This window comes from Pleurodeles waltl, chromosome 9 (genome assembly GCF_031143425.1).
Source record: "Pleurodeles waltl isolate 20211129_DDA chromosome 9, aPleWal1.hap1.20221129, whole genome shotgun sequence".
NCBI classification, from domain to species: Eukaryota; Metazoa; Chordata; class Amphibia; order Caudata; family Salamandridae; genus Pleurodeles; species Pleurodeles waltl.
In genome coordinates this window covers 118,716,324-118,860,502 of record NC_090448.1, presented here as the reverse complement: position 1 = coordinate 118,860,502, position 144,179 = coordinate 118,716,324, and positions in this window count along the sequence as shown.

Sequence of the window (144,179 nt, the reverse complement as noted above, 5' to 3'; positions counted from 1 at the left end):
TGCACCGCTCCGCTGGGCACCGCCGTCTCAAGCACCGCTCCGCTGGGCCCTTCATCTCAAGCACCGCTCCGCTGGGCCCTTCATCTCAAGCACCGCTCCGCTGGGCCCCGCCGTCTCAAGCACCGCTCCGCTGGGCCCTTCATCTCAAGCACCGCTCCGCTGGGCCCTTCATCTCAAGCACCGCTCCGCTGGGACCTTCATCTCTGCACCGCTCCACTGGGCACCGCCGTCTCAAGCACCGCTCCACTGGGCCCTTCATCTCAAGCACCGCTCCGCTGGGCCCTATATCTCAAGCACCGCTCCGCTGGGCCCTTCATCTCAAGCACCGCTCCGCTGGTCCCTTCATCTCTGCACCGCTCCGCTGGGCCCTTCATCTCAAGCACCGCTCCGCTGGGCCCTTCATCTCAAGTACCGCTCCGCTGGGCCCTTCAAGTCAAGCACCGCTGGCCCATTGGCAGAAGGGGCAGGCCCGGATCTGTGTCGGGCAGGGCTGCACGATGCACTCTGGGCACCATGCCTCCTCCAGTACCAGTGGAGTCTGTAATCCACTTGAGTGACTGTGGCTTTGCACTCCCCAGGATGTAACAGTGGGCAAGCCACTCACTGTAGAGACTTGTGAGACTGTGGCTTTGCACTCCCCAGGATGTAACAGTGGGCAAGCCACCCACTGTAGAGACTTGTGAGACTGTGGCTTTGCACTCCCCAGGATTGCACAGTGGGCAAGCCACCCACTGTAGAGACTTGTGAGACTGTGGCTTTGCACTCCCCAGGATGTAACAGTGGGCAAGCCACCCACTGTAGAGACTTGTGAGACTGTGGCTTTGCACTCCCCAGGATGGGACAGTGGCCATGGAGGCCCCTCGTGGATCTGGCGTTGTGGACTCATGTGGCTGAGGTGCCTCCCCTTCCCTTCCCTCTGAGGTGCCTGTAGTTTTTCTATCTGATGCCCCTGCAGTGTTCTCTCCAATGGATTTGGGTCTCCTGTGTGGGCTTTGCCCATGTGTTGAGGCCCATTGGCCCACGTACAATGACTGAAACCCAATTTGGACAGGACAATTTACATATGTGTATATAGTTATAGATGTTGGAAATAATTTTTTACTTAGCCTTACAATATATTTGAATTTCATGATCATTTTATTTTGTCTTGGCATTCTTCCGGGGGGTTTGGGGGTGTCACTCTGAGTTGTTGCCCTGCATTGATGTGTAGGTAGTTGTGGGTGAGGGTGGGTGTGTCGCGTATGTGTGTGCCCGTAATCTTTTCTCCTCCCCCCTTCCCTGTGTCGTAGGTGCAGTACTCACTGTTGTCTTCTGCGGCGGCGTTCGTGCTCCTGGTAGAGGAGCAGGTAGACAATAGCTGGTAGGATGTGTAGTTCTTGTTCCATGCTGTCCAGATTCCTCGTGGAGTGTGTAGAGGTGAGCGTTTTCCCGTTCGTAGTCTGTTTCTGCAGTGTTTTTATCGGCGGGGCTCCCGCCCCGGAAAAGGTGGCGGATTGGTGAGTTGTGATAGGGTGGGCGGTACATTGTCTCCCGCCTGTCTGTTGGCGGTCACCGCCGCGCTGTTTGTTTGTCCCGCCGTGGCAGTCAGAGTGTTAAAGTGGCGGTCTGTGTTGGCGGTTTCCGCCAGGGTCAGAATTCCATTTTTTGGACCGCCTGCCTGTTGGCGGGTTGGCCGCCGCTTTAACACTGACCGCCAGGGTTGGAATGACCCCCACAGTCCTTTTAAGTACCAACTTTGCGAGCACTTTAGTGAGCTCGTGGTGTGAATATTTAATGCATCCAGTACTACTGGAATCGCACATGCCTTTAAAGTTGATGGTTATGGTTTCGTTCACACCTTCTCCATATTCGGTTAATACCATCAGCCATCCACTCAATATCCACCAGTATTTTGGGGGGATTTCCAATAACTTTGGCTATAATAGGTGGCATTTTGCTATTGCTACTTTTTCTGTTCAATGGCTGTCCTGCCGTGACAAGGAGGAATGAAAGCACTCCCACGAGCGCAGCTGTGTCATGAATGCATGATACAGTACTTTGGAGCAACACTCCTGGAGCAATTGGAGTGTGACTGGTCTCTGTCATTCAGACCGGTTTTGCATTGTGTGCAGCCCGTGTTTCGGTGCCTTTGGTGCTCCTTCAAACACGCACTGAAAGTTTATCTTTCTACGCAGCACTTGCTGTCATTGGACGCTGATCTGTTGATGTACTCGCTGAGGGTTCATTACCGGACATGTGCGTTGAAAGTGCGTTTGCTAGGGGAAGCTGCTTATGAGTTGCCCTTTCTGAAGGATGCGGCTCTGAACTCATTACTGGGGACACCACGGAATGCTGCTGCCTTGCCTGAGGCTCAGGCTATGGAACATGAATGCTCCTTGGTCCTTCTTGGCGATGCATTTCCAACTTTAACACCTGCCAAAGTGGAAAATTTCTTGTCCTCAATTGTCCCGGATTCTATTGACAACTTCCAAAATGACTCTGATTCTTGGAAGTCGGCCTTTTTAAGCCACAAGTTAACATTTTGAATTGTCCTTTTAAAAATGATCAGTTGTCCTTTTAGCTTGTCATTATTGACATTTTTATTATATATATATCTTAGGTTGAGTTTTAGTAGCTTTATATATGCTTAGGCTTTGAATCACCTTCAAACGGAAAGTAGAGGGTGTTGTGTAGACATTTTTGTTATATCTCCATGCATGTTATTTCAGCACACTAGGCCTGCCACTGTGCACTATAACCTAGATAAATTTTTTCAGCTCTGTTTAGTATTTTTACAATACCACTTTTGCAGTCTTGTTTTATTTCTCTCTGTCTAGCTGTTCTTTGCGTAGGCCACCATTACGTTCTCAAACAAGACATTCTTGTTCACTCTGTGCTTCTTTCAAGGCTGCAGTAAGATAGGTTGCCGGAGAATGTGGTAAAAGTTTTGACTCTGGTATTTATTATAAAAACACTTCCTTGTCCCATACACGTTAGAGGGAGATTCCAGCCAGAGGACCACAACAGTATGCTGAATTGCTGAACGCTTCACTACAGCTGCTTACACAGACTTCAGACCTTTGCTCAGGTATGGGGGATGATGTCTTCACAGTGGAACCTGAAGGGCAGACCTAAAGCTCGACATGCTGTGCTCTAATATAGCCTAGGTAGGAATTAGTCTATTGACTCTAGTAACAATATGGTAGCATTATTTCTATGTTTTAGTCTCCTCTTCACAATTTTAATCCTGTCATTCTTTGTCGTCCTGATTATTGCAGTACATGCTTTCTTATCTAAGATGCAGTTGCTTCATTAAAACCTTATTGGCAAGGGCAGCACGGGCAGCACGGCAAACACGTATTGTTTGTCATTGTGTATGTGAGACCAATGTAATTGAGAGAAACGGATGAGATCTGAGTGACCATGATTTCCCTGAGGAATCAATTGTGTCATACGCTCGGCTGCCCAATCATCCCTGCTCTTGGGTAGAGATAAGGCGCTGCTAGTTAGCCGGAGCAAAACCCAGATTGGGGTGACAGGTATCACCTGTAGTGGGGTACGACTCAGTCTCCCACACCGATCATACCTTGAGGGTTTTGGTAAACCTCTCAACCAGTCCATTTGTCTGTAGATGATAGGGTGTGGTGAATTTATAGGTTACACCACATTCCTTCCACATTGCTTTTAAGTATGCAGACATGAAGTTGCTAGCCCTGTGTGATACTACCTCTTTAGGTAAGCCCACCATGGAAAATATTCCCAGGAGGGCCTTTGCCACTGCAGGAGCTGTAGTGGTCCTTAAGGGGGTGCCGTCTGGATATCTTGTGGCATGGTCCACTACCACTAAGATGATTCTGTTCCCAGAAGCAGTAGGAGGGTCAAGTGGGCCAACAATATCAACCCCAAGCCTCTCAAAGGGCACTCCCACCACAGGCAGTGGGATTAAGGTGGCCTTTGAAGTGCCACCAGTCTTGCCACTGGCCTTGCAAGTGAAACAAGAACAACAAAACTCTTTTATGTCTTCTCACATGTGCGGCCACTGAAACCGAGGGACCAGTTTGTCCCAAGTCTTACTTTGCCCCAGATGTCCAGCAAGGGGAATGTCATGTGCCAGAGTTAGGAGGAATTCCCTAAACTGCAAGTGAATGACCAGTCTCCTGATAGCACTAGGTTTTCGGTCCCTTGCCTCAGTATAAAGGATAATATTCTCCTTGCTTCTTATTTGACAGCTTGCTGTCTTAAACCCTCTAGTGTGAGAAAGATCTGCTGTGCCACACTCAGATCCTCCATGGCAGGCCCCCCTGTACCCAAGAGTTCAACTGTGTCCACCTGAAGCTCCTCTGGTGTATGTTCTGCACTAGGGGTTGACTCCTCCTCATCTAAATGGGAATCTTCTGGAGAAGGAGGGATAGTGGAAAAGGGTTTGCTCTTTCTACCCCTAGTTTTTGGGAGTACTTGGTCCATTGTTCCAGGATCCAAGTTTCCCAGTCCTCTTTGCTTCTTGGCCTGAGCCCTGGTAAGAGCAAAGATGTGCCCTGTAACACCCAACATTTCTGCATGAGCTTCCAACTCCAGTTCAGCCCAAGTTGAAGTCTCCAAATCATTGCCCAGCAGACATTCTACAGGTAGGTCAGTGGATACCACAACTTTGTTAGGACCAGTAACCCCCCCCCCCCCCCCAGTTGAGATTCACAAAAGCCATGGGGTGGCTAGTAGTGTTTTTATGGGTGTCAGTGACTTGGTACTGATGACCAGGTAGGCATTTCTGAGGGGCTACCAGTTTTTCCATCACCATAGTGACACTGGCTCCTGTGTCCCTGTAGGCCTCAACCTGAACACCATTGAATAGAGGTAGTTGCTTGTACTTATCCATATTAAGGGGACAAGCAACCAAGGTAGCAAGGTCAATGCCACCTTCTGAGACGAAAACAGCCTTATTGGTCTCCCTAACTAGACCAACCCCCACCATATTACCAACATTGAGCCCAGCTACACCCTTTGATTGGCTATTAGTAGTGTCCTTCCCACCACCATTGCTATTACTGGGGGCACTAGTGGAAGCAGCTGGGCTTGTCGTGGTGGGAGCTTTGGTGTTATTTCTTGGGACAAGTGGGATCACTTGTCCAGTGGCCTTTGCTTTTACACATATAACACCAAGGCTTGTTCTGTTGATTGGAAGGGGATTTGGGCTCACCACCCCAGAGGATTTTTGTGGGCCTTATGAAGACTCTGACTTTTTATCTTTCTCCCCACCCTTATCATGTGACTTACCATCCTTTTTCTTGTCCTTGTCACCCCCTGTGTGAGCTTTTCTGCTCATTCTTGTTTTGACCCATTTGTCTGCCTTCTTTTCCAATTCTTGGGGAGAGGTAAGATCTGAGTCTACCAAGTACTGGGGCAACAAGTCAGACACACATTTGTTAAGAATATTCTCTCTCAGGATTAGATTTTATTAGACCCTCATAATCAGACACTTTGCTGCCATTTAACCACCCTTCTAAAGCCTTCCCTGAACAGTCCACAAAGTCTATCCAATCTTCTGAAGACTCTTTTCTGGTTTCTCTGAACTTAATCCTATATTGTTCAGTGGATAAGCCAAATCCATCCAAGAGTGCTGTCTTCAAAACATTGTAATTATCTGAATCCTCCTCTCTGACAGTAAGGAGTCTATCTCTCCCCTTGCCAGAGAACCCACTTCAGACATTTCCATGGCCCAGCAGGCGGCTGAATCTGAGGGGGATGCCCTGGAGCAAACAGGGGAACAGGTGGCTGAACTGGGGGAGGTCCCTGAACTGACTCAGTGGCAGCGTGGAGGGGGACCTACCAGGGAAGCATTCTGTGTAGCACAAAAGACATGCCCTACTCTAGAGGATTTGCGGCAGCAGGCTGTGGACAAGGCGTCTGGCAAGGAGTCCGGTTCACATCTGATTTATTGGGAGGATGGCCTCCTATATAGAGGACCTAAGTTTGCTGAGCCTGGGGCAGCCCATTTGCTGGTGGCACCCAGTGCTTGACATTTGGGGCAGGACAAAACCTTTGAATGTCTTGTCACCCACTTTTACCAGCCCAAATGAGCAGGCACGCAGATCAACACTGTAGGTCTTGCCAAACTTGTCAGGCAAGTGGCAAGAGTGAGGGGAAATTTAAGGCTCCCCTCGGGTTGGTATTGACATTGTGGGGCTTCTGGATCCCAAGACAGCCAATGGCAACAGGTTCATCCTGGTCTTGGTGGACCATGGCACTTGGTACCCCGAAGCCATTCCTTTAAGATCAATCACCTCCCCTGTGGTGGGACTTCCATTGATGGTTTTCTTTCACCGGCATGGGTGTTCCCCAAGGAGGTGGTATCTGATAGGGGTACCAACTTCATATCTACCTATATTAAGTATCTGTGGAAGTAGTGTGGGGTAACCTATGGGGTTACCACTCCTTACCACCCCCAAAGAATTGGTCTGGTTGAAAGATTAAAATTCACCTTGAAGGGCATGATCATGGACTTGTCAGAGCCCTTGAAGCATAAGTGGGACATCCTCTTGCCATGCATTCTGTTCACCTACAGGGAGGTGCCACAAAAGAGTCTTGGATTTAGCCCTTTTGAGTTACTGTATGGCCACCTTGTCAGGGGACCTTTGAGTCTGGTTAGGGAAGGCTTTTTGAGGTGGTGGAGTGTGTAGGGAAATACCCTCTTTTTGGCATGTTACCCCCAATGTCTGCCTGATGTCAGTGTCTTTTGACTGTGTCACTGGGATCCTGCTTGCCAGGTCCCAGTGCTTATGGTTTTTGGCCTGCTTGTCAGTATGTTTAACTGTTTTTGAAAGTATGTTTGACTCTGTCACTGGAGTCCTGCTAAACCAGGACCCCAGTGCTCATGAGCTCTCTGTTTACAAATTGATCACTGTACTGGTAACCCAGTATTTCACTCCAAACTGGAATACTGGTCACCCCTTATAAGTCCCTACTACATGGTACTTAGGTACCCAGGGCATTGGGGTTCCAGGGGATACCTGTGGGCTGCAGCATTAGTTTTACCACCAATAGGGAGCCCATGCAAAGGCTTCTGCAGGACTGCATCATTTGGCATATGCACCATTTCACAGCCATTTTCACTACACCGGGTCACTTATAAGTCACCTATATGTCAGGTCTTCCAACCCTGAAGGCGGGGTGCAAAGTACCTGTGTGCGAGGGCACCTCTGTACTAGCAGAGGTGCCCCCACATCATCCAGGACCATTTTTCCAGATTTTGTGCATGCAGGGATGACATTTTTCGTGTGCACCCGACATATGTTGATACCTATGTCAAACTTCACAATGGTAACCCCAAATACAGCCATGTGTGGTGTCTAACAACTGGGAATTGTACCCCAATTCTGTTTCCAGTATTGGTTGCACAAACCCATGCACTCTGGGGATCCACAGTGGACCCCCAGTACTGCCATACCAGCCTTCTGAGGTTTTCCAGGCAGCCCCAGCTGCTGCCACCTCATGGACATGTTTCTGCCCTCCTGTTGCTTGAGAAGCTCAATCCCAGGAAGGCAGAACAAAGCATTTCCTTTGGGAGAGGGGAGTTATTGGAGACTGGCCCTCTATGCAGTGTACAAAAACCAAGTACACTATGCAGAGGGTCCGGACAACCACTTGTTAGTTTTCAGGGATAAAAATGAGACCACCTAATGCTCTAATTTTTAAGGTAGCTGGTCGAGCAGTTAGGCTATTCAAGGATATGTACTAAGTATTTGCTGCACAAATCCAATCATGCACTACACACACTCAATGAATAACTCAAGACTAGAGTTTATAAAAATAATTCAGACTTTTATAAAAATTTTAGGACCAAAATCTTTAGAATAGGTTAAGGGCTTTTCTTGTTATGGCTTTTTGAAGTTTTAGCAAAGTTAGGTGGTCATTCTAACCCTGGCGGTAAAAACCGCCAGGGCGAATGACCGCGGTAGCACCGCCAACAGGCTGGCGGTGCACCGCTGGGCATTCTGACCACGGCGGTTCAGCCGCGGCCAGAAACGGAAAGTCGGCGGTGTACCGCCGACTTTCCGCTGCCCTTGAGAATCCTCCATGGCGGCGGAGCGCGCTCCGCCACCATGGGGATTCTGACACCCCCTACCGCCATCCTGTTCCGCCAGGAACAGGATGGCGGTAGGGGGTGCCGCGGGGCCCCGTAAGAGGGCCCCACTATGTATTTCAGTGTCTGCTATGCAGACACTGAAATACGCGACGGGTGCCACTGCACCCGTCGCACCTTCCCACTCCTTCCGGAGCCGGCGTCCTCGTGGGAAGGCTGTTTCCCACTGGGCTGGCGGGCGGCCTTTTGTCGGTCGCCCGCCAGCCCAGTGGGAAACCCAGAATGACCGCCGCGGTCTTTCGACCGCGGTACGGTCTTTCGACCGCGGTACGGTCTTCTGGCGGTTCCCGCTTGGCGGGCGGCTCCCGCCGCCCGCCAACATCAGAATTAGGCCCTTAGTCTTTCTGTGTGTAATTACACACAATTGGAATCAATAGGCAGTCACTTTTAAAAATGAATTAAAAATCGCACAGTTGAGGTACCAGTCTCTTCTTTTGCAGGGTGGTTGCAGTGGTCGGTGGACACATTGTGCCAGCTGGAGAGCTTCAGGCAGCTCCCGGTTCCGGCGGAAGCAGTGTTGGAAAAGTTCTTGGCACAGGCACAGGGCCACCTGGATGGGCCACTAGGAAAAGGAGCTGGTTTGCAATTTCAAAGTGGTGCCTGGGGGTCTTCTTGGGCTGTCGAGGTCACAAGGGGTGGGGGACCCAGGGCACACAGCAGATCCTGTGATGCAAGGCCCAGGGCGGCCAGGTGCAGGGCGTTTTAGAGGTCTTGGATGCTGCGCGCAACAAAGTCCACTGCAGCTGGAGGTAAGTCAATTTGAGGGTTGTTTACAGGACAACAGGGGCACTTTGGTCAGAGATCCGGGGTATTCCCGAAGTCTCTCGACTGGGACTTCCTCCTGATCCGTTGTAAGCTTGGGGGGAGCTGGTTTTCTCCTGGTACGATGTCAGCTGACCAGGACCCAGGGTATTGCTCCATCTCGGCCGCTGAGGGTCGCAGCGCCACCAAACTTGGTACAGTTGGGGGTACTTCCGGATTGTCATCTGTGTGTCGTTGGGTCCAGCTGTAACTCCCGGTCGTGAAGATATCAGCGATTCAGTGAAGTGTCCCTCACTGGTTTCTTGCTCCTTTGCAGTTTTCTTGCTTTTCTGGAGTGGTGCCTCCACTCAGGAGGGAGATCTGGAGTGATCCTTGAATCCAGGAGGTCCCCTTGGTTTCTTGGGGTCTGTCCAGTGTTCATCTCCTCTGCTGTCACGATTGTCGGGACTCTGATGCAGCAAGCAGGGGTCTTGGCATCTCTTCTGGTGCAGCAGGTCCTCAGTTCTCGCGGTTTATTTGGTGCTGGTCTTCTTCTCTTTTTGGGGTCCTTTTCATATCTAAAATCTTGGTCTAGGGGAGCTCACTAAATACTGAATTAATGGGCGTTTTAGGGGGAATCTGGTAGTGTCCAATGGGGCACCTACCGTTGGGCGGCTACACCCACTATAGTGACCACTTCCTGTGGGAAGGGTCACTTCCCTAAACCTCATTGGCTTCTCCTCCTACCCTTTGTCTGGTTTCCCGCCTTTGCTCCTGCCAAAAGTGAGGGTCTGCAAAGGAGGAAGCCCTCTACTGCTAGCAGCAGGCCTGGAGGCTCGGGTTTCAGGGGCAGTAGCCATTTGAAGCTCACCGCCAGGGTGTTGCACATTCCTGAGGGAAGAGTAGTTAGTTCCGCCACCCAGGAAGGGCATTGTCTTACAAACCAGAGAGCCAGGGCTCTGTCCCAGGTTTGTATATTGGCTGTCTGGAGTGACAGCTGGTTGGAACCAGCCAGCAACTCTGCCAGTTAGGCTTAGCTTTTGCAGGGGGGCACCTCTAAGGTGGCCCCGGGGTACATTTAGGATTAAATCCAATACTGGTTTCAGTTTGGATTTAACATTCTGAGTTGTTTGATACCAAATAACTCAGGGTGCAGAGTGGCCATTATGGAGCTGGGGAACTCGTGTTTGACCAGTGCCCAGTACATACATTAAAATGGATGCTCTGTTCAATCGCTATGTTCTAGGTTTAGCAAAGACACAGTGGGGGCATATTGCTCATGCAGCTATGCCCCCACATATAGTATGGTGCACCCTGCCTTAGGTCTGGAAGGCTGCTAGAGGGGTGACTTATCCATAACATATGCAGTGTAAGGGGGACGGGGCACACAGAGGGTGTGCCATGTCGAGTTTGTCCTTTTAGGGTTGCCCCAGTACACTCAGCCTGCAATGGCAGTGCTGGGTGCATCTGGGTGCAGGGCCCTTGGGAGTGGCACAATCAGTGCTGCTGCCCCCAGGGGCTTAATTTTAATATCTCCTGTCCTGGGTACTGTGGTACCCATTTACTAGGGACTTACAGGGGTATTTAAGAGTGTGACCAATTGTGCCAAGCATCACAACAGGTTTAGGGAAAGAGCTCTGGCCCAGGAAACCTGTTTAGCAGGGGCTCAGGGCACTACCAAATTCTAGAACACATCAACATCAGGCAAAAAGTGGGGGCTAACCATGCACAAAGATGCCTCCTCTCACAGGTGTTAAACCCTCTCCCTTTGGAAATAGGTGTTACTGGCATGGGAGGGGTAACCTCCCAGAGCCTCTGGAAATGGTTTTAAGGGCATTGATGATGCCCTCCTTGCACATTCCAGTCTACACTGGTTCAGATACCCCCAGTCCCTGTTCTGTCGCGAAACGGGATAAAAGAAAGGGGAGTGACCACTCCCCTGTTCATCACCACCACAGGGGTGATGCGCAGCGCTCCTCCAGAGTGTCTCTGGGTTTTTGCCATCTTTTCCAAGGTGGTGGGGCACTCTGGGAGCATTTGAGTGGCCAGTGCCAACAGGTGATGTCAGAGCACTCCCTTGATAGGTGCTCACCTGGTTAGGTGACCAATACCCTTTGAGGGCTACTTAGAATCTCTCCTCTGGGTGTTTCTTCAGATTCGGAAAGCAAGACTCCAGCAGGAATCCTCTGCATCCTTTACTTTGTCTTCTACGGACGGAACCTCAGCTGAACCCTCCAGGAACTTCAACTCCTGACAGCAACTGCAACAGTTTCCAGGTTGTGCATCCTCTGAGGACTGCATGTCTTCAGCCTGCACCAGAAGAACCGAAGGAATCTCCCGTGAAGTGACAGATTCACTTCCCTGCTTCAGCAAGTACCTCTCTGCAATGACGACCGGTGATGTGGGTCCTATCCCCAGATGACGAGCGTGGATCCAGCAACACGGGTGGTAGAATAAAGTGACCCCAACAGTCTCAAGGTCTAGCTGCCCTACTTTGGTGGAGGTAAGAGCTTGCCTCCCCACGCAAGACAGTACCCCCATACACCGTGTGACTTGCAGTTGCCAAGGCTTGTGTGTGACTTTAAAAAAAGTTCTTGGTGCACAGCCCAGAATAGGCACTGAGCACTCCATCCTGTGATGCACCGCTTCCTGAGTTGTTCTACAGTGGAGTGGGGTCCCTTTGTGTCATGCTGCACAGGCCTCCATTTGCACCTTCTTTGTCCCCGTGCTGTGGGACTCCTTTGCCGCACTGCCTGGTCTTCTGAGGGCTCTCTGAGTTGCTGAGAGCCCCCTCTGCCTCACCCCTCCTGGGCAGAGGCCACTAGGTCCCTTCTGGTCCTGGACAGCATCATTTTCCACAAAACCGTGAGCTTTGCCTGTGCCAAGGCTTGTTTGCAGAATCCAGTGACGCAAACCAGACTGCAATCATTCATCTGGTGTGGGACAGCTTCTGCTCCAACCAGGAACCCACATCTGTCTTCTTGGGTGCATAACTGTCTTCTCACCAGTGGTTTTTATTTTGCACCTTCATCCGGGTTAGCAAGGGCTCCTGTTCTCCCTGGACTCTTCAGTGCTTCTTGACTTAGTCCCCTTCCTCAACAGGTCTTGAAGTCCAGGAATCCATCAGTGGTGTCTTGCAGTCTCCTCTGGTTCTTGCATAATCTTCTATCACAACTTCTTGTGTGTTCAGGAAACTTACTGTGATTTACTCCTGTTTTCCTGGGCTCTGGGGTGGATTCTATTACTTACCTTTGGTGTTTTCTTACACTCCCAGCACCCCTCTACACACTACACTTTCCTAGGCGGGAAACCGACTTTCGCATTCCACTACTTCAGTATATGGTTTGTGTTCTCCCTAGGCCCATTGCAACCTATTGTGATTTTCACTATTTGTACTGTTTTCTGTGTGTACTTACCTGTTTTTGGATACTAGTGCGTCTATTGTGTATGTTACTTACCTGGGGTCTCCTAAGGAGTATAGGGGGTCATTCCAACCCTGGCGGTCGGTGATAAAGCGGCGGCCAACCCGCCAACAGGCAGGCGGTCAAAAAAAAGGTATTCTGACCCTGGCGGGAACCGCCAACACAGGCCGCCACTTTAACACTCCGACCGCCACGGCGGGACAGACAAACAGCGCGGCGGTCACCGCCAACAGGCAGGCAGCAGACAATGTACCGCCCACCCTATCACAACTCACCAATCCGCCACCTTTTCCGGGGCGGGAGCCCCGCCGATAAAAACACGGCAAAAACAGACTACGAATGGGAAAACGCTCACCTCTACACACTCCACGAGGAAGGTGGACAGCATGGAACCCGAATTAAACATCCTACCAGCTATTGTCTACCTGCTCATCTACCAGGAGTACGAACGCCGGCGCAGACGACAACGGTGAGTACTGCACCTACGACACAGGGGAGGGGGGAGGAGGAAAGCTTACGGGCACACACATGCGCCATACACCCACCCCCCCACCCCAAATACCTACACCCCAATGCAGAGCAACAAGTCAGAGTGACACCCCCCAAACCCACCGGAATAATGCAAAGACACAATTAAAATGATCTATAAAATATTTGTATAAATAGCTCCATTGAAGGTATGGGAAATATGCTATATGAAAGATACAAAATAAGGAATGAACATAGTCAAAAATATATACATAGGCAATAAGTCCTGCACATTCTGTCAAAGTTGTATAGTCCGTGGGCCAATGTGCACAAACACATGGGCAAAGCCCACACAGGAGACCAGATACCATTGCAGAGAACACTGCTGGGGCATCAGATGATAAAACTACAGGCACCTCAGGGGGAAGGGAAGGGGGGGCACCTCAGCCACATGAGTCCACGACGCCAGATCCACGAGGGGCCTCCATGCCCACTGTCCCATCCTAGGGAGTGCAAAGCCACAGTCTCACAAGTCTCTACAGTGGGTGGCTTGCCCACTGTGCCATCCTGGGGAGTGCAAAGCCACAGTCTCTCAAGTCTCTACAGTGGGTGGCTTGCCCACTGTTCCATCCTGGGAAGTGCCAAGCCACAGTCCATCAGATGGATTACCGACTCCACTGTTAATGGAGGAGGCATGGTGCCCAGAGTGCTTCGTGAAGCCCTGCTCGACACAGAACCGGCACTGTCAATGGGCCAGCGGTGCTTGAGACGGCGTTGCCCAGCGGAGCGGTGCTTGAAAGGAAGGGCCCAGCGGAGCGGTGCAGAGACAGAGGGGCCCAGCGGAGCAGTGCTTGAGATGAAGGGCCCAGCGGAGCGGTGCTTGAGATGAAGGGCCCAGCAGAGCGGTACTTGACAGGAAGGGCCCAGCGGAGCGGTGCTTGAAAGGAAGGGCCCAGCGGAGCGGTGCTTGAGATGAAGGGCCCAGCGGAGCGGTGCTTGACAGGAAGGGCCCAGCGGAGCGGTGCTTGACAGGAAGGGCCCAGCGGAGCAGTGCAGAGACGGCGGGGCCCAGTGGAGCGGTGCTTGTGATTAAGGGCCCAGCGGAGCGGTGCGTGACAGGAAGGGCCCAGCGGAGCGGTGCTTGAGATGAAGGGCCCAGCGGAGCGGTTCTTGTCACGGCGGGCCCCTGTTCAGCTGTGCTTCTCCCGGCGGGCCCCTGTTCAGCGGTGCTTCTCCCGGCGGGGCCCTGTTCACCGGTGCTTCTCCCGGCGGGGCCCTGTTCAGCGGTGCTTGTCCTGTGTTTCTAGGGAGCCAGACCTGGCCAAGACTTCCCGCTCAGTCGCCATCCGACCTTGCGGTCGCGGGGACCTCCTGTGATGGAGTCCTGGGCCCGTGGGTGTCGTCCGTCACAACCGGAATGGGGCTGGTGGGGCCCTCCTAGGCAGCTCGCCTGCTGCCTGACTTCTCCGCCCTGCTGCCCTTGCCCTCCTTCGCTGAAGCTCTGTGGCCCTTGCCTCCCTTTGATGATGTGGCAGGTGACGGGGCAAGGCTACTGTCCTTGGTGGCAGCCGTCTCAGGCTTGTCGCGCCGGCCCTTATTTTTTGTTGTCCTCTTCCCAGGGGGTGGGCTGGCTTTCCCCTTGCTGCTGGCCGATGTTCCTGCCCTAGGAGCTGGTGGACTCCAATAGCCCTGCACTATGGTCACAGTAGATGCAGGGCTGGTGGTGGCTGAGGTGCTTTTTTTACTCTTACCAGATGGAGGGGGTGGGTCAGTGATTGGAACGAGCTCAAGGTTGGAAAGGAAAAGGACTTGGGAAGGACAGGGACGGGTAGGTGTAGTGGGTATGGGAGTGGAGGAAGAGGATGTGGTTGTAGGAGAGTCAAGTGTGCTGTCTTTGGGTGCAGGTGCTTGTAACGGAGGCTGTCGTGAGGTGGATGGCTGTTGGGTGGGTGGCTGCCTGCATTTGTGTGGTTTGGAAGAGGGGGTGACAGACACACTGGGAGAGGACACAGGGGATGTGTAAATGGCAGTGGGGGTGGTGACTGCACGTGTGCGGACTGTAATGGAGGGTGTGCTGGTGATGGAAGTACTGGCTGATGGTGGTGTGCATGCAGGTGTGAGTGGAGACGTCACAGGGAGGGAGGAGGGAGATGAGGAGGTGGGGGACACAGAGGTGGTAGTGACTGTTGGCATGTCTGCATCTGGATGTTGCTTGGGTGAATGCTTGTGGGATCTGTGGTGCTTATGTCTGGATGAGCTGCCCTTGGGTATAGAGGTGTGTGCAGGCTGGTCTGATGGTGTGGATGGGATAGGCAGAGGAACAGGAGACTGGGACTGGGTGGAGGGAGTCAGAAGAGGGAGGCTGGAGACAGGGACAATGGCTGCTGTCAGTGCTGAGGGCAGAGCGTTGAACGATCACTGATGGGCAGCCTGACCCGAATGAATGCCCTCCAGGTATGCATTGCTCCGATGCACCTCCCTTTCTACACCCTGGATGGCATTCAAAAGGGTAGACTGCCCAACAATGAGTGTCGTGAGGAGGTCAATGACCTCCTCACTGAGGGCAGCAGGGGTAACTGTGGCAGGGCCTGAGGTGCCTGGGGCGAAGGAGATGCCCGCCTTCCTGGGCGAGCGGGCACGGAGCGAAGGCTGAGGGGCTGCTGGGAGGGCGGGGCTGGTGCGCTGGGTGGCGGCTGTACCTGTTGTGGTGGTGGGCATGGATGTTGCCGCCACCGCTAGGGAGCTCCCTTCCGAGGACGTGTCGGTGTCGCTGACGTCTCCACGGGTCCCTGTTGTGGAGCTCCACCCTCCCTCCATCTCACTGGTGTACTCGGAGTCTGTTGCATGGCCCTCCGGGGCCATGTGAGATGCAGCTCCCTCGTGCGCCAATGCCACTTCTCCTCCGCCTGATGATGCTAATGCACACATGAACAGGAAGACAAAGAAAATGGGGGGGGGGAGAAATGAAGACAGGTTGAGTGCATGCATTGGCAACACCGTTGTCGGAGAGGACAGACACAGAAGCCCCCTGCACTAGGCCGCGCAATCGGGGTACACTACTCAGTTATTGTGACTAGGCCTACAGGTCTATGGACGACAAATGCACACATGGGTGAGGCCGGACCATGGATAGCTGTACTTGGCACCCTACAGAGGTGGGGGGCGGGGGCACAGGGCCGTGTCTAACGGAGGGGCCTAGCCTACAGAATGCGCCCTGGCCTAGAGATAGCCACAGCCCTCCTCCCCCAACCAGACACCTTCACTGCGCGCAAAGATAGCAGAATGTGCTGATACTCACCCCCTTGTGTCTGCTGTGATGTCCTCACGCGCCCATCAAAATCGGGGTAGGCCACCGCCAGGATCCGGGACATCAGGGGGGTCAATTGGCGGCTGGCACCCCTCCTACGTTGGGAGGCAATCCCCAGCAGAGACTCGGCAGTCTTTCTGGTCCCGCGGCGGATGTCCTCCCACCTCTTTCGGCAGTGGGTGCCCCGTCTGTTGTGGACCCCCAGGGCCCGGACGTCCTTGGCGATGGCACGCCAAATGTCGATCTTCTGATGGGCGCTGACCTATGTGACATGTACAGGGTGGTAAAGGAAATTGCATCAGTTTTCTGCCTGGTCAATGTGAGTGGCCCCCCCCTGCCCAACCTTGCCATGTGGCACATGCTCTCATCTTTCGTGCGTTGCACTCCTCATTCGCTCCCCTCCCCACCATCTTACATACACCCCACTCAACACAGGCATAGCCCATTCAACGTGCACCCTGTGTACTAACCTGTTGGTCTGGAGGACCGTAGAGTAGCGCATACTGGGGTAGGACCCCATCAACAAGTTTCTCCAATTCTTCGGAGGTGAAGGCAGGGGCCCTTTCCCCAGTCGCAGCAGCCATTGTATCTCCCAGACCGAGGTCACAGCAGCACTTGCAGTATAGGTCCTCTCCTGTGGATGATCAGGTTTCGATTAAGCAGTTAGAAAATGGCGGTCACGCCCGCGGCGGTGCGTACCGCGACCGCCGACGCACATCGTCATTGGCTCCTGAGACCCATAGGGTTCAATGTTAACCAATGCTGCTTTGCACCGCGGTCTTCGACCGCCTACCGCCACGGTGTGCCACGCCAGCGCAGTGACCTCACATCCCACTGTCACACTTCACAGGTCAGGCAGCCGCCATTTCAAGGGCCCACATGGCATAATTTCTACTGCGTCACACAGGCCTAGGCCTTGCATTGCCACTCATACAAGCCTTTCAATGCATAGTGTGAGAAAACAGGGCTGATTGCAGAGGCCCCCTAACTTTTTGCCCCCATTTTCCACTTTTTGCTGGTGTTTTCCTGACTCTGATGGTGCCCTGGGTACTGCTAACCAGTCCCAGGGCCTGTGCTCTGTGTAAAATGGATATGCAAATTAGGCTAATTATAATTGGCTAAGTTAACCTACCTATAAGTCCCTAGTATATGGTAGGGCATGTAGGTTTAGGGACCACAGCATAGGTGGTGCACACCTAGGTGCACTGCTGAGGTGCCCAGTGTCATTTTAAAGGCAGGCCTGCCTTGCTGGCTGCTTTTAAATTAAAGTTATATGCAAATTAGACTTTGGAATTAAAAGTAGTTCCAAAGTCTTAAACTACCTTATTTTTACATATAAGTCACCCCTAAGGTGTGCCCTATGTGCCCCTAGGGCTGGGTGCCATGTAACTATAAGCAGGGACTTTATAAAAATAGTTTTATAAGCCCTGGTGAGGTAAAAACAGCCAAATTCGTTTTTCCCTCATTGTAGTAAATGGCCTTCATAGGCTAGAATGGGGAGACTTTGTTTTAAATTTTAAAGTCTCCTTAAAAGATGCATACCAAGAATTTGGTATCAAATTAATTGTTGTAATAAATCCCACAACTTCCAGTTGTTGGATTTAATATAACTTGTTCAGGTAAAAAGTTTTAGACTTTACCTAAAAAGTTGCCAATTTCAGCCCTGCACTGTTTTTGGTGCTGTGCTCTGATTGGCCAGCCTGCAGCAGCTTAGCCAAGCTGCCTTGATGAGGTGTGAAGTGGCCTGGCTTCACACAAAGGAATGTGCTTGTGGGAGAGAATCTTCCCTCAGCAGATGGTGAGGCAGGAAGGGGGAGGGCTGCCAAACTGGTCTTCAAAGGCAGAGAAAGACATTTGGAGCAACCAGCAACACCCCCACATCCTGCAACCTCAGACAACTAGGTGCCCCCTTGATTAGATTAGGAGAGGGCACCAGTGGGTGGGCTCAGCCAGATGTAACCTCCAAAAATCAGATTCAGCCATGTTGGATTTTTAGAGAATGTTGCCTTCTGGGATGGATTTTTGCCACACTTCCCAGGAAGTGGTCATCACAGGGGGACGACCCTGTACCTGATTGGAGAACCAGGACCCCCCTGCTTTTCACCCAGGAGCAAGGATAAAACTGGCAGACCTGCACCCACACCTCATATCCCCACCAGATTTCAACAAGAAAAGAACTAAAGGAGAAGAAAGACTGCCCTGCTGGACCCCTGGCCTGCACCTGGAACCTGCACTCAGAAGGACTGCACCAGCTGCACACTTGGGCTTCACCACAAGAAGGACTTTGCCTGGCTTCAACTGGTTCAAGGAGGGACTCCCTGTTTGCTACAGGTGAAAAATTGCTAACCAGAGTCCCCTGCACCAACTCCTGAAGAAAGCGACCAGCTGACCACTGCTCAGTGGCCAAAAAGGAGTTTGCGCCAGGTGCATTCTGGGAGTTGTAGTCCGCACCCCCCAAGGACCATCTCAGAACTTCTGGATCCTTGGGGTGAGCTGTGGACCCCAAAAGAACCTTAAAAGAACATCTGGGTGAAGCCCCAGAAGTTTGGAGAAGATTTGAGAATTTTTTTTAAAAAGCTCCATAGAGGGACCGACCCGCTGCAGAAATTCTAGCCGGCTTGCCTCAACCGCGACCCGGCCTGATTTGGTGGTTCGTCCCGGTAAAGAAAAATCTCAGAAAAAGAGACTAAGTCCGAAGGTAAAAAGTTGACCGGGACCTCCCAGCCATCGTATCCGAGAAGGGCTCCATGGACTTCGGATCAAGATCCAGGTTTACCCCGGTCGAAGGATTTTCACCTCGAAAAAACGACTAAGTCCGAAGGTAAAAATCTCCACCGAGGAATCCAGCATTGCGTATCCGGAGAAGGGCTCCAGGAGGTCGGATAGGACTGGCAGGTTCGTCCCGCTGAAGAAAAATCTTCAAAATAAAGACTAAGTCAGAAGGTAACTTTTTAACCGAGGCCTCCCGCGACCTGTAGCCGAGCAGAGCTCCATCGCGGTCGGCCTGAAAGTTTGACTTTGCCCCGGTCAAGGTGCAACCAGATGACCCGATTGGCGCTTTTTGTTTCTAAGCGCTAGAAAAATAATAATTCTTAAAAAATTAATCTCTCCGGTTCCCTTTATCCGATTTTATTCGTTTTGGTGTCATTTTAAAGATAAAAATATAAACTATTTTTATAAATTGGTTTTGGATTTTTAAACTGTTTCCTATGTTTTATTTAATTACTGTTTTGTGATATTTGAATGCTTTACACACTGTCTCCTAAGTTAAGCCTTGACGCTCATTGCCAAGCTACCAAAGTTGAGCTGGGGTTAATTTACTGAGACCTAACTGGACCTAAGTGGAGGTTAGTGGCTTGTTGCTAGGTGTAGGTACCTACCTGCCCTTACCAATAACCGATTTTCCAAAATTTTTGGAAGCAGCGACGGGATCCTGTACTTGTGTTCAGTATCACGTTACAGTTTTAAGTAAAACAAATTAAAAATCCTTTAAATTGTCTTAGTGCAAATTTTTATTTTTATTTTATTTTATTTTTTTTATTTTTTTTATTTGGATTAATTTCTATTATTGAATTTTTGTAATTTTTCTAAATTATTGTTTCCAATTTTTGCAAAAAGTTTTTGTTGACACAAAACTAGGGAACCATGGAGCTTGATCTGGCTAGCCTACCCACACTGACAGTAGTCCAGCTTAGGGGGTTGTGTACTGAAAGAGGGTTGCCTGCAACCACTGACCTCAGGAAGCAAGTCCTGATCAAATCCCTGACAGCATGGGCTGAGGCCCAAGAGGTAGACCTAGGGGAAGCTCCAGAGGAGGAAGAAACAGGGGAGGGTGCTAGCTCTAACCACTCAGGGGAGGGAGGGCATCTGAGCCTAAGTGAGGATGAGGAAGAACGGTCCTCAGTACATACAGTCACTGGGGCAGACCCAAAGCTAGTGGTGGGAAGGGGGTCCCTGCAGGAGGAGAGAACCCATCCATCAGAGAAAGAGAGCTGGAGGCCCAGCTAGCATACATAGCTTTGGAAGCAGACAAGCTGGCCCTAGAAAAGAAAAAGTGGGCAAAGAAAGAGAAAAGAGATGGTGGCAGCGACAGAGAAGTTGAGGTGTCCATGGGTGGGGGAGTTTGCCCCAGATTACCCAAGGGGGTGGTTCCTGCTTATGTAGAGGGGGATGATATAGACAAGTGGTTGGAGGCCTTTGAGAGGGCACTCCAAATGAGAAGAGTTAGGCCTCAATACTGGGGTTCCCTTTTGTGGGAGTTGGTCCCCAACTCAGGGAGGGATAGGCTTCTGACCTTAAGGGGGGAGGAGGCAGATTCATACCCTAGTATGAAGAGGTGCTTAGCCAAGAAGTTTGGTCTGACCCCAGAGCAGTATAGAATGAAGTTCAGGGACACCCAGAAGGTCAGTACCCAGTCTTGGGTTGACTTTGTAGACACCTCACTAAAGGCACTAGAGGGCTGGATTATTGGTAACAAAGTAAATACTTATGAGGGGTTATACAATCTGATCATGAGAGAGCACATCTTGACCAATTGTACCCAAGAAAGGTTACGCCAGCATCTAGTGGACTCTAAGCAGACCAACCCTAGAGAGGTAGGGGAGGCAGCTGATGAGTGGTTGAGAACCAGGGTGGTTGTCAAGTCCCAGGGGGGAGACTCCAAGAAGGGGGGGGCAGGTCCCCAAAAACCTAAGGAGGGAGGTGGTAAGCCCACCACAGAGACTCCCTCTGTACCCCAGAACCCTAAGAAGGAGGAGAGTAAATCCCACTCCCACTCTGACAAGCAGAGACAGGGAGACCCAGGGTTAAAAAAGCTCTTGGACAGTAGGGCTTGCTTTGACTGTCAGCATACAGGTCACTTCAGAGGAGATGCAGCCTGTCCAAAGAAGGTGGTTAGCACTGGGCTGTCCAGTGTAGCCATGGAGGAGGACTCCTCAGATGATGAAGTCCTCCTAGCATTGAGCTGGGAGACAGGACCAGATGGTAAGCTGGTGATCCCTGAGGGTGGAAGTAGGCACTTCCACCCCATTCAGGTGAATGGGATCCCTACCACGGGCCTGAGAGACACCTGTGCCAGTCACACTATAGTGAGTGACCGGTTAGTGACCCCAGACATGTATGTCCCAGGAGAGACAAGGAAAGTCAGGATAGCTACAGGGGAGGTCACCACCAAACCTGTAGCCATAGTGCCCCTAGAGAGGGAGGGTATCCTTGACTGGTTTAGGGTGGTAGTCAGTGCTGACCTCCCCCTAGATTGTATCCTGGGCAATGACCTCCCAGAGGTGGGTCTGGTCCCAGATGGGGCGGTCGCCCAGGGCGCCCCCCCAAACCAAAGTCCTGGGGAGTCAGTCCCTACAGTTAGGAGACAGGGGTCCCCAAGAAAAGGAAAGAAGAAAAGGAAGGGTAGGCCACTCTTAAAGAGAGTTCCAGGGAGCCAAAGGCCTTCTGCCCCTGTAGGGGGGGAGCCCAGAGTTGGCACTGGTGAGGCCTCCCCTGACCCCAAGGAAGTCCTGAGTAGTCAGGCAGCTGTCCAGATGCAGGGTGTTGCCCCTGCACTGACAGAAGGGAGAGTGGAAGGAGGGTGTCTGCCACAGGAGGTGGTAGCCCCCCACTCTAGACAGCAAGAGGGGTGCCAGGACCCCAAAGTTGCCCCTAATGCAGCTCAGCCACCTGTCAGTGGAGAGCTTAGGCTGTGGTTCTGGGTACTGACAGCTGTCAGTAGCCTCTGCTGGGTGCTAGCCTTCCTGGCAGCACTGTACTTGGCCTGGGAGGCAGACCCCAGGGCCAATAGCAAAGTAGGCCCCCTGACCCTGTTGGTCATGGTGGGGTTGCTCAAGTGTTGGGTGACCTCTTTGGGTAAACTAGGTGTTGCCCTAGCAAAGTTAGGAGTAGGGGAGGTGGGCACCTCACTACCCAAGTTGGCAGAGAGAGAGGAGGAAGACCCCCCTAGAGGGACGTTTCAGTTTGAGAGGGGTCCTTTCACTGTTGGGATGGCTTCACTACCCAGAGGGAGTGACCCTGACAGGAGGATGTAAGGCAGAGTAGGCCCTGCAAAGGGACAGCCAGTTTTCTTCACTGTCTTACTCGCCTAACAAGCCAGGAAGACTCTCCCAGGGTTGGGCTGAGTCTCCTGGGCGTGTGGGCTGGGGGGGGGCTTGTGTGAGAAAACAGGGCTGATTGCAGAGGCCCCCTAACTTTTTGCCCCCATTTTCCACTTTTTGCTGGTGTTTTCCTGACTCTGATGGTGCCCTGGGTACTGCTAACCAGTCCCAGGGCCTGTGCTCTGTGTAAAATGGATATGCAAATTAGGCTAATTATAATTGGCTAAGTTAACCTACCTATAAGTCCCTAGTATATGGTAGGGCATGTAGGTTTAGGGACCACAGCATAGGTGGTGCACACCTAGGTGCACTGCTGAGGTGCCCAGTGTCATTTTAAAGGCAGGCCTGCCTTGCTGGCTGCTTTTAAATGAAAGTTTTATACAAATTCGACTTTGGAATTAAAAGTAGTTCCAAAGTCTTACACTACCTTATTTTTACATATAAGTCACCCCTAAGGTGTGCCCTGTGTGCCCCTAGGGCTGGGTGCCATGTAACTATAAGCAGGGACTTTATAAAAATAGTTTTATAAGCCCTGGTGAGGTAAAAACAGCCAAATTCGTTTTTCCCTCATTGTAGTAAATGGCCTTCATAGGCTAGAATGGGGAGACTTTGTTTTAAATTTTAAAGTCTCCTTAAAAGATGCATACCAAGAATTTGGTATCAAATTAATTGTTGTAATAAATCCCACAACTTCCAGTTGTTGGATTTAATATAACTTGTTCAGGTAAAAAGTTTTAGACTTTACCTAAAAAGTTGCCAATTTCAGCCCTGCACTGTTTTTGCTGCTGTGCTCTGATTGGCCAGCCTGCAGCAGCTTAGCCAAGCTGCCTTGATGAGGTGTGAAGTGGCCTGGCTTCACACAAAGGAATGTGCTTGTGGGAGAGAATCTCCCCTCAGCAGATGGTGAGGCAGGAAGGGGGAGGGCTGCCAAACTGGTCTTCAAAGGCAGAGAAAGACATTTGGAGCAACCAGCAACACCCCCCATCCTGCAACCTCAGACAACTAGGTGCCCCCTTGATTAGATTAGGAGAGGGCAGGAGAGGGGTGTGTTTATGATTTTTAGCCACACCAGTGGGTGGGCTCAGCCAGATGTAACCTCCAAAAATCAGATTCAGCCATGTTGGATTTTTAGAGAATGTTGCCTTCTGGGATGGATTTTTGCCACACTTCCCAGGAAGTGGTCATCACAGGGGGACGACCCTGTACCTGATTGGAGAACCAGGACCCCCCTGCTTTTCACCCAGGAGCAAGGATAAAACTGGCAGACCTGCACCCACACCTAAGATCCCCACCAGATTTCAACAAGAAAAGAACTAAAGGAGAAGAAGGACTGCCCTGCTGGACCCCTGGCCTGCACCTGGAACCTGCACTCAGAAGGACTGCACCAGCTGCACACTTGGGCTTCACCACAAGAAGGACTTTGCCTGGCTTCAACTGGTTCAAGGAGGGACTCCCTGTTTGCTACAGGTGAAAAATTGCTAACCAGAGTCCCCTGCACCAACTCCTGAAGAAAGCGACCAGCTGACCACTGCTCAGTGGCCAAAAAGGAGTTTGCGCCAGGTGCATTCTGGGAGTTGTAGTCCGCACCCCCCAAGGACCATCTCAGAACTTCTGGACCCTTGGGGTGAGCTGTGGACCCCAAAAGAACCTTAAAAGAACATCTGGGTGAAGCCCCAGAAGTTTTGAGAAGATTTGAGAATTTTTGTAAAAAAGCTCCATAGAGGGACCGACCCGCCGCGGAAATTCTAGCCGGCTTGCCTCAACCGCGACCTGGCCTGATTTGGTGGTTCGTCCCGGTAAAGAAAAATCTCAGAAAAAGAGACTAAGTCCAAAGGTAAAAAGTGGACCGGGACCTCCCAGCCATCGTATCCGAGAAGGGCTCCATGGACGTCGGATCAAGATCCAGGTTTACCCCGGTCGAAGGATTTTCACCTCGAAAAAACGACTAAGTCCGAAGGTAAAAATCTCCACCGAAGAATCCAGCATCGCGTATCCGGAGAAGGGCTCCAGGAGGTCGGATAGGACTGGCAGGTTCGTCCCGCTGAAGAAAAATCTTCAAAATAAAGACTAAGTCAGAAGGTAACTTTTTAACCGAGGCCTCCCGAGACCTGTAGCCGAGCAGGGCTCCATCGCGGTCCGCCTGAAAGTTTGACTTTGCCCCGGTCGAGGTTCAACCAGATGACCCGATTGGCGCTTTTTGTTTCTAAGCGCTAGAAAAATAATAATTCTTTAAAAAATCATATCTCCGGTTCCCTTTATCCGATTTTATTCGTTTTGGTGTCATTTTAAAGATAAAAATATAAGCTATTTTTATAAATTGGTTTTGGATTTTTAAACTGTTTCCTGTGTTTTATTTAATTACTGTTTTGTGATATTTGAATGCTTTACACACTGTCTCCTAAGTTAAGCCTTGACGCTCATTGTCAAGCTACCAAGGGTTGAGCTGGGGTTAATTTACTGAGACCTAACTGGACCTAAGTGGAGGTTAGTGGCTTGTTGCTAGGTGTAGGTACCTACCTGCCCTTACCAATAACCCATTTTCCAACATCGATTTGTGTACTGTGCAAGCTGTGTGAACGAACCTGTGGGTTGCTTGACTCTGTGCTCCATGTTGTCCTTTCTAGGCACCGTCAGCTGGGACTTGCGAGGAGAAGGATGAATCCTCCCGTGTACCGACCGCTGGAGGACCTGTCGACAATGGAAGAATGACATCATACTTACATACAGGCTTGACAGAGCAACTATACATGAACTCTGTGCCCAGCTGGATCCAGACCTGATGTCCCCCATCCGCCAACCCACAGGGATTCCCCCTCTGGTGCAGGTTGTCAGTACTCCATTTTTTGGCAAGTGGGTCTTTTCAGACAACAGTGGCCATATCATCTGGGATGTCTCAGCCTATGTTTTCTAAGGTTTTGTCCAGAGTGTTGTCTGCCCTGATGAAATACATGCAGAGCTACATTATTTTCCCAGAGGTGGGCGAATTGGCTAAAGTGAAGGGTGATTTCTATGCCCTTGGACATATCCCCAACATCATTGGTGCCATTGATGGGACCCATGTGGTTTTGGTTCCCCCCAAAGAAAGTGAGCAGGTGTACAGAAACAGAAAAAGTTATCATTCGATGAATGTCCAGGTGGTCTGTTTGGCTGACCAGTACATCTCCCATGTAAATGCCAAGTTCCCTGGGTCAGTGCATGACGCGTATGTCATGCGAAATAGCAGCATCCCTTATGTGATGGAACAGCTACAGAGACACCGTGTGTGGCTAATTGGTGACTCTGGTTACCCCAACCTGTCGTGGCTACTGACCCCAGTGAGGAATCCCCGGACCAGGGCAGAGGAACGGTACAATGAGGCCCATGGGCGAACTAGGAGGATCATAGAAAGGACCTTCGGGGTCCTGAAGGCCAGGTTTAGGTGCCTGCATATGACAGGGGGATCCCTAATGTACTCACCAAAGAAGGTGTGCCATATCATCGTGGCCTGCTGTATGCTTCACAATCTTGCTTTGCGACGCCAGGTGCCTTTTCTGCAGGAGGATGGTCCAGATGGTGGTGTTGTAGCAGCTGTGGAGCCTGTGGAGAGTGAAGAGGAGGAAGACAACGGGGATGACACGGACAACAGGGATACAGTCATACAACAATATTTTCAGTAGCACACAGGTAAGAATCACCCACGCCATTTTACATTTACTTAAGGCCTCATGCGTCTCCACTGTCTGTGTTTCCCCCCAGTTCCTGTTAACTGATTTGTGACTTTCCCTTCCCTTTTCAGAGCTGTATGACCCACTGCCTGACTTCAGCTTTGTTTGCCCATGGACTAACGCTTATTGAAATTGGTATGTTGTCATCACAAAGTAAGTGGACATTATTGCACCGTTATGTGTAATACATTTGTTAAGAATACAAGCAGACTCCTGTTATTTTAAGTGCAATAAGTGATTTATTTTAAGTGCTACATATAGGTACATGATTGTAAAACGGTGATGGGTGGGGGTGGAGTAATGTCCATGGCAGAGTCCAGTTCTCAGTCGCACAGGTGCATTGTCCATATGCCTGTGGAAGGATGGAGCAGGGGCAGTTAAAGGTTGGACAGGGTGACAATGTGGGACAGTGGGATGACATCAGGGGGTATCTTAGGCTGGCGGGGGTCTTGCAATTCTACTCTGTCTTCTTGTGAGATCTCAGGTTCCGCTTGCGGGGTGGTTCTTCTTCTGCAGGAGGTGGGGTTCTGGTGGCCTGTTGTTGTGTGGGGGCCTCCTGTCCACTAGCGCCGGCGGAGGTGGTAGGCTGTTCCTGGCCTGGGCTAGTGACAGGGGCCCTTTGGGGTGCCACATGGTCCCGCAATGTGGTGACTATCTGGGTAAGGGCCACGACGATGGTCCCCATTGCGGAACCGATGTTCCTCAGTTCCTCTCCGAACCCCATGTACCGTTCCTCCTGCAGTGCCTGGATCTCCTGGAACCGGGCCAGTACCGTCGCCATTGTCTCCTAGGAGTGGTGGTAAGCTCCCATGATGGAGGAGAGGGCCTCTTGGAGAGTCGGTTCCCTGGGCCTGTCCCCCCCCTGTCGAACAGCAGCCCTCCCAGTTCCCCTGTGTTCCTGGGCCTCTGTCCCCTGGACGGTGTGCCCACTACCACTGCCCCCAGGTCCCTGTTGCTGTTGGGGTGGTGGGTCAACCTGGGTGCCCTGTAGTGGTGGACACACCGCTGATTGACGTGTCCTGGAGACAGAGGCATGGACCCGCTGGGTGGGAGCTGTGCTGGTGTTCCCAGAGGGGGTTGGGTCTGGTGTAGCCTGTGGCTGTCTGTGGGGAACCGACTGTCCAGAGGTCCCCGATGGGCCGGGCTGGTCATCTGAGTCCAGGGAGACAGAGCTGCTGTCATCGCTGGGGGCCTCTTCTGGGGGTGGGAACAGACAGCTGTTGAAGCCATGAAGGCAGCCATGTGCATGGCACCAGTGCTGAAGGCACTTTTCCAATGAGTTTGCAGTGCAGACTGCGGCTTCAGAACATGGTGTAGGAGCAGTGTTGTCACAACTAAACAAAAAGGGCCTTGATCAGCCTATAACCTTCATCAGTAGGTGGTTACTTCCCTGGGAACGTAGGTGGAGTGCAATTAAGCATGAAGCTTTTACTGTGATCTATGCACTGAAGAAGCTTAGACCCTACTTGTTTGGGATTCACTTCAGGGTTTAGACTGACCACGGGCCCCTCATATGGTTGAAGCAGATGAGGGGTGAGAATCCAAAACTTTTGAGGTGGTACATCTCCTTACAGGGAATGGACTTTACGGTGGAACATACCCTGGAACAGAACAAGGTAATGCTGAGGATTTGTCCAGATGCTTCTTCTTTAGTGATGAGAACTCCCATGCGGTGGGTTAGTTCTCCCCACTTTCAGCTTGGGGGACACATGTTAGACCTGGCATCCTTGGCCCGCTCTCCACTAACCTTTTGCCTCTACTTCCCAGGTTGATGTTGTGTGCTGGACTCTGTTTGACTGTTTTTGTTACTATGTGCACTTTACCACTGCTGACCAATGCTAAAGTGCAATTGCTCCCTATGTGAAATTGTATGTGTAATTGGATTTCCCATGATTGGCATATTTGATTGACTAGTAAGCCCCCAGTAAAGTGCACTAGAGGTGCCCAGGGCCTGTAAATCAAATGCTACTAGTGGGCCTGTAGCAAGGGTATGCCACCCACATGAGTAGCTATGTAAACATGGCTCAGACCTGCCACTGCAGTGTCTGTGTGTGCAGTTTTAACCTGTCAATTCAACTTGGCAAGTGTGCTGACTTGCCAGGCACAAACCTTCCTTTTTTATACATGTAAGGACCCCTAAGGTAGGCCCTAGGTAGCCCCCTGGGCAGAATGCAATGTATGTTAAAGGTAAGAGATAAACTGATGTGTTTTACATGTCCTGAAAGTGAAATACTGCCAGATTCAGGTTTCACTGTTGCAAGGCCTATCTCTCTCTCACAGGTTAACATGGGGGCTACCTTTTAATACCCTTAATGTGCAGTTTCCATTAGAGAGAAGATTGAGATTTGGAGTTTGGGGTCTCCGAACTCACAATTTAAAAACACCTCTTTTAGTGAAGTTGGTTTTCAGATTGTTAGTTTGAAAATGTCATTTTTAGAAAGTAGGCATATTCTTGCTTAAACGATTCTGCCTGTTTTTGGATTCCCTATCTGGGTCAGACTGACAGTTGAACTGTTTTTTTAATCTCCTCTAGACAATGACACGAAGGGCGCTGAGTTGTAACCTGCATATCCTGATGAGCCATCTGGAGAAGGAGTGGAGGGTGGAGGGAGGAGTGGTCACTTAAACTTGATTGGGCTGCGCCTGCCCTCACACAATGAAGTCTCCAGCCCCCTGGTATGTGTCTGGGGCCTGGCCTGGGCAAGGCAGGATCCTGTAAACAACAGAGGCTTTTCTTTGAAGTTGGGCAACGTCAAAGGCAGAAAGGGGTATAGGTAGTGGACCCAAAACCCCTTCTGGATTCAGGAGGAACCCCGGCCAAGAAGAGCTGAAGAGCTGAGGAAAACTGCTGCCCCTGTCTCTGACTGTGCTTTGGGCTATCCTGCAGTTGCTGCTTCTGCCTGTGAAAGGGGACAAAGACTGTACTTTGTGGTATATTTCTGCTTGAGAAGAATGTCCAAGGGCTTGAACTGAGCTTGCCCCCTGTTCTGAAGTCTTAGGGCCATCAAAGACTTCCTCTGCCAGCACCTAGACTCTCTGCTGAGACTTCTGCCCTGCCAAGTGGTGCCTAATCTAGTCCATGGGCCCTTGAAAGGAGCTGGTGGTACAACCATGAAAAAACAAGTAAACCGACTTTGGATGACTCCGGAACAACAACGCTGCTGAATCCTGTGATGCCACCTACAAACGAAGCCTTAGTCCTCTCTGGAGTGCAATGACCCTGCAGCCTCGACACTGCTGCAGCTTCACTGAAGTCCACGACTACGTTGAAGTTGCTGCACCATGTCGTGACTGCCAGACATCGACTCCGACTGAAGTGCACAGATCCCACACTTCGCACCAACCCCGTCTCACATCCACCATCCCGCAGCAAGGACCCAGCGCCTCTTTGTGACGCCTCTGCTCCTTCGTTCCGCAGCACCGTAACCGACATCACCTCGGATCCTACGACTCTGCGATCCCCTACTCCATGCCCCAGCTTGTTTCAGCATATACACAAGGTAGTGTATCTGGGGGTCCGGGTGACTCCACGACTGGCACCATTGGCGTCTGATTATTGGTAATGACTCCTTCAGGATGCTGTGATATTGCCTAATCGAAGCATTTGTGCTTCTAATTTCTATTTTTGCGTTTAATCTTTTAAAAATCATAACTTCACCTGTGTATGTTGCATTTTTACTGTTTTGGTCTTGTTTTGTTTGGATAAATATTGGCTATTTTCCTAACCTGGTGTTGAGTTATTTTGTGGTGTCTTCACTGCATTACTGTGTGTTTTGGTACGAATACTTTACACATTGTCTCTGAGTTATGCCTTTCTGCTCGTGCCAAGCTACCAAGGAGATGAGCGGAAGTTAACCACCTTTGCCCTGACTAGAGTGAGTGTCCTTGTTAGGACAGGGAATGACATTGGTGGTAAATCCGGCTAACTGCCCTGGTGACGGCTACCAACAGACTGTGGTGGAGGCGAACATCCATCCGCCATATTATGATACACACACCAAACCGACAAAATACTGCCACAAACAAAAATCTGCCAGACCAAAAGTTAGTGCTAAACTGTGGGTACAAACACCCATACCGTTACGCCAACAAAACAACACCCTCCACATTATTACCCACGATTCACCACAGCGGACATTAAACGGCAGTAAAACATTGGCAATACACACTGGCACGGTCATAATGGCCACCCAAGTACAAAACAACACAACTTTGGTCAATCCCAAAACCACACACCTGACACTGATACACATACCACACACACCAACAGCACTATAAAACACTTACCCACATTATCCACAACTCTTTGCCGACACGAAAAGACTGCAATAGCTAGCTACGCAAATCACAAAGACAACTACACACACACACCACAACCACCCATTCATCCGTCATGCACCCCACACCCCACAACCCACACCTTAGTCAACACCCTCTGCAAAGCACACCACACAACACCCATGTCCCCACAAAGGTACCCCGCTTCACTGATGAGAAGTTGCGGTGCAAGGTGGTGGAGGAAATAGTCAGGGTAGAGCCACAGCTGTTTGGAGCACAGATCCCGCAGATCTCCATGGCTAGGAAGACGGAGCTATGGCAAAGAATCGTGGACCGGGTGAACGCTGTGGGACAGCATCCACAAACAAGGAACAACATTAGGAAGAGGTTGAACTACCTACATGGGAAGGTACGTTCCATAGCAGCAAGGCACCATCTCACTATCCAGAGGACTGGCAGTGGACCCCCACCTCCTCCCCCACAGCTGACAGAATGGGAGGAGCAAGTCTTGGCAATCCTGCATCCTGAGTGACTCACTGGAGTTGCCAGAGGACTGGACACTGGTGAATCAATATTTACTACCTATTCCTCCCATACCTGCATGCCACCACCACCCCTCACCCTGACATCCATCACTCCACTCCATCCCACACAGTGCACCACCACAATTAACTAACCTAAATGGCAAGCCATGCATGCCATACCTATTGCATGCACATCCCTCCCAGCCCTGCATGTACACCCACCACCAATGCATGCACAGAATGGAGAACTAACAATCCCACAATCCATCACCATAAACAAACAAAGGTGGCGGGGCAACAGCAATATTATAGGGGAAGCTAGGGATGCAGAATATGTCATAGACATGTAGCATAATACACCACTTACATTCCCACAGGTGCCACAGCCAATCTCAGTGGCAAGGAGGTGCCACAGCAACCAAGTCCCACACCAAAAGATGCCCCCAGTGATGACAGCAACTCTGGACTTCTGGATCTGGATGAACTCCCTGGCCCATCAGGGACCACTGGTCAGTCTGATACCCCAGCCCACACCCAGTCCACCACACAGCCTCCCCCCCCAGTGTCCAACACCACAGTAGCCACCCAACGTCCCCAGACCCCTGTCCTCAGGACACGTCAATCAGCAGTGTGCCCACTTGTACAGGGACCCCAGTCCACACCTCACAGGCAAGACAATCAGGGGCCTGGGGTCAGAGGCTGTGGGCGCACCATTCAGGGGACACAGGCACAGGGGGCCAGGGACACTCAGAGGACATCTGTGCACCAGGGCGAGGACAGGCCCAGGGAACGAACTGGCCAGGAAGCACTCACTAATGTCCTGGGGGCTTACCAACAATCCCAGAAAAAGATGGGTCAGGTGATAGATATCATGCAGGAGAACCAGCAGCTGCAGGAGGAACACCACCAGGAGATCAAGAAAGAATTGCAGGCCCTTAACACCACTATAGTCTCCATAGCAGGGGTGCTGGGTGACATGCCCAACATCATGAAGGACTACAAATCACACCAGCGGGCCCCTTCCTCTAGCCAGTCAACTGACCAGCCCTCCACATCTGTTGCAGCTAGTAGACAGGAGGCCCTGCCACAGGACCCAAAGGCCACCAGCACCCCTCCACTACGGAAGGTGGACCACTCCGCAAATGTTCCCTGCGACCCAGACAGACACCAGAGACACTTGTCAAGACCTAGACCACCACCAGGAAAGGAGGCCCTCCTGAATGTCCCCCTTGTGTTCCACTGTGTCACCTTGTCCACTTTGAACTGACATTGCTTCCCTTCATATGGAACCTTGGACTCTGGACCTGTGCTACAAGCAGACAGGACCACTACACTGGACTTTTGACTTCAATAAACACCCTTGACCACAACTGGAGTATTAGTGCTTTGTCTGACAGAAATGTACAATTTATTGAACTGAATCATCCTGTGCAATTGCCCAGAACTTTGTGATTCCATCCACCAAATGGCCTGTAGCAGTTTGTAGTCATCATATCAGTACACAGTTGCAACCACACCAAAATCTGAAAAATGGGAAGCCATAGGTGACAGTCAGTTGGGATGCTAAGGAAGTGACTGCCATCATGCTACAGAGGAAAATAATTTATTAGTGCAATGGTCAGTTATACTGTCTTACCTGTGTGTCATTGCAAGTACTGCCGTATAACTTATGTCCTGTTGTCCACATCCTCATCCTCCTCATCCTCACTGTCCTCAGGGTCCACTGCTGCCACTGGAGCATTTCCCCCCTCCTCCTCAAGCAGATAGGGCACATTTTGTCTGATGGCCAGGGTGCGCAACATGCAGCATACAACTATCTGGCAGACCGTCTTAGGGGAGTAGCAGAGGAATCCACATGTCAGATCGAAGCACCTGAACCTTGTCTTCAGGAGACCAAAGGTTCTTTCAATAATCCTCCTGGTACGCCCATGAGCATCATTATACCTATTCTTAGCCCCTGTCCTCAGATTCCTTACAGGGGTCAACAGCCAGGACAGGTTTGGGTAGCCAGAGTCACCTGCAAGAAGTGAGGGACAAAGATTAGCCTTGCACAATGGCATGAGGGATGACTCCTGAAGGCATAAACTGAAATACATTGGATGGGGACTCAGGCTCACCTATAAGCCACACTCTGTGCCTCTGTAGTTGTGCCATCACTTGTGGGACTGTACTATACCTCAGGACGAAGGTGTTATGCACTGACCTAGGATACTTGGCAGTGACGTGGGAGATGTATTGGTCAGCAAGGCACACCATCTGGACATTGAGTGAGTGGAAACTCTTCCTATTCCTGAACACTTGTTCATTGGCCTTGGGGGGGAAAGAGGGAATATGGGCCTCAATATGACCCTGGCGGCCAGCGGTAAGCTGGCGGTAACACTGCCAACAGGCTGGTGGTGTTCTTCCAGCTATTATGACCGTGGCGCTATTAGTCGCGGCCATTCCGCTGGACCCTCAACAAACTGGCGGTCATAATCCTCAACCGCCAGCCTGGCCACGGCGGTAAACACTGCCATGGAAAGGCTGTTGGTAAGGGGGACTTGGGGTGCCCCTGGGGGCTCCTGTACTGCCCATGCGCTGATGGGCACGGTGATGCCCTGCCCATAGCCTCTTCGCGCATTTCATTGCCCAAATTTCGGGCAGTGAAATGCGCGATGGGTGCTACTGCATTACGAGCTGGCATCAATGTTGATGTGACTTTTCCGCTGAGCAAGCAGACGGTAACACTGTAACCATCAGCTGGCCCAATGGAAAAGTCGTAATAGGGAGCCACTGGTGGTATTCTGTCTCCGGCAGCCTCGGCGGTCTTTTCAGGTTGTAATGAGGGCCTATGTGTTCCGTTAATGGCCCTAATAACATTTGTAATATGTCCCATTGCATAGAATCTAGCCTTTACAGTGGCCAAATCTTCTACTTGGGGTAAAGTGCTGTAGCTGCACATTTGTTTGAGCAAGGCAGCCAAAACCTTTGCCAGCACTATTGAGTACGTTGGCTGTGATCGTCCTGCAGCCAAGCCCACTGCCACGTGGAAAGACCCTGTTGCCAGGAAATGGAGCACTGATACGACCTGCACTAGAGGGGGGATCCCAGTGGGATGGCGGACATCAGATCAGGTTCCAGTTGAGCACCCAGCTCTGTGATTGTAGCCCTGTCCAGTTTGTAGGTGAGTATTATGTGCCTGTCCTCCAGTGTAGCCAAGTCCACAAGGGGTCTGTACACGGGGCTTGCCTCCTCTTCCTATTCCTCCGCAGTGGTAGGTACCTATGGGACAGAAGAGTAAGAAGGGAGTGACAACATGAAAAATGGATCTTCCATTTCAGTGTACATAGAGCATGTATGTAACTGGACACTGTAAATGGCTATGTTTGTTCAATCAACACCAATGGCGCAGTTTTTATTCTAAATTGTGTACCAGCACTTTAACATGGCAACCGCCTGTCCTGTATGTAGGGACAGGTGAAAGTGACCTTACTCTGACGGCATTGGGCATCATGGCAGAAGGCGGTCTGCACCACTGTGCAGTTCCTCATTGGCCAACATGGGGTTCTATGGAGTACAATATCCAATGAAGATCACTGCGGGCAGTGACGGTGTACACAGCTGCGGACGTGACCAACATTTTCTGACTATAACCTCACTTGATTCCTGACTTTCCACAGGACAACGCCTCCATTGCGTGTGCTGCTGTGACCTCTTTCTGGAACCTGCCATGGCCCGTACGACAGTGGAAAGGGCCCTTGCCTTTACTTCAGAGGAGTTAGAGCACCTAGTGGATGGGGTCATACCCCTGTATGGACAGTTGTACGGGCCTCTAGACCAACAGGTGAGTACACCATGGGGACGTTGCACGTGGCAAGGCTGCATGGAGATGTGTGTGTGTGCTGGCAGTGTGTTATTTGGGTACGAGGTAGGGCTGGTGGTAGTGTACATGCAGGGATCCAGGTGATGTGTGTGCCATTTGAGGGGCAATTGATGCCTGAATGTCATATGTGTGACAGGCTGGATTTTCGGATTCATGGTGTCCCTCTGTTTGTGTTTCCCTGCAGGTCAGCGCCCATCAGAAGAAGAGCCTGTGGTGTGCCATTGCCAAGGAGGTGCGGACCCTGGGGGTTTATAGCCGGCGGAGCACCCACTGCATGAAATGGTGGGAGGATCTGAGACGCTGGGAGCAGAAGACTGCGGAGGCCCAGCTGGGGACAGCCTCCCAATGAGGAAGGGGTGCTTGTCGGAACCTGGCCCCCCTGGATGGGCACTTGAGGGCATCACAGCAGCCACTAGGGGGTAAGTCTAATGTGTGACAACCATCTTTGTTGCCTGGTATGGGATTCTGGTGGTGGGTTTTAGTCAGTGGATGCCCCTTTCTGCCAGCTCATACGTTGCTCCGTGGTCCAGCTCATGGTAACTGGGTGAAAAGCCATATCTGGATAGCTAGCTAGGTAGCTTTCCATGTCAGACAGGGCTTAGTAGGTCCCAGGAGGGGTGCAGATGGCAGTGTTTGGATCTTATCCTACTCTGGTACCTAGCCAATAGTATGCTAGAGCGATGCATACTTCTCAATCTTGGTCCCTGTGTCTGATTGTGATGTGTATGCCATCTGTGGTGTTGGTGCTGTAATTGACCCAGTGCTCCCTTTCTTTCTCCCCCCCACTATTTTCTTCTGTCATCCTCTCCATGTGTGCATTAGTATCATCTGGCAAAGGAGCTGGGGCACCTGCAACAGAGGGAGCTGCAGCTTATGGGATCCAGGAGGCAGAGTCCACCGATCCCGAGGGGACAGTGGGACAGAGAGTGAGGTGAGCACCACAGCGGGGACAGTAGGTGGCAACACTGACTCTTAAACCTCCTCCGATGGGAGCTCCCTTGTGGTGGCAGACACCTCTGGAACCACCCCAGGTACTGGTATAGCCACCACCCCGTACCAGCACCGCCCTCCCAGCAACCCCCCACCGACATGCCCGTGCCTGCTCACCAAGGGCGGTGGGCATCTCCTTTGCCCCAGGCCCTGCCACAGTGAGCCCTGCTGCCCTCAATGAGGAGGCTGCTGACCTGCTGAGATCCATCTCTGTAGGGCAGTCAACCATAGTGAATGCCATCCAAGGGCTGTCATCCCAGATCTAGCAATGCAATGCCTACCTGGAGGGCATTCATGGTGACTTGGCTGCCCTACAGAGATTGTTTCAGGCTCTGGCTTCCTCTGATGGCAGCCAGTGTCCCTGGTCTTGCCGTTCCCCCTCCAACTACCACTTCCCATTCCCAGTCTCCTTAAACCCAAACCATCCCATGTACACATAACAAAACATCACACAAGAGTGGCACAGACAAGCACAGGCACCAAACTACAAGCCAGAAACACTCACACAAACAGACAGATGCACATACAACACATCCACTGCATCCACTGTCTCCCCCTCCTCCTCCTCCATCTCCTCCTCCCTCACAGTCACATCCGCACTCACACCTGCATGCACTGCATCAACAGTCCCAGACCCTGCCACCTGTACAACCTTGCCCACAAACACCACAAAAGCAGACCCGCAGACATGCACCCCACACACCACATGCACAGTCACCACCACCACCACCTTCACCTCATGCAGCACACCCACCTCACTTGCAGACACCACCACATCCATCCATGTGTCCTGTTTGTCCTCTCCCACCCTGACTCCCCCTCCAAAGAAGCACAAGCGCTTGCAATCAGAATCCCAACAGCCACCCACCTCACACATGCACACTATCCATGCACCTGCACACAAGTCCAGCACACGTACTCATCCTACTACCACTACCACTCCCTCTACCTCCACTCACTCTACCTCCACTCCCATCCCTCCTCCCACATCCCTCCACAATGTCCCTGAGAAGGTTTTTCTTGCCCATCTGGACCTCTTCCCTACTCCCGAACTGCCCATAAGTGCAAGGTCCCAACCACCCAGCCAGGCACCTCAGCCAACCAGTCTGCCACTGCTACCACCCCAAAATCAGCTGCTGCCACTAAGGGGTCCCTGAGTGGGAAGGCAGCCACCCCCAGAAAGGACACACCTCCACCTCAGAAACAGAGGTCTAGGGCGGCTGAACCAAAGAGACAGGGGACAGGGTCGATGGAAGCACCTCCTAAACCTGAAGGCAAGGACACAAGTCACATGTCAAAGGCAAAGGAGGGCCCTCATGGGAATGAACCCAAGGATCCCCATCCACCACCTGAGGGCAAGGATCCCCATCCACCACCTGAGGACCAAGATCCCCATCTACCACCTGAGGGCAAAGATCCCCATCCACCAGCTGAGGGCAAGGATCCCCCTCCACCACCAGAGACCATGTAGCCCCCCTCCAGGGACTGTGGCCTAAGACTCCCCTCCAGGGACAGTGGGCAAGGTGCCCCCTCTGGAACCTGTGAACATGATACCCACTCCATGGACTGTGGCCTAGAACTCCCCTTCAGGGATAGTGGGCAAGGAGCCACCTCCAGAACCAGTGGGCATGATACCCACTCCAGCTGAGGTCCCACCTTCCCCCTGACACCTGAGGTGTCTGCCCATTTCCAACATGATGCCCCTGAACAGTGGAGTCCGGATGATGTCAGGAGTCAAGTTGGGGCTAGGATGATTCCCTGTGTCCATGTTGCCCTTTGGTACTTTGGACTGGCCATTGGCCCAATCTGTACACTGATGTGTATATAGTTATTAATGTATTCATTATGGTGGCTGTTGGCAGCTAATTACAGTTGTTGTACTACAGGTATGTGACCTAGCATTCTTTGCTCCTGGGTCCTGTAACTGTCGATGCACTGTGCAGCTGGTTATGTCTGTGTGTGATGTGCATGTGTGTGTCACTCTCCTTTTTCTCCCTCCCTGTACTCACTGTCATTGTCTTCGTCAGCATTGGTGCTCCCGGATAGCCATGGCATGGTAGTGCATCAGGAAGACTTGGAGTTCCGGTTCCATGGCGGCCACGGAGTCCTCTGTGTCCCTGAGGGTGTGTCTTTCCTTTTCTGTAATATTGGAAGGACAATATTGAAGTGAAATCTGTTTGGAGTACATACCACTGACAGGTCCAGGGCACTAATGCTTTGATTAGAGCTTGTCTGATTCCTTGCCAAATGATCTTTTAAATGCAACAGTAAAACAGACTACGGCCCTCATTATAACCCTGGCGGTCGGTGTTAAAGCGGCGGTAATACTGCAAACAGGCCGGCGGAAAAAAAAGTATAGGATTACCACTGTGGCGGAAACCGCCAACATAGACAGCCACTTTAACTCTCCGACCGCCATGGCGGTACAAACAAACAGCATGGCGTTAACCGCCAACAGACAGGCGGAAGACAATGTAACCCCCACCCTATCACAAGATGCCTATCCGCCACCTTTTCCGGGGCGGAAATAACACGAGCAAAAACACGGCGGAAACAGTACACAGAAGGGAAAACACTCACCTCTCCACACCCCACGAGGAACCAGGAAGCCATGGAGCCCAAATTGCAGATACTGCCGATGCTGGACTTCCCTCTCTTCTATCAGGAGCTCCAACGAAGGCGGCAACGACCACGGTGAGTACTGCACCTACAACACAGGGGACGGGGGAGGGAAAAGAGAGTGACAAGCAACACTCAACACCCCCAGCCACAACACCATACACACAAATACATGCAGCAACAGTACACATACACCCCCCCACCTCCTGGAAGAATGCAGGGACAAAAGGAATTGATTTGAACAAATGTAATCATGTGAAATCTCATTACCAAAGATCAAAATCCAGTAAATGCAATTATGTACACCAACTATACAAGTTCGGATAGTGCACCAATCATTGTCCGTGGACCACTGGGCCCAAAATGCATGGGCGAAACCCACACTAGATACCTGACTGGAAATGGAGAAAACACTGGAGGGGCATCAGATCAAAATGAAAGAGGCACCTCAGAGGGAGGGGGAGGGGAGGCACCTCAGCCAGATGAACGCAAAACGCCGACGACGCCACTGCTACACGAGGGGGCTCCATGCCTATTGATGTATCCTGGGGAGTGGAAAGCCACAGTCTCTCAAGTCTCTCCAGTGGGTGGTTTGCCCACTGCTTTATCCTGGGGAATGCAAAGCCACAGTCTCTCAAGTCTCTCCAGTGGGTGGTTTGCCCACTGCTTTATCCTGGGGAGTGCAAAGCCACAGTCTCTCAAGTGGATGTCTTTCTCCACTGGTTCTGGAGGGGGCTTTGTGCCCAGAGTGCTTCATCCTGCCAAGGACTGAGGTAGTGGATGCCTTTCTCCACAGGTTCTGGAGGGGGCTTTGTGCCCAGAGTGCTTCATCCTGCCAATGACTGAGAAGATGCCTTTCTCCACTGGTTCTGGAGGGGGCTTTGTGCCCAGAGTGCTTCATCCTGACAAGGACTGAGGTAGTGCATGTGATTCTCCACTGGTTCTGCAGGGGGCCTGGTGCCCAGAGTGCTCCACGTGCAGTGTGGCTGGTACAATTCCCTCACCTGGGTGTGTGTGCCACGAGATTGCCGAGGTACAGGTAGCATTATACGCCATGGAGGCAGTGACATATCCCGCACTGCTGCGGCTTCGCATTCCACCTGCAGGTGACAACAGCGATGACAGTAATGCTTCATGGAAGCTGCCCAGGGTCCTGGAACTCACCACCAGCCTCGGACGACTGACCACTGGGGATGGTAGGCATGTCTGCGGTGGTGCCACTTTCCGAAGACGTCGCAGAGCTGCCGGCGGTGCTTGCGGTGGTGTCTATTGTGGCGGTGCTGGCTGTGGGGTCTGTGGCGGCGGTGCTGGCTGCGGGGTCTGTAGCGGCGGTGCTGGCTGCGGGGTCCGTGGTGGCGGTGCTGGCTGCGAGGTCTGTGTTGGTGGTGCTGGCGGCGGGGTCTGTGGCGGAAGTGCTGGTGGCAGGGTCTGTGGCGGCGGGGCATGTGCCAGCACCTGCTGAGGGAGAAAGCAGGATGTCTCTTGCAGCCTCGGATGGCTGCCCACCAGGGAAGAGGCTGGGGACTGTTGCAGCGGCTGTAGACGTGCCGGAGGCGGTGCAGGTGGCGGTGCAGGTGGCGGTGTTCGCCGCCGTACAGGTTGCCGTGGACGTGGACAGAAGGTGTGACACTGGTCCCTCAGTCTGTGCCACCATGCCCTCTCCTGACCTGCCCTTCAGTTTTTGGCCCTTCCCCACCTTTGATGGTGGCGCAGTTGTCTTTCCACTATCCCCTTTCTTTTTCGCTGACCCCTTGGTGGCTGGTGTTTTCGGCTTCTCCCTCCGGGATGTGGGCACCTTTTTCACCTTGGCAGGTGGCAGAATGTCCTTGCCCTCGCTACGTGGCACACTGGCAGCCCTGATGGTTGGCACACTCCATGACCCCGCAGTTGCTGGCACCACTGTGCCTGGGGAAGTGGTGGCTGAAGTGCTGGGCTGGGCCCTGGAAAGCCTGGCCCTAGGGGAAGGACGGGGGGAGTGAAGGGAAGAGGTCAAGGTTTGACAGGAAAAGTTTTTTAGACACACTGTGACAGGTAGATGGAGGGGGTTTGGGAGTGGAGGAAGAGGTAGTGGTTGTAGCAGGTGTACGTCTGCTGAATTTGGGAGAAGGTGCATGAGCTGGAGGCTGTTGTGAGGAGGATGGCTATTGGGTGGGTGTGTGCCTGCGTTTGTGTACTTTGGGAGGAGGGCTCACAGACACACTGGTAGAGGGCACTGGGGATGTGTGAATGGTAGTGGGGGTGGTGAGTGCACGTGAGCGGTGTGTGGTGATGGGCGTGCTGGTGATGGAGGTAGTGGCTGAGGATGTAGTGCATACAGGTGTGAGTGGAGCTGAGACTGGGAGGGAGGAGGGAGACGTGGAAGAGGGGGGCACAGTGGAGGAAGTGGATGTTGGTATGTGTGCATGGGTATGGTGCTTGTGTGAGTGCCTGTGGGATGTGTGGTGCTTATGTTTGCCTGAGCCACTCTTCTGTGTTGATGTGTGTGCATGCTGGTCTGATGGTGTGCTTGGGATAGGCTGAGGTACAGGGGATTGGGTCTGGGTGGAGGAGGCTGGAGGGGGAGGCTGGACAAAGGGACAATGGCTCCCATCAGTGCTGAGGCCAGCGCCTGAAATGCTCTCTGTTGGGCTGCCTGGCCAGAATGAATGCCCTCCAGGTATCCATTTGTTTGTTGCAAATGCCTCTCAATACCCTTCATGCCATTCAGAATGGTAGACTGCCCAACAGTGAGGGATCTCAGGAGGTCAATAGCCCCCTCACTGAGGGCAGCAGGCCTGACTGGGGCAGGGCCTGAGGTGCCTGGGGTGAAGGAGATGCCCACCCTCCTGGGTGTGTGGGCACGGGACACACGCTGAGGGGCTGCTGGGAGGGCAGTGCTGGTAGGGGGGATGGCAGCTGTACCTGTTGATGCGGTGGGCACAGAGGGGCCCGCCAACGCAACGGAGCTCCCATCAGAGGAGGTGTCGCTGTCACTAGTGTATGCTCCTGTCCCTGCCGTGGAGCTCCACTCGCCCTCCATCCCACTGGTGGCCTCAGACTCTGTTGCTTCACCCTCCAGGGCCAAGTGGGATGTAGCTCCCTCCTGCCTGATCATGCTATTGGACACAAGAACAGGGAGACCACAAAAAGGGGGGGGAGACAGAAGAAAGACATGTTCAGTGCATGCAACACCACTACCGTTTGCGGACACAACAGACAGTGAGCAGCCCTCTGCACTATGCCATGCACTTATAGTTCCTAGATTAATCACATACCCATTGGCTATGAGGCATAAGCCCAATTGCTGCACACCTGGAAGTCAAAGGAGCCTGAATAGGTGTAGATGGCACTAATCACTAGTGGGGTTGGGGTGCCACATAGCCTGCCTCACAAGGGACCTTGCTTACCAGGATCGCCCTGGCCTAGGGGAACCCACTGGCCACCTCTCCCACCCAGACACCTCGTAATGTGCGCAAAGTCAGCTGAATGAGAGTGTACTCACCCCCTTGTGGCTGCTGTGATGCCCTCAAGCGCCCATCCAACTCCGGAAAGGCCACTGCCAGAATCCGGAACATCAGGGAGGTCATGGTGCGACAGGCACCCCTCCCACATTGGGAGGCCATCCCCAGCTGGGCCTCCGCCATCTTCTTGCTCTAGCGGCGCAGGTCCTCCCATCTTTTCCGGCAGTGGGTGCTCTGTCTGTGGTGGACACCCAGGGTCTGGACGTCCTTGGCATTGGCACACCAAATACCCTTCTTCTGGTGGGCGCTGACCAAGAGGAATGGTACAGGGGGAAAGGAAATTACTTACCCGTCCGGACTGTCATACTCATTGCCCCCCATTTCCACCCTTGCCCTGACGCACATACACTCCCCATCCGCACAGGCAGGCCTCAGCCCCCCCCCATGTATCTTCCATCCACACCACTCAAAACAGGCATTGACCATGCATTCTCCTAGTGTACTTACCTGTTTGTCTGGAGGACCGTACAGTTGCGTGTACTGGGGGAGGACCCCATCCACTAGTTTCTCCAACTCCTCCGAAGTGAAGGCAGGGGCCCTTTCATCAGACACATGAGCCATCGTCGCTTCCAGACTGAGGTCACAGCAGCACTTACAGTGTAGGTCCTCTCTTGCTGAAGGTCAGGTATCAAGTTAATGAACAGACAGAAAATGGCAGTCACATCTACGGCGGTGCGTACCGTCACCCAATGCTAACCAATGCAGAATTGCGCCGCGGTCTTCGACCGTCCACCGCAACTGTGTAGAACTCCAGCGCAGTTACCTCATATCCCCTTGGCCCACCTTACAGGTCAGGCAGCCGCCATTTCAGGGGGCCACATGGCATTAATAATAACTTCGTCACACCTATGTAGGCCTGGAGTACACACAGTTACAGGTACATTGCGGATTAATAAATTTGTGCAAATGACATTTTGGGATACCTCAGTGTTGGCTGACTCTCTGCTTGCTGTTCTCCTACATAGGGCACGTCTGCTGGGGCAGGTGATGAGATGGCGGCATCCTCCGGTGTACAGACCACGAGTGGACCTGTCGACAATGGAAGAGAGACACATAGGCCCTGATTCTAAGCTTGGCGGGCGGCGGGAGCCGCCCGCCAAGCGGGAACCGCCAGAAGACTGTACCGCGGTCAAAAGACCGCGGCGGTCATTCTGGGTTTCCCACTGGGCTGGCGGGCGACCGCCAAAAGGCCGCTCGCCAGCCCAGCGGGAAACACCCTTCCCACGAGGAAGCCGGCTCAGAATGGAGCCGGCGGAGTGGGAAGGTGCGACGGGTGCAGTTGCACCCGTCGCGAATTTCAGTGTCTGCAAAGCAGACACTGAAATTCTTTATGGGGCCCTCTTACGGGGGCCCCTGCAGTGCCCATGCCATTGGCATGGGCACTGCAGGGGCCCCCAGGGGCCCCACGACACCCCATACCGCCATCCTGTTCCTGGCGGGTGAACCGCCAGGAACTGGATGGCGGTATGGGGTGCCAGAATCCCCATGGCGGCGCAGCAAGCTGCGCCGCCATGGCGGATTCCCATGGGCAGCGGAAAGTCGTCGGTACACCGCCGGCTTTCCGCTTCTGGCCGCGGCTGTACCGCCGCGGTCAGAATGCCCGGCGGTGCACCGCCAGCCTGTTGGCGGTGCTACCGCCGACCCCGGCCCTGGCGGTATTTACCGCCAGGGTCAGAATGACCCCCATAGTAGTCACATACAGACTTGATCGTGCAACAATCCAAGAACTGTGTGCCCAGTTGGAGCCAGACCTGATGTCAGCTATCCGCCATCCCACAGGGATACCCCCTCTAGTGCAGGTCCTGTCAGCACTCCATTTCCTGTCAAGTGGTTCCTTTCAAACAACAGTGGCCATTGCATCAGGGATGTCCCAGTCAATGTTCTCTAACGTGTTGTCCAGAGTGTTGTCTGCCCTGCTGAAACACATGCGCAGCTACATCGTGTTCTCTCAGGTGGAGGATTTGCCCACAGTGAAAGGTGACGTATGTGCCCTGGGACATATGTCAAACATCATTGGTGCCATTGATGGGACACATGTGGCATTAGTACCCTCCGCAGGAGTGAACAGGTGTACAGAAACCAGAAGAGCTACCATTTGATGAATGTGTTGATGGTGTGTTTTGCAGACCAGTACATCTCCCATGTGAATGCCAAGTTTCCTGGCTCACTGCATGACGCTTACATTTTGAGGAATAGCAGCATCCCTTATGTGATGGGGCAACTCCAGAGGCACCGTGTATGGCTAATAGGTGAGGCCAAGGACCCAATACAGTGTAAATAGGTGTCTGGGTATGGGGTTGTCCCTCGATATTTGCAGGTGACTCTGGTTACCCCAACCTGTCATGCCTACTGACCTCAGTGAGGAATCCCAGGACAAGGGCAGAGGAACGCTACAATGAGGCACATGGGCGAACTAGGAGGGTGATCGAACGAACCTTCGGCCTCCTGAAGGCCAGATTCCGGTGCCTCCATATGACATGTGGTTCCCTCTACTACTCACCAAAGAAGGTGTGCCAAATAATCATGGCCTGCTGTATGCTGCACAACCTGGCTTTGCGACGGCAGGTGCCTTTACTGCAGGAGGATAGGCCAGCTGGTGGTCTTGTGGCAGCTGTGGAGCCTGTGGACAGTGAAGAAGATGAGACAGAAGAAGAGGATATTGACAACCGAAACAACATAATCATGCAATACTTCCAGTGAGACACAGGTAAGAAAATGTCACTGTCTCCCACATGTCATACAATTTCTGGAGCTAGCATAAGTCTGTCTTTTTCACTCAGTGTATGGACCCTGACTTGTCACTTTGCCTTTCCATTTCACAGATGTGGGTTCCACTTTGTGCCCTCTGCTATATTTCCTCCAGGCCTACAGCTGTGTTACATCGGTATGTGCACAAGTAAATTGACATTGCTATATTCAATGGTTATTGCAATTACACGTTTGTGAAAGCACAAGCTGACTCCAGATTCTTTTGGGATTGAAGTGTGTTTATTTTTGTGCAAATAAGTGGAGGGGGTTGTAAAATGGGCTGGGGGATGGTGGAGGAATGTCCATGGCAGAGTTCAGTCTATTTGTTTCACAGGTGCATTGTCCAAAGGGGCATAGGAAGTGGAGCAATGGCAGTTGAAGGATGCACAGGGTGACAAAGTGGGACAGAAGGGTGACATTCAGGGGGCTCTCATCTCCTGGCAGGGGTCTTGGCAATGTTCTCTGTCTTGTTCCTGGATCTCAGGGACTGTTTGCGTGGTGGTTCTCCATATGCAGGGGGTGGGGTGCTGGTGTTGTGTTCCTGTGGCGGTGCCTCCTGTCCACTAGTGCCGGCAGAGGTGGAGGGCTGTTCATCATCCAGGCTAGTGTCAGGGGCCCCTTGTTGTGCCACTGTGACCCTCCTGGTGTTGACAAGGTCTTGCAGCACCCCTGCAATGGTGACCAGGGTGTTATTAATGGACTTCAGGTCCTCCCTGATCCCAAGGTAGTGTTCCTCCTGCAGCCGCTGCGTCTCCTGAAAACTTGGCCAGTACCGTTGCCATTGTCTCCTGGGAATGATGGTAACCTCCCATGATGTTGGAGAGTGCTTCGTGGAGAGTGGGTTCCCTGGGCCTGTTCTCCCCCTGTCGCACAGCAGTCCTCCCAGCTTCCCTGTTTTCCTGTGCCTCTGTCCCCTGAACCATGTGCCCACTGCCACTGCCCCCAGGTCCCTGATCATCCTGTGTTAGTGGGGTTGCCTGGGTTCCCTGTAGTGGTGGACACACTGCTGATTGACGTGTCCTGGGGACAGAGGGATGGGCCTGCTGGGTGGGTGCTGTGCTTGTGTTTCCTGAGGGGGAGGCTTTGTGGTGGCTTGTGCCAGTGTCAGGGGAACTGAATGTCCCGAGGTATCTGATGGGCCGGGCTGGTCATCTTGATCTAGTCGTGCAGAGCTGCTGTTATCACTGTGGGTCTCTTCTGTGGGGGAACTGGATATGTCTGGCACCTCCTGTCCGGTGACATTGGGTAGGGGTCCTGTAGGGGTGTAAAGGCATGATTATTGCATCTGTGTGTGCCATCATTTGTAATGGGTGAGTGGCCCTGTACTCCAGTGCTTGCATTCTTGGCTTAGTCCTTGTGTGATAGTTGGTTTGGGGTCTGTGTGGGTATCTGTAGTGGACATTCTTTGGTGATGGGTGTCCTTGATTTGGTGTTGCATGCAGGGCTTGGTATTGGGATGGCTGGGTTGTGATAGTGGGGCATATGTGAGGTGTTGGAGTGATGGGGTGAGGGGAAGGGTGTGGGTATGTGATGGCAAGCAGGTGTGGTGGGAGGATATGGTAATAAAGATTTGACTTACCAGAGTCCAGTCCTCCTGCTACTCCTACAAGGCCCTCAGGGTGCAGTATTGCCAAGACTTGCTCCTCCCATGTTGTTAGTTGTGGTGGAGGAGGTGGGGGTCCACCTCCAGTCCTCTGTACAGCAATCTGGAGTCTGGAGACCATGGAACGCACCTTCCCCCGTAGTTCGGTCCACCTCTTCCAGATGTCATCCATAGTTCTTGGATGCTGTCCCACTGCATTGACCCTGTCAACAATTCTGCACCATAGCTCCATCTTCCTTGCAATGGAAGTCTGCTGCACCTGTGATCTGAATAGCTGTGGCTCTACCTGGATGATTTCCTCCACCATGACCCTCAGCTCCTCCTCAGAGAACCTGGGGTGTCGTTGAGGTGCCATGATGTGGTGTGGGTGACGTGTGAGGTGGTGTGTGTTGTGATGTGTGAGGGGATGTGTTGGTGTGTGTTGTTTGAGGTGCGTGGATGTTGTGTAAGTGATGGTGTTGTGTGTCTGTGGATGCTGTTATTGTTTTAGGTAGTGTCTCTCTGTGGCCTGCTTTCAAATTTATGGTAGTAAGGGTTTGTGGGTGATGTGGGTGTGTGCTTTATATTGGATTGGGTGTGTGGATTTCGATTTGTCCAATGTGGTTGTGTTTTGTAAATGTGTGTGTATTTTGAGCGTGTTTGAAAGACCGCCGCGTTGATTTGTGGGTCGTGATAGTGTGGACGTATTCCTGTTGGCGTGACGGTGGAAGTTTTGTTATCGCCAGTTTACCATTGACCTTTGGTGTGGCGGACTTGTGTGGGTGTCTGTATTATGGCGGATTCCGAGCTGTGGGTCGCAATACCTGTAGCGGACTTCCACGGCTGCAGAAGTATGTTGGCGGTCTTCTGCACGGCGGTAAGCGGCATTTACCGCCAGGGTTGTAATGATGGCCTAAGGGTCTTGGTAAGTTAAAAAAACATTGTATATGCTCAGCATTCCCTGTGCTGAATGGTTTACTCATTGGCAAGAGTATATTAATTGAAATGAAGAGCAGATTAATTAAATGGTGCAGAACTGAACATCAAGTTTTTCAATTTCTGGTTCAGATGGATGGTTACTGTTGCCTGTGATACCAATGGCTGCAGTTACCATTTTTTAAACTCTTCCAAGGGGCTTAAAAATAACTGTGTGCATGCATCTTTCACTTTGTTGAGACATTTTATCAGGGTACGATACTTAATGCAGGGCCTGTTAGAGCCTATGGGGCATATTTATACTCTGCTTGTGCCGAATGTGCGTTAAAAATGTTGATGCACATTCGGCGCAAACCCTGCCCCATATTTATACTTTGACGCCCGACCCCCCGCCCGTCAAAATCCCACCATGTGTGTCATTTTTTGGAAGGGGGAACCTGCCTTGTGTTAATTATATGCAGGGTAGGCGTTCCCTTCCAAAAATGACTTTAAGGCCTGTGCGCCTAATTTATACTCCTGCGTCATTTTGACGCACAGGAGGGGGTGGGCCTTAAAAAACGACACCCAGCCTGATGGGCACAGTTTTTTAACGCCTGGGTCAGGGCAGGCGTTAAGGGACCTGTGGGCTCGGAAGGAGCCCAGAGGTGCCCTCCCATGCCCCCTGTCAACACCAGAGCAATATGCGCTCTATTGGCGTCGAAAATGCAAAAACCCAGCACTCTCAAAACAAAGTAATTTATGCAATGTGCTGATATGTTGTGGTTTAACCTTTTGCATTGCAGAGTTCAATCCTGAAAACTTATTTTTAATATGCTTACAAATACTGTTCCTTTGCAATGTATTGCTGCAGGTTTTCAGAGTGTGCTAGGGTGTGGCCCCTTTCAAGGGCCTTCCAGAGACTTTCCCTGCAACATGCCTGGGTGTGGTTCTGGGCTGGGCCAAAACTCTATAAAAGAGAGCCAGCCCAACTCCCAGTGCTCACTATTCAGAGGTCCTGGTGCAGAGCAGCAGCTTCTTCCTGAGCTCCTGTCCCGGCAGCCTGTTTGGATCTTCCAGTCTTCTGCCCTAATCCTTCATTGGTGATCATTGTTCCAGGCGGTAAGACGGTGGTTGGACTGTCCCGACACCGTTAATTAGAATTTTCATATTCTTGGTTTAAATTCTTAAATGAGAAACAGATTACTTGCGCGCTACCATTTCTTGACATTTATATGGTGGCTTAAGAATCGGCAAGACGCGCGATTCGTTTTATGGTGTTTAAACATTGTTGTCCATTGCGCGCTACTTTTTCTTGACATTTACATGATGTTTTACGAATTGGCAAGACGCACAACTCGTTTCATGAGCATTTAACTTTGTTGTTCATTGCGTGCTACCATTTCTTGACATTTTACATGGTGGCTTATGAATCGGAAAAAGAAGCGCGATTCATTTCATTGTCATTTGATCTTGTTATTTATTGTGAGCTGTTATTCCTTGACATTTACATTTTGTTTTCCTAATCGGCAAGACGTGCGATTCGATTAATGATGATTTGATTTTGATATTCATTGCATGCTACCATTTCTTGGTATTTTACATGGTAACACTCGAATTGGCAAGACGCACGATTCTCTCCTCGAGTTTAATTCATGTTGTTTATTGTATGCTACTATTCTAAGATATTTATTATGTAATATTCGAGTTGACAAGTTATGTGATTTGTTTCCTGAATCCATATTGTGGTATTCATGGTGCACAATCCTTTTATGGTGTTTACTATATATATATATACATATATATATATATCTGCAATATGCACAATATGTGTTGAAACATTTTAAGAGTACACAGAAGGCCAGAGTTTCTAGATGCAATATTGTACGGTCCTAGTATACATTCTCAAAACAGGATTTATATGACTGGTTTAAAATTTAGTCAGAATGTTTTTTTCTGATTCTCATGTAAAGGAATGTTCATGAATAAGAAAGTTTTCAGTTAATTCATCTTGATTCCCCTACAGGTATCCGGGCATCTTGAAACTTAGGGGGTCATTCCGACGGCCGGGGACCACGGAAGCACCGCCAACAGGCTGGCGGTGCTTCCAGGGCCATTCTGACCGCAGCGGTAAAGCCGCGGTCAGAAAAGGGGATCCAGCGGTTTCCCGCCGGTTTTCCCCTTGCCCAGGGAATTCTCCATGGCGGTGCTGCTTGCAGCGCCGCCATGGGGATTCCGACCCCCTTCCTGCCTGGCATGGGCAGTGCAGGGGCCCCCTAACAGGGCCCCATGAAGATTTTCACTGTCTGCTTTGCAGACAGTGAAAATCGCGACGGGTGCAACTGCACCCGTCGCACCCCTGCAACTTCGCCGGCTCCATTCGGAGCCGGCTTCCTTGTTGCAGGGTCTTTCCCGCTGGGCCGGCGGGCACCCTTTTGGCGGTCGCCCGCCGGCTCAGCGGGAAAGCCAGAATGGCATCCGCGGTCTTCCGACCGCGGAGCTGCCATTTGGCAGTTCCCGTTGGAATGAGGCCCTTAGTCATTTTAAACTTAACTCTTAGCTTGTTCATGTTTTCAGAGTGACTAGGCTTAGAATCAAAGGGGGTCATTCTGACCCTGGCGGTAAATACCGCCAGGGCCGGGGTCGGCAGTAGCACCGCCAACAGGCTGGCGGTGCACCGCCGGGCATTCTGACCGCGGCGGTACAGCCGCGGCCAGAAGCGGAAAGCCGGCGGTGTACCGCCGACTTTCCGCTGCCCATGGGAATCCGCCATGGGGATTCTGGCACCCCATACCGCCATCCAATTCCTGGCGGTTCACCCGCCAGGAGCAGGATGGCGGTATGGGGTATCGTGGGGCCCCTGGGGCCCCTGCAGTGCCCATGCCAATGGCATGGGCACTGCAGGGGCCCCCGTAAGAGGGCCCCATAAAGAATTTCAGTGTCTTCTTTGCAGACACTGAAATTCGCGACGGGTGCAACTGCACCCGTCGCACCTTCCCACTCCGCCGTTTCCATTCTGAGCCGGCTTCCTCGTGGGAAGGGTGTTTCCCGCTGGGCTGGCGGGCGGCCTTTTGGCGGTCGCCCGCCAGCCCAGTGGGAAACCCAGAATGACCGCCGCGGTCTTTTGACCGCGGTACGGTCTTCTGGCGGTTCCCGCTTGGCGGGCGGCTCCCGCCGCCCGCCAAGCTTAGAATCAGGGCCATAATTTTCACATTGTGTGTTCTAACCTTTTTCTTACTACAGGTCTCCTTCCCAGCTGTTCCCTTCCTAATCCCCTCTTCCCCTCTTGGACTCTCTCAGTCTCTGTGATTTATCTATCACAGTCTTGGAGCTGTTCAGTGGCGGACGTGTTGGGAACGTGCAGAGATCCCGAGGATCTGGTGACTCTGACACCCCCAGGGACACCCCCTGCCACCCTTGCCCACCCCATGAGGACACCCAAGGATGGAGGGAGCCATCCCAGGGAAGGAAAGGTAAGTTCTGGTAAGTATATTTTTAAATTTTTTTAAGTGGCATAGGGGGGCCTGATTTGGGCCCCCCTACATGCCACTATGCCCAATGACCATGCCCAGGGGACATAAGTCCCCTGGGCATGGCCATTGGGAAAGGGGGCATGACTCCTGTCTTTGCTATGACAGGAGTCGTGTCAATGGGGATTGTGCGTCCAAAAAAATGGCGCAAGTCCTATGTGAGGCCTGATTTGTGCCTCAGACCTGGTGTGAGTCATTTTTTTTACGCGTACCAGTCCACAGCGCCGGCTAACGTCATTCCATAAATAAGGCGCCCGCATGGTGTGTTGGAATGGCGTTAGCCGGCGGTAACATTTTTGACGCACAACTGCGTTGGCGAAGTTGTGCGTCAAAAAGTATAAATATGGCCCAGGTGTTTTTTTTTTTTTGGCAGCCGTTTTGTGGTGCCATCATGCCTATGTGGACGGTAGCGCTCTAATGTTCGGTGTTCCCTCATTACTGGATATGCTGCACATTGGGATTTAAACGTGCTGATGCCCCAACATGGGGCTGGTAATATGGCTGTATTTGCGGTGCCCTCTGCAGGCTAATGCCTCACTTTTCATTTTTATCATATTTGGGGACAGAGTGCATGTGTCTTTTATTTTATTGAGAGGTTTATGGGGGCACTTCATAAGGGTATGATACTCATTGCAGGGCCTGTAAGAGCCCGAGTTTTTGTCTTTGTCGACCATTTTGTGGTATCATCACACCATTTTCAGGGAGTCCTCTCTTGTTCGCCTCTCCCTTGTTGCTGGGTGTGCTGCACACCAGCATTTAAACAAACCGTTGTGCGGACCCCGGAATGGTAAGACAGCTCTATTGGGGCTGGCCTCTGCAGGCTAAAATGACACTTTACATTTTTTTACAATTTGGTGACAGTGTGCATGCGTCTTTTGCTTGCTGCACACCGGGATTTAAATGCGCCAAAGCGCATATATATATAGCAAGCGTGCTCCTGGAGCACGGAAGACGCACCTAAGGCAAATCTGTCTGTGCCCGTTCACGTCCAGAAGGGGGCCAGGGTCAAGGGATGCTGCCTGTATAAATACAGTCATACATTGAGTGAGTTATACGAGACAGGCCCTTATGAATCTTGAACCAAAGGTGAGGTGTGACAGAGGGGAAGACGAAAGAAAGGAAGTGATCGACCCTTGGGGAGATGGTTGCTGGTGTTGCACCTTATGCAAGTGGACCACCGGGAGTACAGAGTATGGGGGGGAGTTGTTTCCAGAGACTGTGGAATTCCAGGAAAGAGCACATGGTGAGGGCATCAAGGACAGAAGTTGCACTATCTCAGAAAACACATCTTTGAAATGTACAAGATGATTGATTCTGCTCAGCTCCAGTGTCTATTTATCACGGAGAACTGGTCTAAAGAGGACAGGCCTTGATTTTGTAGCTGCAATGCAACCAGGGTTTGCAGTGGTGAGACTTGCTAGGGGCACAGGTAGGGGAGGAGGATTTGCCATTATTTTAAGGGAGCAGCTGAACTGCACATTCGAACCAGTTAGTACCGCAGTGGAAGGTTGCGAGACAAGGGTTTTTCACATTAAAACAAACATTCAGTAATTTTAGCAAGGTTGCTGATCTATCACCACCAGGCCCCAAAAAGCAGTTGATTTTGAATTGGCACCATGTGCTTGGACTGCTCATTGTGTGTGACAATTTTTCCATTCTGAGGGGGTTTATTGTCTGTCTGAAGAAGACAGGCAGCGATACCAGTGCATTCTTGAGTCTCATGGTCAATTTTAGCCTTTAGCCAGCTGGTTAAGGCCCCTACCTACAGAGCCCGAAATACGCTGGATGGGATTCTTTCCAATTCAGCAACCATGTCAGTTGGCGAGCGTCTGCCACGTGGTTGGTCAGACCACAGAGTGGTGAGGTTTAAGGTGCATAAAATACACATGACAGACAAAGCATGCCATGCTCTCTTAAGAGCAGAAAATGGGGGAAAATTCTACTGATAAATTTGCAAAGGCCCTTTGGAAATGTAAAGATAAAGATCTCAGAGGCCCAGGTTCTCTGTTAGATAATTTTAACAACTGGATGAAATATGCAATTGAGGTGGTGGCTTCTTTCTGTAGAGGTAGTATTATGGATGTATTATGGATGTGAGAAAACTGCTGATTGCAGAGGCCCCCTAACTTTTGGCCCCCATTTTTCACTTTTTGCTGGTGTTTTCCTGACTCTGATGGTGCCCTGGGTACTGCTAACCAGTCCCAGGGCCTGTGCTCTGTGTAAAATCAATATGCAAATTAGGCTAATTATAATTGGCTAAGTTAACCTACCTATAAGTCCCTAGTATATGGTAGGGCATGTAGGTTTAGGGACCACAGCATAGGTAGTGCACCCATAGGTGCACTGCTGAGGTGCCCAGTGTCATTTTAAAGGCAGGCCTACATTGCTGGCTGCTTTTAAATTAAAGTTATATGCAAATTCGACTTTGGAATTAAAAGTAGTTCCAAAGTCTTAAACTACCTTATTTTTACATATAAGTCACCCCTAAGGTGTGCCCTATGTGCCCCTAGGGCTGGGTACCATGTAACTATAAGCAGGGCCCTTATAAAAATAGTTTTATAAGCCCTGGTGAGGTAAAAACAGCCACATTCGTTTTTCCCTCATTGTAGTAAATGGCCTTCATAGGCTAGAATGGGGAGTCCCCTTAAATGATGGATACCAAGAGTTTGGTATCAAATTAATAGTTATAGTAAACCCCACAACTTCCTGTTGTTGGATTTAATATAACTTGTTCAGGTAGAGAGTTTTAAACTTTACCTGAAAAGTTGCCAATTTCAGCCCTGCATTGTTTTTGCTGCTGTGCTCTGATTGGCCAGCCTCTAGCAGCCTGGCCAGGCTGACTTGATGAGGTGTGAAGTGGCCTGGCTTCACACAAAGGAATGTGCCTGTGGGAGGGAATCTCCCCTCAACAGATGGTGAGGCAGGAAGGGGGAGGGCTGCCAAACTGGTCTTCAAAGGCAGAGAAGGACATTTGGAGCAACACCCCCACACCCTGCAACCCCAGACAACTAGGTGCCCCCTTGATTAGATTAGGAGAGGGCAAGAGAGGGGTGTGTTTATGATTTTTAGCTACACCAGTGGGTGGGCTCAGCCAGATGTAACCTCCAAAAATCAGATTCAGCCATGATGGATTTTTGGAGAATGTTGCCTCCTGGGATTGATTGTTGCCACACTTCCCAGGAAGTGGTCATCACAGGGGGAAGGTCCCTGCCCCTGATTGGAGAACCAGGACCCCCCTGCTTTTCACCCAGGAACAAGGGTAAAACTGGCAGACCCGCACCCACACCTCAGTTCCCTACCACATCCAACAAGGAAGAACTACAGAAGAAGAAGGACTGCCCTGCTGGACCCCTGGCCAGCACCTGGAACCTGCACTCAGAAGGACTGCACCAGCTGCACACTTGGGCTTCACCACAAGAAGGACTTTGCTTGGCTTCAACTGGTTCAAGGAGGGACTCCCTGTTTGCTACAGGTGAAAAATTGCTAACCAGAGTCCCTTGCACCAACTCCTGAAGAAAGCGACCAGCTGACCACTGTCCAGTGGCCAAAAAGGAGTTTGCGCCAAGTGCATTCTGGGAGTTGTAGTCCGCATCCCCCAAGGACCATCTCAGAACTTCTGGACCCAGGGGGTGAGCTGTGGAGCTCAAAAGAACCTTAAAAGGACATCTGGGAGAAGCCCCAGAAGTTTGGAGAAGTTTGGAGAACTTTTGAAAAAAAGCTCCAATAAGGGACTGACCCGCCGCAGCAACTCTAGCCGGCTTGCCTCAACCGTGACCCGGCCTGATTTGCTGGTTCATCCCGGCAAAGAAAATCTCCGAAGAAGAGTCTAAGGGCCTCATTCGGACCCCGGCGGGTGGCGGAAGCCGCCCACCTGGCGGGAACCGCCAGAAGACCGTACTGCGGTCAAATGACCGCGGCGGTCATTCTGACTTTCCCGCTGGGCCGGCGGGCGACCGCCAGAAGGCCGCCCGCCGGCCCAGCGGGAAAGCCCCTTCAACAATGAAGCCGGCTCCGAATGGAGCCGGCGGAGTTGAAGGGGTGCGACGGGTGCAGTGGCACCCGTCGCGATTTTCAGTGTCTGCTAGGCAGACACTGAAAATCATTATGGGGCCCTGTTAGGGGGCCCCTGCACTGACCATGCCTGGGGCATGGGCAGTGAAGGGGCCCCCAGGGGCCCCACGACACCCATTCCCACCATCCTGTTCCTGGCGGTTTTTACCGCCAGGACCAGGATGGCGGGAAGGGGGTCGGAATCCCTATGGCAGTGCTGCGAGCAGCGCTGCCATGGAGGATTCTTTAGGGCAGGGGTAAACCGGCGGGAAACCGCCGGTTGCCCTTTTCTGACCGCGGCTTTACCGCCGCGGTCAGAATTGCCCATGAAGCACCGCCAGCCTGTTGGCGGTGCTTCCGCGGCACTCTGACCTGGCGGTTTTCAACTGCCAGGGTTAGAATGAGGCCCTAAGTCCAAAGGTAAAAAGTTGACCGGGACCTCCCAGCCAGCGTATCCGAGGAGGGCTCTATGGACGTCGGATCAAGATCCAGGTTTACCCCGGTCGAAGGATTTTCACCTCGAAAAAACGACTAAGTCCGAAGGTAAAAATCTCCACTAGGACTCCCGCGATGTGTATCCAGAGAAGGGCTCCAGGAGGTCGGATTGGACTGGCAGGTTCGTCCCACTGAAGAAAATCTTCGAAAAAGAGACTAAGGGGATCATTACAACCCTGGTGGACGGTGGTAAAGCTGCGGAAATACCGCAAACAGGCCGGCGGACAAAAAAAGGGAATTATGACCCTGGCAGAAACCGCCAACAAAGACAGCCACTTTAACACTTCGCCCGCCACGGCGGTACAGACAAACAGCGTGGCGGTCACCGCCAACAGACAGGCGGAAGACAGTGTACCACCCACAGTATCATAACCTACCAATCCGCCACCTTTTCCGGGGCGGATTCTCCGTGGATAAAAACACAGCGGAAACAGCTTTTGCTATGGGAAAACGCTCACCCGAACACATTCCACGAGGAACGACGACTCCATGGAGCCAGAACTCCAAATCCTACCTGCGCTTGTCTTTCTGCTCCTCTACGAACAACAGCGACGTAGGCGCAGAACATACCGGTGAGTACTGCATCTATGACACGGGGAGGCAAAAGTTAGGGGGACACCCACTAAACACCCCCACCCTCGCATATCACAACATACACACCAATGCAGTCAAAAATATCACATGAACAACCCACAATTCCCCCGGAAGAATGCAAAGACAAAGTAAATTGCGGGCAAACATTGTAATGTGCCAATATACATGTCATATAAAAATATACTGAATTATATATCGAAATCTGTCATAATTATATATAAAATACAAGAAGTAGTGCAGATATGTACACAACAATGTCCGTGCACCAACAGTCCAAAAATGCATGGGCGAGGCCCACAATAGATACCTGACCAAAATCCGAGAGAACACTGCCGGGGCATCAGATAGAAACACTACAGGCACCTCAGGGGGAAGGGAAGGGGGGGCACCTCAGCCGGATGAATGCAAAGCCAGATCCACGACGGAGCTCCATGCCCATTGATGTATCCTGGGGAGTGCAAAGCCAGAGTCTCACAAGTCTTTACAGTGGGTGGGTTGCCCACTGTACCATCCTGGGGAGTGCAAAGCCACAGTCTCTCAAGTCACTATAGTGGGTGGTTTGCCCACTGTACCATCCTGGGGAGTGCAAAGCCACATTATCGCAAGTAGATGCAGTTCTCAACTGGTACTGGGTGGGACTGGTGCCCAGACTGGATGAGTCTCCCCGTGAAAGTTCCTGTCCTGTCACTGTCCCAGCTGCACATGGGATAAGGATGCCTGATGTGGCGGACATTCATACCCACACGGTGTTTGCCCTGTTCAGCGGTCTTCACCATGGCGGTCTTGGCCTTGTTCAGCGGTGCTTAGCCATGGCAGTCTTTGCCCTGTTCAGCGGTGCTTTGACATGGCGGTCTTGGCCCTGTTCAGCGGTGCTTTGACATGGCGGTCTTGGCCTTGTTCAGCGGTGCTTAGCCATGGCAGTCTTTGCCCTGTTCAGCGGTCTTCACCATGGCAGTCTTTGCCCTGTTCAGCGGTGCTTAGCCATGGCAGTCTTTGCCCTGTTCAGCGGTCTTCACCATGGCGGTCTTGGCCTTGTTCAGTGGTGCTTAGCCATGGCAGTCTTTGCCCTGTTCAGCGGTGCTTTGACATGGCGTTCTTGGCCTTGTTCAGCGGTGCTTTGACATGGCGGTTCGGATACTGACATTGGTGTGTGGCATGACGAACTCCACACTGGACATTGGTGTGTGGCATGACGAACTCCACACTGGACATTGGTGTGTGGCATGACGAACTCCACACTGGACATTGGTGTGTGGCATGACGATCTCCACACTGGACATTGGTGTGTGGCTTGACGTTCCATCATCGCCCAGCAGGGCTGTGGGATCCTGGTCCCTCCTGGGTACTGATTCCGGCGGTGGTCTCCTGACCAGTAAAGATACTTGGGCCCTCCTGGGCACTGACTCTGGCGGTGGTCTCCTGACCGGTAACGATACTTGGGCCCTCCTGGGCACTGACTCTGGCGGTGGTCTCCTGACCGGTAACGATACTTGGGCCCTCCTGGGCACTGACTCTGGCGGTGGTCTCCTGACCAGTAACGATACTTGGGCCCTCCTGGGCACTGACTCTGGCGGTGGTCTCCTGACCAGTATCGATACTTGGGCCCTCCTGGGCACTGACTATGGCGGTGGTCTCCTGACCAGTAACAATACTTAGGCCCTCCTGGGCACTGACTCCGGCGGTGGTCTCCTGACCAGTAACGACGGTGCTGGCGGTTGTATCTGGACCGCCGGAAATGATGGCGCACTTCTCCGCCGTGACACTCACAACAGGCTGGGCAGACTTCCTCGGGACCTTCCCCACCTTCTTTGGAGTCACAGCTGACTCACCAATCGCCTTCAATCCCATTTCAGTTGTTGTCCCACCAGGAGTCTTGACACGGTCCCGTCGTCCACTCTCCAATTTTGGGGCCTTTACAGGGGGTGGGCTGCCAGTGCCTTGGCTCCGGGTCCCACTGCCTGCCCTGGTGGAAGGTGCACTCCAAAAACCTGGAACACGCATCACTGGCAATGGAGGCTTTTTGGCTGAGGCGCTACGACGGGACTGATAAACTGGAGGGGGGGTGGGGGCAAACAGGTCAATTTGACAGAGGGACAGTTTCTGACGACACTGGGATGGGTAGCTGGAGGGTGTCTGGGAGTGGAGGTAGAGGAGGTGGTTGTAGGAGGTGTCACGTTAGCTGTTTTGGGTGCAGGTACTGGAGGCTGTCATGAGGTGGATGGATGTTGGGTGAGTGATTGCCGGCGTTTGGGTACTTTGAGAGGTGGCGTCACAGACACACTGGGAGAGGACACAGGGGACGTGTAAATCGCAGTGGAGGTGGTGAGTGCAGGTGAGCGGCTTGTGGTGCTGGGTGTCCTGGTGCGAGTCCTAGTCCCTGTAGATGTGGTGTATGCAGGTGTGTGTGTAGACGACACTGGGAGGGAGGAGAGAGAAGAGGAGGAGGGGGACACAGTGGAGACAGTGGATGTTGCTGTGTCTGTATGGGTGTGATGCTTGTGTGAGTGCCTGTGGTGTGTGTGGTGCCTATGTTTGCTTGAGCTACTTTTGGGTGTTGACTTGTGTGCCTGCTGGTCTGTAGGTGTGCTTGGGATGGGCTGGGGTACAGGAGATTGGGTCTGGGTGGAGGAAGTCGGAGGGGGAGGCTGGACACAGGGACAATGGCTGCCATCAGTGCTGAGGCCAGAGATTGCAGGGTTCGCTGAAGGACAGCCTGACCAGAATGAATGCCTTCCAGGAATGTATTACCGTGTTTCAACTCTCGTTCTACACCCTGGATGGCATTCACAATGGTAGACTGCCCAACAGTGAGTGACCTGAGGAGGTCAATGGCCTCCTCACTGAGGCAGCAGGGGTGACAGGGGCAGGGCCTGAGGTGCCTGGGGCGAAGGTGATGCCCAACCTCCTGGGTGAGCGGGCACGGGACACACGCTGAGGGGCTGCTGAGAGGGCGGTGCTGGTAGGGGAGGTGGGGGCTGTACCTGTAGAAGTGGGGCGCACAGATGGTGCCGCCACCAAAGGGGAGCTCCCATCGGCGGACGAGTCAGTTTCACTGGTTGGTGATCCTGTGGCCGACGTGAAGCTCCCCTCGCCCTCCATCCCACTGGTGCATTCAGAGTCTGTGGTGTGGCCCTCCATGGCCATGTGGGATGCAGCTCCCTCGTGCTCCTGTGCCACTGTACCTCCGCCTGATGATGCTGATGTACAAAACGACAGGGAGAGCAGAAAAAGGGGGGGAGACAGAAGAGAGTTTTAGTGCATGGCATACCGCTACCGTTGGCGGACAAGACAGACGCAGCAGCCCCATGCATTACGCCGTGCTCCTGCCCTCTGCACATGCAATTTCTGGGATATGGCCTACATGGCAATGGTAGAAATCTGCGCACATGGATGGCAAAGGGGCAACTATACATCAATTTGCCTCTGTTCTGAGCTGGGGTAGAGTCCCACATGGACTACATTACGGAGGGGCCTTGCCTACCTAACTCGCCCTGGCCTAGGGACACCCACAGCCCACCTCCCCCACCCAGACACCTCCACTGCATGCAAAGTCCACAGAATGAGGTTGTACTCACCCCCTTGTGTCTGCTGTGATGTCCTTAAGCGCCCATCCAACTCCGGGTAGGCCACCGCCAGGATCCGGAACATCAGGGGGGTCATGGTGCGACGGGCACCCCTCCCACGTTGGGAGGCCATCCCCAGCTGAGCTTCTGCCGTCTTCTTGCTGCAGCAGCGAATGTCCTCCCATCTCTTCCGGCAGTGGGTGTCCCGTCTCTGGTGGGCCCCCAGGGTCCGGACTTCCTTGGCAATGGCACGCCAAATGTCCCTCTTCTGGTGGGCGCTGACCTACATGACATGCACAAGGAAAGAGGAACAGTCATTACCTACTGCACCGTCAATGTGAGTGGCCCCCTCCCAAATCTGTCCATGTGGCACATTCATACCCATGCATAACTGTTCTATGTACTCTGGCCCCTTCCCTCTTCCACCCAGCCCTCTCCACCCAGGCCTAGCCCATACAACGTGCTCCCTCAGTACTAACCTGTTGGTCTGGAGGACCGTAGAGTAGCGTGCACTGGGGGAGGACCCCATCCACAAGTTTCTCCAACTCCTGTGCAGTGAAGGCAGGGGCCCTTTTCCCAGACGCAGCAGCCATTGTCGCTTCCAGACCGAGGTCACAGCAGCACTAGCAGTGTAGGTCCTCTCCTGTCGAAGGTCAGGTATCTAGTGATTCAACAGATAGAAAATGGTGGTGACGTCCGCGGCGCTGACGTCCGCGGCGGGGCACATCATCGCCACCAGCGCACCTGTTCATTGGCTCCTGGGACCCATAGGGTCCAATGTTAACCAATGCAGTATTGCGCCGCGCTCTAAGACCGCCTACCGCGACGGTGTCCAACGCCAGCGCAGTTACCCCACAATTCCATTGTCCCAGTTTAGAGGTCAGGCAGCCGCCATTTCAGGGGCCCACATGGCTTCATTTACTACTGCATCACACATACCGAGGCCTACACTCAAAACATTTCCCGGATGGGTTAATTGTCTGTTGTAGTCTTGTGTGTGACTGTGGGTACATACCTGGAGGAATTCTGACAGTTTCTTTGCTGTTGTCCTTCTTAGGCACCGTCAGTTGCGACATATTGGAAGATGGCGGAATCCGCTGGTGTACCGACCGCTGGTGGACCTGATGACAATGGAAGAGAGACATTTGATCGTGACCTACCGGTTCGACCGTGCCACAATCCAGGAACTATGTACCCAGTTGGAGCCAGACCTGATGTCACAAATCCGCCATCCGACTGGAATCCCCCCTGACGTGCAGGTGCTGTCAGTGCTCCATTTCCTTGCAAGTGGGTCTTTTCAGACAACAGTGGCCATGGCATCAGGGACGTCCCAGCCTATGTTTTCCAACGTGTTGTCCAGAGTGTTGTCTGCCCTGCTGAAACACGTAAGGAGATACATCACTTTCCCTCAGGTGGAGGATTTGCCTACAGTTAAAGGTGACTTCTATGCCCTTGGACATATCCTCAACGTCATAGGTGCCATTGATGGGACCCATGTAGCTCTGGTCCCCCCCGCAGGAGTGAACAGGTGTACAGGAACAGGAAGAGTTATCATTCCATGAATGTCCAGATGGTCTGTTTGGCAGACCAGTACATCTCGCAGGTAAATGCTATGTTCCCTGGCTCAGTGCATGACACCTACATCCTGCGGAATAGCAGCATCCCTGATATGATGGGTGAACTCCAGAGGCACCGTGTATGGCTATTGGGGGACTCTGGTTACCGCAACCTTTCCTGGCTATTGACCCCAATGAGGAATCCCAGGACCAGGGCAGAGGAACGGTACATTGAGGCCCATGGGCGGACTAGGAGGGTGATTGAACGCACCTTCGGCCTCCTGAAGGCCAGGTTCAGGTGCCTCCATATGACAGGTGGGTCCCTATTCTACTCACAGAAGAAGGTGTGCGACATCATCATCGCCTGCTCGATGCTCCATAATTTGGCATTGCGACGCCAGGTGCCTTTTCTGCAGGAGGATGATCCAGATGATGGTGTTGTAGCAGCGGTGGAGCCTGTGGAGCCTGTGGACAGTGATGAGGATGAAGCTGATGAAGAAGAAAACGACAACAGGGAGTCAGTCATACAGCAATATTTTCAGTGAGACACAGGTGAGTACATTTTCATGTTTAACATAATATTAACTTTCACACGTCTACCTCTATCCTGTACCTACATTTCACTCACTATTTGTTAACTGAGTTGTCCCCTTCCATTCAAGTTTCACTAATGTGGTAACCTACGTGTCAACAGCTTGCACCCTTGAAAGGCTTGTGATGTGTGACATTGGTATGTTGGCCTTCCACTGGGTAACCATTTTTGACACTGTAATTGACAATACAAAGTTCAAAATCATTGACTGACTCCAGTTTTATTAGTGTTTCCAGGGTGTTTATTTAAGTGCATAACAATGAAGGGGGGTTGTGAAATGGGGATGGTTATGGTGGAAGAATGTCCATGGCAGAGTCCAGTCTATTAGTCTCACAGGTACATTGCACATCTGGCCATTGGAAGTGGAGCTGGGACAGTTCCAATTTGGACAGGGTAACAAAGTGGTACAGTGGGGGGACAATCAGGGTGGTCTTATTTCCTGGCGGGGGTCTTGCCATCTTGCTCTGTCCTGTTCCTGGATCTCAGGGACCGCTTTCGTGGTGGTTGTCCGTCTGCAGGGGGTGGGGTGCTGGTGTGTTGGTCCTGTGGCGGGGCATCCTGTCCACTAGCGCCGGCGGAGGTGGTGGGCATTTCATCGTCCTGGCTAGTGTCAGGGGCCCCTTGGAGTGCCACGGTGTCCCTCAAGGTCTTTTGAATGTCCGTCATCACCCCTACAATGGTGCCCAGGGCGGAGCCGATGGTTCTGAGCTCCTCCCTGATCATCAAATACTGCTCCTCCTGCAGACGCAGGGTCTCCTGCAACTTGCCCAGTACCGTTGCCATCGTCTCCTGGGAGTGGTGGTATGCTCCCATGATGGAGGAGAGGGCCTCGTGGAGGGTAGGTTCCCTTGGCCTGTCCTCCCTCTGTCGCACAGCAGCCCTCCCAGTTCCCCTGTGTACCTGTGCCTCCGTCCCCTGGACCGTGTGCCCACTACCACTGCCCCCAGGTCCCTGTTGTTGTTGGGGTGGTGGGTTAGCCTGGGTGCCCTGTAGTGGTGGACACACCGCTGATTGACCTGTCCTGGGTAGGGAGGTTTGGGCCCGCTGGGTGGGTGCTGTGCTGGTGTTCCCAGAGGGTGTGAGCTCGGTGTTGGGCTGTGGCTGGGCAAGGGGAACCGACTGTCCTGAGGCCCACGATGGTCCGGGCTGGTCATCAGGATACAGTAGGGCAGAGCTGCTCTCGTCACTGTGGGCCTCTTCTGGGGGTGGAGTGGTGTTGTCTGGACCCTCTGGTGTGGTGACGTTCCTTCGGGTTCCTGCGGGGGTATGAGTACATGATTATTGCATGTGTGTGTTTCATGGTGTGCAATGGTTGGGTGTGCGTGTACACCAGTGTAGGCATTCCTGTGTGGGGGCTTGTGTGCTGATGGTTGGGGGGTGTTGGGGGTCTGTGCAGTGGGCATGCTTTAGTGATGGGTATCCATGCTTAGTTATGTCATGCAGGTCTTGGGTTTGGGATGGGTGGTTGGTGTCATGGGTAGATTAGTGAGGATTTTGGGTGATAGGGGAGGGTGTGAGGGTGGGGGTGTGTGATAGCATGCAGGTAGGGTGGGGGATATGATAGTTAAGATTTGACTTACCAGTGTCCGTTCCTCCACTGACTCCTGCGAGGCCCTCAGGATGCAAGATGGAGAAGACTTGCTCCTCCCATGTTGTTAGTTGTGGGCGAGGAGGGGGGGGTCCGCCGCCAGTCCGCTGTACCGTGATGTGGTGCCTGGATACCGTTGAACACACCTTCCCCTGTAGGTCGTTCCACCTCTTCCTGATGTCCTCCCTATTTCTTGGGTGCTGTCCCACAACGTTGACCCTGTTGACTATTCTTTGCCATAGCTCCATCTTCCTGGCTATGGATGTGTGCTGTACCTGTGAGCCAAATAGCTGTGGCTCTACCCGGATGATTTCCTCCACCATGACCCTGAGCTCCTCCTCGGAGAAGCGGGGGTGTCTTTGGCGTGACATGGGGTGGTGTGTGTGAGGTGTTGGGTGGTGTATGTGTTGATGAGTGTGGTGAGTGTAGTGGTATGTGGTGTTTTGTGCGTGGGTGTTGTGTGGGTGATGGTGTAGTGTGCCTCTGTGTGATGGGGTTCTCTATTCTGTGCTGTCCCTCTCTGGCCTTCGCCCGTGAATTGTGGTCATAGGGGTTTGTGTGTGATGTGGGTGTGTGTTTTATATTGTGTTGGGTGTGTGGGAGTGGTGGTTGTATGTGTCTCAGGTGTGTGAATTTTGAATTGTCCATTGTGGCGGTGTTTTGGAGATGTGTGTGTATTTTGAGCGCCGCGGTGTGTACCGCCAATAGAATACCGCGGTTGAAAGACCGCCACGTGGATTCATGGGTCGTAATGGCATGGGCGTGTTTCTGTTGGCGTGGAGGTGGAGGTGGAGGATTTGTTTCCGCATGTTTCTCGCTGACCTTTGGTGTGGCGGTATTGTGTGGGTGTCTGAATTTCGGCGGATTCCGTGATGTGTGTCATAATAGCTGTGGCAGAATTCCGCGGCGGTGTGTTGGCGGTCGTCTGCACAGCGGTAAGCGCCTTATACCGCCAATGTTGTAATGACCCCCTAAGGGGGTTATTACAACTTTGGAGGAGGTGTTAATCCGTCCCAAAAGTGATGGTAAAGTGACGGATATACCACCAGCCGTATTACGAGTCCATTATATCCTATGGAACTCGTAATATGGCTGGTGGTATATCCGTCACTTTACCGTCACTTTTGGGACGGATTAACACCTCCTCCAAAGTTGTAATAACCCCCTAAGTGTGAAGGTAAATTTTTAACCGAGGCCTCCCGCGGCCTCTAGCCGAGCAGGGCTCCATCGCGGTTGGCCTGAAACTTTGACTTTGCCACTGTCGAGGTGCAACCAGATGACCCGATTGGCGCTTTTTGTTTCTAGGCGCTAAAAAAAAAAAAAAATCTTTAAAAATTCATATCTCCGGTTCCCCTTATCTGATTTTATTCGTTTTGGTGTCATTTTAAAGATAAAAATAAAATCTATGTTTTAAAATTGGTTTTGGATTTTTAAACTGTTTCCTGTGTTTTATTTAAATACTGTTTTGTGATATTTGAATGCTTTACACTCTGGCGGTTATTCCTACCTTGGCGGGCGGCGATCGCCGCCCGCCTGGCAGGAACCGGCAGAAGACCGTACCGCGGTCAAAAGACCGCGGCGGTCATTCTGTCTTTCCCGCTGGGCTGGCGGGCGACCGCCAAAAGGCCGCCCGCCCGCCCAGTGGGAAAGCACCAGCAACGAGGAAGCCGGCTCCGAATGGAGCCGGCGGAGTTGCTGGCGTGCGACGGGTGCAGTTGCACCCGTTGCGATTTTCAGTGTCTGCCAAGCAGACACTGAAAATCAATGTGGGGCCCTGTTAGGGGGCCCCTGCAGTGCCCATGCCAGTTGCATGGGCACTGCAGGGGCCCCCAGGGGCCCCACGACACCCGTTCCCGCCAGCCAGGTTCTGGTGGTGAAAACCGCCAGAACCAGGCTGGCGGGAAGGGGGTCGGAATCCCCATGGCGGCGCTGCTTGCAGCGCCGCCGTGGAGGATTCACAGGGGCTGCTTGAAGCCGGCGGGAAACCGCCGGCTTCCCTTTTCTGACCGCAGCTTTACCGCCGCGGTCAGAATAGCCCCAGAAGCACCGCCAGCCTGTTGGCGGTGCTTCCTCCGTCCCCTACCCTAGCGGTCTCGGACCGCCAGGGTAGGAATGACCCCCTCTGTCTCCTAAGTTAAGCCTTGATGCTCGTTGCCAAGCTACAAAGGGTTGAGCTGGGTTTAATTTACTGAGACCTAACTGGACCTTAGTGGAGGTTAGTGGCCTATTGCTAAGTGTAGGTACCTACCTGCTCTTACCAATAACCCATTTTCCAACAATGGACAAGAGGAAACCATCTGCCCCTTGGTTCTCTGAGGAACTTAAGGACCCGCAAAGCCAGTGCAGGAGACAGGAACATTGATGGAAACTGACAATGAAGACAGAGGAGAAAAACTCACATACAGGGGGTCATTGCGACCCCGGCGGGCGGCGGGCACCGCCCGCTGGGCGGAAACCACCCAAAAACCGCACCGCGGTCAAATGACCGCGGGGGTCATTTCAACTTTCCCGCTGGGCCGGCGGGCGATCTCCAAAAGATCGCCCGCCGGCCCAGCGGGAAAGCCCCTTCAAAGAGGAAGCCGGCTCCGAATGGAGCCGGCGGATTTGCAGGGGTGCGACGGGTGCAGTGGCACCCGTTGCGATTTTCACTGTCTGCTAAGCAGACAGTGAAAATCTTTGTGGGGCCCCTGCACTGCCCCCCCAGGGGCCCCACGACACCCGTTCCCGCCAGCCTCTTCCTGGCGGTGTAAACCGACAGGAACAGGCTGGCGGGAAGGGGGTCGGAATCCCCATGGCGGCGCTGCAAGCAGCGCCGGCATGGAGGATTCCCTGGGCCAGGGGAAAACCGGCGGGAAACCGCCGGTTCCCCTTTTCTGACCGCGGCTTTACCGCCGTGGTCAGAATGGCCCGGGAAGCACCGCCAGCCTGTTGGCGGTGCTTCCTCTGCCCTCCACCCTGGCGGTTTGAAACCGCCAGGGTCGGAATGAGGGCCACAGTGTTCATTCTTAAATTTAAAAGCAAGATCAAAGAACCTAAATCTGCGTACTTCTCCCAAAGGATAGGTTCTGGCATCAATATTCCTAAAGAACTGTTTAATACAATGTATACCTTGGCGGCACCACAGATACAACAGGCGCTAGAACACACAAGATTTTTGCAATAAGGAGGCAGAATTTTTTAGAGTGAAGATTATGAAAATCTATGCAGATTTTCCCAAACATACTCAGAATCCCAATGAGCCCAGGACAGTAGAAAAGAAAAAGAAGTCATGTACTACCAGAGGGGAAGGTTTTCTCCAGACAGTTTCAACCTTAGAGGCCTTACCGGGTTGTTCCCATTTCCTGCAGTCAAAATCAAGTCTCTGCTAGGAGGGTCCATCTTAGGTTCACCAAATGATTCTTGCCCACCCAGGATATTGCAGTTGGTCGCTGGCATTATGGCAGAGGCCTTGGAAAATATATATTTCCAGGCTGTGGTATTAGGTGTGGAAGATCCAGGAGAAACATAATAATTAAGAATTAGCCCAGTACCTATTGGATCATTTTCTCCTGGACACATCTCAAAATGGTTTCAGGAAGAACCCTAGCATCCAATCGGCGCATGTGGCAACCACCGATTCCATTTGCATACAAGCTGACCAGGCAGGGGTGGCTATTTTGGTACTATTAGAGCTATCCACAGCCTTTGACACCATATCTCCATCTTTGCTGGTGCAAAGGCTTGGGCCTTGAGGGATATGGCTCTGAATTTATTGGATTTCTCTTTGAAAGATAGAACGCTAATAGTCAGGTGTGGGGATCTCAGGGCCAAACATTTCCAGCTCCCTAGGGGTGTACCACAGGGTCTTCCTCATTCCTACTTTATTTAATTTATATGTGGCCCCTATTAGAAATGGGGTCTTTGTTTGGCAGTCGGTTATCCCCTATCCATGCAAGCATCCTTACTTTAGTCAGGGCAAAGGAGAAATACACCTGGTTAACCCCCACTCACTCCCTTGGTAGCTTGGCATGAGCAGAAAGGCTTAACCCAGAAGCAATGTTTAAAGTATTTGTACCACCACACACAGTAATACAGTGAAGACACTACAAAATGGATATCACACCAGTTTGGAAATATAGGTAATATTTATCTAAATCAAACAAGACCAAAACAACAAAAATCCAACATACTCAAGTAAAAATATGAATTTTCAAAAGAATAGGAGTCTTACCCCATAGAAAACAATGGAAAATGTGATTTTACACAAATTACCTGGTTTGCGTCGAAAATGAAGCTGCACGGGCGAACATGCATTGGAAAAGTCATCGCTGCATCAAGTCCATACTCGCAAGTGTGGCAGTGCGTGGTTTTCTTCTCTGGTCGGGTCGGTGATGCATCATTTTTCTCCCATGCAAGAGAGAGATGTGTTGATTTCTGGATGGGGCATCTCAGATCTGTGCAGGTTCACAATGACTTTGTCGCCCAGCATGACCGGATGCATGAGAAATGCGGTCACACAGTGTTAGAAAACCATGATACAGGGGTTTGTGTCATTAACAGCAGCAGCAATCGAGTGTTGCGTTGTTTTTCCACCCACGATGCATCGATCTCCCAGCTGCAATGCAAGTGGAACATTACTTTTAGCCGCAAAGCGTGTGGCGCATCATTTTTCAGTCCGTAGCAGGTGGTGAGTCGTACATTTTCCTGCACGGTGTTCTGTGCGTGGATATCAGTCCTTGTTCTGCCAACATCCCCTCTCAAGGGCCCAGAGACTGGACAGGGCACCACTTGACAGGGCAGGAGTCTTAGCAGAGAGTCCAGGGGCTGGCAGAGGAAGTCCTTTATGGCCCTGAGGGTTCAAAAAAGGAGGCAAGCTCAGTTCAAGCCTTGGGAGATTATTCTAAAGCAGGAAATGCACCACAAAGTCCAGTCTTTGTCCTCTTTCAGGCAGCAGCAGCAACTGCAGGCCAACCCAGCAAAACATAGTCACAGGCAATGGGGCAGTACTCCTCCTCCAACATTGCAACTCTTCTTCTTGGCAGAGGTTCCTCTTGATTCCAGAAGAAATCTAAAAATCTGGGGTTTTGGGGCCACTATTTATACCCCTTTCAGCCTTTGAAGTAGGCAAAGTTCAAAGGAAAGTCTTTGTTGTTCCCAGGACCCTGCCCTGCCAAGGCTTGGCCCTCAGACACACACCAGGAGGTTGGAGTCTGCATTGTGTGAGTGAAGACACAGCCCATTCAGGTGTAAGTAACCACTCCTCCCTCCACTCTAGCTCAGATGGCCCATCAGGATAAGCAGGGTACACCCCAGCTCCCTTTGGTTCACTGTCTAGATGGGATTCACAAACAGCCCAACTGTCAGTATGACCCAGACAGGGAATCCACAAACAGGCAGAGTCACACAATGGTTTAAGCAAGAAAATGTCTACTTTCTAAAAGTGTCATTTTCAAACTGACAATTTAAAAACCAACTCTACCAAAAGATGTATTATTAAATTGTGAGTACAGAGACACCAAACTCCAAATTTCTAGCTGCTCCCAATATTTGAAGACAAACACCATGTTAATTTATGAAAGAGATAGGCCTTGCAACAGTGAAAAGCAAATTTGGCAGTATTTCACTGCCAGGACATGTAAAACACGTAAGTACATCTCCCACCTTTAACATACACTGCACCCTGCCAATGGGGCTACCTATCTTAGGGGTGCCTTACATGTACAAAAAGGGAAGGTTTGGGCCCGGCAAGTGGGTATACTTGCCAGGTCGAATTGGCAGTTTAACACTGCCCACACAGACACTGCAGTGGCAGTTCTAAACCATGTTTATGGGGCTACTCATGTGGGTGGCAAAATTAGTGCTGCAGGCCCACTAGTAGCGTTTGATTTACAGACCCTGGGCGCCTCTTGTGCACTTTACTAGGGACTTACTAGTAAATTAAATATGCCAATCATGGATAAACCAATCACCAATACAATTTAGATAGCAAGTATGTGCACTTTATCCCTGGCTAGCAGTGATAAAGTTTCCAGAGTCCTAAAGCCAACAAAAACTGGTCACAGAAATAGGAGGAAGGAGGCAAAAAGTTTGGAGATACCCTGCAAAAAGGGCCAGGCCCAACAGGGGTAATAGACATTTTGGGGTGTATGTGATACACAGCATGCTGTAAGAGGAAAGTGCTAGTAGTCTGAACCCGGTGCACGGAAAAGCACCCTTAAACTTAAATGGCATTGGTAAATGACACAAAGGGGCAGATTTCAGGAGAGTGGTGCTGCACCAAGTGCATCCCTACTATCCTTGTGACCCTTAGTGCACCCCCTTCCCCATTATGTGTGCGCCTTATGAAACATATGGCGCAGGTAGGGGACAATTGCATAAATTTATATAGATGCAAATGATATACTCAGCAGGAGTAGAAACAAAAGATTAGCACGACTTCTACTGAGTACATAGGGGCCCATCATATACAATGATATGCCCCCTTCTAACACGTGCTCTAAGCAGCCGTTCAAAGTGCAGGAAATATGGCAATAGGAAATATATAATTTTTCCCAGACCCATGGTCTTTAGCCCCTCCTACAGGGGTAGGGCCAGCCTCACATACACGATGCCTGGCACAGGCCTCATATTGCGCTGGACTAAACTGAGTGGCGCTAGGCATGCATCGCACCACTTTGTCATTATGGTGCAGGGAAGATGGCACTTCTGCCCTGGCTCTGCTTCATTAATGAAAATCACAATGGCATCCCTAAGGTGGCACCTGGGCTCCTAATACAGGTCCAAAACAACCTGTCCAGATCCCTTGACAAAACATGCTGCACTCAACCTTATCTCTGCCTGTCATGCACATGCAAATAATGGTGTTGTTATGCAAATGGGACCAACTGCTCCACAAATTTGAATCCGCGGGTGATCCAGTAGGTCTTGCTCCCTTGAGATCAGGTCAGCCCTACAGTGTTTCAGCTGGTGGTCATTGTGTTGTCCTCCAAAAATTATGGTTCGTGGTGGATCACTTTTGCTCACCGCAACTTCTGCCCCTCGTTGGAGTAGCCCTGGATACCACGGCCACTCAAAACCAGCAGGTAGGTAATGCTGCACTAGCCATATAAAGCCTCCCAGTTAATCAGCTGTCATCTTTGACATCCTTCCTTTCCCATACATAATGAGGTTTTGGAGACTGCAAAAGTAATAGCCCAAAAATAAAGTAAATATAAAACTACCCCAAATACCCAACAAACTATACTATCATTAGACAAACACCGCCCAAGACAGTGACAGATACATTACAAAAACACTACAAAAGACTGATGAAAAGACAAATATGACACAACAGCAACAGGACACATCACAAAAACACTCCTAAAACTCCAATCCACTAACAAGACCAGCTCCACACACCCTCACGCAGTCACAGATATTAGAACTGTGAAGTGAAAGTGACCTGACTGTACTATGTATGCAGGCAGGATGTCCTGTTTCATCAATTCGTGGGCCTGTGCATCATGTTTTCGGATATGCTTCTGTTTCTTTGACACATGAAGTGATGTGTCTATTTTTTCCCAGTTTGCCTAACAAGGCCTGTGGACTTGCGTTTGACGCTCTGGGGCCAGGCGTCATTTTTCTGCATAGGAAAGTAGGAGGTTTTGACATTTCCATCGAATTTTTGACATAGAATGGTCATGTGTGGTATTTTTTCCCAACGAGCCTTACAAGGTCTGTGGCCGTGTGATTGACGCACAGGGGCGAGGCTTCATTTTTCTGCCATTGCAGAGTAAGGAATATGGCCATTTGCATCAAAATATTTTGATGCATAATAGCAATGTGTGGAAATTATTTGGAAAGGATTAGGGTGCACCCAGATTCACATACCATGTCACGGGGCTATGCATGTATGCAGTCAGTATGGTATGGCTACCTGTGTGTGCATGTCTGTTCATATCTTGATGGTAACATTGGTATGTTTTACCTATATGTTTGTATATGTGTGTGATGCATGCAATGACTGATACTGTGTGCATATGTGCATGTGTAGCTAGACTGAGCCCACATAATTGTTAGCACATGTGTACTATGAGTGTACATATGTTGTAACACATATTTGTGGGTCTACCACATTGTAATGTCTGATATACAAATTTACAGTACAATAGATATGATGGGCTATGTCCAATACAGGGTAAAGCATGCGATACCCATGAAAAATTGTACTCATAGTATACAGTGGACTACGGCTGGGTTGAAATTGTGTTACCCCTGGCAATGTCTGTGCATGTATGTCCACTCTGTGGTGTGTAGTTAGGTTCATCCTTCATGATGCTCTGCTACGCATGTGACATATAGTTCCCATGCATCTTAGATGCAGAAGTGTCAATGAAGGTTGGTATGTTTTGGTATGTGTGGAAAGACATGTGTAGTGTCATTTCAGTAAAATATGACCACAGAAGTGTGTTCATGGGATATGAAACCTCACATATCTATCATGGACACATGTTGGACTTTGACAAATGCCTGTGTAGTCACATCAGTGACCCTTATGTTTCCGTATGTCGGAACACATGTGAAGGTCATTTTATTCTGCCTATGATCTTGTGATACATATACACTTACGTTTGTGGAAAGTTGCCTTTTGTGCAGACTCCAATACACATTACTGGGCATGTCTCATTTAAGTGGTGCATGTGTGCTGAGGTATCTGGCATATGAGTGCATTCCACCAACTAGGTACTCACAATCGACCACATCATATTTGTTATGACTGTCACATACAATGGCATACCACTGTGCAGCAGTGTTGCAGTCTGGCAAAGATGGCAGCCTACTCATCATCACTACTGTGGGAGTTTTTATGCCCACACAGACCCATGGTTACATGTTTAGGTGCAGGTTTATGGTGCTCCACACCACTCAGTCCACTGTGCACATGCATCAGGCCCCTGACAATTTCAAGAGCCTATGTAGCCTGAGCAGTGGTATTAGGGGGTTTTGGGCGAAGGTCTAGCCTCGTCACGATTGCTCTTCAGCAGAGCAATGCACTGTCCCCTGCAGACAGACACATGCACAATTGTGATCAAAAGGACTGGGATATTATTTTTCCTCTAGGGTACTTAATGTAAGCCTTTACCTATCATGTACTGAGGAATGGCTACTTGCATGTGTAAGACATATCTCATCATTTGGCATGGTCTGACAGACATGCTTTTATTCCATGGGCACCTTGGTTAGGGCTTTTATCTCTGTTGTAACTTCTAATTTAGGAATGTGCCAGGGGTCAGAAGGTGTCATCTGTCACTGCCTCCTGTCATAATGGTATGCGATGGGCAATTAAAAGGTTATTGTAGTGGTAAATATGAGTGGGTTATGTACGGACTAGCCAACTTTTCTGTACATATTTTGGGTGATCACATGTTGACATTGATGTGTTGCACAGTCAGTATTGGTCTATGTGTGTACCTTCTCCATCTTTTACCCCAAACTTGAAAAGATTGTGTCCTACATTTCTGCCAATCTTTAGGCTGCTAACACTTTGCACACATCTTTTACAGCAACACTGTCCGGTCATAGATGGACAGAATGCAACGTGTGACTTGTATAAACTGAAAATGTACACATCTTCTACTTGTGGCTACATGATAGTTACCATCCCATTGCCTGTCTTTGTGAGATTACATGACTTCCACACACACATGACATTACACCTGCCACAATTTTAGACGCAACTGGAATTCTATGCAGTGATACACACAAGAATGTACTCTATGTACCTACCAACCTACCACACTGAATCCATAATACATCTAATATGTTGCTGCCCATGCTTGGCCTCATAGAGACATCAACAACTAAAACCTCTATTCCTGAAATATGGTCTGAGAACATGCAAAGAAGACGTAAAATATACATTCACTGCAGTGATCCCTATGGAGCTGGCTTGCCTTAGGAAATATTTCAATACTATGAGAAAGGCTCTACAGCTTGCTCGGGGCCAGCAACGTGCAGGAATCAAAAGGGGAGGTATGGCCCCCAAAGAAATATTTTTGTTGAAGTGGTTCATTCACCCATGTTAATCTTACTCAAACCTATACTGACTTTGACCAAGATCATGGCGATGCAGATATGACAGGGAACATTCACTTGAACCTCTGGATTTTATCAATCTCATCCATATTTTCATCTTGATATTCTGTGTATTCTGTTGTTACTCTGATGTCAGACTGTCTAAATAATTTTCATCAGCACTTTCTCTTTCATTGCTGTGTTCGTAGTATTCTTCAGCATATGCACTATTACGTCAAAGTTTCAGAATTTCATAACAACAGATGAGATACCAGACTTTTGGGAAAGCCTTAATTGTCTCTTGCAATCTTATTGCTATGATTATAGTAATTTATGGCATTCACACTCTACTTTTAAGACTTAGAATTTTATAATAATCAACTTGATATCAGATTGGCAGTATAGTCTCTATCGGCCTCTGCACTTTAATTGTTGTATAATAACATACAATAAGAGGTATTTCATTTTATGCATTTTCATTGTATTTTCTGCAAAGATTTCAGAATTTTAAAATATCAGAGGCAATGTCAGATTTTAAGGATAGCCTTTTCTGGGATATGCACTTTTATTGCTGTGATTACAGCACTTTATGGCATTTGCACTTTCACTCTAAGTTTTGAATTTTAGAACAATTGATTGATACCAGTCTTTTAGGATAGTCTACATTGGCATTTGAACTTTCACTGCTGTGTCATTATAGTATACGAAAAGATGTATTTTATTCTGTGTGTGTTTATTGTATTTTATGCAACGATTTTAAGTAATCATGCAATAAAGTTACCTACCTACTTACACCTGCCACAGCACAGTGTGGTGGTGTAATACAGACTATACAAGGTTACCTTACTGACATTTGTTAACCATTGTTGGTAATTGCAAACCCTTTGCTACCTAGGCCACCCACCCATACATCAGTCTTCATACTGTATGTATATCCAGATTAGTTGCAGGCATGTGTCAAGACAGCAGATTTGAGTGACAAGTGGGATAGAATGTACATAGGGATTAGAAAACACTCTGCCTACATTCCGCCCAGATATTCATTTGGTGGTACAATGTCCCATTTTATTCCTAAGTCCTGACAATGGGCCATATGTTTGGAGAGAGTGGTTCAGCACCCGTTGCTTCTTCATTTGTTTGGCAACCCAAACCGCACTACACAGCCAATGTGTGTGTGCCTTATTTGAGGTACAGCACACCATGTGGCAGGGTTGGGCCCAATGGCAGTGCCAGGAGATAAGCCCATTGATATACAGTGCAGGTTCTGGCTCTAACATTGGTTACTAACCCTGAACAGTAAATTAAAGTCCATAGTTATCAAAGGTGCCCCCCTTGTCACATATGCACAGTGCTGGCGTAGCAGCGATCTGCCTGAGACGTGACACTGTTCAGTTCCTACATTAATTAAACACCATTTGATAACAGACCCTACCTTATGTATGCCACCCTTGCATACATCCTGCCAGGCATGGGGATGATGTAGAAAAGGGCTAGGATTTTGCACATTGCCCTCTTAAAGCCACATTATATTTTGTGGTGCATTAATCTAGGAATTCAAGAACCACACGTCCGTGAGTTTTGTGACACTGATGTGTGACATGGAGGCAGTAGACCATTACATCAACAACCGTGTTGCAACCATACTTGTAACTGTTGTGTTTCTCTCCTGCTCTCTGAGGTCTGAGTTACATTCCAATGGCATATGTAGTGGAGAATGACTAGACCATGGAGATTCAGGTGCTAAGTAATTTATTGGTAATATTTACAAAGTGATGATATTTGAACAGTGACTAAGGCCCTCATTACAACCCTGGCGGTCAGTGATAAAGCGGAAGTAATACCGTCAACAGGCCGGCAGTAGAAAAAAAGGAAATATGACCACGGCGGAAACCGCTCAGACAGACAGACATTTTAACACTTCAACCACCACGGCGTTGGGAACAAGCAATACGGAGGTAACCGCCAACAGCCAGCCGGAAGACAATGTACCACCCACTGTATTAAGACAGGCCAATCTGCTACCTTTTCTGGGGCTGTACCAACGACATCAAAAGCACGGTAGAAACAGAAGTCAAAGGACTCACCTATGGACACTGACGGAACAACCACAACACCATGGAGCCCGAGTTGCACATTTTCCCCATGCTCGTCTACCTCTTCCTGCATTACAAACATCAATGCCGGCGAAGATGACCACGGTGAGTACTACCGCCTAGCACACAAGGGAGGGGGAGGAAAAAGAGTGACACACACATGCAGCACACAACACCCCATCCCCACCCCCAACACCATACACACAACCAGATGCAGTAACATTAAATATTCACCCCCTACCCCTCAGGAATAATGCAAGGACAAAAAGATTGGAAAAAAGTGAGTGTACTATGATAAAATAACATGAAGAAGTGCATCAAAATACAAACTTATATGCATATTTACAAATGGAGGGACACTGCCCAGTCTTCAATGTCCGTGGGCCACAGGGCCACAACACACAGGCCAAGGCCCCACCTCACTCCTGCAACAACACGGAGGGAACACTGCAGGGGCAACACATCAAAAATACGCAGGCACCTTGTTGGGACGAGGAGTGGGGGGGCACCTCAGCCGGAAGATGGTACAACGCCACTGGTCCTAGAGAGGGCTACATGCCCTATGCAATGTCCTGGGGAGTGCAAGGCCACAGTCGCTCAAGTGGGTGGTTTGCCCACTGCTTGGTCCTGGGGAGTGCAAGGCCACAGTCTCTCAAGTGAGCCGATTGCCCACTGCTTGGTCCTGGGGAGTGCAAGGCCACAGTCTCTCTAATGGATGGCTCCTCCACTGGTCCTGGAGGGGGCATTGTGCCCAGTGTGCTTCATCCTGGGAAGGATGGGTGAGTGGATGGCTTCTTCAACTGGTTCTGGAGGGGGCATTGTGCCCAGTGTCCTTCATCCTGGGAAGGATGGGGTGAGTGGATGGCTTCTTCCACTGGTTCTGTAGGAGGCCTTGTGCCCAGTGTGCTTAGTGGATGGCTTCTTCCACTGGTTCTGGGGGGGCATTGTGGCCAGTGTGCTTCATCCTGGGAAGGATGGGGTGAGTGGATGGCTTCCTGCACTGGTGCTGGAGGGGGCATTGAGCCCTGTGATGCAAATCTTGGGGAGTGCAAGGTCACAGTCTCTCACCTGGGTGTCACACCTACAGGATTAGCAGGGGCCAGGATGCACTACAGCCCATGGAGGCAGGACTACACACTGCCCACCGGTGGTGACGGCTGCTCAATGGTGGAAGTGGCGGGTCTGTTGTCGGGCCTTGTAGTGGTGCTGGTTGCTGTGCTGGCAGTGGTGGGGGGAGGCTCCAGTCCATCCCTTGCATCCTCGGACGGCTGTCCACTGGGGCTGCTGCTGGCAGTGGTGGTGGGAGGCTCCAGCCCATCCCCTGCAGCCTCTGACTGCTGAACCGCCATGGTTGGTGGTGGAGGCTCCGAATGAGTCCCAGCACCAGGCCTCCTGTCCTTCCTGCCTGCAGGTGCTGACCCCTTGCCCTTCACTTTTGCAGCTGGTGGTGCCTCCTTGCCCTTCCCTTTTGCAGCTGGTGGTGCCTCCTTGCCCTTCACTTTGGCAGCTGGTGGTGCCTTCTTGCCCTTCCCTTTCACAGCTGGTGGTGCCTCCTTGCCCTTCCTTGATGTACCTGGTGCATGCACACTTCCAGTACTGCTGGCTGGTTCCCGGGATCCTCTCCCACCTGCAGTAGCTGTTGACACTACTGTTGCCGTGGACTGGGTGGCTAAGGCGCTCGCTTGGGTTCTGACCACCTGGCCCGATGTGAAGGACGGGGGGAGGGGTAGGGAAGAGGTCAACGGTGGAGAGGAAAAGCTTCTTAGGGACATTGGGGCGGGAACAGGGTGAAGTTTTGTGAGTGGAGGAAGTGGAAGTGATTGTAGGAGGTCTCTGTCTGCTGTGTTTGGGTGCAGGTGCATGGGCTGGATGCTGTTGTGCGGTGGATGGTTGTTGGGTGTCTGAGTGCTTGCATTTGTGTACTTTGGGAGGAGGGGGCATACACACAGTGAGAGAGGACACAGGGGACGTGTGCATGGATGTGGGGTGGTGACTGCCGGGGAGGCGTGTGTAGTGATAGGCGTGCTGGTGATGGAGTCAGTGGATGAGGATGTAGTGCATGCAGGTGTGTGTGTAGACGTTACTGGGAGGGAGGTGGACGAGGAGGAGGAGGGAGCACAGTGGAGGCAGTGGATGTTGGTACGTCTGCATCTGGATGGTGTTTGTGTGAGTGCCAGTGGGATGATGTGTGGTGCTTGTGTTTGCCTGAACCACTCCTGTGTGTTGTCCTGGGTGCATGCTGGTCTGCCTGTGTGCTTGGGATAGGCTGGGGTTGAGGGGACTGGGTGGATGAAGTTGGAGGGGAGAGGCTAGAAACAGGGACAACGGCTGCCATCAGAGAGGATGCCAGAGCCTGGATTGATCTCTGTTGGGCTGCCATGCCAGAGTGAATGCCTTCCAGGACTGCATTTGTTTGTTGCAAATGGGCTGCCAGCCCCTGGATGGCATTCACAATGGTTGACTGCCCAACAGAGATAGATCGCAGGAGGTCAATAGCCTCCTCACTCAGGGCAGCAGGGCTAACTGGGGCAGAGCCTGAGGTGCCTGGGGTGAAGGAGATGCCCACCCTCCTGGGTGAGCTGGCACAGGAAACTCGATGAGGAACTGCTGGGAGGGTGATGTTCCTACTGGGGTGGCGTTTGAACCTTTAGTTGGGGTGGCCACAGAGGTGTCCGCCACCACCAGGGAGCTTCCATCGGAGGAGGTATCACTGTCTGAACTGTCCACTCCTGCCTCTGCTGTGGTGCTCCCGTCGCCCTCCGTCCCGGTGGATTCAGCATCCTGGGCCCTGTGGAATGCATTTTCCTCCATCACCAGTGCCTCAGCTACTCCGCCAGGTGATGCTAATGCACAGAAGGAAAGGGTGACAAAACAAATAGGGGGGAAGAGAAAAATGATACACTGGGTCAATGGCTGCTCCAACACCACTGTTGGCATACACGACACACACACACACACAGGGAACAGCCCTGCGCATTAGGAACTTCACTACCAGTCACAATTCTAGTCACCAGCCCATGGACAGTAATACCTAATGCCACTAGCAGCATACCAGAGACCCACAGCCCCCTGCCCAGTAGTGGATGCCTACTAGCCTGGTTGGAGGTGGTTCACATCATACCCTGCCCAACATGGGACCTATGCTGCATTGTCCGGCCTAGCCTAGGAGCATCCACAGGCCCACATCCCCCATCCGGAGACCAACCCACCATGCACAAGTAGTATATTTGGAAACTGTACTCAACCACTTGTGGCTGCTGTGATGCCCTCAAACACCCATCCGGCTCCGGATAGGCCACTGCCAGTGTGCGTGCCATTAGGGGGGCCAGGGTTCTACGGGCATCCCTTCCTCGTTGGGAGGCCAACCTCAGCTGGGCCTCCGCCGTCTTCCTTGCCCAGCATCTCAGGCCATTCCACCATTTCCGACAGTGGGTGCTCCGCCTGCCATAGACCCCCAGGATCCACAAGTCCTTTGCGATAGCACGCCATATACCCTATATCTCATGGGAGCTGACCTGCAGAAAAATACACATAGAAAAAAGGTATCAGTCTGACCATCCGGCCTGTTACACTCATGTCCCACCATAGCCCTCCAAATCCCTTACGCACAGACATTGCCCACCATACATGCAGCACGCTGCCCAGGACCCTTCCACCAACCCCTCCCTTACATGAGGCCCTTACACACAGCACTCCATGCTTTCATGCCCCATGCATCGTACTCACCATGTACTCACCTGTTGGTCTGGAGGCCGATACAGCTTTCGGTACTGGGGTAGGACCCCATCCACCAGTCTCTCCAACTGCGCAGCATTGAAGGCAGTGGCCCTTTTCCCAGTCCCACGAGCCATAGTCGGTTCCAGACACAGGTCACAGCAGCGCTTGCAGTGTAGGTCCTCTCCTGTTGAACGTCAGGTAGCAAATGGGTAAACAGATAGAAAATGGTGGTCACATCTGCAGAGGTGCGTACCGTCACCGCCGACGTACATCACCATTGCCCACTGTAACCTATAGGGCCCAATGGGATCCAATGAGGAGTTGCACAGCGGTTTTCGACTGCCTCCCGCAACGGCGCACAACATCAGCAGAATCACCTCATTTCCACATGTCACTCATACAGGGCAGGAGGACGCCATTTCAGGGGGGAGGACAGGCCATGACACCTAACTGTGACACAGTACACATATGCACCATTTGGGCCTAAACAACAATCTTGTGTTATAGTCACAACATGCAATGCAGTGCAGTGTTTTGGAATATGGGATACTGACCAGCTCCTCACCATTTGCCCTTAGATTGCAACCAATGCGGATGAAATAGAGATGGAGACATCCCCCCATGTATAGGCCTCTGGTGGACTTGGCAACAATGGAGGACAGGCACATTATCCTCACCTATAGACTTGACAGGGTCACAATCACAGAGCTGTGTTCCCAATTGGAACCTGACCTGATATCTACTATCCGTCAGCCCACTGGGGTCCCCCCTCTTGTGGAAGTCCTATCTGTGCTCCATTTCCTGGCAAGTAGCTCCTTCCAAGTGACAGTGGGCTTGGCAGCAGGAATGTCTCAGCAAATTTTCTCAATAGTTCTGACCAGAGTGTTGTCTGCCCTGAATAAACACATGTGCAGCTACATTGTTTTCTGCCAGGTGGAGGATTTGGCCACAGTGAAAGCTGATTTCTGTGCAATCGGACATATCCCCAACATTATTGAATTCGTCCCCCCCCCCCCGGAGAAACGAACAGGTGTTCAGAAATCGAAAGAGTTTTCACTCCATGAATGTGCAGATAGTGTGCCTGGCGGACCAGTACATCTCCCATGTCAATGCAAAGTATCCTGGGTCTGTACATGATCCCTTTATCCTGAGGAATAGCAGCATCCCATATGTGATGGCTCAACTCCAGAGGCATCGGGTGTGGCTAATAGGTGAACCCTGGTCCCCACACAGTGGATGTTGGTGTATGGGTATGGTGTGGGCCCTAAAGGGTTAGTGTGTGTCTAACAGTTGTCTCTTGATATTTGCAGGTGACTCTGGTTACCCCAACCTCTCATGGCTACTGACCCCTGTGAGGAATCCCAGGACAAAGGCAGAGGAACATTACAATGAGGCACATGGGCGAACAAGAAGAATAATAGAAAGGACATTCGGCCTTCTGAAGGCCAGGTGTCGTTGCATCCATCTAACAGGTGGATCCCTATACTACTCACTCAAGAAGGTGTGCCGGATCGTGCTGTATGTTGCACAACCTTGCCATACATCACCAGGTACCTTTTCTGCAGGAGGATGAGGCTGGAGATGGGCGTGTGGCAGCAGTGGAGCCTGTGGACAGTGAATATGAGGAGGCAGGGGATGAGGATGAGGACAACAGAAGTGCTATTATAAGGCAGTACTTCCAATGACACACAGGTAAGACATTGTAATTACACTTTACATTGACAGTTTTGTATTTGACATTGTCACTGGTAGACGGATTTTCCAAATTCTATGCCCACTTACTGTACCCTTTGGCATCTCTATTTTCAGGTATTTGTGCCCCACTATCGCTCCTGGTGCATTGATTTCAGCCAACTACAGGTCATTCCTATGTACACAATACTGTACAGTTATATTGCAGTGCTTAAAGCTTGTGAAATGAATACATGGTTAAATGATTTGACAGACTCCATACATGTATTTTTTCAAATGGTGTTTATTTAAGTGCTAATGGGATGTGCAATGGGCTGGGATGATGATGGAGGAAAGTCCAGGTTGTAGTCCAGTCTATTTGTATCACAGGTGTATTGTCCAAGGGGGCATAGGAAGGGGGGCAATGGCAGTTCAAGGTGGACAGGGTGACAGAGTGGGACACAAGGGTGACATTCAGGAGAGTCTTATTTCCTGGCGGGGGTCTTGGCAATGTTCTCTGGCTTCTGCCTGGATTGCAAGGACCTTTTGCGGGGTAGTTCTCCTTCTGCAGGGGGTGGGGTGCTGGTGGCCTGTTGGTCCTGTGGTGGGGCCTCCTGTCCAATAACAGCAACGGAAGTGGAGTGCTGTTCAGTTGTCTGGCTAGTAGCAGGGGCCCGCTGGTTAGACACTGCCTCCCTTATAATGCTGGTCCTGTAGCGGGGCCTCCTGTCCGCTAGGGCAGCAGAGGTGGAAAGCTGTTCATTGGTTTGGCTAGTGTCAGGGGCCCGGGGGTCAGTTACTGCCTCTCTCCTGGTGTTGGCCATGTCAGCCAGCAGCCCTGCAATGGTGACCGGGGTGGTGTTTATGGACTTCAAGTCCTCCCTGATCCCCAGGTACTGTCCCTCCTGCAGCCACTGGGTCTCCTGCAACGTGTCCAGTATCTGGCCCATTGTCTCATGGGAATGGTGGTATGCTCCCAGGATGTTGGTAAGTGCCTCCTGGAGAGTCAGTTACCTAGGCCTGTCCTCCCCTGTCGCGCAGCAGTCCTCCCAGCTTCCCTGTTGTCCTGTGCCTTTGTTCCCTGAACCGTGTGTCCACTGCCACTGACCCCAGGTCCCTGATCGTCCTGTGTTTCTGGTGTGGCCTGGGGTCCCTGTGGTGGTGAACACACTGCTGATTGACGTGCCCTGGGGACAGAGGTATGGGCCCGCAGGGTGGGTACTGTGCTGGTGTTTCCTGAGGCAGGAGGCTCTGTGGTGGTATGGGACTGTGGCTGGGTAACTAACTGTCCGGAGATCCTGATGGGCCAGGTTGGTCATCCAGATCCAGGCATCCAGAGCTGCTGTCATCACTGCGGGCCTCTTCTGGGGGTGGACTGAAAGCTGCTGGCACCTCCTCTCCGGTGATGTTGGGTGGGGGACCTGTGGGGATGTAAATGCAGTGCTATTGTTTCTGTGTGTGTCATCTTGTGCATGGGTGTGTTGCCCTGTATGGTTGTTATTGCCCTGTCAGCTTTGCCTTGTGTGACTAGTGATTTTGTGGGCTAGGTGATTGTCTCTAGTGTGCATGCTTTAGCGATGGGTGTCCATGCAGGTCTGTGAGGGGTGTCCATGCATTGGTGTTGCATGCAGTGCTTGGTATTGGAATTAGTGTGTTGTGATGGTGGGGTATGTGGGAGGTGGTGAGGTGATGAGAGTGAGGCTAGGGGTGGGGGTTTGTGATCGCATGCAGGTGGGTGGGAGATAGTAATAGAGATTTGACTTACCAGAGTTCAGTTCTCCTCCTACTCCTACCAGCCCTCAGACTTGCTCCTCCCATGTTGTTAGTTGTGGGGGAGGAGGTGGGGTTCCCCCGCCAGTCCTCTGTGCACCTATTTGGTGTGTTGTGCTGTGGAATGTACATTCCCCCGTAGGTCGATCCACCTCTTCCTGATGTCATCCCTTGTTCTGGGGTGCTGTCCCACGGCTTTGACCCTGTCCACCATTCTCCGCCATAGCTCCATCTTCCTTGCACTGTATGTCTGCTGCACCTGTGATCCGAATAGCTGTGGCTCTTCCTGGATGATTTCCTCCACCATGACCCTTAGCTCCTCCTCAGAGAACCTGGGATGTTGTTGCGGTGCCATGGGTGTAGTGTGAGTGGTGGGGTGCTGTGTTGGGGTGTGTGATGTGGGGTGCGTGGATGGTGTATAGGTGATGGTGGTGTGTGTCTGTAGTCTTGTCTCTAGTCTTGCTATCTCTCTTGTGGCACTTGTTTGTAATGCTAAAGGGTTGTGGGTAATGTGAGTGTGTTTTTTATAGTACTGTGGGTGTGGTGTGTGTATGTATGTATGTCAGGTGTGTGTCATTCAAATTGTCCAATGTGATGTTGTTTTGTTAGTGGGTGTATATTTTGAGGGCGGCGGTATTTACCACCAATGGTTTAGCGCCATTGAATGTCCGCTGCAGTGATTTGTGGGTCATAATGCTGTGGCGTAGCTGTGTTGGCAAACCGGTGTGGGTTTTGGTACCACCAGTTTATCACTGACATTTGGGCTGGCAGACCTGTGTGTGTGGCTTTATAGTGATGGATTGCTATGTGTGGGTTATAATGTGGGTGGTGGTATTCCACTGCAGCAGCGGTATGTTGGCGGCAGTCAGCATGGTGGTAAGTGGGATTTACCGCCAAGGTCAGAATGAGGGCCTATGTGTAGAAGTTCTGTACAATTTGTAGTCTCCTGCAAACTCCTGCAGCAGTGTTTTGTAGTTCCCCCTCAAAATGTGCTGCACCATTGTCATCCTCCTCCTCGTTGAGGACATTTACCTCTTCATCCCAGGGAGCATTGGTCCATATACATATATTATGCCAGATTGTACATACTAGTATAATTTTACATACCAGTAGTGGAGCATGCAACAGGCTCCCTCCTGTCAGGGCCAAGGACCTGAACCTTGCCTTCAGAAGCCCAAATGTCCTCTCCACCACATTTCATGCCCTTCATTATATTGTAGTTGTAATAGTATTTATATAGCGCTTACTACCCCTGACAAGGCATCAAAGCACTTTTCGGCAAGTAGCACGCTACTCCGGAGCCCAAAAGGAATTAGTGGTGGATTAGTATAGGGAAATATGAGTACAGTTTTTGTATTTTTATGAGTTAATTTGAGCCGTGGACATGTGAGTTTTTTAGTTGGAGGGGTGGAGGAGGGAAGAATCCAGAAGTGTTAATTGTGAGTTTATAGTAATAGGATTTAGGCTTGGGATGAGCAAAGGGGGGATGGAGGAGGTAAGAGTATGTGGAAAGGGTTAGGGAGATCATAGTAGCAGGAGGGGTTTTGGATGAGTTAAAGGTGAGATAAGTGAGGGAGAATTTAGTAGAAGTTGTTTGGGAGATCATGGTAATAATCTGAGGTTTTGGTGAGTTAGATGTGGAAGAGGAGGGAAGAGCTTAAGCAAGGTTATTTAGGAGATGAAAGTAGTAGAATGGATTTGAGATGAGTCAGAGTGGGAACGGAGGATAGATTGATAGAGATATGACATGGTGATGGGTAGACAAAGTAAACCTTACAAGAGAGTAAAAAAATAATATTTATAATTTATAATTTATATATATATAAATTTTTTATCATTATTCTTATTTAATTTATTTCTTCTTTATTATTATGAATATATGTATATATTTTAGATGTATTTATAATTTTATTTTAATTTTATTTTTTCTATAGTACAGTAGGACTAGAGTAATAAATAAATAGATATGTAAGTACACAGTAAGGGAATATATGTCCAAGGAATATAATAATGGGTATATTATGAGAAGAAAAGTAGTATTGTATAAACACAGACTTTCAATATTTGTAATATTTTAAGTTAATTAATAAGTGCACTTTTCTAACATTTATTTATCTTTACTCAACTTTTTGAATAGCCAAATACCTATGACAATAAACATCATTTGATCAGTGTGATATAAAATGAGGTCAGGGATTCATAAGTATCTAATATAACAACTTATCTAGAATCTATGCAATGACCTATGAACATGTTAATCATAGAATAACATACACACATATACATATATATATATATATATATATATATAAATATATATATATATATATATATATATAATCCAAGAATTAGCAGTGCACTCCATCAAGGTGCGAATAATTCTTGATTTAATTGAGACTTGAAACAAAAGAACAACGCGTTTCGACCGGAAGGTCTTTCTCGAGTTCAAACATCCTGTTCACACTGCAAATCTTATTTATAGTGAAAACTTTGACCCATAACATTGCATGCTGGGAGTTATAGTTCAAATGTAAATGTACAATTTCAAAACAATATTAATCAGAAGTTAACTTCTCGAAATAAAATAATATTAAATTCTGAGTTCGAACATTCTGTAGGAAAACAAAACATATATCGAATTTGCTTCATTTTTCATTTCCACTGTAATAACACTCACAATTAACTTACCTGCAATTAATATAATCGCTGAATTTAAACAAAAAGATGTGTAATAAAAGAAAATAACTATGGTAAGCAAACATAAAAATAAAAATAATTATCTTCTTCAAAATTCAAATATTGTGTAAATCAGGACTTACTTAAGAAGAAAAGGATTTTATCTAATGCTCACAAGGTGGTTAAGAAAATTTCTACAATTCTTATGATGACAAAGCATTATTTGACATTTCAAGATAAATGTGTACATTATTTAGAAGTTGTACATCTATAAGTGAACGTAAAGTTCCTCATCATTATTCATCCCAAAAGGGGCCTTAGTTTTCATCTGAATTATAAACCTCGATTCAAGTTGCCTCAACCTTTTGACTCGGTCCCCTCCTCTTTTATGTTCTGGGATATGATCAATACCATAGTATCTCAGATACCCCTTTTGGGATGAATAATGATGAGGAACTTGTGCATCGGCCTGTGCATCATTTTTGGGGTGCATTTCCTTTCTCTGCATCGTTTTTACATCCGGGGACAGTATGGTGCTGGAGGGCTAGTATCATGTTTTGGAAATAAACGTCTACCTTGCATATCATTGTCGCAATATGATGCAGGGTGGATTGGCGCTCCCAAAAAATGATGCTAACTCTCATATTTTGACCCGAGAAAGGTCTAGTATCCAAATATTAATATGGCAGTAGGTTTGCACCGCTTTGCATCAAAAAATTGCACAAAGGTGGCACAAACTTTTCATAAATATCGGCCTCAGTCTCTAATTTGTGAAGTTTTGTTGATCTAAAACACAGTCCTACTAAATTTTTAGGAACTGTATAACACTTATATTGACTAACATCGGCCTTCTAACTGTGTTGAGTGGGTAAATGGGGTAGCCAGATGGAGGAGATTCATCTAAGGACAACCTTATATGAAGATCTGGACAATGAGGATAAGATGTAATCAAAACGCCTCAATTTGAGAAAATTCTAGTGCGCAACAATTCATAGCTACATGTAATCCTTTCACTTAACCTTCATTTTATGCCTCATTTTTTGTGGCACTGGGAACGTTTGTCATAGGATTCTTGCTTTGGGGATAAGACTGTGCAAGGTCAGTGCAGAAGCACAATCAAGTGTGGGTGATTAAGTCGGTCCCACACAGTCTGGAAGCAGTCAGCCTGACTTCCTCAGCTAGCTCGCAGCACCTCACCCAAACCTAAAAGGTAAAGGTGATTTGTGGCAACCTAGAAACATGACACCCTAACTCCTCAAGGACGTTGTGGTGAACAGATCATACCCCTTTCTGTCAGTTACACAAAATCTCGCACATGCTAAGGCAGACAAAGAGAAGTAAGATAGGTTTCAATGTATTTATTAAAGCAATTGCATCAGATTATAAAAGGGATAAGCTGTGATTATCATGCAGATGAAAAATAATACAGTGATGATTGTGACCATTAAAGTAAAAAATATAAACAGTTCCACCATCCTGATCTAATCATGAATCTCATAGTTCCTACCTACACCCTAATGTCTAAAAGAGAGAGCATGAGGTGTTAGCCTTTTTTCCTGTACCGGTCTATGGGAACAGCCCCAACTCCATACCTCAAGGACGGGCAGGGGTCTGCTGTTGTCTGTTGGCAGTCCTCTTGGTTGGCTGGAAAGACAGCATCAGTAACAGCATAGAAGTCAGCAAAATGCAGCATGTCCTCAAACTCCCATGGATGGTATCCCCTCCATCCTCCTTAGGCCTATGTCTTGTTTATATGAAAATAAAACATGTTGTGTTCTAAGAACAGGCCTGATGTGATAATATGTCTATGGATGACGGGTTGGCTCCGTAACTCTTGGATCAAAACTACTAAGCAAACTATTGTGTACAAAACGTGACAGCCTTGAGCAAGGCACAGAGTGAGATTTGTGATAACAACTATGTCTGTTCAGAAAAGGCAGCAGATTAAAATCTAAAAACAACAGTTGAAAAGCGAGCTGTGCTAAAATATGATAAAATTATTAAAATGAATAAAAGGTGTATGTGTGTACAAGGCACAGACTACAGGTCTAAAGCTAAAATAAGGGTTTCCAACCTAGGCACTAAAAGGAACTCATGAAACATTTTTACAGAACTGAACATTATGCTGATATGAGCACTTTGAAATATGATGCAGAGAACTTAGGACTTGATTTAAATTTCAGTGGGATGCCCTTTTCTGCACCAGGGCAGTGGAGATACTGACTGAAGAATTTAGAAAGGACAGCCAAGCAAGCAGTCATTTCTAATCATTACCAGGAACTGCCGTCACAAGTGTTCCTGTCAGTGCTTTCTGCAGTTTGTTGCAAGAGTCTGTCAATATGATGGAACCTTGAACCTAACTGGTTTCTTTTTTTATTTTCAAAAAGATAATCCTGAAGTGGGATTTTCATTTTGAAAAAGAAAAAGATAATGCCTATCTCGCAATGGGAATCATCTTTCTTGGTGAGTAAGGTCATATTTAGTTTTTTTACTGTCCCTTACTGTTAGGGTTTGCCAGGAAGTGATGAACATTAAAAAATGGCTATATGTCCACCAGTCCTAATTGGATGTCAGGCCTTGGGATAAGTTAGTCTATGGCAGCGACAGAGAAGTCACAAAACCAAAGGTCTGTGTGCATATTAATTGGGCAGACGCACAACTGTATTGCCAGGGAGGGATCTCTGTCTCCATTACAACAGAGTTCCCTCTCTGCAAAGAATTAAATCAGCCCTTAATGCCCTGATTTATAATTTGGTGGAAGGTTAACTGTCACAAGTGTGACAGATATCCCTTATGTATCATTACAAGTGGCATAGGATATAATACAACCAGCCTTCCAAACTCTAAATCAGACTCTAAATTTGAGCACATACCTCCTCATTTACACTGACGGCAAAAGCAAAATCTTCCAGTATGGACACTGGAAATTCATAAGACTGAAAAGTATCTGGTAACCACTTTTGATTGTCTGTGCTTTTTATTAAAAGAAAATCTTAACACGCTTTTTAAGTGAGTGAAATAAAGCTAGAAATATTTTTGATTAAAGCACACATTCTGGAATATACTTAAAGAAGTAAGTACTCCAGTCTTTTGTATACACCTAATTGCATAAAGGTAAATAATATTTCTGACAAATTGAAGCTGAGGAGTACAACACATGGCAATCCAAATTGGGTGCCACCAGGGCAGGTCCCTGTAGGTCTTAAAAGCATATTTACAAGAAAGTGGTGCATCATAGATAATGCAACACTTTTCTTGTGCCTCCTACCCGCACCTAATGACACCATGGCTGCGGAGTATTTACAATACGGTGCACCATGGCAGTCATTAGCGCAATAGAGTCAAACGTTTTTATGCTATTATGGCACTTTGCTACACTACTGTCAAACATTTTGACGCTAGTGCAGCAAAGCACAGGGAGGCCCATTGAACATAATGGGTGCATCATTTTAGTGCATGCTTTGAGCAGGCATTGAAAATGACACAAAAAATGGCGCAGTGAAATCTTGTAAATTTCACTGTGCCATTTTTTCAGGCCTCCCATTGCCAGAATGCCCCTCTTGCATACATTATGGGGGTCATTCCGACCCTGGCGGTCATGGACCACCAGGGCCGGGGACGGAGGAAGCACCGCCAACAGGCTGGCGGTGCTTCAGGGGCAATTCTGACCGCGGCGGTAAAGCCACGGTCAGAAAAGGGGAACCAGCGGTTTCCCGCTGGTTTTCCCCTGCCCCAGAGAATCCTCCACGGCGGCGCTGCAAGCAGCGCCGCCATGGGGATTCCGACCCCCTTCCCGCCAGCCTGTTCCTGGCGATTTACACCGCCAGGAAGAGGCTGGCGGGAACGGGTGTCGTGGGGCCCCTAGGGGCCCCTGCAGTGCCCATGCCACTGGCATGGGCCCTGCAGGGGCCCCCTAACAGGGCCCCATTCAGATTTTCAGTGTCTGCAAAACAGACACTGAAAATCGCGACGGGTGCCACTGCACCCGTCGCACACCAGCAACTCCGCCGGCTCCATTCGGAGCCGGCTTCATCGTTGCTGGGGCTTTCCCGCTGGGCGGGCGGGCGGCCTTTTGGCGGTCGCCCGCCCAGCGGGAAAGTCAGAATGACCGCCGCGGTCATTTGACCGCGGTGCGGTCTTCTGGCGGTCTCCGCCCGGCGGGCGGTGCCCGCCGCACGCCGGGGTCGGAATGACCCCCTATGTCTGCTGTATGTATAATGTAGCGCAAGGGGTTACAAAGTGGCGCAATGCAAACATTATGCCACTTTGTAAATATGGTGCATTGGAAATGCCTTCCTAACCCTACATTAGCATAAAACAATTATGCAAATGTGGCGCAAAGAGGCACAAGGGGATTGTAAATATGCCCCTAGAGGGCATATTTACAAGAAAGTGACGCATCATAGATGATGCACCGCTTTTCTTGTGCCCCTCCACCAGCACATAACAACACCATGGTAGTGCCATATTTATTAATCGGTGCACTGTGGCAATCATTAGGCCAATAGCATCAGAATCTTTGATGCTATTATGTCGCTTTGCTGCTCTAGCATCAAGAATTTTGACACTAGTGCAGCAAAGTGCAAGGACGCCCATAGGTTACTATGGGTGTGTCTTTTTAACACCTGCTTTGAGCAGGCATAAAATGTCACCAATAATGGTGCAGTGACCTTGTTAATTTCACTGTGACATTTTTGTGGGCCTCCTAGTGCCAGAAGAGCCCCCTTGCATACATTATGCCTGACGCAGGAATAATGTGGGGCAAGGCATTACAAAGTGGAGTAATGCATGCATTGCACTACTTTGTAAATATTGTGCATCAAAAATGCTTCCTTAATCCCACATTAGCGTAAACAAATTACGCTAATGTGGCACAAGGTGGTGCTAGGGGCTTGTAAAATGCCCTATAGTTTCCAGCTTCCTACCATTAATCATTCCCATCTGCCTTAGCTCATTGCTGGAAGTCCAGCCGTATATGAAGCACTTCTGGCATGAGCACACCTGGATTTTTCTGCTGGCTAAGCACATGATACACTGTGTCATGTAGAGTTTTAAAGCAGTTGACATGTATACCTGGAAAGGCTTCCCAACTTATTGGCGAGGTCTCCCTATGAGTTTCATTTATACTCACGCTTAAAGCAGTCATCCCAGCCCATTTAGGTCGACCTGCCAATCACAATTAATTATTTTGTATTTTCTGAGAGGAATTTCACACCTCATTCACATCTTATTCAGGCCAAGTGCAGTTTGAGAGTTGCTGTCATTAATGCAGATTAGCCTCCAGAAACGTAAGGCAGGGAAAAAGTAATGTTTTAACACCTTTACTGCTGATTATTTTCCACTCCAGTTCTCAGCTCTTTTTTTACTATTTGAGGTACTTCGCAGTAAGGCTTTCATAAAATGTTTTTTCACATAAGGTGTCTACACTAAATTTGCATCCTTTTGTCCAACCTCCTAGGAATTCTAAAGGTACAGAGGATTTATATTTTACCCTAGAAGAAACCAATACAAAATAGACAAAATATAGCTAGATTTGTGGGGTTCCATTTGGGGATGGGGGGATGAATAAAATGCTATGCAAGAAAGTGTATGTTTTTTTCCCAAAAATAGCATCAACAAATGGTTTGCTATTATAAAATCATCATCACTTTCAGGAACAGGCAGAGGTGCATAACAAAAAAGATCTTGCTAGCCATCTTGAGACAACCATGGGTAAACAGTAGATCATGGCCACTAAAATTGTGAACATTCTTAGCCTCACTATGTCAGCACCACAACTACTGTGCCTCAAACACTGACATTTAGGGGGTCATTCTGACCCTGGCGGTCATTGACCGCCAGGGCCGGGGACCGAGGGAGCACCGCCAACAGGCTGGCGGTGCTCCTTTGGGCATTCTGACCGCGGCGGTACAGCCACGGCCAGAAACGGAAAGTCGGCGGTCTCCCGCCGGCTTTCCGCTGCCCAGGGGAATCCTCCATGGCGGCGCATCTTGCTGCGCCGCCATGGGGATTCCGACCCCCATACCGCCATCCTGTTCCTGGCGGCCGAAACCGCCCGTATGGGGTGTCGTGGGGCCCCTGGGGGCCCCTGCAGTGCCCATGCCAATGGCATGGGCACTGCAGGGGCCCCCGTAAGAGGGCCCCACTTAGAATTTCAGTGTCTGCTTAGCAGACACTGAAATTCGCGACGGGTGCTACTGCACCCGTCGCACCCCTTCCACTCCGCCGGCTCCATTCGGAGCCGGCTTCCTCGTGGAAGGTTGTTTCCCGCTGGGCTGGCGGGCGGCCTTTTGGTGGTCGCCCGCCAGCCCAGTGGGAAACCCAGAATGACCGCCGCGGTCTTTTGACCGCGGTACGGTCTTCTGGCGGTTCCCGCTTGGCGGACGGCTCCCGCCGCCCACCAAGCTCAGAATCACGCCCCTTAATTCCTATTGTAATTACCAGAATCAGTCATAGCCTCCCTATGTCAGCACCAAATACTGTCTCAAACACTGAAGTTAAATTTCTACTGTAATTAACAATATATAGGGGGTCATTCTGACCTCGGCGGTAAATGGCGCTTACCGCCGGCCAGAAGGCCGCCATAACACCGCCGCTGTAAACCGCCACGGTCATTCTGACCCGCAACTGCCAAACCGCCGAAAACCCGACATCCTCAAAAATCCTCCACACCAAAGGTCAGCGAAAAAATGGCGCTGACCAAACCTCCACCGTCACGCCAACAGAAATACGCCCATACCATTCCGACCCACAAATCCACTCGGCGGTCTTTCAAACGCGGTATTCCATTGGCGGTACACACCGCTGCGGTCAAAATACACACACCCATAGAAAACTCAGCCACATTGGTCAGTTCGAAATACACACACCTGATACACATACTAACACCACTCCCACACACCCAACACAATATAAAACACACACCCACATCACCCACAAGCCCCTACGACCCGAAATCATTGACGAAGGCTAGAGACAGAGCACAGAATAGAGAATCCCATACCACAGAGGCACACAACACCATCACCCACACAGAATCCACGCACCAAACACCACACACCACCACACGCACCACACTCATCACCACAAACGCCACCCCACACCTCAACCACACCACCCCATGGCACCCCAAAGACACCCCAGGTTCAGTGACGCCGAACTCAGGGTCATGGTGGAGGAAATAGTCCGTGTAGAGCCCCAGCTCTTCGGGGCACAGGTGCAGCACACCACAATTGCCAGGAAGATGGAGCTATGGCAAAGGAAAGTGGACAGGGTTAACGCGGTGGGACAGCATCCACGCAATCGGGAGGACATCAGGAAGAGATGGAACGACCCACGGGGGAAGGTGCGTTCCATGGGATCAAGGCACAACATAGCGGTGCAGAAGACTGGCGGCGGACCCCCACCTACTCCCCCAGAATTTACCGCGTGGGAGGAGGAAGTCATGCACATCCTGCATCCTGAGGGCCTCGCTGGAGTAGGCAGAGGAATGGACTCTGGTAAGGCAAATCTTCACTACTGCTTCCCACCCCCACCCCACCTGAATGCCAAATTATATCCCCACCCTCACCCCCTCCCCCATCACACCAACCCCTAGCAAAAGCCTCACCATCACAACCCACCCATCCCAACACCAAGCCCTGCATGCGACCACAAAGCATGGACACCCATCACCAAAGCATGCCCACTGCACACACACATCACCCCCACAAACCACCCTCACAAAAGCCCCCACAAGGAAATGCCTGCACATGGGTACACGGACACCCACCCATCACACGAAATCCCACACACAGAAGCTATAACCATACCTTTATACCCCTGCAGGACCCGAACGCCACCACACCGCCACGGAGGGTCCAGAGATGTCCATCCCACCCCCAGAAGAGGCCCCCAGCGATGACAGCAGCTCTGTCTCCCTGGAGCCAGACGACCAGCCCGGCCCATCGGGGACCTCTGGACAGTCGGTTCCCCACAGACAGCCACAGGCTACACCAGACCCAAACCCCTCTGGGAACACCAGCACAGCTCCCACCCAGCGGGCCCATGCCTCTGTCTCCAGGGCACGTAAATCAGCAGTGTGTCCACCACTACAGGGCACCCAGGTTGACCCACCACCCCAACAACAACAGGGACCTGGGGGCAGTGATAGTGGGCACACCGGCCAGGGGACAGAGGCCCAGGAACACAGGGGAACTGGGAGGGCTGCTGTGCGACAGGGGGGGGACAGGCCCGGGGAACCGACTCTCCAAGAGGCCCTCTCCTCCATCATGGGAGCATACCACCGCTCCCAGGAGACGATGGCGACGGTACTGGCCCGGTTCCAGGAGATCCAGGAACTGCAGGAGGAACGGTACATGGGGTTCAGGGAGGAACTGAGGAACATCGGTTCCGCAATGGGGACCATGGTCCTGGCCCTTACCCAGATCGTCACCACATTGCGGGACCATGTGGCACCCCAAAGGGCCCCTGTCACTAGCCCAGGCCAGGAACAGCCTACCACCTCCGCCGGCGCCAGTGGACAGGAGTCCCCCACACAACGACAGGCCCCCAGAACCCCACCTCCTGCAGAAGAAGAACCACACCGCAAGCGGAACCTGAGATCTCACAAGAAGACAGAGTAGGATTGCATGACCCCCGCCAGCCTAAGATACCCCCTGATGTCATCCCACTGTCCCACATTGTCACCCTGTCCAACCTTGAACTGCCCCTGCTCCATCCTTCCACAGGCATATGGACAATGCACCTGTGCGACTGAGAAATTGACTCTGCCATGAACATTACTCCACCCCCACCCATCCCCGCTTCCCAATCATTTACCTATATCTAGCACTTAAAATAAATTACTTATTCCACTTAAATAAACAGGAGTCTGCTTGTATTCTTAACAAATGTATTACACATAACGGTTCAATAATGTCCAGTTACTTTGTGATGACAACATACCATTTTCAATAAGCTTTAGTCCATGGGCAAACAAAGCTGAAGTCAGGCAGTGGGTCATACAGCTCTGAAAAAGGAAGGGAAAGTCACAAATCAGTTAACAGGAACTGGGGGGAAACACAGACAGTGGAGACGCATGAGGCCTTAAGTAAATGTAAATTGGGGTGGCTGTTTCTTACCTGTGTGCTACTGAAAGTATTGTTGTATGACTGTATCCCTGTTGTCCGTGTCGTCCCCGTCGTCTTCCTCCTCTTCACTCTCCACAGGCTCCACAGCTGCAACAACACCACCATCTGGACCATCCTCCTGCAGAAAAGGCACCTGGCGTCGCAATGCAAGATTGTGAAGCATACAGCAGGCCACGATGATCTGGCACACCTTCTTTGGTGAGTACATGAGGGATCCCCCTGTCATATGCAGGCACCTAAACCTGGCCTTCAGGACCCCGAAGGTCCTTTCTATGATCCTCCTAGATCGCCCATGGGCCTCATTGTACAGTTCCTCTGCCCTGGTCCGGGGATTCCTCACTGGGGTCAGTAGCCACGACAGGTTGGGGTAACCAGAGTCACCAATTAGCCACACACAGTGTCTCTGTAGCTGTTCCATCACATAAGGGATGCTGCTATTTCGCATGACATACGCGTCATGCACTGACCCAGGGAACTTGGCATTTACATGGGAGATGTACTGGTCAGCCAAACAGACCACCTGGACATTCATTGAATGATAACTTTTTCTGTTTCGGTACACCTGCTCACTGTCTTTGGGGGGAACCAAAGCCACATGGGTCCCATCAATGGCCCCAATGATGTTGGGGATATGTCCAAGGGCATAGAAATCACCCTTCACTGTAGCCAATTCGCCCACCTCAGGGAAAATAATGTAGCTCCGCATGTATTTCATCAGGGCAGACAACACTCTGGATAAAACGTTAGAAAACATAGGCTGAGACATCCCAGATGATATGGCCACTGTTGTCTGAAACGACCCACTTGCCAAAAAATGGAGTACTGACAGAACCTGCACCAGAGGGGGAATCCCTGTGGGTTGGCGGATGGGGGACATCAGGTCTGGCTCCAGCTTGGCACATAGTTCATGTATAGTTGCTCTGTCAAGCCGGTATGTAAGTATGATATGTCGTTGTTCCATTGTCGACAGGTCCACCAGCGGTCGGTACACAGGAGGATTCATCCTTCTCCTAGCAAGTCCCAGCGGACGGTGCCTAGGAAGGACAACATGGAGCACACAGTCAAGGAACCCACAGGTTCGTTCACACAGCTTGCACAGTACACGAATCGCTATGCATGGAACGGCTTGTATGAGTGGCAATGCAAGGCCTAGGCCTGTGTGACGCAGTAGAAATCATGCCATGTGGGCCCTTGAAATGGCGGCTGCCTGACCTGTGAAGTGTGACAGTGGGATGTGAGGTCACTGCGCTGGCGTGGCACACCGTGTCGGTAGGCGGTCGAAGACCGTGGCGCAAAGCAGCATTGGTTAACATTGAACCCTATGGGTCTCAGGAGCCAATGACGATGTGCGCCGGCGGTCGCGGTCGCCGCTATTTTCTATCTGATTAATCACTCGAGACCTGATCATCCACAGGAGAGGACCTATACTGCAAGTGCTGCTGTGACCTCGGTCTGGGAGATACAATGGCTGCTGCGACTGGGGAAAGGGCCCCTGCCTTCACTTCCGAAGAATTGGAGAAACTTGTTGATGGGGTCCTCCCCCAGTATGCGCTACTCTACGGTCCTCCAGACCAACAGGTTAGTACACAGGGTGCACGCTGAATGGGCTATGCCTGTGTTGAGTGGGGTGTATGTAAGATGGTGGGGAGGGGAGCGAATGAGGAGTGCAACGCGCGACAGATGGGAACATGTGCCACATGGCAAGGTTGGGGAGGGGGGGCCACTCACATCGACCATGCAGAAAAGTGATGATATTTCCTTTCCCACCCTGTACATGTCAAATAGGTCAGCGCCCATCAGAAGATCGACATTTGGCGTGCCATCGCCAAGGACGTCCGGGCCCTGGGGGTCCACAACAGACGGGGCACCCACTGCCAAAAGAGGTGGGAGGACATCCGCCGCGGGACCAGAAAGACCGCCGAGTCTCTGCTGGGGATGGCCTCCCAACGTAGGAGGGGTGCCAGCCGCCAATTGACCCCCCTGATGTCCCGGATCCTGGCGGTGGCCTACCCCGATTTGGATGGGCGCGTGAGGACATCACAGCAGACACAAGGGGGTGAGTATCAGCACATTCTGCTATCTTTGCGCTCAGTGGAGGTGTCTGGGTTGGGGAGGAGGGCTGTGGGTGACTCAAGGCCAGGGTGCTTTCTGTAGGCTAGTCCCCTCCGTTAGGCATGGCCCTGTGCCCCCGCACCCCACCTCTGTAGGGTGCCAAGTACAGCTATCCATGGTCCTGCATCACCCATGTGTGCATTTGTCGTCCATAGACCTGTAGGCCTAGTCACAAGAACTGAGTAGTGTACCCCGATTGCGCAGCATAGTGCAGGGGGCTTCTGTGTCTGTCCTCTCCGCCAACGGTGTTGCCAATGCATGCACTCAACCTGTCTTCATTTCTCCCCCCACCCATTTGCTTTTTCTTCCTGTGCATGTGTGCATTAGCATCATCAGGCGGAGGAGAAGTGGCATCGGCGCACGAGGGAGCTGCATCTCACATGGCCCCGGAGGGCCATGCAACCGACTCCGAGTTCACCAGTGGGACGGAGGGCGAGGGGAGCTCCACAACGGGGACCCGTGGAGACGTCAGCGACACCGACACGTCCTCGGAAGGGAGTTCCCTTGCGGTGGCGGCAACATCCGTGCCCACCGCCACAACAGGTACAGCCGCCACCCAGCGCACCAGCCCGCCCTCCCAGCAGCCCCTCAGCCTTCGCTCCGTGCCCGCTCACCCAGGAAGGTGGGCATCTCCTTCGCCCCAGGCACCTCAGGCCCTGCCCCAGTTACCCCTGCTGCCCTCAGTGAGGAGGTCATTGACCTCCTCCAGACCATCATTGTTGGGCAGTCTACCCTTTTGAATGCCATCCAGGGTGTAGAAAGGGAGGTGCATCGGAGCAATGCATACCTGGAGGGCATTCATTCGGGTCAGGCTGCCCATCAGCGATCGTTCAACGCTCTGGCCTCAGCACTGACGGCAGCCATTGTCCCTGTCTCCAGCCTCCCTCTTCTGACTCCCTCCACCCAGTCCCAGTCTCCTGTTCCTCAGCCTATCCCATCCACACCATCAGACCAGCCTGCACACACATCAACACCCAAGGGCAGCTCATCCAGACATAAGCACCACAGATCCCACAAGCATTCACACAAACAACATCCAGATGCAGACATGCCAACAGTCACTACCACCTCTGTGTCCCCCTCCTCCTCGTCTCCCTCTTCCCTCCCTGTGACGTCTCCACTCACACCTGCATGCACACCACCATCAGCCAGTACTTCCATCACCAGCACACCCTCCATTACAGTCAGCACACGTGCAGTCACCACCCCCACTGCCATTTAGACGTCCCCTGTGTCCTCTCCCACTGTGTCTGTCACCCCCTCTTCCAAACCACACAAACGCAGGCAGCCACCCACCCAACAGCCATCCACCTCACGACAGCCTCCAGCCCAAGCACCTGCACCCAAAGACAGCACACTTGACTCTCCTACAACCACATTCTCTTCCTCCACTCCCATACCCAGTGCACCTACCCTTCCCATTGCTCCTAAAAAACTTTTCCTCTCCAAAATTAACCTATTTGCATCACCTGACCCACCCCCTCCATCTGATAAGAGTCCGAAGAGCACCTCAGCAACCACCAGCCCTGCATCTAGTATCACCATAGTGCAGGGCTATTGGAGTCCACCAGCTCCTAGGGAAGGAACATCGGCCAGCAGCAAGGGGACAGCCAGCCCACCCCCTGGGAAGAGGACAAGAAAAATTAAGGGCCGGCGCGAAAAGCCTGAGACGGCTGCCACCAAGGAGAGTGGCCTTGCCACGTCACCTGCCACATCATCTAAGGGAGGCAAGGGCCAGAGAGCTGCAGCGAAGGAGGGCAAGGGCAGCAGGGCGGAGAAGACATGCAGCAGCCGAGCCCACCAGGAGGGCCCCACCAGCCCAATACCGGGTGTGACGGACGACACCCACGGGCCCAAGACTCCATCACAGGAGGGCCCCGCTACCGCAAGGTCGGAGGGCGACTAAGCGGGGAGTCTTGGCCAGGTCTGGCTCCCTTGAAAGACAGGACAAGCACCGCTGAACAGGGCCCCGCCAAGACAGGCACCGCTGAACAGGGCCCCGCCAAGATAGGCACCGCTGAACAGGGCCCCGCCGTGAAGAGCACCGCTGAAGAGGGCCCCGCAAAGACAGGCACCGCTGAACAGGGCCCCGCCAAGACAGGCACCGCTGAACAGGGCCCCGCCGTGAAGAGCACCGCTGAAGAGGGCCCCGCCAAGACAGGCACCGCTGAACAGGGTCCCGCCGTGAAGAGCACCACTGAAGAGGGCCCCGCCAAGACAGGCACCGCTGAACAGGGCCCCGCCAAGACAGGCACCGCTGAACAGGGCCCCGCTGTGCAGAGCACCGCTGAAGAGGGCCCCGCCAAGACAGGCACCGCTGAACAGGGCCCCGCCAAGACAGGCACCGCTGAACAGGGCCCCGCCGTGAAGAGCACCGCTGAACAGGGCCCCGCCGTGAAGAGCACCGCTCCGCTGGGCCCTTCCTGTCAAGCACCGCTCCGCTGGGCCCTTCTTGTCAATCACCGCTCCGCTGGGCCCTTCATCTCAAGCACCGCTCCGCTGGGCACCGCCGTCTCAAGCACCGCTCCGCTGGGCCCTTCATCTCAAGCACCGCTCTGCTGGGCCCTTCATCTCAGGCACCGCTCCGCTGGGGCCTTCATCTCAAGCACCGCTCCGCTGGGCCCGGCCGTCTCAAGCACCGCTCCGCTGGGCCCTTCATTTCAAGCACCGCTCCGCTGGGCCCTTCCTGTCAAGCACCGCTCCGCTGGGCCCTTCCTCTCAAGCACCGCTCCGCTGGGCCCTTCCTCTCAAGCACCGCTCCGCTGGGCCCTTCATCTCAAGCACCGCTCTGCTGGGGCCTTCCTCTCAAGCACCGCTCCGCTGGGCCCTTCCTCTCAAGCACCGCTCCGCTGGGCCCTTCCTCTCAAGCACCGCTCCGCTGGGCCCTTCATCTCAAGCACCGCTCCGCTGGGGCCTTCCTCTCAAGCACCGCTCCGCTGGGGCCTTCCTCTCAAGCACCGCTCCGCTGGGCACCGCCGTCTCAAGCACCGCTGGTCCATTGACAGTGCCGGTTCTGGGTCGAGCAGGTGTTCACGAAGCACTCTGGGCACCATGCCTCCTCCAATACCAGTGGAGTCGGTTATCCATCTGATGGACTGTGGCTTTGCACTCCCCAGGATGGTACAGTGGGCATGGAGGCCCCTCGTGGATCTGGCGTCGTGGACTCATGTGGCTGAGGTGCCCCCCTTTCCCTTCCCCCTGAGGTGCCTGTTGTTTTATCATCTGATGCCCCTGCAGTGTTCTCTCCAATGGTATCCGGTCTCATGTGTGGGCTTTGCCCATGTGTTTGTACACATTGGCCCACGGACTATGGATATTTAACGGACTGTGCAATACTTATTGACTATGTTTATACTTTGCACTATGTTCATTATTTCTTTTGTATATTTCAATTGGCATATTTACCATGACTTCAATGAACCTATTTTATACATAAATTTTAAACTTCATTTTAATGATGTCTTTGCATTCTTCCGGGGGGTTTGGGGGGTGTCACTCTGACTTGTTGCTCTGCATTGGTGTGTAGGTATTGGGGGGGGTGGGTTGGGGGGGTGGGTGTATCGCGTATGTGTGTGCCCGTAACCTTTCCTCCTCCCCCCTCCTCTGTGTCGTAGGTGCAGTACTCACCGTTGTCATCTGCGCCGGCGTTCGTACTCCTGGTAGATGAGCAGGTAGACAATAGCCGGTAGGATGTGTAATTCGGGCTCCATGCTGTCCTCCTTCCTCGTGGAGTGTGTATAGGTGAGCGTTTTCCCGTTCGTAGTCTGTTTCTGCCGTGTTTTTATCGGCCGGGCTCCCGCCCCGGAAAAGGTGGCGGATTGGTGAGTTGTGATAGGGTGGGCGGTACATTGTCTGCCGCCTGCCTGTTGGCGGTGACTGCAGCGCTGTTTGTCGGTCCCGCCGTGGCCGTCGGAGTGTTAATGTGGCGGGCTGAGTTGGAGGTTCCCGCCAGGGTCAGAATTCCATTTTTTGGACCGCCTGCCTGTTGGCGGGTTGGCCGCCGCATTATCACCGACCGCCAGGGTTAGAATGACCCCCATGGTTTGTTACATATTGATTCTTAGTTGGCCATTAAATGTACAGTGAGTTGACCAATACATTTTGAGCACTGCCCGTCACCCTGTGTGATATATGTTTGGAAAGGCATGATTGTTTGTAGTATGTGTAACCCAAAAGTTAAAAAAAATACACCTTTTTGCAATCTTATCTGTTTCACATATACCTGTAGGTTTTTATCTTGGATACAATAGCAGTCTTCAAAGACTCTATGCATAGAAATGACTCATTGTTAAAGTTGGTTCAGAAAACGTTTCAGCTGTCCATTGTCTTTGAATGTCTCACGCATGCTGTGAGATAAACTCCCCTAAGACAATGGAGTCATTTGAAACATTGTCCACATTAATTCATAATATATGCAATGAATGTGTTGCATGGCCTGTCTACTGACTCTTGACATCAACTTTTGTTAACATACATTGCATAAGGCTTACAGAGTAGTTTCAGGATAGAATTATTGGAGAGAGCATTAAATCACCATCAACAACAGACTGTGAAACCACATAATGGGTGTAACACAACTGGTTGATTAGGAGAAAAAAGTGACAACCAGCTGGTCAAGTACCTGCATACCCTGTCTTCTGTTTTGGACATTGCCCGGTTCCCTGGATTCAGACCTAGGTGAGGGTTCAGAGGTTTGTGTATGTCATGACGTACTGAAATGTTGTGTAAAACACAACAGGCACCTATTATCTTGCACACAATTTCAGGAGAGTGCAGCAGCACTCCCCTGTATGGTCAAGACATCTGAATTGCTAGTTTAGGAGATGAAAAGTGAACTCTGATGGCTTATGTCTGTGAGTGTACCCTGCTGTGACTGTGCTGAAATACAGTGATTGCTCATCTGTGCGGTGTAAGGAGATAAGTTGAGAGTGCATATGCAACATCACCTAAGGATTGAATATGAGGAAATATTTGTGCATGTCCCCCTTGCTTCTTTAAAGTTCATTATGTGTGAAATGGTGCATGCAGGGTCTGTTGGGGTTATGTATGTGTCACAATAGGTAGTCATTTGTAATTTCTGTGTATATTGAAACAACATTTATACATATCCGATTGGTCTGATGCTTCAGTACTTACCCGGAAGCCACATATAGCAAAATCTCCCTTTGCCGGCTTCCAGGTAAGAGATAATCTACAGAATATGTAGCTGCTTTGTGTACTGCTGGGGAATACTGCATACACATCAGTAAAGCAGCCACGGGCATTTCGGGTGTTCGTTGCTGAAGATGTGTGCATTGTGGTTGGGTGGCTGAAGTGCCACCTACGTGCAATCAATTGCACCTACCTACCACATGGGGGAAGCTGGAAAGAGTTAGAAATCCCTAGCAACACTTCCTGTCAGTGTATGTGGCATAGGTATGTAGAGATGCACTTTCCTACTTATGCAGCTCAGAACCTGATACAAGCATCAAGAGGCTTGTTTGAGAAATGGCCATATCAGTGGACACCCTGTGGAATGACCCAGTAGTACAGAAATGTAGAACTACTAGGATCTTGACATAGGTTGGGATAGCGTGGCAGCGGCATGTCTCAGAGTCAAGATCCTGCTCCTATGAATAAGTTCATGGTATTGTTTCTTACATAATATATCCACGCTGTTGTGTGTTTTGACCGTCACATCTACCTCTCTAATACACTCACCAAACATACACATATATAACAGCCCAGTTCCTACATATCCCTGTATTGGTATTTTGTACTATGTTGGTTGTACAACTAGATGTCATAGATCTCATGATGTGTGGATCAGGGCATATATCTTGCAGAATACAACAATGATTTCCCACTTTTTTCACTGTATTATGATCTAACCCAAGAGCAGAGATTCCGCCCTGAGTGAGGAATCTCCACCCAAAGTGCAGAACAATCACCTGAATGCGGAACCTCTGCAGGTATCCTAATACTACTCGTACGTCCCTATGTGAATACAGAAAAGAAGAAAAGTGAGACTATTGGTTGAAGCGTAGTCCTTTGGTCTCACTTTACTGTTGTGAATTGGGCCCTAGGAATCCAGGGGAGTTTAGGGTGATGTGACTAGTCTGGATCTCACAAGTTTATTTTAACAGAGAAGTCCTTTCAAACTTCAAGCTTTGGATGAAAACACACATTTTCCTTACAATTCGAAAATGTGCAGGAATCCACCAGTATTACCAAAAGTCTCCTGAAAAAAATGCCATCCCACTTATGTGTTTGGTCCTAATACTGGCAACAGGAAAGGCCCAAAATGCAACACAGCCACATCATATTTTTCCATTCAAAACCAACTCTTTTTTCAGTATAGATGGCTGTAGATTTTAGGTGGGAGCTCAATTGCCGCTCAGGGAAACATAAGAAACCCAGGAATTTATAAAAAAACAGACCCCCATGGGAATCTAAGGTGGTGTGTCTCAAAGTGGACCATGACATTTTTGACTGGTAAATGTGTTGCAATTTGGGCTTCTCCTATTGCAGGCCCTGGGCCCACCCACATAAGTAGGGTAGTATTTTTATTTGGAGAAGTGTGGGAATGTTTAGTGGTGGAGAATGTTTGGAGCCCCATAGATTCGGGAACGTTGTTGCATGTTTTTAGCCAAAGTTTGAGGTTTGGAAGGGCTTCTGGGTAGAAAAAGAAAAACCTTGTGAGATCCACTCCTGTCACACCAACCTAACCTCCTCTTGGTGCATCGTTTTCAGAAATGTCTGGGCTTATTAGGCTTTCCTGGGTGGCCATCAAGCCCAGGCCCAAAATCCACTGGTACCCCCGTAGTCAATGTCTCACCATTGTGTTTTCAGACTGTTTTTTGTCATGCTAGTTAGGATGAGCCCCACCACAGAGTATAATTTCTATGAAAAGTGTGAAAATACTGGGTAGTAGGAATTGTGTGGATACCAACAGATGCTAGAAGTTTCCTTAGCAGATATATGAGAAGAATATGTGATTTTAGTAATTTAGGCAAAGATTGAAGTTTGGCATTACAGGTTAATGAGCATGGTCATTGCAGGTTACACCCCCCTGGACACCTCTGGGTGTTGAGTTTCCAAAAACATCAGGGGTTGTTATTGTTTATTCAGATTTCAGCCACTACCTAAGTACAGACTTATAACAGATGGTTTTAACATATCCAGAAGTGGTAGGTTCAAAGAGCAAATAGTAAAAACAATATCACAATATTGAACATATTTCAACTAGAAATGCGCTACACACAATGCAATTCATACCACTAACCAAGGGACTGACACAACACAGAATAACACTCATATCAAAATACGACTACAATTGTGGGGCCCATCACATCTTTACTCTACATTAATAAATACCCAACCATAACTCCTCTCACCCAGTTACTGACCAACTTGCATAGAAAACACACTACCAGCAAACCTCTATATACATACTGTCAAACATGTTGCAGGTTGGTGCCTCACCAAACTTCACACATCCCAAATAAAAAAAATCTAGAGTAAGGGCCTGATTTGGATTTCGGTAGATGGGTTGCTCTGCCACAAATATGACAGTTATCCCTTCTGCTGAAATGTAAATCAGACCCTAAGTTCTTAGTTTGATTAACTCAATATATGTGCCAAGTGAATCTTTACTAAGGCCTCTTGTGACAGCCACCTGTGACCCAGGAAGACGTGCCTTTCATGAACCCTTAGCACACTCATACAGTTTGTGTTTGTAAGTTTGATAGTGTCCGTTGATGCTTTCGGAACTTAGGCTACATTCCTCAGGCTTGTTGTGGAAGAGTGTCCTAAGTTCCCTTATGATCACGTTTAAAATGTCTAAGGTAATTAGGATATGGTACATACAGTACTCTGTGTCACATGGCATATGTCCCTGCCACTGTTATGTGCAATGATGTGATTGTAATGCAGTTTTCATACACCAAACAGAAATTATGCACAGTTGACAGAAGATGAACAAAGCAAGCAGACATCAAATATGACCCATGTGTGTATTGTCGGGCGAAGTAATCTAACAATGTAATTTATCCACAAAATTAAACCTAAGCTTAGCTTCTCCCACCTGTTCAAGTCTCTGTGTCCTTTGAGGTCCCAACTTATACAATGCATGTGCCAATGGAGCCTTTATTCATACCTTCCTGTGTCAACCACCTCAGATCCAGGAAGACGTGCCTTTCATGCACCTTCATCTCACTCTTTTTGCAAAATCCAGTTGATGGATGTAAGTTGGAGGGTGTTAGAAAATGCTTTTTTGTGTGCCCTACATAAACTGTGTGAGCATATTTAGCTTTGAAACTAAAGACAACATGCTTCCCTCTGTATACTCTCAGGCAGTATATACAACCAGTAAAACTCTCACACAGCATGTACATCCTGATGCCATAACAAGCTATTTGGCATATGTGTGTTTGATATCTGCTGAACCATAGTCACCCTCCTTTTCAGAAGATCTGTCACTCTCCACTGTTATAGTCATTCCAAGAGTATAAATGTATGGAAACCTGGCAAGCATATATTCCATGACGGGCCAAATATTAAGCAACCTGTCATTGTCTTGATGGTCCTGAGACAATGCTACAAATTTATAATTTAGCACATCCTTCAAAATTAAAAACCTATCTCTGCTCAGGACCTGTGTGAAGCCTGGTCAAACCCAAACTATAAGATTAGGCCAGTTGGGCTGTATGCTTCTTCTGTGCACTATTCCCAATGCTTACTTTGAAAATAGTAACTGTTGGGGCCAATTACAGGCTGGGAGTTGCTGGAGACTTAATGTAAATTAGCCTTCAGGGACATTACCCTCAAGGAACTTCAGGAAGGTAAAAAGTAACTTTCAAAAAGTTAATTTTCCCTAATAGTCATTAAAAAGCCAACATCACTGTTGAATTGAATATTTAATACCTATTGAAATTAGTGGTGAAAAATATTCCAAATGGTCAGATTCCTGAGATATGATATTAGTATTTTAAGCTGTGCTCTGATTTTCTATTTAGGACAGCAAGGGCCGTCACTGTGAAAATAACTTTTAGGGACTTGCACTGTAAGAACATGTTAATATTACCTTTTTTCCATGGGCCACTTTTGAACATCATGGACTCCACTTTGTGGGCTACACCGCCTACACGGGGTAGGGTGACAAATATTTAAACAGGTCATTTTATCTGTCAAAAATGGGTTATTTTAACAGGCCACATTCACACTACCAGGTGTATACGGCAGCAGTCAAGCTACGATGGTAGGCCTGGCACCATTTTTTCCTTTTATCAAACTAGTGAATAGCACAATAAGTGTTGCAGTCCACAGGGGTTATTTAACTGTCTGTGCCACAGCTATACTTTCTACACCATATACAATTAACTTACATGAGAGTTGAAAAAGCCAATCAGGGACTAGCCAGCTTTTACATGTTGTAGTGGTCAGTGCCCATACACAGGGGATGAGACAACAGTGCCTCAATGTAAAGAGTCCAAAAAACAGCAATACATTTCTGCAAAAAATGGAGGTGACTATGCAAAAAGGGGCATGTCCCACAATGTGTACTTGAGCAGCAGTGGTATAAGGAAGAGTGGTATGAAGGGAAATCTTTAGACTAATCTGCTAAGAAACAACAAGGTCCCACTCAGATTGGGACCTTGTATGATCCAGATACCTGGCTAATTCCAGAAGCTGAGCCACAGATTAGAAAGATTTTCTTAGAATAATATCAGCAAATGTATCAAACCTATCAGGGAAAACACAGCTTTTATGAGCAATTTCTTTAACTCTATAAACGTGAACCTTTTAACCTGAAAAATTGCAGTTGTTTGCTTAATAGTTGACCTTTCAACTGGAAGGCATGCAAAAAGAAAGGCATTTTCCTGAATTCTATAATTCATTCAGCATGGTGCTAAAAGGTTTACTGGTGAAATAATTCACTGAATTAGTAGCAGGATGGAAGATTGCTGACTCATTTCATAAAGATATTGTAGTCCGCTTCATTAAGCCTGGAAAAACCACTGAAACCTTTCACCTCACATAATGTCAGAACGGCCCCCAATCTTTATTATAATATGCCGACCAACCACATGCAACTTGAGTGGCAATGTGTTCAGAACCTTGATACATGCAGACAAAAAACATACTTAATCAATGGTAAAAGCTCTTATCTAATATTCACCGTGTGATTGAGACCATCATATGCTGTCACAGAAAGGGCATCTGACAGCCATATTAATAATGGACACAGAAAAAGACTAAGGGGCATATTTAAGAGTCCCTAGGGCCACCGGCGCATCACTTTTCATGACACTCCAGTGGTGCTAAGCACTGCTCCATATTTACAAGGAGGTGTTCCAACATTTTGTCTTCGCGTTATGCCTCCTTGAAAATATGGGCTCCTTCGACTCAGTTTTCTGTGTCAGAGGGGCGTGCAATGAGTGTTGCTGTGGGCATTCCACCGCAACACCCATTGCTTTTGAGGCTGCCTCAGATTTACGAGTTGTCCTAAACCTGAGGCACCGCCAAAAACTAACACCACATCAGGGGTGGCGTTAGCATGGCAAAGGGAGGAGGAATGCTTTAATTCCTCCTCATTTTTTTGTTTTTTCTATGTGTGCTGCATCATGCAGCACACATAGAAAAAGCAAAATGACTTGGACAATTGTTTACATGCAGGAAGGGACATAAACAATCATTCAAAATGACGCTTTGGTACTTCTAGGTGTGCTGCATTTTGAAGCACATAGAAGTGCCAAATCACCATTATAGATTGTTTATGTGAAGGAAGGAACGCATTCCTGCACATAAACAATCATAACAAACAAACAAACAAACAAACAAACATAAGTATAAAAAATATTAATGTGAGCATTTAATTTAAATGCAGCAAAACACATGCAGCTGCTAAAAATAACCACAGCAATTGAATAATACTAATCAGAGAAAATTCAATATATCAACAATTAATATGTATGCAGTTAATATATATATAGGCGAGGTTGACAAAGGTGTTTTCACACCAAAATGCGTCCCGTAGTTCGTCAATAAAATCCATTTGACAGTGGTCTCAGAGTGCCGATTCCCATCTTGAAGTCTTGGAGGCATGTGAATATTTTAGACGCGGTAGGGTGTGTCCTGTTCTGGCACCCCCGGCAGTTAGGTGCAGCTGAGCACGCCGCTTTGAGTGTGAATATATATATATATATATTCATACACACAGTAAAACTAGATAATTAAGAATTAAGAATGCATCACCATGGAGATCAAATTCAACGGCATCCTTGTCTTTGACAACGTCAAGCTCTAGAGCCCTGGAGAGCCGAGACAGGATAAATTCTTCTGAATGGGCTTGTTCTGAGCAGTTCTGAGCAGTTCATCCACCTTCAGAATGTTCTGGTAACTCCCCTGCCTTTGAGTGAGTTGTGACATTCAAGTGCTGGCTGTACTTGGTCAGTGTTGAAAAACACACAAAGGATTGGCCAGATCCCAGGGTGTATTTCCCAGACAGGGCTGTCAACTTCTCTACTATAAACATTCTCATTAGTGTTACATACCTGTGCCACCGATGTGACGGCATTTGAAGCTAAGCTAATCACAAAATGGAGTCAATGGTCAAAATGGAATTAGTGGTTAAATATATATAGCATTGCACTATTATAGTGCGACAATTCTTCCCTCTCCCATATCTAGAAAATGGAATGTGCTGAAGCGAGAGATAGAATGTTGAGAGAAAAAAGATTCCAGTAAATGGCACAGCTTTGAAGTGACTTTGAGGAGTCTCTGTTATGGCAAATAAAGTTCCTAATATTTACACCTGCTTCAACTGATTAGTACATTTGTTTGATGGTGACAAGGATGGGAAGAGGCAGCCCTGAACTCCTCATTAATTATCCGCATCAGCACCATCCTGTACCTCTAGGGTAACCAAGCAGAGAAGTGATATTCTGTGGCTGAAGGAGCTTGTTAGAGGGAGCGCCTAGTCAAAATACTGACTTCTTCCTTCACCTCTGGTAACGGGGCGGAGCACTTGGATGAAGAGACCACCCTCGTCCCAGCTTTGCTGCTGTGGAAAGTGGGTAGGAGTCATGGGGAATTTCAATCAACATCAAGGGCACATGTGTCATTTGGGGAGCGGAAAGCTATGAGGCATTGCATATGAAACTGACTTTAATGACAATAGGCTCACATATACCTTAAACTAGCCTAGGAAAATAATAAAGTAACAGAACGTTTACATTTTAACAAGAAATATGCATTCTATGATTTATATGTGTAAGCAATAGGAGCATTTCAACTATAAGTAATGGCAGGAGTGTGTTCAAAGTGAGTTTATAATGAAATGAAGAACCTTCTATGAGGAGCATTGAGTGTAGCATTTATACATATTTGACATTTGAATAATGATTGTTGAGTTAATTAATTAGTTATTTCTCCTCTTAAATAAGTTATTCCCTGACACATTTCAAGTGAACCCTGCTGCTACCTATTAGTTACATTGTCTATTGTTGCACTATCCCCAGGGTCCGTTTACAATGACAACAGCAAGCATGTCTCAACCACCCCCAGTTCTCATTGATGTAGGGGAACTTATCCTACCATGGAAGGAATGGGCAAAATTATTTGAATCTTATTTTGATAGCGGATATACACCCATATGTAAACAACATATTTTATTGTACAATCTCAGCATACAAGTGAGGAAAATATATGACAGAATCAGATATAGGTAATGAGGAGGAGGGTTTATCAAAAATCTTTTCATAGACTGGAGAGTCACTTTGGTCACAAGGTGAATATGGCATTAGAAAGACATACGTTTGTCAACAGAATACAAGGGAATAATGAAAAGGTTTCCAGTTATATAGCACGCTTTAGTGGCCTGGAGAATACTTGTGAATTTGGATCCTTGGGAGATTCATTAAGAAGAGACCAATTGGTTAGGTACACCAACAACCGCTGTATTCAAGAAAAGCTGTAATCTTGCAATCCAGATTTAAAGGAAGTCGAAGACATAGCTAAGAATGTTGAGCCCACAGTGGAATGTATTAAAGAAATGAAACAAACCACCGAAACTGACACCATAAAAGAAGTGAGGGAACACTCAAAGCAAGGGGAGCCCCTGACAAACCAAGAGAATGTACATGAAGTACAATATACAAAGTGTGTAGACACAGACAGGCAGAAATAAAAACAAGAGTTATAGATATGGGAGTACCAATCATTTGGCAAATAGTCCTCACTGCCAAGTAGTGAATGTAGGAAATGCAATAGGAATGGTCACTATACATGAGTTTGTTAAAACGTGAAAACTGACAAGAAACATATCCATGTGATAGAAGGTCTAAATGAGAATAAGAGCAAATTCATTTTCCAAGTGAAAGTGGGAGAAGAGGATCAGGATAATACCTACCCTACATGTGATATTGCACTTGAAGGTATCAAGGTAAATGTGTTTGCTGATTCCTGTTTTCCATTCATATTTATTAATCCAAAAGATTCTGAAAGCAAATTTAAAAAAAGGGTTATGCACTGCAACCTGCAGATATTCAACCAGGAGGATACTATAGGGACCATATACAGTTAGTGGGGATGTTAATGACGCGCATAACATTCAGAGATTGCCGGACAGCAGGTAAAGTATATGTGGCGGAGAAGAGATCAAATTTGTTAGGCTGGAGACAGCAAAAAGTATTTGAAGATAGGCTGGGGCATCTAAAAAATCTCCAGCATCACATCAAAATGAAAGAGAATGCAGTCTATAAGGCCACACCTATTCCTCATCTGATGGTGGAACATAAAAACAAGAATTAAGTACATTGGATGAATAATGGGCCATATAACTTATACAAAGTTCCTTATGGTTGACCCCCATCCTAGTCACCAAGAAACCCTGTGAAAGGGGAATCAGATTGAGTGTTGACTTAAGGGACATGAAAGTCAACATCTGGGTCTGTTAGTTTCCACCTCCCTAGAATAAGCAAAATGATAAACATGATAGGGGAAGCGAGTTGCTTTTTTGTAATTGACTTATCATCGGCTTACCATTAAATAGAGCTACATCCCAGCTCTAAACCCCTCACTTTATTCATAGCACCTCATGGGGCATTCAGACCTTGCACACAACCCTTTGATCTTGTCTTAGCCATGTTTGTTATTCAGAGTGTAATGGAAAACATTTTTGAGGTAATTGAGCATGTGATGTTTTCCATGATGACATTCTGGTGTATGGTGATACGGAAAGGTCGCCGTTAAGAAAAATGCTCAAACTCTAGATGAAACAGGAATTACCTTCAAAATGGATAAATGTCAGATAGGTGTAGGGTTGGTAGACTACTTGGGACACATTATCTCCAAAGATGGGGTTAATCCTAAATGGGATTTGGTATTTGCGGTGAAAGAGGCACCCGCACCTAATACTAAAGAGGAGCTGAGATCTTTCCTGGGTTTGGCAGAGTGTATGGATACATTTGTTCAAAACTTTTCAGAGGTAACTGCACTGATGAGAGCTTTACCTAAGACAAATAACTCCTTTGGTTAGGACCAAGACTGACAAAAATAGTTTGATACAATGAAGGTTGCTATTGTGAATGCCCGCAATCTAGAAAATTTCAATGCAAAAAAGAAAATGATGCTCACTACGGATGCAAGTGGGAAGGGTTTAGGTGCTACCCTATCACAAATAGTTAATGTAAACAAAAGAACATAGTGTTTGCTTTGAGGTCTCTCAGAGAAGCAGAACATAACTACTCCACCATTGAGCATGAGCCATTTGCTTGTTTTTGGGCCCTAACCCATTTCAGTTTCTTTCAATGGGGACTGCCGTTCACAAGGAGAATGGTTCATAAACCCCTCAATTCCATCGTTTCAATTAAGGGCAGAGACAATACCACTCCCTGAATATCAAAGTGGATGTTGTAATTAGAAAGGTTTAATTTCAATGTAAAATATGTACCTGGCAAAAAAGAACTTTGTTGCCGATTGTCTTTTTAGTCTGCCTAGAGAAGAGGAGGAACAAGAGATTCACGATTCCCCTGATCCAATGCTATGTGTCAATTTACCTGGCCTATTGAAGAAAGAGTGGAAGAAAGAGGTTGAAGATGATTGGGTCATGGATTTGACCAGAGAGAAAATAATACATGGGTGGCCTTCGAAATCCAAAGACTTACTTGAGGAACTCAAGTGGTACGGACGGAACTCCTAATTTCTAATGACATGGTAATGAGAGGAGATAGGGCTGAACAACCTAAAGGGTTGTAGGACAAACTAGTAGACTTATCTCATGTGGGCCATCTAGGAAGGACTGTCACCAAGTCGAAACTGGGAGCTATGTATTGGTTTACAATAATGAACAATGTAGTAGAAAACAGTGTAAATGTATAAAGTGCACAATGAGTGATAAAACTAAGTACACAAATAAAAATTCTGTTGTCTCCAGTAGAAGTACCCGTCAAACCATGGGACAAGTTGGGGTTGGATATATTAGGTCCTTTAAGTCATCCTACCTGGGCTGGAAATGCACCGTGGAATTCTAAATACCACTCCCACTGGGTAGTTACCAAAGTAGTGAACCATGTAAAAATACAGAATCTTATTGAATTTTTGTCTGATATCTTCATGACGGAAGGAATACTAAGCACTCTGATGACAGATTATAGGGTGCAATTTACTTCGGGCACCATGAAGGAATTTTTGATTAAAATGTTCAATATTACAAGACCACCTTATTTTGTCCCAGAGCTAATTGATTAGTAGACAGAATAAACAGAATGATCAAAGAATGCTTACAACTCACCTCTATTTCAAAAGAATCAGGAGATAAGGTTCACAAAAATATGATGTGGTAGTACCATAATACTCCAAATGCGGTTACTGTGATGTCACCTTTCATATCTTTGAAAGGTGACATCCTGGTACCAAATTAAATCCTAACTGGTTAAAGGGGGAGAGTCGAAATGGGTACACAGGGAGGAAGGGAGTGAAAAGGTGCAACAACATCAAGGGAAATATAAGAATATAGATGATTGGAAACAGCAAACTAGAAACAGACAGTGGGAAGTGGGCTAATGGGCAGTTGTTAAACTCTCTGGGTCACGTCAGAAGGAAGGTAGCAAGTTTCCAAACGGTTACAAATAATAAAAGTTCAAAGAAATGTATTTACATTAGAAGATGGGCAACTATGGAGCATGGACAGGCTTTCTAAAAGTGACTCTGGCATCACATGAATCTATCGTTTTACAGGATGGGCCGCATACCACATCAGAGCCTGGGAAGGCCCCTTGGTCCACAAGGAAAAAGGCAATTCCAGTTTTGCACAAGGACTACATTTTTCATTTATTGTTGATTGTAGATGTGTTGTAATTACCTACGATAGCAATACACATCAATGAGTATTTCCAGACAGCATATAAAATGCTGTAGTTAAGGTATAGTGACTAAATGATTACTAAGTTATATTTTGCTGACAAGGCTAATATATTATCTTACTATTAAAGTGACATATTCCTTTCCTCTCTCTACAGTCCTCTCCCACATCTAGAAAATGGATTGTGCTGATGCTAGAGATACAATGTTTAGGAGAAAAAAGGGATTTCAGTGAACGGCACAGCTTTTAGATGGCTTTTGAGGAGTCTCTTTTATGGCAACTAAAGCTCTTAATATTTGTACCGGTGATTGACTGGGGGGCCACACTACACCTCCTAACACAACCTGCAGCAGGGGGGCTGCCAACAACTTTCTTGCACCCGGAGGCACTTATCCTGGACGCTTTACTCCCGCTGCACAGGATGCACCAGTGAGTGACTGCTGGGGCAGCACTACACCTACCAGCACCGCTTGCAGCAGGAGGGGCTGCCAAAAACGTCCTTGTGCCCGGAGGCTCTTAGCTTTGAAGCTTTACTCCTGCTGTGCGGGGCATGCCAGAGCATCCCTGGCAGTGACCGTAATAGACTGGGCTAGGCCCCTCCTCTTAGGCTTCAGCAGCTTGAGCTTTGAGTGGTGAGTGCTTTCTGTTTTTTTTATACGTTAAACCTCCCACCCGGTTGGTTCTTGCTCTTGGACTTTAGGAATTATCCAGGGGAAACATGGGAAAATGCAAATTGCCCCTGCAGGGAAATAAGGACATTCCCTTTAAGCCATCTCAAGGCTCTACACGTGACTCTTTCCTGACCAGGGCAATGGGGTATTTGCCAGAGAAATTGAACTTGCAGATCAGCGTTTGTCTTTGGACTCAGGGGAAGGCCCAAGCTATGCTCTGCCTATGTGACAAGATCTGCAAAACTCACATGATACAGTGGCCCCCAATGATCCCACTGATTTAACTGCCCTCCAAGTTTGATGCCAGATACAGAAGAACCTTCCACAGGGCCAGTATTCCTGAATCCTTTAAGCTTTAAATAATAGCGACTGTGAACCTGCGGCTAAGGGGTAGCACCAAACAAAGCATCCAGTGAACTGTGGTCCCCCAGTTAATACTGTGGATAAAAGGTGCTCTCCAGGAGCTCTGGAAACAACTTTGCTGGATTGGGACCTCATCTTAGATACTTATAAAACTGTGGTTGAGTACTGTGTGTCTCCTCTAATAGAAAGGCTGCATAGTCTGAAACTGACAGTCCTCGCCCTGTCTAGCTCAACAAATAATGTCAATATATCCCCCTCTGTTAATACTGTCCAATCAGTCCAGTCGTTCATTTCAGTTCCTGTATAGGTTTCCAATAGACCTCAAACCGAGGAGACTGGATCTATGGACCCAAATAATGTTCCAATTAATGTACCCATTGCCCCTGCCAGCAACATTATGCCCCCCAGGCAACATAGAGGGGGTACAAATATTGCAGACTAACCAAGGGGTGGGTGGTGCCTTTCAGGGTGCAGGGTGAGAGTTCAGGTGGTTAAAAATGTACCATGCCTGAACCTGACACAGGAAGAAATCAACTGTTGAACTTCAGAATGAACTCTGTCATTGGCTGAGTCGAAATGCTAATTTTGGCACCAAGTAGTATAGAGATATATTATTTGTAAGGATAGTGAACTGGGTAGAATCGATGGAAAAGAAGATAGATGACGATTGTGTGGTGATCAATTGCAGGTCACCCAGCCTGGCTAGGGACTAATCATCACCTATAAGCAAATCTATCCACCCAACACAGCTATAAATTTTGCCACTGGGTTATTTTTACAGGCACATACTGCCTGACTGTAGGAAGCTGGCTCTGTATATAGTATATCAAAATGAGATATAGGCCCTCATTACAACCTTTGCAGTCTTTGCACAAGACCTCCGATGCTGCGGGAGCCAGAATACCGCCAGTGCGGCGGTATTTCTGGCTCCCTATTATGACTTTTCCGTTGGGCCAGCGGACGGTAACAGTGTTACCGTCTGCTGGCCCAGAAGAAAAGTCACATCAACATTTCTGCTGGCTCGTAATAGAGCCGGCTAAAATGCTTATGTGCACAGGGTGCAGTAGCACCCATCACGCATTTCACTAACTGAAATTTTGGCAGTGAAATGCGCGAGGGGGCTATGGCTGGGGGCCCCTGCTCTGTCCATGCTAAGTGCATGGGCAGTGAAGGGGCACCCCAAGTCCCCCTTACTGCCAGCCTTTCTATGGCTGTATTTACCGCCGTGGCCAGGCTGGCGGTCGAGGACTCATAATCCCCAGGGCAGCAGTGCTTGCATTGTGGAGGGGCCTGCGGTATGGCGGTGGCTATAGTGCCACGCTTATAATAGTTGCCAGAACCGCCAGCTTACCGCCAGCCGCCAGGGTCATAATGAGGCCCATAGTGTGCAGAGACTCCAGAGGCTTCCCAGAAGCTTAACAGAGGCTAAAGTAGATAATACTAATGCTCTCTTTTGTGGTAGTGTGTTTGGGCAGTTAGGCTTATCAGAGGTTAGTGCAAAGCATTTGTTGTACCCACACAGACAATAGAAGATGCACACACTCAAAGACTCCAGAACAATGGTTTTGATATATGTCTCAAAAATATATTTTCTTAATTTATTTTTAGAACCACAAGATTCAAGTTGCAAGTAAGTACTTCAATAGATTCATGAAATATTGGCAATAATCTTTTAAAAATGGCTCTGCAATTTACAGAAACAGTTCCTGGGGGAAGAAAAGTTCGATCATTTTACAGGTAAGTACAACACTCACAGTTTGTTTCAGTCTCCGGGGGTTACGAAGTCTACAGGTTGGGGTTCAAGTTAACCCCAAGCACCCACCACCAGCAACACGGGGCCAGCTAGGTGCAGAGGTCAAAGTGAAGGCACAATTCACATGGGTTCCTATGGAGACTGGGGGCACTTGCTTTCAGATCTGCAGGCAGGTAAGTACCCCCGACTTCGGAGGGCAGACCTGGGGGGGTTTAGAGGAGCACTGGGGGGGCTCAAGTAGGCACCAAACATACACCCTCTGCGGCACTGGGGTGGCTGGGTGTAGGGTGCAAACAGGATGTCGGATCTCCAATGATTCTCTATGAGGGGACCCCGGGTCACTCAGAGGCTACAGGCAAGGTCCAGGGGGTTGTCTAGGGCAAATCACCGGCTGGACAGGGAGGAGGGCCACCTGCTGAATGGTGCTGCACCGGTTGTTGGTTTATCCAAGGTCTTTGGGCTGCGGGTGCAGTGGGACTTTAGGCGTCGGAGTTTTCGCGGTCAGGGGGGTCCTCAGGATTACCTCTGCAGGTGTCGTCATGGAGAGGTGGAAAGGTCAACCCTTTGGGGGCACTTGCTCGGAATCGCCTGGGGATACTCTATAGCTGGTTGGGCCACCTGGACACGGGCCATGGGTGTAGGGTGGAGAGTGGTTAGGACTCACGCATTTGGAGTGAGGTTGGAGTCCTTAGTTGTTGGTTTCTTCTTGGACAGGGCCACTGTCCATGGGAGTTCTTGGTCCCTTTGGGTGGTGATCTGTCCTCTGGAGCTTGACAGAATTCACTGGCACTGCTGGATGCATCTCTATTCTTTTGCAGGTTCTTAGAAGCATTAGACCGGCATTATGGAGGTGGGTCCAAATCAGTTGTCATCTTCCTTCTTCTCTGCTGGGGTTTCAGCTTAGCAGTCCTTCTTCTTCTTAGGTCACCAGGAATCTGGTGAGCTGGGTTCAGGGGGGCCCTTAAATCCTAGACTTGGGGGCATTTTAGGGGTCAGAGGGCAGTCGCCAATGGCTACTGTTCGTGAGGGTGGGTACACCCTCTTTGTGCCCACTCCCTTTGGAGTAGGGGCACAAACCTAATTCTATTGGTCCCTGTCCTCTTAAACAAGATGGAGGATTCTGCAGGGAGGGGGTCACCTTAGGCCCGGACACCTTAGGGGTGGGCCTGGCTGGGGTGGTCATTCCTCCCTGTTTTTCCTAATTTTCTTGCCTGACTTTAGCCAAAAGTGGGGCTTTGTCTGGGAGGCAGGCAACTCCACTAGCTGGAGTACCCTTGGGCACTGTAATCTGAGGCTTGAGCCTTTTAGGTTCACTGCCAGGTGTTAGAGTTCCTGTAGAGGGGAGGTATGAAGCACCTCTACCTAGGACAGGCTTTGTTTCTGACCACAGAGTGCACAAAGGCTCTCACCCCATGTGTCAGAAACTTGTCTGAAAGTGGCAGGCTGGCTCAGACCGGTCAGTCCTACACTAGCAGTTTGGCTAACATACAGGGGGCATCTCTAAGATGCCCTCTGTGTGCATCTTTTAAGAAATACCACACTGGCATCAGTGGGGGTTTATTGTGCTGAGAAGTTTTAGATCAAACTTCCCAGTATTCAGTAAAGCCATTATGGAGCTGTGGAGTTTGTAATGACAAACTCCAAGACCATATACTTAATATGGCTACACTGCACTTACAATGTCGAAGAATGGACTTTGATACTGTAGGGACATATTGCTCATGCAGCTATGCCCTCACCTGTGGTATAGTGTACACTGTCTTAAGGCTGTAAGGCCTGCTAGAAGGGTGTGGGAATGGCACCCTCAGAGGGGTGCCATGTCAACTTTGCCTTTCTCTCCCCACCAGCACACACAAGCTGCAAAGGCACTGTACATATGCTGGGTGAGGGGTCCCCTAGGGTGGCTTAATGCATGCTGCAGCCCTGGCCATAGAGCCCTTGGTACCATGGGTACCTTATACAAGGGACTTAACTGTGTGCCAGGGTTGTGCAAATTGTGGGAACAAAGGTATACATTTTGGGAAAGAACACTGGTGCTGTGTCTTTGTTAGCAGGATTCCAGCACACTTTCATTAAAATGAAAATACACAAGGCAACAATGACTCTATCTAAGCTGCACATTCCTACATATTCTCAGATCAAATTGAAAATGTTAATGGTGCTCATACACTACAATACATCCATTGCCAACATGTATATGCGGGTGTCAAAGAGCAACACCAGTTAATCACAAACAAAAACATAGTGAAGCACACCATACATCAAATGTAAGACATCTATTTATAAGGGATGATAAATAAGGTCAGTTGAGTCTTTATAGGAATGCTTTGATGTAAAAGGAATATAATAAGAGATCAATAATAAAGGCGTCTGGGTGTAAATTTTAGAAATGATTATTGTCTTTACTAGTTCATATTTACAGTGATGACATATATCACACATCTATTTTTGAATAGACATATTCACAGAAACATATTCTAATGCAAATACAAAGGTATACATAAAAAGAAGACATGACAGATTGTATCTAATTTGATTCCAAAGTGATGTCAGATCGCTAATGATCACACTATTAGAGTTTCCAGCCAAAAGATGTAAACTTCAGCCGACACGTGTTTCGTCCTCTCTCAGGACTTTCTCAAGGCTGATAGAATGGAAACACAAAAAATAATGTTAAAAGACTTATTCCATTAAATCACAAATAATTATTAAAAATTTATTTTAATCCTCAAGACATCAAATGACAAAAAACTCACACTACATAAGTTATCTAAAAAAACAAACACCTAGTGTCCCTCAAAACATAATTGTTTCAAAAATGATTGAACAAGAGTTTATAGAAAGTATGCTCTAACACCCATAAAGACATGCAGAATATAAAAATACACATCAAAGATAAAACAAAACATGTGATAGAGTCCATAGACCACAATTCATTAGATAGGAGTGAAACATTAGTTAAGAGACCCTAAAAACCCACGCAGTGAAGGTCCTAAATGCCGAATGTATCTATTTTTCATCTTTCATCCATACTGGTTCTAAAGAACGCAAAACTGAGGTAGAGAGGCAACGGATGTATTGTAGTGTATGAGCACCATTAACAATTTCAATTTGAAATATGTAGGAATGTGCAGCTTAGAAAGAGTCATTGTTGCCTTGTGTATTTTCATGTTATTTAAATGAAAGTTTACACTTTCTGATAGAAGACTATAGTGGTGATTAATTCTCATTAGAAAGATTATCAAGTCAGAATACAATGGATATATTTGGGGATGAAAGAGATAAGATTTTTCAAGACATGTTTTTACATAAAGCAGAAGGCAGGAATATCGCTCAATTAGGAATGAAACAACCAGAAGGTATGAAGAAGAAATACATTTGGTTAGAAAAGCTTCGTAAACAAGAATTAATACGCTGGTGGGATTCAACAGTACTTAAAAAATACATAACTGGCAAGAAAGTCCCACAGGGATTGAGAGTAGTGTTATTCCTCTTTTGATGACTAATCACCTAAACATATATTATATTGGGAGAAACTACTTTCTGAGGCATCTAAAGGTACGATGTTATTTTTAATAGAACATGCAGAAGAAAAAAGAGAGAGTCTATTGAAAGAAATACGAGAATTTCAATTAGAGATTCTAACTCTCAATTTACCAGAAGTTAAAATTAAAAGTGATAAGATTTTAAAAGAAGTTCTGGACAAACACCAAACATATATAAAGAGTAAAAAAATGATAAAGATACAGAGGGATGACAAGGATTATGAAAATGGACGGGTCTATACATTTCCAAGACAATTTGATGGTATTGTCACCAAACCTTTGGACAACAACATATATGATGTTAAAGAGATTTTGGGAAGTGAGTCAGAATTTTTCATTACATCAGAGGAGTCAGAGGGAAATGGGAGAACAAGTGACAATATAAGTGTAACCTCGAATAGTGACCAAATGGCTTCTACAAGTTTTTTACGAGAAGCCAAAAGATATCAGTTGGGAAACAAAAGGAATTTTTCCCATCAGAGTGTTCCAATACAAAAAAGAGAACACGCAGGGGAAAAAGGAAAAGGAGATACCGAGGGAAATCTAGTTACAAGGGTACAAACCAGGGCTGCCAAGAACAAGTCTCAAAACAATTAACAACAATAAGTCTTCAGGATGGAAATGCAAGTGGAAATTCCACTCGAGAGAACAATATTTCCATTGTAAATCTATCTGATGAGGACTAACAGAGGAACAAATAAATGTATTGGGCTAAGGATTAGGATTTTGTCTTTTGAGCTAGTGTAATATGACACAGGTTCAGATAGATCTGTTTAAATTCTTGCGACAGCTGAAGGTTAAAAAATACTTTTCTGAAAGGGATAGCAAACAACACAGAGTCGGAATGGAGTCATTACCTAATAGTTATACAACAAAAGATATTGATGACATGCTGATCTTACTTTCTTTGGACGATGTCTACAATAACGATTTTGATTGTCAACAATTGTTGGAAAATCTAAGAATGAGACAAGATCTTACCCTTGATAGTGGACTGAAACCTAAATCTATGTTTACACTCATCGTGTCCACAGATAATGTTATTGACACCTTTGGTAGGTTGGTTAAGGAGGATCTTAATAAACTAGATATAAAGATCAAAAAGGGCAGATCATATATGTCATACAATATGACCCAAAAAGAGAAATTGGCCTTAAAATAACTTTGTGACAACCAGAGGCTAGTTGTCAAGGAAGCAGACAAAGGGGGCAATATAGTGATTCTGAATAGATCTGATTATATCAAAGAAACTAATCAACTATTGGCAGATACAACATCATATGTCAAATTGAAAAGAAATCCGATGAACCAAATAGTTGAAAACTTTGGGACCCCATTACAGATGTGGCAGGAACAGTGCATAATTTCTGATCTAGAATGTAGATATATGCTAAATGCATATCCCAAAGCACTGTGTTTATATGTGTTACCTAAAATACATAAAAATGATACATCACCACTGGGTAGACCCATTATATCAGGGATAGGTGCACCCACTGAAAGAGTCTCTGAGTATATTGACAACTATTACAGCAAATTTTCAGAAATCTACCCTCTTACCTACAGGATACGAAGGATGTCCTTATGATGTTAGAGGACGCAGTATGGGCACAGGAGATGACGTGGGTCACAATGGACGTGACATCTTTATATACATGTAACTCAGAACTAAAGGTTTGGAAGCAGTGCAACATTTTCTATCTAATAGATCAGCATCACATCTAGAACACACAGGTATGCTGTTACAGATTATTGATTTCACATTGGAGAATAACGTATTTACACATGAAGGTGATTGTATCGGCAAGCCCAAGGAGTAGAGATGGGTTTGCGATTTTCACCATCTTATGCCAATCTGTCTATGGGTTGATTTGAAGAAATACAACTGGCAAAAGGGTCCCCCTCATATGTCTGAGCATATATTATTTTGGGGGAGATATATTGATGATATATTGTTAATTTAGACAGGAGCAGAATCATTGTTGTTGGAATTTTGTAACTCTATTAACATCAATAATTTCAATATACAGATGACTTATCAGTATAGGAAAAAACGTACACACTTTTTGGATTTGGAAATATTTACCAAAGGAAACACAGTCCAAACAAAAGTCTATCGCAAACCAACTGCATGCAATACTCTATTGCATTCAAATAGCTCTCATCCCAAGACTCAAATATCAGCCATTCCGTTTGGTGAATTGATCAGAATGAAAAGGAATTGCAGTGAAGTAGATACATGTGAGACTGAGTTGGACCTATTAGTAAATAGCTTATTGCAAAGGGGATTTTCAAAACATAATATAGTGGCAGCTAGGAAAAAGATTAATAAAATACCTAGAACATCTTCATTGAAAAAACGGGTCTAAAACTAAACCAGTAACGGAATCTGTACTATTTTGCACCCTTTTTATTCATAACAGCCAAGATATCTATAGAATTTTATGTAAACATGAAGCTTCTTACAAATGGACTGTACCCTATCGCATATAATATCTCCCAAATTGAAAAGGATTCATAAGAGAGTCAAAACATTTAGGAATTAGGGGCCAGATTTAGCAAAATTATGCGAGTCGCAAATGGCCCGATTCGCAATTTGCGACACCACAAAATCGGAAATGGGATGCAAAAATCCTGTTTCCGAAGTGCAAATTGAGATGCGAGCCATTACCGACTCGCCAAAATAGCGACCGATTTAGCAACCCGCAAATAGGAATTCGCAATTTGCGAGTCGCAAATCATATGAAAAAGCCAGTCGCAAATTACGACTAGTCGCAAAAAGCTCATTTTGCACACCCAAATTACCACTAAGTCAGAGCAGGTGGTAACCAGAACCAAAGTATAAAAGGAGACCCAGAAGGCATCTGGGTTTCTCAACGTGGCTGAAATATATGTGATAGCAAGGAGGAGGAGAGTCCACGCCACCCAGCAGAGGAGGAGGAAGAGCCATAGACAGGAGAGGATATACAGAACCAGGCAGACACTTTTCCAACAAACTGAGGAGGAGATTTATGACAAATACAGACTCAGCAGTGCAGCAATATTAGAATTAATTGAATTACTCAATCCGCAGCTTCAGCGCCACACAATGCGCAGCAGAGCTATCCCCACACATGTGCAAGTGCTCTTGGCCTCAGGTAGCTATCAGGGGGTTATTGCAGTGGCAGGTGGGGTATCCCAAAGTGCACTCTCACGATTCCTCAGATGTTTCCTAGATGCCATACTCACACACATGTCCAGATACATATACCTACCAAGGAATGAGGCAGAAATTAACAGCACCAAGTTGGACTTCTACAGAATTGCCAACTTCCCCCATATTATAGGGTGTATGGATGGGACACATATACAAATTTTCCCTCCTGCAAATCTGGAATATCTGTTCCGCAATAGGAAATGTACCCACTCACTGAACATCCAGGTGGTATGTGATGCCCATAATGTCATCACAGACATTGTAGCCAAATTTCCAGGGAGTACACATGACTCATACATATTCAGGCACAGTGGGATACACCAACGCCTAGAGCGTGGGGAGTTTAGAGACGGATATCTTTTAGGTATTGCAGAATACATCCTGAAGCCATACACACAGGTCACTGTAGAAACCATCCAGGCCCTGCTAACATTGCCTATTTTTGCCAGACCGGTGACAGTGCATATGCGCTAAGACCATGGATACTTACCCCGTACCTACCACCTGGCAATGAGAATGAGAGGCGATATAACAATGCACAACGGAGGACCAGAAATGTCATTGAGAAGACCTTTGGACTACTAAATGCAAGATTCAGATGCCTCCACAGAAGTGGAGGTGCCCTCCAGAATGTCCCAATAACAGCATTCAAGATAGTTGGCGCATGTGCAATACTACACAACATTGCCACCAGATGTGGGCTACGTCTCACCCCTGAAGACACAGATTCGGAGGATGAGGAGCAAGAGCTACCACATCGCCAGCCTGGAGACAGAAGCATTGCAAATCAAGGAAGACAGAGACGGGACCACATTGCAACCCAATACTTTGGAAGGTACGTGGCAACTGACACCACACTCACTGATGTCACACAAAAAGAGCCCAGTTGTGTAGTGGAATAAACAAAACTTTTTAATTTGTGAACCTAATGTCGAAAGAACAACTGTCCGTAAGGGGCTGCACATGTCCACCCTTTATGAGGACACATTAACTGCATGTGCCTCATGAGTCCTGATGTGTTCTGGCCTACACCCTCCTCCTGGTTCGCCCAGCATGGCTCTTCCCAGGTGGGTCTGCTAACCCCTGCCGTGCACTTCCACTCCTTAGCACACGTGAGTCAGTGGCTGACACACTGCTAATAGTGGACCCCCCTCACTGTCCTGAGGGGTCTCACCACTGGGCCTGCTAATGCGGCCCAGTCCCCGTGCCACATCCCCTGCAAAGTGGCCAAGTTCGACCTGCAGACTCACGGTCCATCTTGACAGACCTGTAGTGTTCATGGCAAGGCGGCCAATGGACGCAGCCATACGGTCAAATCTAGTAACTAGATGGCACTCCTGGCACGTTGCGCTGTGTATATGAGCCACCAGTTCTGTCACTAGTTGGCGGATTGACTGTGTAAGTTCACTCACATTGTTATTTAGTCTGGTGAACTGTGAGGTCAAATCAGCCAGGCCATGTGTCATATTATTTTCCAGTCTGTGCAAAGCACCTGATATTAATTGTAATTGCCTTGTTTGCAGGCGCTGACCGGTAAGGAGGGATGCCTCGACTGCAGACATTGCTGCCTCCCCTATCTCCTCCTGGGGCACCGCCTGGACTTAGCATCTGTGTCTGCGACGTGGTTGTGCTGCTGGCTCTGGATGTCTCATAGTGTGGCTGGGGCTAGGGCTCGTGTTTTCTTCCTCCATGTCCTGTACGTCTTCTGGAGGGGACTGTGGCGGTGTCGTGCTGGGCCCTGGAATAGCTGCTGCAGCCTCCAGCACTGCCTGTGGCCTGCTTTCTTCTCCCTGGATGGTGTGGCTGTTGGAGGTGTCATGTGGGAGACCTGTGGGACATAGGGAACACACTGTCAGTCTCTCACATCTGTTGTATGCCTCATAATAAACATTTGCCTATCTGCTGACTACTGTACTACATTGCCCATAATGCACCATTCTGGTGGTTGCTAGTCTGGAATGGAGCTAGTCTGGTTGTGCCTGCTGCTGTGTACTGGTAGAGTGTGGATACTGCATTTGAAGGTGTACATGCATATTTCATGGTACTCACAAGTGTCCAATGCTCCCCTTCCTGACACAGCCTCAGGCTCCAGTGTCTGCTCCACCATTTCCTCCATGGCTGTGGGTGGTGGGATGGTGGATGGGCCTCCTCCTGTGCCCCTCATTTCCCTGAGGCGCTCTGCCACCCTCTCCTTTGTTCTGGAGCGCAGGTCGTACCACCTTTTTGGGATTTCATCCAGGGTTCGGTGGCTCACCCCAATGGCATTGATCTCTCCTCGATTTGCAGCCAGATCTTCCTCTTCTCAGTGTCTGGGACACTCAGGGCTGCCTTGCCAAAAAGTTGGTCATGGTGCTGGCAGCATTCTTCTGTTAGCACCTCAAGTTCTTTTTCTGAAAACTTGAGTTTCCTTTTCCTTCCTGCACTGCCTGTGTCTTCCATGGTAGCAGCAGCTCCTCTCTACTGGTTGTTGCACAGCAGTTTGAAAAGGGTGTGGTCCTCCCTCCTCCCAGGTGTATTTGATGACTTCCTGGTTCTGATGTCATCAGCAAGAGCCAGGAAGTGTTTTTCCAACTGTTATGCTGCACCTGCATGCAATTTGCGGGCCAGTCGCAAATTGCGACACCCGACTCGCAAATTGCGAGATCGCTTTTAGCGTGGTCGCAAAAAGCGACCTCGCTAAAAGCGGACTTGCAATCTGCGGTGCAACATCATTTGCGAGTCGCAATTTGATGTCGCTTTTTTCTTTGATCCCATTTTGCGATTCGCATTGACTCGCAATTTCCGATTAGCAAAATTTTTCCTACCTACATCTGGCCCCTAGTTTGTAACAGTTATCTGCCTCTGATCAAAGAAAGTATGGGAACCTGGCTCTTCGCTAAACCAGGTGGTTTTTATAAATGCAGTCACTGCAACATGTGAAATATAGCTCTACACACAACTCTCGATTTGAGTTTCAATGGGAGTAACACATACAAAACTGAGTCATTCATAAATTGCAAAACGAAATATGTTGTGTATCTATTACTATGCAAATGTGGTCAAATTTGATGTGGGCAGCACCATCAGGCCCCTTTAAGAGATAATCCAGGAACACATGCGTTCACTGAGGAATAATGATCCTTCTTCCCCCGTAATACACCACATTAATAAGATACATCCTACGTCAGCGCTAAAAATGATCAAATATGTGGGTATCAGTGAAACTCCTGTGCATCCTAGAGGTGGTAACAGGATGATGGATATGACAAGAAATGAGGAAAAATGGATAATCAGATTAAAAACTACAGAATTGGGGATAAACATAGATGATGGGATGTATCACTTTCTAAGAACGTTTATATAATTTATGGTGAGCAATACAAAGATACACGACATGGTGGATGTAGTTCATGAGAGTGTTATGATGTATTAATAGAGGTGTACATGAGGGATTGACTTCTGCTACCAAATGAGACATTTTAAATGCTCTATATAATCTCAATATCTACGATAACAAGAGGTTATGAGAAATAATTTAAACTAACAGTATTAATCCTCTATATTTAACAAGTAAAAATCCCAGCATGTGACTAACATATAGACATCTATGATTCAGACACAACATAGTTCCTTGTTGTTTTCCCTCAAAGTAGGCCACTGTGACTATAAGATATGAGGCACAATGGACTATTGTTATGTCTAATAAGCAAGAATCTTTCTATGTGAATAGAACACAGGTAGAAACCTTTGATGTATTTCTTCTTTCTTTATCTCACTTTATGGTTTAGACACACAATGGCCCTCATTTCAACTTTGGCAGGCCGCCACGCCAATGCGGCCACACTCCTGCGGTGGCCATTTTGAGATCCCCGCTGGGTCGGCGGGCGGAAACCTAGTTTCTGCCCACCGGGCCAGCGGGGATGTCGGGCCGCAACACAAGAGCCGTCTCCAAATGGAACCGGCGGTGTTGCGGCGGTGCGACGGGTGCAGTTGCACCCGTTGCACTTTTCACTGTCTGCAATGCAGACAGTGAAAAGCTCCATGGGGCCGTGGCAGGGGGCCCCTGCACTGCCCATTGCAGGGACATGGGCAGTGCAGGAGCCCCCAGGGGCCCCAGGGGCCCCGTGACTCCCCTTTCTGCCAGCCTTTTTTAATGGTGGTTTATATCACCATGAAAAGGCTGGCGGGAGGGGGACTCGTAATCCCCTGGGCAGTGCTGCAAGCAGCACTGCCCTGGGGGATTACAACCGCCGGGACCAAAGTGGCGGGAAACCGCGACCGTGGTGCTTCCGCCACGGTTGTACTTCCATGGGAAGCACTGCCAGCCTGTTGGTGGTGCTTCCGACAAAACAGCCCTGGCGGTCTTTGACCCCCAAGGTTGTAATGAGGGCCTATATTGTTTCTTTGCACTTCTTCAAAAAGGTGCTAATGTGATTAGAGGAGATGGGGTGCAATGCACCATTTTGTCTATATATCAAAATAGGAATTTTTATATGGGAGTGATACGGAATTGGAAGTCTCCAAGGCGTTTTTGCGTTGTATATGATCAAGTTGTGATCAGGATGAAACATATTTTAATGTTGTGCTGAGTGTGATTTGGTGGTTATTAGGAATAGACTAACAATGGTGTTACGACTACCAACAAGATGGTACATTTTTGAAAATGCGGACCGGCTCAGTGTTAGAACAGATTCAACTTCTGATTAAGGAAATTATATATGAAAAGTATCTTTTGAGACGTATTACATGGAGGTTTATGAAGATAAGATCAATGTGGATGTTACGTGACCTTCTGTTTATATTACAAGGAGTAAGGGATAGATGTAACAAACTGCTCACAAAAACCAAATCAATGTTGCTAAATTTGTGACATAGACTCAACATATATAATATGAATGGCATGTGATAGCAAATGCTTTTGCTAAAAAAGAGATACATTAGGAGATGGACTATTTGTGTTTGATCGCTTCATGCTCCATGGTGGCTCCCGCGTTTATGACTGACAATGCCTGACGTTCTCCTCTGAAATGAGAACGTAGGAACTGTGCCCTGATTAGACGCTTAGACATTTAAATAGCCGTGATACAATTACATGAGGATCGCTCAGATGTACGAAGATTGATGTGTGGGGCGTTATTAGAGGTTTTGACATATAGGTAATAACGTTGGAAAGCATTTTTACATTTCTATTGAAGTCTGTTGACCAAAACGCGAATGTATGAACATGTGGGAAATAGACCTAATAACGAGGTTTGACGTGTATATGAGTAACGTGTAGACTGCGTGCTCCTTCGCTTTCAATAGTTATGGATGGGATTTACATTTGTGACAAAATGTCTTGATACAATCGATTGAGGGCTTTTTGGAAATTCGAAACAGAGATTGTAATATATACAATATAAAATGTTGGCTACATTAATTGTTTTTATAATAAAAATGCTTGTGACATCAAATGTTTCTGCCAAAAAAAGAGATAAATGAAGAGATGGACACTTAGCGAATGACTGCTACATGTGCCAACATGGCTCCTGCGTCTATAACTGACAATGTCTGACCTTTTCCTCTGAAATGATAATGTAGAAACTTTGTCCTGATTGGACGCTTTGGCATTTAAATGCCTGTGATACAATTGTTTGAGGATCGCTTATGTGTACGGAGATTGCCATGCGGATTCGGTATTAGAGGTTTGGGCATATAGATAACAATGCTGGAGAGCTTATCCACATCTTTATTGAAGTTTGTTGGCTAAACCTGAATGTATGAATAGGTGGGGGATAGACCTAACAACATGATTTGATGTGTATATGAGTAATATATAGACTTCGCATTCATTCACTTTCAATAGTTATGGAGGTTGATATATATATGTGACAAAGGCCCTCATTACAACATTGGCAGTAAGTGCTGCTTACCGCCATGCTGACTGACGCCAACATACCATGACCATGGCGGTATACCGCTACCCGTATTATGACCCACACATAGAAATCTGCCACTATGCAGACACACACACAAGTCCGCCAGCCCAAAGGTCAGTGATAAAATGGCGGTAGCAAAATCCACACCATTACGACAACAGAAATACGCCCACAGCATCATGACCCACGAATCACCGCAGTGGCCATTCAACCGCGGTAAACCATTGGCGGTACACACCATCACACTCAAAATACACACACACTAACAAAACAGCACCACATTGGACAATTCAAAATACACACACCTGACACACATACACACACCACACCCACACCAATATAAAACACACACACACACTACCCACAACCCTTTACGACCCAAAGATTTTGGCAAGTGAGAAAGAGACAAGCTAGGAGCACCCACTAAATCTGAGCCTCAAAACACGATCACCCATACACCATCCATGCACCTCACAGCACACACCCCAATACATCACCCCACACACCCACACACATACCATTCACACTACACCCATGGCACCACAAAGGCACCCCAGGTTCTCAGAGGAGGAGGTAAGGGTCATGGTGGAGGAAATCATCCGAGTAGAGCCACAGCTATTCGGATCACAGGTGCAGCAAACACCTATTGCAAGGAAGATGGAGCTTTGTCAGTGAGTCATTGACAAGGTCAACACCGTGGGACAGCACCCAAGAACAAGGGATGACATCAGGAAGAGGTGGAATGACCTATGGGGAAAAGTACGTTCCGTGGTAGCAAGGCACCAGATAGCAGTACAGAGGAATGGCGGTGGATACCCACCTCCTCCCCCACAACTAACAACATGGGAGGAGCAAGTCTTGTCGATCGTGCATCCTGAGGGCCTGGCAGGAGTAGCAGGAGGACTGGACTCGGGTAAGTCAAATCTTTACTACTTTATCCCCCACCCTACCTGCATGCCATCAGAAACAACAACCCCTACCCTCACCCCCATCACCCCACCACACCACATATACACCACCATCACAACCCACCCATCCCAATACCAAGCCCTGCATGCAACACTAATGCACGGACCCCATCACAGACCTACATGAACACCCCTCACCACAGCATGCACACTAGTGACAATCACTTAGCCAAACCAAGCGCAACTCACACAAGCTAAAGCTGCCTTGCTAATAGCAAACATAGAGGGGAACATATCCATGCACAAGGTGGCACACACAGATATATTAACATTGCATTTACATTCGTACAGCCCCCCCCTGAAGAGGCCCACAGTGATGACAGCAGCTCTGCATGCCTGGATCACAATGACCAACCTGGCCCATCAGGGACCTCTGGACAGTCGGTGACCCAGGCACAGTTCCAACCCACCACAGAGCCTCCCCCCTCAGAAAACACCACCACAGCACCCACCCAGTGGGCCCATCCTTCTGTCCCCAGGACACGTCAATCAGCAGTGTGTCCACCACTACAGGGACACCAGGCAACCCCACAAACAGGACGATCAGGGACCTGGGTCAGTGGCAGTGGGCACACGGTTCAGGGGACAGAGGCACATGACAACAGGGAAGCTGGGAGGACTGCTGTGCGACAGGGGGAGGACAGGCCTAGGGAACCAACTCTTCACGAGGCACTCACCAACATCCTGGGAGCATACCATAATTCCCAGGAGACCATGGCCCAGATACTGGCCAAGCTGCAGGAGACCCAGCGGCTGCAGGAGGGACAGTACCTGGGTATCAGGGAGAACCTGAGGGACATCCACACCAACCTGGTAACCATTGCAGGGGTGCTGGCTGACATGGCCAACACCATGAGGGAGGCAGTGGCACACCAACGGGCCCCTGACACTAGCCAAACCAAAGAACAGCCATCCACCTCCGCCGACACTAGTGGACAGGTGGCCCCACCACAAGAACAACAGGCCACCAGCACCCCACCCCCTGCACAAGGAGAACCACCCCGCAAACAGTCCCTGCAATCCAGGCAGAAGCCAGAGAACATTGCCAAGACCCCCGCCAGGAAATAAGACTCTCTTGATTGTCACCCTTCTGTCCCACTCTGTCATCCTGTCTACCTTGAACTGCCATTGCTCCCCTTCCTATGCCCCCTTGGACAATGCACCTGTGATACAAATAGACTGGACTCTACCCTGCACGTTCCTCCATCAGCAACCCAGCACATTGCAATACCTCCTATACTTATTATCACAGAAATAAACACCCTTGGAACAAAATCAAATATGGAGTCTGGCAATTGTTTGTCAAATGTATTAGCTTCACAAACTATATACATTGCAATTCAAATGTACAGTAATATTTACATAGGTATGACCTGTAGTGGGCAGCAGTAACACACCAGGAGTCAGAGTGGGGCACAGAGATCTAAAAATAGATGCCAAAGGGTACAGTAAGTGGCCATAGAAATAGGGAAATCAGGCTCCCATGTTCAATGTCAAACACAAAACTGCAATGGAAGGTGAAGTTACAATATCTTACCTGTGTGCCACTGAAAGTACTGTTGAATTAGAGTAGTTCTGATGTCCACATCTACTTCCTCTGCCTCCTCTTCATCACTGTCCACAGGCTCCACCTCTGTCACACGACCACCCCCAGGCTCCTCTTCCTGCAGAAAAGGCACCTGGCGTCTCAAGGCCAGGTTGTGCAACATGCAATGATGATCTGGCACACCTTCTTGGGTGAGTAGTACAAGGATCCACCTGTCAGATGGAGGCACCGGAACCTGGCCTTCAGGAGGCCGAAGGTTCTCTCAATAAACCTCCTTGTACGCTGTTATGACCACACAAACTTGCCAAGTCAAATCAAAGAAGTGCATGAGAAAAGCAAAGAGATATCCTCAGTGGAGACAGCAAAGCCCAAACTAGAAGAAGGTTTGCAGAGTAATCTTGCGCTTATTTCAAAGGAAGAATCAAGAAGAGAAGATCCAAGATGGCCGCTGTGAGTCCTGAAGGTTAGTTACAGTTCTAGTCTTGCAATCGGTTGGTTGCTAGGTTATGAGCTCTCCAGCTGGAAGCCTTGCACTTCAACTGAGGTCTGACAGGAATCAGCTGTGTGGAGAGAGAGCGCGCTTCAGAACAGAAACTCCTGTGAGGTAAAATTACATTTGAATATTATATTACAGAAAACAGATAATATTGTCAAGGTTTATTCGAAGAGTTTGATAGTAGACCGTTCCCGTGGAAGTCGGCAAGGCTACAGAGTTAATGTTTGAATTAACCTTATGTTTACAAGGTTCTTTTTTAAGATATTAAAGTCAAAGAAAAAATGAACTTTAAAAGAGCAAGTATCTACAAATGTCAAGGTTATAAACGAAGGCCAAGTTTAAAGGAGAAACGAACTGTTAACAAATAAGCATTTACAAATTCAATGGTAATAAACCAAAATAGAGTTTAAAAGGGAAACAAACGTAAATAAACAAGCATTTACAACTACAAGTTATCGACAGATGTCGAAGTAAGGAAGGAGAAACTAACTGTAATAAACAAGCATTTACAAATACAAGTTATCATCAAATGTCGAAGTAAGAAAGGAGAAACGAACTTTAATAAACAAGCATTTACAAATACAAGTATTGACAGAAGTCACAATAAGACAGGAGAAATTAAATAACATCAGCTGATTTGAAGAACGCATTATCACCAACTATATATATATATATAGCAACATAAAACCAATCTCTAACAAAGGTTGAGAAGTTCTTCCAGAATCAGTAATAAGCATTTTTTTAAGAAGAGCTATCATTTATAGAGAGAAGCAAGGCTACAGAGAACTCAGGGTGAGTGAAGAAATAATAGAATTAAAGAGAATTAAGTGTTGAGAGTAGAAAGTGAAAAACCGCTAAATCAAATGAATCTGTGTTTTCACAAATCCCTAGACCTTCACACTCTGCTGGTATATCCACTCAAGTAATTCATGCAGTTTCCCCTATTATTCCTTTGGCTCAACCCGAGCGCTTCGGTGGGGATCCAAATAAGGCGCAGATTTTTCTGACCCAATGCTCATTGCATTTTTTATGTAGACCAGTCATTTTTTCCGAAGACCAGTCCAAAGTGGCATTTATATTGTCTTATCTGACAGGAGATGCGGCCGCATGGTCCATGCCAATAATTTCCAGAAATGATCCTTTTTTATATAATTTCCAAAAGCTCAAGGAAGAGTTCTTAAGAATATTTGATCGGCGAACTGCAGCTCAAGCCACTGACAATGAACTACTGGAAATCAGGCAAGGTAATAAAGATCTAGTAGCCTATCTGTCTTATTTCAATAAACTCATTGTAGAGACTGCCTGGCCGGAGTCAAAAAGAGCCGCCATAGTTTATCGTGGACTGAGAGATGAATTGAAAGATGCCTTGGCACAAGTTCCAAATAGACCCACCGAACTTTCGGAGTTAATTGATCTAGAGATACAGATTGACCACCGGTTAACTGAACGAAGAGCAGAAAAGAGAAGAGAGTATCGACCATTTCCCCTGAGAATTGATCGTGTAAGAAATGATCATACGAGAGCCGGAGAGGGGATAACGATAGAAGAACCAATGCAAATTGGTTCCATCCGAGGTCCTTTATCCAAGGAAGAAAAAGAGAAAAGAAGAGTGAATCAATTATGTTTATATTGCGGTGCATCTGGGCATTTTGTTAAAAACTGTCCCAAGAAACCCAAAGCTCTTCAATCGGGAAAAGGCCAGCTTCATCAGTAGAGGGAGTTGCCCTGATGAAAGCAGAACCCAAGACAACTCCTTTAGATCAACGAGTGGCGAATACCTTACAAACCGCAGCGCCACATTTGGTACAAACAGTATCAGTTAACACCCTTGAGAAGGAAATTCAAGGGATCTCAGTTATGATAGACTCTGGAGCTACGGGCAACTTCTGTGATATCAAATACGCTCGTAAAATGGGTATTCGATTTATCAAGAAATCTACTTTGGAAGTAGTAAGAGCTGTGGATGGAACCAATCTTTCTTCAGGACCATTTCCCATGAGACCGAACCAATTCAGATGCAAGGTTTTGGTGGACATCAGGAGCAGATAATCTTTAATTTGATAGATGCTCCACAATTTCAACTCATTTTGGGTCTGCCCTGGTTTACAGAACATAATCCACAAATTGATTGGAGCAAAAGAACGATCAAGATGAATTCCTCTTACTGCAAAGAGAATTGCTTTCATGATGGAGTGGAAGTGTTCACCAAGTCCCAAGCGGCCTGTTTATCATCACACTCTTCAGTGATCTGTGCACTAAAGACAGCAGAAATCCCAAAAGAATATGAGGATTTAGTCGCCGTTTTTGATGAAAAGGAGGCTGAGAAATTGCCACCACATCGACCCTACGACTGCAAAATTGAACTGGAGCCAGGAGCGATATTGCCATGTAGCAGAATATACGCATTGACCGAAGCAGAGAATCAACATTTAAAGGAGTATTTGGATCAATATCTTGCTAATGGTTTTATTCGTCCTTCTGAATCTCCAGTGTCATCCCCACTATTTTTCATACCGAAGAAGGATGGGAGTCTTCGAACTTGCATTGATTATCGAGCCCTCAATCAGGTTACCATCAAGAATCGATACCCACTGCCTTTAGTGTCAGTTTTATTAGATCAAGTAAAGAATGCTAGAATCTACACCAAATTGGACCTGCGAGGAGCATATCATTTGATTCGAGTGGCTTCAGGGGATGAATAGAAAACCGCTTTTCGGACTCGATACGGATTATTTGAATATCAAGTGATGCCTTATTGGTTATGCAATGCTCCCGCTGCCTTCCAGCATTTTGTTAATGATATACTATGAGAATTCCTCGACCGGATTGCCATGGTTTATATAGATGACATTTTAATCTTTTCCGACAATCTACAGGAGCACATTTCCCATGTTCGATCCATCCTCACAAGGTTGCAAGAAAACCATCTCTATGTAAAATTGGAGAAGTGTGCATTTCATGTGGAACGAGTTGAGTTCTTAGGATTCATTTTGTCACCAGAAGGAGTTAGTACGGATCCTGCCAAGATAAAGACAGTGCAACATTGGCCTTCTCCTTGCAATGTCAAAGAGATCCAGAGTTTCTTGGGGTTCGCTAATTTTTATCGAAGATTCATATCCAATTTTTCTCAAACAGTTACACCCATTACTCGATTGTTGAAGAAAGAAGTGAAGTTTGAGTGGACAAAAGAAGCTGAAAATGCTTTTAATTTTTTGAAGAATTCCTTCGTCTCAGCTCCAATCTTGCTCCACCCCAATCCAGATGAGCCATATTATGTGGAGGCAGATGCTTCAGATGTTGCCATAGGAGGTATCCTTTCCCAGCGTCATAAAGATACAGGTCAATTACATCCAGTGGCCTATTTCTCTCGAAAATTAACACCACCAGAGATAAATTATTCAATTGCGGATAAGGAGCTATTGGCAGTCAAAGAAACTTTTCGTGAGTGGAGGCATTACATTTTGGGAGCTAAGCATAAAGTGACCATTTACACGGACCACCGAAATTTACCGTTTTTAAAATCAGCTCGAACTCTAACAGCTAGACAACTGCGTTGGTCCCTATATTTTGCAGACTTTGATTTTGTTATCACTTTCAGACCAGGAAAAGTAAATGGGAAGGCAGATGCTCTATCTCGAATTGATACCGGTGCAGTTAAAGAGCCTCCAGAAAAAGAATTGATTATTCCACAAAAGAAGTTCATATCTGCCATATTGTATGAAAATTTAACCAAAGAAATTCAAGAAAACTTAACATTCGAAAGAATGCTGATGTGGTCCAAAGAAGGCCAAGGAAGAGAAATCAAAAAAGGTTTGCCATACTTTAAAGGTGCACTGTATGTTCCGACTGTGGAGCTGCAAAAAAAAATTTTTCAGGCTTATCATGACGATCAATTGGCTGGACACAAAGGAATTCAAAAGACTGAAAATCTAATACAACGAGAATTTTGGTGGCCAAAAATGAAAACTCAGATAAGACAATATGGGCCTCATTCTGACCCTGGCGGTTGAAAACCGCCAGGGCAGAGTGCCGCGGAAACACCGCCAACAGACTGGCGGTGCTTCATGGGCAATTCTGACCGCGGCGGTAAAGCCGCGGTCAGAAAAGGGTAACCGGCGGTTTCCCGCCGGTTTACCCCTGCCCCAAAGAATCCTCCATGGCGGCGCTGCTCGCAGCACCGCCATGGGGATTCCGACCCCCTTCCCGCCATCCTGGTCCTGGCGGTAAAAACCGCCAGGAACAGGATGGCAGGAACGGGTGTCGTGGGGCCCCTGGGGGCCCCTGCACTGCCCATGCCTGTGGCATGGGCAGTGCAGGGGCCCCTTAACAGGGCCCCATAATGATTTTCAGTGTCTGCCTAGCAGACACTGAAAATCGCGACGGGTGCCACTGCACCCGTCGCACCCCTTCAACTCCGCCGGCTCCATTCGGAGCCGGCTTCATTGTTGAAGGGGCTTTCCCGCTGGGCCGGCGGGCGGCCTTCTGGCGGTCGCCCGCCGGCCCAGCGGGAAAGTCAGAATGACCGCCGGGGTCCGAATGAGGCCCTATGTGTCAACTTGTGACAAATGTCAAAGAGGGAAATCAAATAGAACAGCTTCACAAAGTCTCTTAAGACCTTTGCCCACTGCACCCCATGCCTGGCATACTGTTACTATGGATCTTATAGTGGACCTCCCTAGTAGCCAAGGTTTTAACACTATCCTAGTTTTTGTAGACACTTTTACTAAAATGGCGCATTTCATTCCTTTGAAAGAAATCCCTCGAGCCCCACAGGTTGCACAGTTGTTTACACAACACATAGTACGCGCCCATGGTATCCCAAAAATTCTAGTTTCAGACAGGGGGTCCCAATTTGTTTCTCGCTTTTGGAAGGCCTTTAGTAAAAGATTAGGAATTGATTCTCGTTACTCTACCAGTTACCATCCTGAAACCGATGGGCAAACAGAGAGAGTGAATCAAGAGTTAGAACAGTATTTAAGACTCAATTTATTCGATAAAGAGAAGGAATGGCCCGAGTTGATGTGGGCAGCTGAATTTGCTTACAATAATGCTGTTCATTCCACCACTGGGTTCACCCCCTTTTATCTGAACCATGGTAGACATCCTAATGTAATGTTGGGTAAAGAAGATGATTCAGTGCCTGCAGTAGAAGAGATGGTGAGGGATTTGCAGACCACGTTAGTTAGGGCTAGAAAAAACATCATTCAAGCAAAAGACTCATATAAGACTCAGGCTGATAGAAAAAGAAGAGAGAGCCCCATTTATCCGAAAGGAGACAGAGTTTGGTTATCCACTCGTCATTTACGTCTCAAAGGAAATCGCAAATTTCAGCCACGATTTATAGGCCCATTCAAAGTTGACAAGATGATCAATCCAGTGGCAGTTAAATTGCAGTTGCCAGCTCATGTAAAGATACATCCTGTTTTCCATGTCTCCTTGTTAAAGAACAGTCCTCCAAATTTACGTCAAAACTCCCCTCCAATTCCTATCCAGATTAGCTCTGCAGAAGAGTATGAGGTCAATCAAATCTTAGATTCCAAAATCCGTAATGGCCAGCTTTATTATCTAATTGATTGGAAAGGTTATGGTCCAGAAGAACGATCCTGGGAGCAGCACGAGTATGTACATGCTTCAAGATTAGTGAGAAACTTTCATAGAACCTACCCAAGCAAATCTAAATTGGAGAACTGTTCCTTGAGGGGGAGTACTGTCATGACCACACAAACTTGCCAAGTCAAATCAAAGAAGTACATGAGAAAAGAAAAGAGATATCCTCAGTGGAGACAGCAAAGCCCAAACTGGAAGAAGGTTTGCAGAGTAATCTTGCGCTTATTTCAAAGGAAGAATCAAGAAGAGAAGATCCAAGATGGCCGCTGTGAGTCCTGAAGGTTAGTTACAGTTCTAGTCTTGCAATCGGTTGGTTGCTAGGTTACGAGCTCTCTAGCTGGAAGCCTTGCACTTCAACTGAGCTCTGACAGGAATCAGCTGTGTGGAGAGAGAGCGCGCTTCAGAACAGAAACTCCTGTGAGGTAAAATTACATTTGAAGATTATATTAATGAAAACGGATAATATTGTCAAGGTTTATTCGAAGAGTTTGATAGTAGACCGTTCCCGTGGAAGTCGGCAAGGCTACAGAGTTAATGTTTGAATTAACCTTATGTTTACAAGGTTCTTGTTTAAGATATTAAAGTCAAAGAAAAAACGAACTTTAAAAGAGCAAGTATCTACAAATGTCAAGGTTATAAACGAAGGCCAAGTTTAAAGGAGAAACAAACTGTAAACAAATAAGCATTTACAAATTCAATGGTAATAAACCAAAATAGAGTTTAAAAGAGAAACAAACTTAAATAAACAAGCATTTACAACTACAAGTTATCAACAGATGTCGAAGTAAGGAAGGAGAAACTAACTGTAATAAACAAGCATTTACAAATACAAGTTATCAACAAATGTCGAAGTAAGAAAGGAGAAACGAACTTTAATAAACAAGCATTTACAAATACAAGTATTGACAGAAGTCAAAATAAGACAGGAGAAATTAAATAACATCAGCTGATTTGAAGAACGCATTATCACCAACTATATATATATATATATATAGCAACATAAAACCAATCTCTAACAAAGGTTGAGAAGTTCTTCCAGAATCAGTAATAAGCATTTTTTTAAGAAGAGCTATCATTTATAGAGAGAAGCAAGGCTACAGAGAACTCAGGTTGAGTGAAGAAATAATAGAATTAATGAGAATTAAGTGTTGAGAGTAGAAAGTGAAAAACTGATGTTGTATGTCCCTAGTAATTGCGACTGTGACTCTTGCAGGTGCTGTATCCAATCTTAGATGTGAAGAGGCAGACTAAGTACTGGCGTTCATCATCTCTGTGGCAGTCTCTCTACCATCCCATTCCCCTTTCCCCCTCCGGGGTACTCAGCACGAAGGATTAATATTCGTTGTGAGTAGCTCGGGTCAGGACTGAGGAGTTATCTTCTGCTTCTGAGGAAATAGAGTTGAAGTATCCTGACATACGCCCATGTGCCCATTTGCCTCATTATAATGTTCCTCTGCCCATGTCCTGGGATTCCTCACAGGGGCCAGTAGCCATGAGAGGTTGGGGTAACCAGAGTCACCTGTAAATATTGAGGGACAACTGTTAGACACACACTAACCCTTAAGTACAACCCCATGCCCAGACCCCTACTTATAGTGGTTGGGAACCTTGGGCTCACCTATTAGCCACACCCGGTGCCTCTGGAGTTGGCCCATCACATAATCATCACACCATCAATGGCACCAATGATGTTGGGGATATGTCCCAGGGCATAGAAATCAGCTTTCACTGTGGCCAAATCCTCCACCAGTTTCTCCAACTCCTCCGCAGTGAAGGCAGGGGCCCTTTCCCCAGACACTGTAGCCATTGTCGCTTCCAGGCGCAGGTCACAGCAGCACTTGCAATGTATGTCCTCTCCTGTTGACAGTCAGGTAGCAAGTGAGTGAGTAGTTAGAAAATGGCTGTGACGTTCACGGCGGTGCGTACCATTACAGCCGGTGTACATCGCCATTGGCTCCTGGAACCAATAGGGCCCAATGATAACCAATGCAAAGTTGTGCGGTGGTCATCGACTGCCGACCGCGACGGCGCACAATGCCAGCGCAATTACCACATTTCAACTTGTCCTTCCTCACAGGTCAGGCAGACGAAAATTTCAGGGGGGCACATGGCATGGCACCTAAGTGCGTCACAGCAGGCATTGGCCCATCAACTGACTCTCGACTTCACATACTGCTTCTGTGATCTAACTTCAGCACCAGTTGTGCATTCTTTGTGGAAATATGACCTTCTGCTCACCGTTCTCCTCCATAGGCTACAATTGCTGAGGCAGATAATGAGATGGCGGCATCCACTGGTGTACAGACCCCTAGTGGACCTGTCGACAATGGAGGACAGACACATTATCATCACATACAGACTTGATCGTGCCACAATTCAAGAGCTGTGTGCCCAATTGGAGCCAGACCTGATGTCAGCTATCTACCAACCCACAGGAATACCCCCTCTAGTGCAGGTTTTGTCAGTACTTCATTTCCTGGCAAGTGATTCATTTCAAACTACAGTGGCCATGGCATCAGGAATGTCTCAGCCAATGTTCTCCAACGTTTTGACCAGAGTGTTGTCTGCCCTCCTGAAACACATGCGCAGCTACATCGTATTCCCCCAGTTGGAGGATTTGGCCACAGTGAAAGCTGACTTCTATGCCTTCGGGCATATGCCTAACATCATTGGTGCCACTGATGGTACACATGTGGCATTTGTTCCCCCCCGGAGAAATGAACAGTGCAGATGGTGTCTTTGCTGGACCAGTACATCTCCAATGTCAATGCCAAATATCCTGGCTCTGTGCATGATGCCTAGTCTTGAGGAATAGCACCATCCGTTATGTGATTAGCCAACTCCAGAGGCACCTGGTGTGGCTAATAGGTGAGCCCAAGGTCCCCAACCACTATAAGTAGGGGTCTGGGTATGGGGTTGTACTTAAGGGTTAGTGTGCGTCTAACAGTTGTCCCTCTATATTTACAGGTGACTCTGGTTACCCCAACCTCTCATGGCTACTGACCCCTGTGAGGAATCCCAGGACAAGGGCAGAGGAACATTACAATGAGGCACATGGGCGTACAAGGAGGATTATTGAGAGAACCTTCGGCCTCCTGAAGGCCAGGTTCCGGTGCCTCCATCTGACAGGTGGATCCCTGTACTACTCACCCAAGAAGGTGTGTCAGATCATCATGGCATGCTGTATGTTGCACAACCTGGCTTTGAGACGTCAGGTGCATTTTCTGCAGGAGGATGAGCTTGGAGATGGTCTTGCTGCAGCGGTGGAGCCTGTGGACAGTGAGGAAATGGAGGCAGATGAAGAAGATGTGAACAACAGAACAAACATTATACAGCAGTACTTCCAGTAACACACAGGTATGAGACTGTAACTAAACTACTTTTCAGTAATGTTTTGGACATTGTACATGGCAGCCTCTTACCCTCTGTCTATGGACACTGACTGTACCCTTTGGATTCTCTATTCTCAGATCTGTGTGCCCCATTCTGGCTCCTGCTATATGTACTGCTGCCCACCAAAGGTCATCCTGTAGTACATTTCACTGTACATCTACATTGAAATGCTTTGATAATGTTGTAGTAATACATTTATCGATTCATGACACTGACTCCAATATGGTATTTGTTTCAAGGGTGTTTATTTTTGTGCCAATAAGTATGGGGATATGTGCAAGGGGCTGGGGTGATGGTGAAGGAATGTCCAGTTAGAGTCCAGTCTATTGGTATCACAGGTGCATTGTCCAAGGGGACATAGGAAGTGGAGCAATGTCAGTTCAAGGTGGACAGGGTGACGTGGTGGGACAGAAGGGTGACAATGTGGAGGGTCTTATTTCCTGGCGGGGGGCTTGGCAATGTTCTCTGTCTTCTGCCTGGATCACAGGGACCGTTTGTGGGGTGGTTCTCCTTCTGCAGGGGGTGGGGTGCGGGTGGCCTGTTGGTCCTGTGGCGGGGCCTCCTGTCTACTAGCACCGGCGGAGGTGGAAGGCTGTTCCTCGATTTGGCTAGTGTCAGATGCCCGTTGTTGTGCCACTGCCTCCCTCATGGTCTTGCCCATGTCAGCCAGCACCCCTGCAATGGTGACCAGGATGGTGTATATTTTTGTTAGGTCCTCCCTGATCCCCAGGTACTGTCCCTCCTGCAGCCACTGGGTCTCTTGTAACTTGGCCAGTACCTGGACCATGGGCTCCTGGGAATGGTGATATGTTCCCATGATGTATGAGAGTGCCGCGTGGAGGGTAAGTTCCCTAGGCCTGTCCTCCTCCTGTTGCACAGCAGTCCCCCGAGCTTCCCTGTTGTCCTGTGCCTCTGTCCACTGAACGGTGTGCCCATTGCCACTGACCCCAGGTCCCTGATAGCCCTGTGTTAGTGGGGTTGCCTGGGGTCCCTGTAGTGGTGGACACATTGTTGATTGACATGTCCTGGGGAAAATGGCATGGGCCCGCTGGGTAGGTGCTGTGGTGGTGTTTCCTGGGGGGGAGGCTTAGTGGTGGTTTGGGACTGTGGCAGGGTAACCGACTGTGCGGAGGTCCCAGATGGGCCAGGTTGGTCATCCTGATCCAGGCGTGCAGAGCAGCTGTCGTCACTGTGGGCCTCTTCTGGGGGGAGCTGGATGTGGCTGGCACCTCCTCTCTGATGACATTGGGTAGGGGTCCTGTTGGGAGAAAAATACATTGTCAGGGCATCTGTGTGTGCCATATTGTACATGGCTGTGTTTTCTTCTATGAATGTGAGTTCCCTGTCGTCTTGGACTTGTGAGTCGTGATTTTGTGGGCTGGGTGAGTCTCTCTATTGGGAATGCTGGGGTGATGGGTGTCCATACAGGTCTGTGATGGGTGTCCATGTATTACTGTTGCATGCCGTGCTTGGTATTGGGATGGATGGGTTGTGTTAGTGGGATATATGTGAGTTGGTGGAGTGATGGGGCTGGGGGGTAGGAGTTTGTGATGGCATGTAGGTAGGGTGGGGGATATAATAGTAAAGATTTGACTTACCAGAGTCCAGTCCTCCTGCTACTCCTGCGAGGCCCTCAGGATGCATTATTGCCAAGACTTGCTCCTCCCATGTTGTTAGTTGTGGGGGAGGAGGCGGGGTTCCACCGCCAGTTCTCTGTACTGCTATTTGGTGTCTTGAAACCACAGAACGCACCTTCCCCGTAGGTCGTTCCACTTCTTCCTGATGTGATCCCTTGCTTTTGGATGCTGTCCCACGGCGTTGACCCTGTCCACGATTCTCCACCATAGCTTCATCTTCCTTGCAATGGATGTCTACTGCACCTGTGATCTGAATAGCTGTGGCTCTACCCGGATGATTTCCTCCACCATGACCCTTAGCTCCTCCTCTGAGAACCTGGGGTGTCTTTGGGATGCCATGGATGTGGTGTCAGTGATAGGTGTGAGGAAGTGTGGGGTGAGGTGTGGGGTGCTGTGTTGTGGTGTGTGCTCTGAGTTGCGTGAATGGTGTATGGGTGCTGGTGTTCTGTGGCTCAGATTGGGTGGGTGCTCCTGGCTTGTGTCTATCTCTGTTTGCAATTTTGGTTTTGGTCGTAAAGGGTTGTGGGTAATGTGGGTGTGTGTTTTATAGTGGTCTTAGTGTGTGGGTGTGGTGGGTGTATTTGTGTCAGGTGTGTGTATTTGGAATTGTCCCATGTGGTGTAGTTTTGTAAGTGTGGGTGTATTTTGAGCACAGCGGTGTGTACCACCAATGGTTTACCGCGGTTGAAAGACCACTGTGGTGATTCATGGTTCATTATACTGTGGGCGTATTCCTGTCGTGCGGGTTTTGCTATCACCAGTTTATCACTGACCTTTGGTCTGGCGGACTTGTGTGGGTGTCTTTATAGTGGCGGATTTCTATGTGTGGGTCATAATAGCCGTGGCGGATTACCGCTGCGGTCACAGTATGTTGGCGGCCTTCTGCACTGCGGTAAGCGGCTTTTACTGTCAGGGTTGTAATGAGCGCCAGAGTATATACAGAGTCAGCTTCCTACAGTCAAGCTGTAGGTACCTGTAAAAATAACCCAGCAGCAAAAATTGATAGCCATGTTGGACGGATAGATTTGCCTAGAGGTGAAGATTAGTCACCAAGCCAGGCTGGGTGATCTGCAATTGATCACCACACAATCATCATCTATCTTCTTTTCCATCGGTCCCACCCAGTTCACCCTCCTTACAAATAATATATTTCTATACTTCTTGGTACCAAAATTAGCATTTTGACTGAGCCAATGACAGACTTCATTCTGAAGTTCAAATGTTGATTCCTCCCTGGATGAACAAGGTACCCCTGTCATACCTGTACTTATGGGCATAATTCAAGTGGCAGGTTCAGGCTTAGTACATTTTTAATCACCTGAACTCCCACCCTGCACCCTGAAAGGCCCCACCGTCCCTTTGGGTTAGTCTGCAAAATTTGGCCCCACCCTATGTTGCCTGGGGGGCATTATGTTGCTGGCAGGGGCAATGGGACATTATTTAGAACCATAGGCCCAGTCTCTTCGGTTTGAGGTCTATTGGAAACCTCTATAGGGACTGAAATGAACAACTGGACTTTTTTTTAAAACAGATTATTGCCAATATTTCAAAAACTGCATAATTTATCAATTTCAAACAAAGTACTGTTGCCACCTATGCGAAACACAAATCTTTTGAATTACTTACCTGCAACTTGAATCTTGTGGTTCTAAAAATAAATTAAGAAAATATATATTTTTGATATATAAAAACATTGGTCTGGAGTTAAGTTATTGAGTATGTGCTTCTTCTATTGTCTGTGTGTGTATAACAAATGCTTTGCACTAACATCTGATTAGCCCAACTGCTTAACCACACTAGCACAAAAGAGAGCATTAGAATTATCTACTTTAGCCTCTGTTAAGCCTCTGGGGAACCCCTGGACTCTGTGCAAACTATATCTCATTTTGACATAGTATTTAGAGAGCCAGATTACTACATTGGTGGCAGCAGCGGAATCTACGACCTTGCATTTGCTGGACTACTCAGCCAATATTTGATCACATGACTAAATTCCAAAATTGCCTTTAGAAAGCTTATTTTTGAATTTGGCATATTTTTCTAAATTTTTAAAAGTCCTGCTAGGGCCTTGGTTAAGTTCCTTTAACATCTCTTTTTAGATTTAAAAGTTATTTTTAATTTAGGATTTAGTTACTAAAATTAGTTTTTATTTTCTGAAAGGTAATCCCAACTTTTAGTAACATAATGAGTAGCTCAGAGGAAATGGTTGTGAAACTCAACCTCACCCCTTACCACCATCTAGGGATGGCAGTGATGAGGTCCCTCTGTAAGCGGAAAAAGATTAAAACAGGTTTGAACCCTTCCAAGATCAAGCTCCAGGAGCTCTTGGCAGAGTATAGCAGGAACCACCCTGCTGAGGGGGAAAAACTTCACTTAGACAGGGAAGACAGAGATAAGGAGGATGTCCTCCCCCCTCTTCACCTAACTAAGGAGACCAGCGTCCCAAGACCCTGTCTCAAAGGGTAGTACTCACTGAATCTAGGTCTTCCACAGGGGAGTCCAGCTCCTCTGGGAACACTGGGGACAGCCTCAATGGAGAGAACATCTTTTTTAGCAGGGATGGCCAAAAGGTTAGCTTTGGAACAGCAACGTCAGGCTATAGAAAGGGAGAGAGCAGAAATTGGCTTAACACCCATTAATGGTGGCAGCAATACAAATAGGGTCAGAGATGCTTACATCCTAAAAATGCCCAAAGGGATTGTCTCAAAATATGAAGATGGT